This window comes from Gymnodraco acuticeps, unplaced genomic scaffold (assembly GCF_902827175.1).
Source record: "Gymnodraco acuticeps unplaced genomic scaffold, fGymAcu1.1, whole genome shotgun sequence".
NCBI classification, from domain to species: Eukaryota; Metazoa; Chordata; class Actinopteri; order Perciformes; family Bathydraconidae; genus Gymnodraco; species Gymnodraco acuticeps.
In genome coordinates this window covers 869,440-1,013,618 of record NW_022990966.1, presented here as the reverse complement: position 1 = coordinate 1,013,618, position 144,179 = coordinate 869,440, and the positions used below count along the sequence as shown (strand labels likewise).

The 144,179-nt window shown below is 41.5% G+C and overlaps 3 protein-coding genes and 1 long non-coding RNA gene across 6 annotated transcripts; 2 read left to right on the top strand and 2 right to left on the bottom strand.

Annotated features, from left to right (window-relative positions):
- The first annotated feature begins 17,814 nt into the window (after nt 1-17,814).
- On the top strand, nt 17,815-18,461 carry LOC117558823. Its single transcript, XR_004570878.1, has 3 exons — nt 17,815-17,875; nt 18,136-18,298; nt 18,398-18,461. It is a non-coding gene; the product is annotated as an uncharacterized LOC117558823 (long non-coding RNA).
- Nucleotides 18,462-28,945: 10,484 nt separating this feature from the next.
- Nucleotides 28,946-48,263, bottom strand: tmem229b (transmembrane protein 229B). 2 transcript variants are annotated; one of them, XM_034235462.1, is made up of 3 exons: nt 47,925-48,263; nt 39,442-39,580; nt 28,946-30,274 (listed from the first exon to the last, which is right to left on the bottom strand). In XM_034235462.1, the coding sequence occupies exon 3, from the start codon at nt 30,220-30,222 to the stop codon at nt 29,677-29,679; it is 546 nt and encodes a 181-aa protein (XP_034091353.1). In that variant the 5' UTR covers nt 30,223-30,274; nt 39,442-39,580; nt 47,925-48,263; the 3' UTR covers nt 28,946-29,676. The 2 variants fall into 2 exon arrangements, with proteins under 2 accessions (XP_034091353.1, XP_034091352.1); XM_034235461.1 differs by lacking the exon at nt 47,925-48,263 and having other exon boundaries at nt 39,442-39,717.
- A 780-nt stretch (nt 48,264-49,043) lies between these two features.
- mta1 (metastasis associated 1) lies at nt 49,044-98,478 on the bottom strand. 2 transcript variants are annotated; one of them, XM_034235369.1, is made up of 18 exons: nt 98,330-98,478; nt 88,688-88,755; nt 85,937-86,030; nt 75,633-75,759; nt 70,915-70,978; nt 70,475-70,592; nt 67,710-67,812; nt 65,959-66,058; nt 65,180-65,368; nt 63,355-63,429; nt 62,855-62,913; nt 62,025-62,287; nt 59,431-59,582; nt 55,247-55,436; nt 55,079-55,168; nt 53,973-54,128; nt 51,080-51,227; nt 49,044-50,180 (listed from the first exon to the last, which is right to left on the bottom strand). In XM_034235369.1, exons 1-17 carry the CDS (start codon nt 98,355-98,357, stop codon nt 51,118-51,120), a joined length of 1,986 nt encoding a protein of 661 aa, XP_034091260.1. In that variant the 5' UTR covers nt 98,358-98,478; the 3' UTR covers nt 49,044-50,180; nt 51,080-51,117. The 2 variants fall into 2 exon arrangements, with proteins under 2 accessions (XP_034091260.1, XP_034091259.1); XM_034235368.1 differs by having other exon boundaries at nt 49,044-50,183; nt 98,330-98,477.
- A 15,471-nt stretch (nt 98,479-113,949) lies between these two features.
- On the top strand, nt 113,950-140,666 carry crip2 (cysteine-rich protein 2). Its single transcript, XM_034235290.1, has 8 exons — nt 113,950-114,117; nt 129,080-129,174; nt 135,419-135,476; nt 135,996-136,121; nt 137,485-137,556; nt 137,994-138,088; nt 139,012-139,069; nt 139,332-140,666. Exons 1-8 carry the CDS (start codon nt 114,075-114,077, stop codon nt 139,397-139,399), a joined length of 615 nt encoding a protein of 204 aa, XP_034091181.1. The 5' UTR covers nt 113,950-114,074; the 3' UTR covers nt 139,400-140,666.
- The last annotated feature ends 3,513 nt before the right edge of the window (nt 140,667-144,179 follow it).

Here is a 144,179-nt window from a genome sequence, read left to right as displayed (position 1 = left end):
TCATACAGAATGATTCAGTGTCTCTTCTACTTCTAGTACAGACATGAGAGTATACATTATAGTCTATTTCTGCATTGGTATTGATCTGTACTCCTTTCAGGACTTTTACACAAACACCTGAGCTGTGACCCCGGCCGTTTCTCATAATTACACCTGACGTTGGAAACTGTTCCCGTCACACTCAAAACCACTCCTATCCAGCAACTCGTGCTGAAGTCACCTGCGAGCAATCACTCATCTCCCTTCTCCTATTCCATGAAACACACACCTTAACACACACTTCTGAACACACCACGTCCACAGAGGAGCTATTCTATCACCAGACGCTGGCGTGCAAAGCTGCAACACAGGACTATTTTCATAATGACAAGAGAGATTTGTAGAAAGGGGGAGGGTTGTTGTGGAGAGCAGACATGATGTAAAATAACTTAACTGCTTCATAAAGTGCAAAGGGGGAGAAGGGAGGCGGTGGAGGAGGGGGTGAGAGGAAGGAGAAGCTCCCATGAGGCCCGCAGTCGGACTATACAAACCACGCTGAGCTCTGCGCCAACATCAACATGACTGCACCGAGCAGATGTTGTTTTTGTTGCTGCCAAATTACCCTTTTTGTAGACGGGGAAACATGTCCAACCATGCATTTTAATGCAACCATTTATAAATATTTAAAAAAAACAACACGAGAGCTTGTGGGGTTACTCTGGACAACTTCATCAGCAAGTGGAGATAGCTTTTTAAAATACATTTAACTAATATTATTTATATTTTCTTGAACATACAGTATTTAATATGAATACATATTTATAAGTCTACAACTTGGACTAGAACTGATAAATGATTATTTGTATGATCATTTGTTCAATTTACGATAATGTGAAAGAAAGGAAAATCAATATATACTCTTTTTTTAAGAAGCTGTGACTATCTAGTTCGGTCATTTTTTTCTAGTTTGATAAATCTCAAAAAATGAATAATAAATTCATGAAGTATCAAAATCTTTATTCAAGACAATTTGTTTCACAAGATGGCTTTAATCCGTTTTTATTTTCCATGTATTGTCTTTATTTACATATTTAGTTTTTGCAATCTTATAATTGTGTTCTACTTTTTGTTTTGTGTTCTCTAATAAATGCTGTTTTTAATCCCCATTGCTCTAAAGTATATAAATAAAGTTATCATATTAACAGTTACGGTTTTCTGTTGATCGAGAACAATTATGTGTTGCAGATCTAACTACAACTAATCTTATTGATTATACAGTACTGCCTATAAACCCCAATTTGGGGGGTTCAAATGAATCTTTCTAATTTACAATTCAAGAACAAAGTAAAATGGTCTTTAGTGGTTTATCTTTACCGATAGGAGTTGATCATACAGAGCATTTTAACTCAAATAAAGACGTCTGCCTCTGTGATGAACATGTTACGGCTACAGTAGAGCTCTCCATCTGTGAGGAGATGAAACCAGGCAGCTCACAGGTGGCTCTCTGCACAGTTCAGAGGTTGCCCACAGCTTAATGTTGGAAATATCAGCTGTCAGTCCACACATCAAAGCAGCCTCTCTATAAATAAACGCTGACGCTGCCCCTATGCCTTCAGCTTCACCAGTTAGCGAGGGGGATGGAGGTGGGGGCAAAACCACAGAAGAGCCCCCAGCCGGAAATCACTCTGTTTTCCTTGACTCTCAAACGGGGGCTTTTTTGAAAACACCAAATGGTTGAAAAAACAAAAATGTCTATGAAGGTCCAGCATATTTCATAATAGGACGTCATACTGCAGCACACCTGCACAAACAGCAGCCGCACTGTAGCCTCCTGTACGGCGGCTCTCCATCCACACAGCAACAAGCCCCTCGGCGCTTTGTACAGCAGGCCGCACCATGCTTGGCCGAGCGCACGTTCTGCATATAAAACGGAAATTTGAACACTGAAAACTAGAAAAAGCAGTTGGCTTTGCTATGGTCTGCACTGCTCACCCACCGAGATAAAAGGTACAGAGGTGGCGGGATCAGTGAGGTTAACATGTTGATGTATGTAAAGTCTCAGAAATCAGAAAGATTTTGGTATCCAATGATATTGCTTAAGTAAAATACCAATACACTCCATTTCAAGAGAAATCCTTTAGTTAAAGTACAGAGGAATTGATAGCTAGTACTCACTATAACAATGTATCAAATGACGACATTCACAGCCGCTTGTTGCGATTCATTAACAATGAATGATCCCATAATCCCCAAGGGGTCAGAGAGCTTTTAATTGACATTCAGCTCGTTGTTTATCTGTCCGGGTCACAACTTTCCTGTCTTAGTTCACACTCAACGATCTCCTAGCACTGTTTTTGTCCCCACCAGGCAGTTGGTTTCAGAAAATAAGCTTTAAAAACTAAAACACTCCCCACCATGAAGCAGAAAGACACTTTGCTACTAGCTGGTGAACATAAGCAACTTAAGAGACAGATATTCACCTCAGTTGTTGCTCTGTTTCTTGTTTGTCTTTACATATTGTCACTGATATCAGGAGTGATAATGAGGCCGATATATTCAATTCAATTCTACAACACGTCTGTTTACAATTCAAAGCACTTTGAATTGCCTTGTGTTGAAAAGTGCTATATAAATAAACTTACCTTGCCTTACAATGTCCGACATGTCAGCTGTTGGATAAATACATAAACAATTCTACCTTTGTTATATAATACCATCACTGTAAATATCTTTAACGATAGACACAAAAAAAAAATGGGAAAGAGAGGTGGTGACATGCCGCAAAGGTCCGTGAGTTAGATTTGAACCAAGGCCACTGCAGTAAGAATTCATATATAAACGTAGAGGCTGTTAATATATCATTGTTATCCTCAATTTGTGTCAGCTGCCCCAAAGAAGCCAATCAAAATCAGCGACTGCAGAATTAGGTGAAGGTACCCTCCAGAACTGCACTTATACTTTCTTCACAGCTGAAGTAACAAAGCTGTTGGTCTATTTCTATATTAAAGGTTTCCTATTGTACTGTTTTTCATCAATATATTATAGGTCTCAGATATATACAAAACATGTCTCTGACATCATTGCAGCATTACCCATAATCCCCTCTGTTTCAGCCCTGTTTCCAAAGTGCTGATTCTCTGTCTGTTACTTTAGATGAAGATAAGGAGCCCCTCCCCACGCCCCTCTGAGAGAGATTTGGTTACAAAGAACACAATGGTGCTCTAGGAGGAGATTCAGGTGATAAGGGGGGGGGGGGGTTACCTTGGTTGCTGATTGGCTAATGGTTACACAAGACAAAACATCGTTATGACATCATAAAGTGGCCAAAATCTGATCAGCTCATTTTCAGACAGGTTTTTATAGAAATGGATCAAAAAGAGAGAGAATCTTTGTTCCTGAAACTTTCAGAGTCTCTTTCCACAGAGGGGACACATGTTGATGTAGAAGAGACATGAAGAAGAGGGGACACATGTTGATGTAGAAGAGACATGGAGAAGAGGGGACACATGTTGATGTAGAGGAGACATGAAAAAGTGGATTTTGCATAATAGGTGACCTTTAAATGCCCCATCAGGTTTAAAAAAGAAAGGCCCACTGCTGCTCAGAGTGGAAGGTACAGAGACCCAAACACAGCCACAGCCACAGCCAGTCACTCAAACTAATGGCATCCTGGAGCTCCTCAAGAGGCCTGTGTCAGCCTCGGCCACCACACGGCTGCGGGAGGCTTGGAAGCTTCACATGGAAAACCCAAACACTTCCCTCTACAGGAGAGCCTTTCTCCCACAGTCGGAAAACATGACGGGCAGATCATGCCTGGGAGGCTTATGCAACAAGTAGCTTCTGCAGTTTAGCTCAAACGGCGCGAGTAATACAGTTAGATTCTTATCTTTGCTTGTTGGAATGATGAAATATTGTTTTGCAGACGCTCACCCGCAGCTTCTGTGTAAACAGACAGGTGATGTAACAGAAATCCGTTAAATGCAGTTAAGCATAAACTTGGAAATGACAGTTTGAACCTGAAGCTAATTTGTTCACAGAAATCATGGCAGACCTTAGTTACACACAGAGGCAAGAATGAGCTGGAAAAAACGCCTACCACTTCTTGCTACTGTCGGATACACGTCATTCAGTCTGTAATTTAATCAATTACAGCCATGACAAATGATATTTCTCCAACTTATTTGACAAATGTGCCTGGACTTAAACTGTCCAAAACAACATGTGATTCTTCACTTTGTGTTTCCTTGTGCTTGAACTTTCCAAACGTATACGCAGACAAACAGAAATGAACTAGTGTTATTTTGTTTATTCTTCATGATTGTAGATTTAACAAAGCAAGCATGTCGTCGAGATGAAAATTGAGTATCATTAAAAAAGGCAGTAGGATTGTTTGTCTGGGAAATATCAATGTCTGTACCAAATTCTAGGCTGATCCATCAAGTAGATCTGAGATATTTTATGGAAACTCTTTGCTCATATAACTCTGCCATGACTTCCAAGTAGCTTTTGAATCATAAGCTGCTATGAAAACACACAGAAGATTAAACACAAACATTACGTTCATTTTATCCAATTACGTTCAAGTTTATTTCATTAGAAAAATTGTTCAAACACATTTGAAATCATTTCCCAGAAAAGGCTACTGCTCAAAAGTGGCTGAGGTTTGAGTTATGTACTGTTAAATGTTCACTTCCTACCCCAGCCCGGAGATTATTAAATGGGACCAATTGCTTTTAATGCGAATAGACATACAGACACATCAGGAGCATCACCACCCAGTTCCTGCAGCTTAGGTGGTCGAATTAGTGTCTAAGGTAACGTTTACTGGGGAGAAACAGTGGGAATAAAGTGTGAAGCTCAGAAGGAGACAGCATGACAGAGCCAGCCTCAGCATTTGGATCTCATCAAAACCAAACTATGATGACGTTAGAACGTGCTAAGTGCAAGGATTCCCACTTCAAAGTAGGGAACGGGGCTCCAGTACAGTGTGGCGTCTGTTTGAAGCTTAGCGAACCATGTTGAGACACAACGCAGGCTGGAGGGGAAGCTGGCATCAGCTCGATGGACAAGTAAGACACTCTGATCCGTGCCCAACAAGTGAAACATCTGAAAAGGCCAGAATGGAAAGGAGGCTGGACTTGAGATTAAGCGGGGATGACACGTGCACACACACAGCACACACACACACACACACTGACAGAGAACAAGGATAGATGTTGGTCCCAATGCACCAAAGCCCAGTTAAAACGCCTCCTGGACCGCAGGAGGAGCAGCAGCACATTCATTTTAATAACTGCTCTTATTTTCTCTCCTGCCAGCGGCTATTACCATAAGTCACGCACTGTTGCGTACCTGCAGAGCAGAGCTGCTGTTAATAATCCTGGAAAACACAAGAATCGTGACAGACGGATAATAAGTGGCGGAAAGACTCAGATGATCTACTCACGTAAAAGACTAAATACATTAAAAGTACAAATCCTACATTGTATGCATGAATATCCAGTTTAAAGGTAGGGTAGGTAAGAATGGAGAAACCAGCTCGAGTGCGCTAGAATTTGAAAGTACGCAGCCGAAAAAAATCTGCCCCTTCCTTCAGACTTCCTTACAGAGTCCCTCCTCCAACACACACGAACGCGCACATGACCAATGAGGGCACGAGATAAGTTTGTGCACAGATGGAAGGCTGACAGGCAGGTAGGCCATCCAGTTATTTTAGCCGGGCCGGCTCAAATGATTGGTCGTGCTTTTTACAGCGCTACGGCTTCCACAGATGACATTTTTGTATGTGTTTATTGTCAAAGCATTTCATGTATTCATTGCTATCGGGACGTTAAGAGCATTCCATGGAATATAACAAAAAGTGTTTCTGAAGTGAATTACCTACCCCACCTTTAAGTAGAAGTCGAGGACTATTTAATCAAAGTTTACAAAGAGTATCAACAATATGTGTCCTGCTTAAAGTGGACCTATCATGCTATATTTGAATAATATATTGTAGGGCCATACCTATATAAAACATGTCTGTGAAGTTTCATGCATTTTAGCCATGCCTCATTTCGCTCTATTTGCTCTATTCCAGCCCTGTTTTTGCAAGGGCTGATTCTGTGGCAAATGAGCTGCAGCTGACCACGCCCCCCTGCAAAGGAGGGGGGTGAGGCACGAGCGTCATGTTACCATGCTGTTACCATGCTGTTACCATGCTGTTACCATGCTGTTACCATGCTGTTACCATGCTGTTACCATGCCACGGCAACCTCTCATTCCCCTGATAGGTGGAGAGTTGCCCATATAGGCGGAGCTCCTCGTTTCTGATGTCAGAACAATTTCAAATCTGGATCAGTCTGTATCAGCTCCGTTGCAGCCCCGTTTTTAGAGATTTGGGTATGGAGGAAAAGAGAGAGGGTTGTGTTTTCTGACACTTGGTGAGTTCCCTGACACACCGGGGACACATATTCATGTGTAAAAGACGTACAAAAGTGCATTTTGCATGATAGGTCCCCTTTAATGTGGAAAGAGAAACAAAGAAAAGAACACTCCTGCTGTACAAATGTTCATCTCATTTTCTGGCCTTTCCTTGGGAGAAATTGGATGATTAAACCTCTCTGGGCCTCAAACGTGTTTAAATGAAACCATTTGAAAGGATTAGAGGAGTAATCTCTCTTGGGTTAGATTGCTAACAACTCACTGGCCAAGTTTCCATCAAAACTTAACAGTTTAACCACATTTTCAAACAAAAAACAAATGCCGTTCTGTTATGTGAATATTGAGAGTAGGTTGCATCAAAACACACAGCTGGCGCCAGAGAATCAAACAGAATCCAGGCATCAAAAACATTTGCCTATTATCTGATATACTGAAATACAGGATGTTATAAGTTAATTATTTACAGTGCCAACAAAGTTTGAATATGGAAAGCAGCGAGCACAAAGGGCGGGGGAACATTTGTTGTTCTTGGCAGGTTTTCCGTGACCCCAGGCCTAGATCCGTTGTGATTCAATGCTGCGTGATTATGAAAGCACTTTTTTTTCCAAGAGCTTTAAACTGATATTGGAGGGGAAATAAAGGCTGTGGAGTTGTTTATGTTGTAGATCCCTGCACTAGCACTCTTAACTCCTCGGAGTCACATTTACCTTATATTCAATAATACCTCAATTAAGGCGTTGGTAATAGCACTTTATCTTCAGCAGGTTAAGTGATTTATACTACATTAAAGGCAGCTGTGATAACTCCCACTCAACACACTTCTATTTGAAACAATTACTCCTGAAGCAAATGCATGTAAAGCAGCGTGGGAAAGTGCTGCTACTTTTCGATATGCAAAGCCCCGAAGGAGATAAGCTGTGACCGTTAACAAAACGGCAACGCTACATTTGCACACGTTCAAACTGTCAACAATAGGCACAAGCCTGCTGCCTGTTATTGTGGATTTATATAGGAGCCCTTCCAAATATCATGTTTAATTTGACTAACTGGCAGGTTGAGAGGATAAGTGAGAGGTGTCCCAAATATGAACAATTTCCATAATGGGATCTGTCCTCTCATAACATCTCGTCTTATTTTGAATCTGTTGAGACAGGAATAGGATGATTTAAAGTAACCTCATGGGATACACTGGCGCATAAGGTAAGGGGTTTGTTGAAAATACACAAATATGTAAACTTTTTTGCATCTCAAGGAATGCAGACAGAAGTATAAAAGGATGTTTGTACGATGAACGTTTAGAAAAAGAGTGTACAAAATGTTTTAATATGTATTATTAGTTTCCCCAAAGAGAGAATGATCAACCCAATGTTGGTTGGCCACGAAAGCCGCTGCGAGTCCAACCCTGACTGCAGGAGGGCTCGCCTGCCAAGCAGCCTACACATGGGGAAAAAGTGACAAAAAAGGCCCGAGTTTTCCAGCAGGATCTGAGCGAAAGACCCAGACTCTGTCCAAAGCTGTGAAGCCATGAATGTGTTCGACGAGGGCCTGACGCATTCGCCCATTCACACGTCAAACAAGTTTCCCCTCAATTGAGCGGTCTTTCTTCGCCCGCTCTGATTCAGTGGAAATGCAAATGTTAAAGTATTGCCCTGATTTGATGGAACTTTTCATTTTGTCAGTTTACGGTCCACCTCCAAACCTCTGCGCCCCCCCCCCCCCTCTCCCCACCACACCCTCACTGACGCTCAACAAATGAACCATGACGCCGTACCTCGCCCCAATACCAATCTGACATTCAACTGTCCAAAAGACTTAAAGGTCCCTTATTATACTGTTTTTCATCAATATATTATAGGTCTATTTTATATACAAAACATGTCTCTGAAGTGTTTGGCTCCAAACACCAAACAGATCATTGCAGCATCCCATAATCCCCTCTGTTTCAGCCCTGTTTCCAAAGTGCTGATTCTCTGTCTGTTACTTTAGATGAAAATAAGGAGCCCCTCCCCACGCCCCTCTGAGAGATATCTGGTTACAAAGAACACAATGGTGCTCTCGGAGGAGATTCAGGTGATAAAAAGAGAGAGAATCTCTTTACACAGAGGGGATATATTTTCCCTATAACTGTACAGGCCTAGAACCCCCCAAAATATTGGCAAATATCCATTTCAGTGTTTCTGCTATATTCCTATCCGATACAAGTGTTTGTGGTTAGTTCACAGGTCTGTAATAACATAGGACAGGAGAGTGTCTAAACTGCTTAAATCAAATAATAGGTGTAGATAATCTTGTTGGTAGCCTACAAATAATTGGTTATTGTTTGACATGGAACCTACGGATTCAGTGTTTTTGTGTTTAGAGCTAAACCAGAGAATAGAGTTAAAAAATATATTTGATGCTGTTTGTAAAAGTTTGCAGAAAGTGATGTAACATTAGTAAATGTATGTGAAGCAAGCTGTGCACTATTAAAAAAGCCTTTCAAATGCTATATCGCTTGTTAGCACTGAATAGTACTTAATACTAGCTCCACCTCAACCAGCCACAACAATAAAATACATTGATGCATGACAATCCCTAATAATGTAATAATGTGTCCTTTACTAATTGTAAAATTGAATTGTTTTGTATAACAAGATATTTTTACTTTTAATGTTTTACTTACGCTTTGCTTTACCTAAGTAAAGGATCTGAATACTTCTTCTAAAATCAAATGCTTAACTCACCAGACCATCAAGCAATGATTCGTTATTTTAAAAAAAGTTTTAGTTTGTTTTATGTTTTTCTTTGTCAACGCATTTATTGCTAACAGAGGCATCATAACGTGAAGCTATAAAATGTGTAAGTGTGTTAAAATTGTTTGGATTTTCCTCAACATGTAGTTTGAATGAGGTGAAACTGTTTAACACATTTTATATTAATCCCTGGACATCTATCCATCTGCACTTCCTGTTACACAACTTGGAAACCTGTCAATGAGAACAATGAAGTCACACAAGAAAAGCCTGGTAAAACTAAAAACACATGACAGCATGCACACAACACACTCACAAAACAGGTCCTAAAATCTGCCTCGGGGCTCGGGGAGGACACTACCAGAGAACAGATTACAGGTTGTGAATCTCCATATTTGGAGTGCGAGTGACTGATTGGAGGAGACGCGATGAAACCACATGTTGGTGACAGTGCCAAATGAGGCAGGGGCACAGCAGGTTCATGCCATTAGTGCAGCTGAGTGTGTGAAGTGGACACACCCTCATGCAGGTAGGCTTTGCTTTAGTGGAAGGCCCTGGGGCCACAGGGGACCCTGAGCAATTAAAGGATGTGCCAAGACACGTAACCCAGATTCTCACTACTCGACACAAGGTGTGGCAGCATGAGAGGGAGGAGGCGGAAGTTTTAGCTTGAGGCCTTTACTGTAAAAACAAATAGAAATCTGTCATCGAATCATTAATATAATTAAATGAGTTGATTTTGTATTATGCTTGTTTAATCGTGAACTCATAACCTGGCAAATGCATGACAAGTTTTTATAAAAACATTTGCATATTGACTGAAGTGAGTGGCTGGGCATGTTGGTTCACATAAAGAGGTACAACTGTCCTACATACAAAGTCATATTGTAAGCCAATCTCTGTCTCATTGCTTAGTTAGCACAGTAATACAAACAGTCTACTGAACAAACAATCCTGTAAATGAAGACTGATGACTCAGGATCAACCTGTGTCCTCATGCTGAATTAATCCAGCTGGTTTGTCTTTTCTGGTGAAAAAGAGAGCCATCAAGTGGCCAAATGAAGGTCCTGAAGCTTAAGTTGTTACTGTCTATTTGTTTCTTTTAGGAGCTGTGATCTAGTTATGTCCTTTCGAAAGCGAATGGATGAAAATGCTCAAAATATTATATCTGACAGAATTTCTGAACTACATAAAATCACGCATTGAAATGTTACATCAAGATTTTGAAATGACAAAAACCTCTTGCTGTAATGAAACATTTTAACAGCAACTCACACATAAATTGTAGGCAGACAATAAATGTGTGTAATGTTTAACTATTAGTTGTACCCGCAGCAAAATTACTTAGGCCTAATTGTATTGTCAATGTTTTTAGCTATGCAGCAACGTTAGTCTTATTAGCATGTGTACGGCTGCTAAATACTATCTTAACAATTATGGTCAACTAAAAACAATTGTTACACCAGCAGAATGTCATTGTGTTTTTCGGTTTCAACATCAAATTATCACATAAAAAATACAAATATATGTATGCTAGGTCAATTAGCTACCAAGCTCACGGAGCTACTCACGCCAGGTTAGCAACATTACCGATCTTAGCTTGAAAGCTAACGTTGGCAAACTAAAATTGTTGGGTAGTTTCCAAGATAACATAGAAGTTATTTTAGAAACACTTACCGCTGCTCTGACGAAACTTTTAGATGCCTTTTAGACTTTTCTGAACATCTGGATGAATACAAATTGTCCGCTGAAGGATAAAAAACGATTTATATCCCAAAGTTGGAGTTCTACTTCCTGCCGTTGGACCGCCGCCATCTTTGTTTTGATGGGGAGTTGGCAACGAAGGAAAACCTTTTATTCAAACTTGAAACTTTGTTTTATTTAATTTATTTGTTTTAAATAAATAGTGGCTTTTCAATCACCAAAGTTATAAAACAGCAACCTAGTAATATTATAATTGTTTTTATCCATTTAAGTCCACAGTTTGATGTTGATTTGGGTGACCCTTTCACCAAACCCCCAAACCTTGTTAAATGTAATAAATGTGCATATTGTAGTGCAGTGAAAAGAGAGTCGGAGGCGGTGTATTAAGAATGGAGTTCCAATCTTTATTATCCATTACTTTCAGAGAGGTTAACACATGCACTGCTCTGCCTGATGAGCTAGCAGGAATGGCAGCTAAAGCTACAGGTGTTCCCCACTAAAGGGTCCGTGTGGCAACACAATAAGCAAGGTGAATTATGTCCAATAACGTGTCACCACACAAGCCCCCCCAGAATTCACACATAAACAAAATCAGCATGGCGGGGAGGAACGACACGCCGACCCCCACGACTCCTGAGCACGGGAGTCGGAAAAGTGACTCCCGCCTGTGCGGCCCCCGGAAGGGGAGGGACCGGAACAACAGGTCTTAAATCCGTGACAGGGGACGAGGCCGGGGGGCGGCCCCGTCGCGGAGGTCGAGCCAGCACCACAGGCTGGTCCAAGTCCAGGTGAGCAGCCTTCACCCGGTCCACCGAGACGTGCTCGGCCTTGCCACCCAGGTCGACCACCAGGTGCTTGTCCCCGTGCTCCAAGACCCGGAAAGGCCCATCATAAGGGGGCTGCAGGGGGCCTCTGTGCGCATCGTGCGGGATGAACACGTGCTCCGCCGAGCGGAGCTCTGCGGGAACCTGGGACACCTGAGTACCGTGCTGAGTAGTAGGGATCGGAGCAAAGGCCTCAGCGGCGTCACGCAGGAAAGCCCGCTGGGCCGACGCCGACCAGGGAGCCGATGCATTTGGGAGGAAATCCCCCGGAACTCTCAGCGGCTGACCGTAGACCATCTCCGCTGTAGAACACTGCAGATCTTCCTTAGGTGCGGTCCTCAGGCCCAGCATCACCCAGGGCAGCTTGTCGACCCAGTTACCGTCCGTAAGGCCGGCCTTGAGGGCCGCCTTCATGGAGCGATGAAAGCGCTCGCAGAGGCCGTTAGCCTGAGGGTGGTAAGCGGTAGTCCTGTGCAGCTTAACCCCCTGCCACAGCGTTCCAGAGCTCGGACGTGAACTGAGAGCCCCTGTCTGAGGAAATGTCTGACGGGGTGCCAAAACGACACACCCACGTTGCAATGAAGACCCGGGCAATGTCTGCGGCTGATGTCGAAACGAGCGGAACCGCCTCCGGCCAACGGGTCGTTCTGTCCACCATGGTGAGGAGGTAGGAAAACCCCTGAGAGGAAGGCAACGGACCAACCAGGTCAATGTTGACGTGATCAAACCTCCTCTCAGGCACCAGGAAACGCTCCAACGGGGCCTTCGTGTGGCGGTGCACCTTAGCGCGTTGACAAGCCACGCACTCCCTGGCCCAAGTCCTCACATCCCTTTTCAGTCCTTGCCAAACGAACTTCGCCGCTACCAAACGCACCGAAGGTTTAACGCCGGGGTGTGACAGGCCGTGCACAGCCTCGAACACAGGACGCCTCCAGCTGGCAGGGACGACAGGCCGCGCCAGGCCCGTAGAGACGTCACACAGGAGAGTAATGCCCGCGTCGCCGAACACCACGTCCTCCAAGCGCAGCCCCGCGCTCTCCACCTTCAGGGCCTGGACGCCGGGATCTGTGACCTGGTCTGCCGCCATGCGAGTATAGTCCAGGCCCAACTGGACGGCACCGATGACGACCCTGGAGAGGCAATCAGCAACCAGGTTCGACTTGCCAGCCACGTGCTTAATGTCCGTAGTGAACTCCGATATGTAGGACAGCTGCCGCTGCTGACGTGCCGACCAAGGCTCCGCCACTTTTGACATGGCGAAGGTGAGCGGCTTGTCGTCGAAAAACGCCGTCAATTCACGGCCTTCCAGCATGAAACGGAAGTGCCGCACGGCCAAATAAAGTCCGAGGAGCTCCCGGTCAAAGGCGCTGTATTTGCGTTCTCTAGGCATCAGCTGGCGGCTGAAAAAGGCGAGCGGCTGCCAAGCGCCCTCCACCCACTGCTCGTGCACTGCGCCGACCGCGTAGTCTGACGCGTCCGTGGTGATGGAGATGGGAGCCGTAGATGATGGGTGTGCCAGCAAAGCCGCCTGAGCCAACGCGGTCTTGACCTCAGCAAAAGCGCCGTCCGCCTCTGCTGTCCAGTCGATCTCCTGGACGGGGGTCTTGCCTTTCAACGCTTCATACAGCGGCCGCATGATGTGTGCAGCCCGGGCGATGAAACAGTGGTAGAAAGTCACCATCCCCAGAAACTCACGGAGCGACCGGGCTGTGAGCGGGCGAGGAAACGCAGCAACAGCCTCCACCTTCGCTGGCAGAGGTGTCGCACCGCCCTTGGTGACGCGGTGCCCCAGGAAATCGATGTCCGACACCCCGAACTGGCACTTTGCAGGATTGATGATTAATCCGTGTTCGTTGAGCCGTGTGAAAATAGGCTCGGAGGTGGGACAGGTGCTCCTGCACTGAAGCGCTGGCGACGAGTATGTCGTCGAGGTAAACAAACACAAACGGCAGGTCCCGCAGCACCGAATCCATCAGGCGCTGGAACGTCTGAGCGGCATTCTTGAGTCCAAAAGGCATCCGCAGGAACTCAAAAAGTCCAAAAGGCGTTATCACTGCTGTCTTGGGAATGTCCAGGGGGTGCATGGGCACCTGGTGGTATCCACGCACCAGGTCCACCTTGGAAAACACCCCCGTACCGGCCAGATGCGCCGAAAAGTCCTGAATGTGCGGCACCGGATAGCGGTCAGGCGTAGTGGCGTCGTTGAGTCGGCGGTAATCCCCGCACGGGCAGAACCCGCCGTTCGATTTGGGAACGACGTGCTGGGGGGAAGCCCAGCGGCGGCGGACAATGCCCAGGCGCTCCATGGTTGCGAACTCCGCCCTCGCTACAGCCAGCTTAGAAGGGTTCAACCGCCGGGCCCTGGCGTAGACAGGAGGCCCCCGGTAGTGACGTGGTGTTCCACGCCATGCTTAGTGGTAAGCGCAGAGAAGGTGGGTAGCGACAGGTCTGGAAACTCGGCCAACAGTCTGAGAAACGTGTCTGCACCTGACAGCGAGCCTGACAGCCCGTCCGTCGTACGCTGCGCTGCCAAGTGTGCACACGAGGAAGAAAACGTTAAGGCATCAACCAAACGCCTATTCTTAACGTCCACTAAGAGTCCATGAGCACACAAAAAATCCGCTCCGAGGAGGGGAAAAGAAATGTCCGCTGTCACAAAATCCCAGCTGAAACGCTGTCCTCCGATGCACAAACACATAGGCCTCACGCCGTACGTGCGAATGGGACAGCCGTTAGCCGTCGTCAATCGCGGTCCGTGCCCCCCACGGGCGACGTCTTCACTCGACGCTGGAACTACGCTCCGTTGAGCGCCCGTGTCACACAGAAACATGCTCCCCGAAACGCTGTCGCTGACGAAGAGGAGCCTGCACGTGCCGCCGACGCTCAGAGCCACTACTGAGCGCCGGCCCCTCCGTTTCCCGGGGGTTTGTAGCTGCACGGAGCGATGCATCTCTTCGGCCTTGTCCCGAAACGTGCGTGGTAAACGCACTGACCGGCGTCTCCACGCCGGCTTGCCACAGCCGTGTCCGGCCTCCGCCACGCTTTCTTGACTGCAGATGGGCCGCTGAGCGTCGCGGCTAACGTCTCTGCCCCGGGCTGTTGCGTAGCCAGGAAAAAACGATCCGCTTCCTCAGCCAAAGCACGGGGCTCCGTGACAGGCGTGTTGGCCAGCGCCGTCTGTACCCGGGGAGGCAAGTGACGCAGGAAAATCTCCGTGAATAAAATCCGGGGATCTTCCCCCCCTAGCAGATTTAGCATTTTCTCCATTAGCTGGGATGGCTTGCTGTCTCCTAGGCCTTGAATGTCAAGTATCTGGCGGGCCCTCTCCTTAGCAGATAAGCTAAATGTCTTAAGGAGAAGGGCCTTAATCGCCTCATATTTGCCATGATGTGGGGGGGCTGCGATGAATCCCACCAACCTGGACGACGTGGAGCTCCCCAGCGCTGCTACCACATGGTAGTATTTTAGGTCCCCGTCACGGACCTGTCGGCAGGCGAAATGTGCCTCCACGTATGCGAACCATGCCTCCGCGGCGTGCTCCCAGAATTCCGGCAGCTTTATGAAAACATCGCGCTCAGCCATGTTCGTTAATTTTCCGGAAACTTTCTCGGAAAAGTCAGGGTCACCAGTGTAGTGCCGTGAAAAGAGAGTCGGAGGCGGTGTATTAAGAATGGAGTTCCAATCTTTATTATCCATTACTTTCAGAGAGGTTAACACATGCACTGCTCTGCCTGATGAGCTAGCAGGAATGGCAGCTAAAGCTACAGGTGTTCCCCACTAAAGGGTCCGTGTGGCAACACAATAAGCAAGGTGAATTATGTCCAATAACGTGTCACCACAATATGACATTTATGCGCACCAAAGGAAATTATTTACCTAGTGAGTGCACTAAAGGTTCATCTTCTTTTCAACAGTTCAGCAGGAAGAGCATATAGAAGATTAATTTGTTCCAAAAAGCAGCAAAAGCTTGTTTACTTTAAAAACATATATTAATCTGCTGTGGGATACACTGTAACTAAGTATGGCTACTGACACCGGTGTCAGTACCAGATATGTTCGGGCTACCAGATATGTTCGGGTGTATTTCCGTCGCATCCGTCATCCGTCATATCCGTCATATACTCACCTCCCTCTGCTCCCAGCGCTCTGCTGCCACACTTGGCCGTCTGCGGAACTGCAGCCGGAGGAACTCGGGACAGCTTGTTATGTGTGGGGTGCTATGGTGGGGTCCCATGTACTTGTGCACATAAATAATGTTTCTAATTATTTACAATTAAAAAATATATATATTCTGCATTACTTTAGCCAACACTTTTATAAGGCCACTAGATTAGATAATTACGAAATGTGTAGATAGAATACATATCTTTCAGGTTGTTATTTTGTCATTATGTTTAATGTTTTATTTACCTTTTAGTATTTGTATATAGTATCTGAACTTTGGAGAGCAGTTGGGAGACACACGACACATCAAATCACATCTACAGATCAAGACGAAGCGAAAATGTTTGTGAAAACGTGTGCAAAGTCTCCGAAAATCCTAAAAATAAGCTCATATTTGAATTCCCCATTAAAAAAACACATCATTCAGTAAAAACAAGGCCCCACTGATCATCTACTCTCTGAGACGATTCCAGGGATGTCTGGCTTGAGTTTCTACCACCAGGGAAAGTGGACAAAAGTGCCCGAGATCAGCCTCTTAATTTACCCAGGGCCTAGTGCTTGGCTTTTGGCATGAACATTCAGGAAACTCCCCTGAGTATTTTATTAAATATCTGAACTTTGGAGAGGAGTTGGGGGACACACGACACATCAAATCACATCTACAGATCAAGACGAAGCGAATGGAAGTACTCCTAGCGTGTGAACATGTTTTTGAAAAACGTGTGCAAAGTCTCTGAAAACGGAGCAGTGGCTGTGATGCTAGCTTTGCGGCTAGCGGTTAGTTGTTATTGTTTGAAGTTGTTACTATGGAAACAACATGACGGAGAAAAAGTATAATCTTCTACATATAATAACGGACAAAGTAAAGAATGAAGTGTAGGCTATGCCTGTTTGAAGTTGTTGCTAAGGAAACAACATGACGGAGAAAAAGTATAATCTTCTACATATAATAACGGACAAAGTAAAGAATGAAGTGTCGGCTATGTTTAAATGTTCGGAATTTGACCGTGAGGGCCCTCTTGAGTTGCCGTAAAATATGACGAATATGACGGATGACGGATGCGACGGAAATACACCCGAACATATCTGGTACTGACACCGGTGTCAGTACCAGATATGTTCGGCCTACCAAATATGTTCGGGTGTATTTCCGTCGCATCCGTCATCCGTCATATCCGTCATATACTCACCTCCCTCTGCTCCCAGCGCTATGCTGCCACACACCGGCCGTCTGCGGAACTGCAGCCGGAGGAACTCGGTACAGCTTGTTATGTGTGAACGATCTAGATCCCTCCGCTTCCCCATAATTACCGCGACCATTTTAACTTTCATGACAGAAATGGAGAGCTTTTATGCTGAGATAAAGCAGTACGTGCTCAATGGTGGTTACCACAATCTCACCATCGCCGCTGAAAAGCATGATAAAAGGAAGGCGTTAATTCGGAGGGCATCCAAACAATACCTGATCAAAGGTAAGTAACAGAATAAGACCATGGTTAAGTCACGAACATACGTTTTTATTATGAGGTATAAACCCCCTGTACATGTGACATCATCACATCCCTTTACTTATAGGGATCAATAAAGTATATATCTATCTATCTATTTATCTAATGGTGTTTTTTGGTGCAAAAGTGATCATACCTCTAATGGTTTATCATATTGCAATTCCAACATTTTTCAGTAAATCGCAAGGACTCCACAGCTTGTTTCTCCTTTTTCTTTTTATACACACTTTACATTACTGTAGTTGTTACGTCTAAACCACATTTGCCACTGGATTTCTTGAACAGCTTTTAGTCATAATGTCATCTCTACACATGTCTAAATGATTGTTTTGTTGTTCCTGTTGTGCCAGCTGGAGATTTGTACTACACATACAAGGACAATGAGAGGATGGTTGTGTGCACCAAGGACCAAATTATCAATGTCCTGAAGGAGTGCCATGATAACCTGGGTTCCGGAGGTCATGCAGGGAGAAGGCGCACCACCGAGAAGGTTTTGGCAACGTACCACTGGTCCACTATGCGGGAGGACGTGAAGAAATGGGTGGGAGTTTTTGACTGACTGACTGATTATTGATCTACAGAAATGTGTTGTATGTGTACATTGAAACAGAGTGAGACATGTGTGGATCTCATTGGCCCACTTCCCTCCACTGCTAAGGGCAAAAGGTACTATCATGATGGGCTGAAGCATGTGTAACCTCCTTTAAAGGTTCTAAACGTGAAGAATCTGGTTTAAAAAGAAAGGAAATCATTTACAGTGATTCTGTATGTATTTACAACATTCTGCATTTTATATTGCAGATACATTCTAACAGCGACTGATCTGTTCACGAAGTGGGTGGTAGCAAAAACGCTCTACCACAAAACAGCTGTTGAGGTCTCAAAAAAGATTGTAAATATTCTTCTCGATTTCGGTCTTGTCGAGAAGATCATTACCGACCAAGGACGGGAATTTGTCAATGAGGTACAATAATCTATCTAATACAGTGTATGTGTTATGTGTAACAATGTAATACGATTTTTCAGGTAATTTGGTAATTGGTGTACACTAAACCATCTGCAGGTCAACCGTGGTGTTTTTGATGCACTGGGTGTAAAACACTGCATCACTTCAGCGTACCATCCCCAGTGCAATGGCCAAGATGAGCGTACAAACCAAAACATAAAAAAAGCACTTGCAAAGTACTGTGGAGAGGACCAGAATGACTGGGATTTACATCTGAGGGGCATTGTGGCGAGCATTAACACCTCAAAGCAGGTACAATGTTGTAACAAATGCAGATGGAAACAATACTCAACAGAGATACTAAAAGGAATTTTTATGCTTTCAGAGGTCAACCAAGTGCACGCCCTATTTTGCCCAGTTTGGGAGGCACCCTCGCGTCCCGGGTGTTATAAATGCTACAGTCAATGACAGGGATGATACCTCTGTTTTGGTGCCTGCTGATGAGGCAGAACAGCAGCTTGAGGCAAAGGCTGCAACCATTGCAGATTTGCACTCGAAGGTGAGAATAAAATGGCAATATTTAAAACATAATAACTCCTAAAAAATGCAAGCGTATGTTAAGGACTGTAAATGATAACTGTTACATATCTTTCTCAGATTTACCAGAACATCCAAATAGCACAACAGAGACAGAAAATCTCTTTTGAAAAACGCAAGGGAAAGAATGTGAAATCTTTCCTGATTAACGTTGGAGATGAGGTCCTAAGAGCGAATAAGAGGAAGGAGGGCCGAAAAGGTGGAAAACTGGAGTGCAACTGGTTTGGCCCTTATGTGGTTTCCTCAATCACCAACAAGGGTGTGGCAACCCTGTTGAGCTCAACAGGAGCTCAGCTGAGACAGAGTGTGAATGTGTCTCAGCTGAAGCCCTTTATCAGGCCTATGTTGAGAGGTATTTTGATTATCAATACAAGGACACATTTTAGGTATACTTCATGTGTGGTACTTCAATAATACTGTTTATTTTGTGTCTATCTAATAACAGCTGAACCGAAGTTGGATTCGGAGGGGTCAGTTGCTGACCACCAGTATGCCCTCTCTGGTGCGAAATACGCAAAGGATCTACATCCGATTCAAGACAAGCTGGTAGATATATGTTTACTTCATGCACAGTGATGGAGGTGCATTGTTTTGATTTTAATTTTTCTATGTTTTCTATTGGCTTGAAGTATGTTTTGCAATCTGTTATTTGCAGCTCAGCTATGTGCTAGACCACAATAGGCCTGGAGCAGAGGTCATTGTGAAGGAGGGTGATGTGTGCCTGACCAGAGAGGACTTTTGGAGCCTGGGTCTTCCTCAGTGCATGGAGTCAAATGTAGGTATACTTGAGCTTTCCTCCCAACTTCATCTTGTCTCAAATAAATGGCACAGGTAACTTACTGTTGTTACTGTTTCAGATTGGAAACACGTGCCTGAAGATGGTACAAGAAGCCACCCAAAGACATGTACGGTTTTCAACAGACATCATTGGCCTGCTTTTTTCTTTTGAATAACACATATTTTCTAAATAGCTGTTTAGTGGTGAAACTCCAATCTCGTGAAGTGTGGTTGTCTCTTGTTGTTGAACATACTTCTATGAAGATTTCATTTTTTTTGAAAAACTATCAATATAGGGCAAAGATATATACATCGTGGATATGTATGTGGTTCCTACCTGGAAGTCCAAAACAGCTGACGTGTTGGCCAGTTTTCCAGTAAGTTCCTGTTGCTTGAGACCTATGTTTCTTGAAATTGATATACAGCAACTTAAAATCCCTTGTTTAAAATACTAGGCTGACCAATTGGCCACCAAGGACATGGTTTTCATCCCTGCCTGGAGTCGGCAGCAAGGAAAGGCAGATCACTATTTGCTTTGCGTGAGTCTGTTCCAAATGATCTCACCAGCATGTACAAAATGAACATAAGTTGTGCTGTGTGGTTTTCTTCTGGTGTTTGATTATGTCTAATTTCAGCTATTTTGTCAATGGTTGACAGGTGATCAAGCCAGCAAAGAGAGAGTTATATTTGCTCGACCCTCTTAAGCCAGATGGCTTTGGGGACAATTCCTACAAGGACATATTTAGGTTTTTGTAACATGATTACCCCCTCACCGTTCTGTGGCTTGTATGGGAGTTCTAAATAGTTTATAGTATTCTAATACTGCAGTAACCATCTTGTAGACCAGGGGTCTGAATCTGATCAAATTCATTTATAATATATCTCCATTTCCACAAAGTCTGGAGTGTCCTTAGTGGAACCAAAAGAAAAAGAGTCTGCAACAGGATGCTATGAATTATAATATTCATTTTGTTATAAGCCTTGTTCAAAGGTTGTTTTCAAGTTCAGCTTTGTTCAGCGGCTGGTAAACGTATTTTTGTTTGTTTTATTTTAGCCCCGTTCAGTGGCTTTCATAACTTTCCTCTTTTAAGGCATGCAATAGTTCAATGTAAGGAAATCCAAAAACATGAATTATATTGTGTATAGCGTTCCTTCACCAAATCAATTCCCATGTCTTATCATTTCTTTTGACAGTGACCTAGCGCACCGCATTGCTCCAGGTCAGTGGACAGTAAAGTTCGGCAGAGACATCAAGGTACATTTCTCCACCATCTCATACACCTGCTTTCACATGTCTTTATTTTCCATTTGACCATGAACATCACTGTTATATTCCAAATTCTTACAGGGTTAGCCTCACCAAACCACGGGCAATGACTGTGGTGTCTTCATACTGATGGTAAATTCCTCCCTTGACACTTTTTTTTAAGGGGTTTTGTTAGTTTTTGAAACTCATAACTTAACAGATCTTTATCCTTTCACAGTATGCACTCAACTTCAGCACAGATGCTCTACTTTGGTTTACCGAGGTCAGTATTTATCCTCTGAGTTAGTATTTCAGGGGGAAGAGGGGGCTAACATTGAGTAGACAAATGATGAGGTTCCATTCATTTTCAACTTTATTATTGTTACATTTTCTTTTAGCGGGACATAGCACAGATCCGGAAATGGTGGTGCATTATGCTCATGGAACGGTACCAGATTGAAGGGTAAATCATACATTTTAAATGTTACTTTATAGACAACAGTTTCTTTGACACTGATTTACATTTTCATCCTGATATTATGTGATTTTTATAGCCACGGACAGATCCAGATTATTTAACACATGCATACATATTGATAATTGTATACACATGTAATTAAACAATCACATGACCCACACCTTATATTTTCCTTCAAAGGTCCAGTTTCAAAAGTCCGACATGTGCTTCATATTGGAGGTAATATCTTTTCAGTGAAGCAGTAACTGTTTTTTGTTTAAAAAACGACCTGTGATCACGGCAGAATTTCCAACTATTATGTCTCACTGCTTTTTTTAACTTTATTGATAGCTGTTTTTTACCTCAAGGAGAAGAATAACAAAACATAAGAAAAATGTGTGTGATATATTCAACATTAATATTAAAAATGTGTCTTTTTGCTACCTGAAGCCCAAAGAATCTTGGTATTTCGATTGTGCTGGCAACAGTCTAGTCAATGTGTTGTTAAATATGTTTGATCTAGTCTGACCAATACTTCACAGCTGCCAAACTGTCTTCTCTCGGACCTTCTGATGGAAGTGGTTCTCCAGGAAGGTGACAAAGCGTACTCATCACTCACTCTAGTGTGTACCACCTTCAGAGACACAATGTCCACTGTGTCTTTCAGAAGAGGGGCCCACTTTCGCTGGCTTGAGAGTAAGTGATTCAGTGAAGGTGCAGCAGTATACGACAGCTGTGGTGTCTATGCATATTTTTAATGGCTCTATTGAAATGCTTGTTTTACACAGGTGTTGCTACATGGAGTTTGTTCTCTGCTTCATACAAGCAGGATTTCAACGTCATGTACACCATTGACACCTGCCGTGGATGCTTGGAGCCTTACAAAAACTGCAAACCAGGTAGACTTCTTATTCTGGATAATAATGTTTATGTGTCATTACATATTTAGTGTGTTGTGGTCCTAGTGTGATTCAATTACAATATTTTCTTTTTCTATTCATAGGATATGTTGGGAAAGGTAAAAGAGGAGAATTGCAGGGCATCTACTCTGATGACCAACATCCAGGCTATTGCAGTCCCTTCTGCAACCAGATATCATAGGTAAAGATTAACTCACACAAACAAATGTCAGAATAGACTAAATTGTCACTGCAATTAATGAAGATCATCATTTGATATCTTACCTTCAAGTTTGGTTTTCCCGGACGCTGCCCGTCGTGGACTTCGGGTCGTGGACTTCGGGTCGTGGCTGAACCTGTCTCTGCAGTCCTGCCTTGGGTCATGCTGCTTCCCTGATGGCTTCCTCATATATTCTGAACAATCTGTGCTGTTTTCCTATCCACATGTAAAAGGAACTAGAAGGATTTCTTGATACTAAGGGCTGTAGAGAAAAGTTTGGAGCTTTTTCCATTAACGTTGAAGTTCAAATTCTCAATAAACACTTGAATGCTGTGCTGTCTTTCTATTTACTTGAATGTGTGAATTCATTCAGTTGGGTAGGTAAGCTTGGGATGGATATATGAAATATATACATACAAAAAATTAGAGACTCTTTCCAATGAAAGTAGCTAGCCGCAATAGCTCCAAGATTGCTATATCTAGTTTGTAGGTCGCCAAGTTGGCATCATTGACAGTTCGTCTCTTAAAGCCTCTAAAGCTCTGCAACAAAAAAGGATCATTATGAATGTAAATACTATACATGGTAATGCAGCAGGGCATAGTGCGATGAGGCAGGCAGGCAGAACCAGATTTATTTCTAAATATTTGTCGATCAATATTAGGCTACACTAATATAAGGCTACTAGTATTATGATATTACTGCAATAATATTCCAGTGGTGGCTGCTTAAGGTTGTTTCTGGCTCGTTTGATCCAAACATTGTCCAAAGCTCAAAATGTATTGTAATAGATGTAAGAATTCTCAAAATGTACAATATGTTTTGATCCAACACAATATTCTGATTCAATCCATATATGTTAGGGGTTTTTTTTTCACCAAAATAAATAGACTGCCTTCTCTCCAGCTCACCGCACACAAAGGGGGGGGGGGGGGGGGGGGGGGCATCTGTATTAACGGGTCAGTCTATAAGCACTCTAATAGCACCATAAATTACATTTAAATAACCACAAAAAGACAATTATTGTTTCCGATATTGATTTAACGAGATGCTGTTATAACATGGAAACGGCTTAATTTAAAAAAATAAGCTTCAAAAATGTTTTATGAAGCACACTGGGTACAGCCCTGTAATACATGTGTTCCGTGTGTATATAGTCTTACGCAAGAAACACATAGCATGAACAGACTGCAACAAAACCAGTCTTACAAAACAGACTTCTGCTAAACTGGTGCAGAAGCAAAGCATCTACCTTAGATGAAGTTCACACAGAACTGTGGAAAAGGGAGAACATCTGTACTTGCTTTCAACGACATGATCAGGCTTATATATTATAAAAGTGTTGGCTAAAGTAACGCAGAATATATATATTTTTTAATTGTAAATAATTAAGTACACACACATAACAAGCTGTACCGAGTTCCTCCGGCTGCAGTTCCGCAGACGGCCGGTGTGTGGCAGCATAGCGCTGGGAGCAGAGGGAGGTGAGTATATGACGGATATGACGGATGACGGATGCGACGGAAATACACCCGAACATATTTGGTAGGCCGAACATATCTGGTACTGACACCGGGGCTGCTTCTCAGGTCGACTATTTTCATTTCCTCGCTCCTCGGTCCTCGGTCTCACCGGAAGTTGATTTGCCTGCGCCATCTTGAGTACCGTCCCATGGCTCTTATTTCTGCCGGAGGACCGAGGATCGAGGAGCGAGGAGCGATAATGGAGGAGCGATAATCGAGGAACCACCAGACCATCCTCCGATGAAATCCTCAGATACTCGCCCCGCCCCCTTACTGTGTATCGCTCACTGATTGGACGATGCAGTGCATGCACTGATCTCATGCTTCTTGACATGAGAGCCGTTTCCCAGCGGAGTGAAGAAAATACATGAACCTCACGGGAGTCACTCCTCAGTTTATACCGTGTTTATACCGACGCAAGTTAGGGAAGCAAGGATTTCATTTAATCGACCTGAGAAGCAGCCCCGGGCTCTCAGGTCGATTAAATGAAATCCTTGCTTCCCTCACTTGCGTCGTTTCCCTGCGTTTAGTCCCTCCCACCAAGGAAGCATGGAGGGACGCAAGGAAACCACGAGAAGCAGGGAAATTAGTTTTAAGAGCAATGGGACGTCCTTTCCTCCGGAGCGTCACGTGAAGCGACGTCCGTTTGTGATGACGCTGCACAGTTGATCGTCTGACAGCAGCCAGCTCTGTCCCCGTTATTTCCACACACACCCCCGCCTCTGTTAGTACACATTTACTGACACAAACATTTGTATCATCTGTTGTAGATCCCAATAAATAAAATAAAATAAGAACTCATTCTCAAAAAAGATAAACGCCATTCTTAAAATGTATAAACGAACAATAGTTTGATTAATATTGATTAGAGTGCACAAAAGAAATACAATAATTGAGAGAAGAAAAAGAGATATGTTATCTATCAAAACCCAGTTAGATTAACATTCATTGGACTGCACACTTTGTTTGTTTGTTTGTTTGTTTGGATATGTAGCACATTAACATTTTAATAGCACTTAATGACTGACTGAATGGAAATGACAATAAATGTAAATGTAAAACGAAAAAAGCGATCATGAAAATGTTTCCAACAAATGAATAAAATGATTTTTGACCAATTTGTTGTTCAGATATATCACATATGTGTAACTAAATGAAACAGGAATTGAAACAAAACACAGTATAAACTGAGGAGTGAGTCCCGTGAGGTTCATGTATTTTCTTCACTCCTATATATCAGTGAGCGATACACAGTAAGGGGGCGGGGCGAGTATCTGAGGATTTCATCGGAGGATGGTCTGGTGGTTCCTCGATTATCGCTCCTCGCTCCTCGATCCTCGGTCCTCCGGCAGAAATAAGAGCCATGGGACGGTACTCAAGATGGCGCAGGCAAATCAACTTCCGGTGAGACCGAGGAGCGAGGAAATGAAAATAGTCGACCTGAGAAGCAGCCCGGCCCGTAGCACTGGCGTTATAGATGTTCGCCTAGGGCGCCAGATCTGTGGAGGCGCTGCGCGACAGCTCTGGGAGGAAACAAAATGTTTTGACCGTTGGTGCTCATCCTAATGTTCGGCCTTGATGTAACAACATTCATAATTAAGTAAATATAACACCCTTTTCATCCCGGTTACACTTTTCATTTGCCCTGTACGATGGGCGCTGTAAGTGATGAAAATGGGGGATGTTGGCTTATCTGGCAACCGCAGCTCACAGCCAAAGTGCGAGTGAGTGTGGGAGCGAGCGAGGGAGAAAGGGAGGGCGCTGTTGTTATTAGCATCTGGTGCTAGCTGCTCTAACGGAAGAAGAAGAAGATGTTTCTACAATGATGTGGAGGGAGAGTCATCTCCAGTCAGACTGAGGCTGATAACTACAGCTCAGTGAGGTAAAGGACTCTGAGTGTTTAGATAGTTTACTTTAGTCTAAGTTATCTCAGTGGGTCTCAAACGGTTTGATCACAATTTATGTCAACACATATTTCCAAGGCACTCCTTTATAATTATTGGGATAAAACAGGTTTGAAATAATTCCAATGTATACTATAGGACAGTAAACCAGACATATCGTTTTAACCTGGAGAGATAAAAAAATATGCATTAATAAAATAGTAAAATAAGATATGAATGAACAACAAAACTAAAATACGTTACATGTATTTGTTATTGGCTATGGTAGGTTATTGGTTATGTTCACATACTTATTTAATTATTAAAATGTAAACCGATCTTTTTCATATGGGTGTTTAGAGTTGTACCCCCTAGATCTAGTCTCTAGTAATTCTGCTTAAAGTGCACCAGATTGAAGCATTTTACTTTAAAATGTTCAAACATTTCTTCCCGGTATGCCTGAGAAGGCAGATATGCTTGTTTTTCTCAACAAGAACTGTTTTTAAATGGGGGGGGGGGTTCCTTTAAAAGTTGGACTGTTGTAGCTTCAGTGGTTCTCAGGTTACAGGTACATAGCAGTGAATATAAACAGACTGATTAATGTGAATATTACTGTAAACTAACCTGTGTAAAAGTTTCTCGAATAAATGTCTTTTTTTTGGTGGAAGAAGCATGTATCATTTGTTTACCCTGCCCCTCAAAGAATCGGAATTGAGAACCGTTAAGAACCGGAATCGAAAAGTAGAATCGGAATCAGAATCAGAATCGTGGAAATTCAAACGATACCCAACCCTATATACAAATGCAGTCCATTTGAACTGAAGAACGAAGTGTTCCTTAATGGGTTGACACAAATGTTCTACCTCTCAATCTAAATAACATATTTAAAACACATCTTGGTTGAGCAGGAAAATGACTCATCACAAGCAAAGCTAAGAAAATCAATAGACATACGTTTACGACCGACCGACAGACAGACATAATTAAAAAAGAAAATCATTGTATGCATTATTTGTTTGTGTTTGGATCAAATCAGTTCGGAGGAAGAATTGGACACATGTAGCCTCAAGGTAAAAATACCAGAACAGAAGTTTATAGTGGTACATGCACATACACACAGAGAAAACCTGATTAGACAGTGACTAGATAGAGATTTTAGCTTCATATCATTCATCAAAATGTAGTTTATTAAATGTATTAAGAGAAAGGTTAAGGGCCTTGAGCTAAATAATCATTGCTGGGTCAGAACCCTTTATTGCTTTTAGGCCTTTTGATTCATGTATGACATACATAAAATCATGTATAATATATAAATAATAATACAAGTATAATAATAATAAAAAAACATTGTTCTATTTTTATCCTAATAAGGATTCTTGACAATAATGAGTGTTACTTGTTGTCCAAGCTTAATAAAACATGTTTACCATCTGTATTTTCCAGTGTATCCACAGGGTGGCAGCACTTTATCACGTGTTGCAGCCTCCTGCCATGCACCCTCCAGGGGTGACAGTGAGGGGGAAAACGTTGCATGCCATTGCAGCCACAATGATGAAGGTCACACCATTACAGGTTCCAGTTGTGTTGTGGAAACATGGACTTTCATTTTTACAGTGAGAATTCGGGAAAAGCTGAATTTTAATCATCCAACTATTGTCTACAGTATATTGGGATTGAGTCAGCAATATAAACGGACGGCGCTCTTGAGGAACAAGCTAACACATTTCCATGTATTGTGGAATGTCAATCCCTTGGTATCTTGGATGCACTGTGAAAAGAGTTAAGAACCTGGTTTATGCTCGACTCAGCAGCACCATATCCAACAATGACTGTCAGCTTCTGTATGTATGAAGTTGATCTTACTGTCACTTAGCTTTTCTGCTCAGAAAACATAGGAAGTCTCAGAATCAACTTTACATTTGAGGGGGAAAACAATATTTTCATTATGCATGCCTGGCGTAGCCGACTTTTTGAGGTTTTGATGTAACTTTGAAGTCAGAAATCCAGTTACAGTTAATCTAGGATTACTTAAACGTTTATAATTTCTGTGTGATTGAGTTTATTTTGAGCATTCAGAGTAGTTTAATCATATCATGGTTAAAGAGTTGCATTTGTGGGTTGTGTCAGATGACAGTCATAGTAAAGTAACATTTCACAGAGGTCATTATTTGCCACGGAAACTAAATCGATTGTGACTCACAGATCATTAATGTTAAAAATATATGATCAGCAAATTATAATAAGAAAAAAACGTGTTTTCCTTAATTAAAAAATCACCACACACTGCTGCACATTTCCTCTCAAACATTTCCTTCACACAAATAACTATAATATAATGATGCAAAATAAAGTGAGGGTTATGAACATTGGGGTGAAAACCTGACGACAAACATCACTTTGATGGTGAAAACTTGTGAATGTGACATTTGTTCTCAAAACATATTTTTCAAATGGAAAAACTGAAATCGAAAACCCCGAAACATTGTCTTTTGGTGACACTCCAAATGTACTATTGCTACTTTTTCAATGGACAAACTGGACACCCAGACATGAAACGCTTTTCTTTGGTGCTTTATGCTGCTGCCAATGACTCCTAATTATTTGCCCCTGCTATTATGGCAAATGGACTGCATCATTGTAGCGCCTCAAAATATCTCACATTAGCCTTAACACACACCCATTCATACTGCCATGCAGGGTTGTGATTCTGCTCACCGCGAACAGTTTGGGTTTACCTTGCTCGAGGACACTTATAATAACATGCTTTCAAGACAGTAACAACCAGGAACTGATCTGTGGTCAACCGGCTCTACAACCCCGAGCTCCCCACCACCACACACACAACACACACACCACACACACACACACACACACACACACACAACACACACACACACCACACACACACACACACACACACACACACATCACACACACACACCCACACACACACACACACACACACACACACACACACACACACACACACACACACACACACACACACACACACAACACACACACACACACACACACACACACACACACACACACACACACACCCACACACACACCACACACACACACACACACACACACACACACACACACACACACACACACACACACAGCAGACTGTCGTACAGTATGACTGCTGAATGAGCTTTCTAAAAATGTATATTATATTGGAAGACATCTTTTTTCATGCATTTTTTTCCGAGGCATTGTCGATATTCACTAAAACATTCTTCATGACACACGAGGATGGTGGGTTTGTTCTTATAGAGCATTGTGTAGCTACATTACTACAGTACTTTGAATAATACTAAAGGACAATATGTACATTTTAAAAAGAACTTGTTACAGCTGTAGCTACTTTTTATGATGATTTCTATGCAGCAAGCATTCTGCTTTCAGATACAATGATGTGCCCTTGAAAAACAAGTATTGCTCTTGAACTAACTTCCTCCCCGGATGATAACACCAAACAAGTGTTTGTTTTTTATTTAGAGGTTTTTGCAGTCTGTGGGACAGGAGATATTGTAAGTGTGTAATCCGGGTCATTTAAGACCTTGATCTCCCTAAGGTCAACCCCACATGGAAATGTGTGTGTTGGTTATGAGATGCAGCAGCATGGAGTTATTGTGTCTCTGTGGACAGCAGAGAGCACGAGGAGTGATTTCGTTTTCCGTCTGTTCTGACACACCTCTGCACACCAGCCCAGTGTACACAGCTGTGTGTGTCTTCACCCCTCACAGTTAGTGGGTGAGGCGATCAGATTGTGTTAATCCTTCATTCATTCTCCTTTAAAGTGTCCATTAGCATCATTTTCCGTCCCTAAGCTCCTCCTCCCTCCACCTCCACCTGACCAGCCGTCCTCAGGCCCCTCGTGGAACCGCAGCCGCAGCGTTTTGTGGATGACAAAGCGCTCCACGATGAAAGAGGCGCAGAACCAGGGCACCGCGTACTCAGCCGTGATCAGTCCCTTGAAGTTGTAGCGAAACTCGGAGTAGTCCCATGGACAGGCGTTGAACTGTCGCAGCAGCAGCCCCGTGCCAAACTCCCAAATGTACGTCCATAAGGTGTAGATGACGCAGCGCAGCAGCACAGGGCAGCGGCCGCGCAGCTGCAGGTACATCTGCTCCACGATGAGGATGCAGGTGCCGTAGATGAAGAGCGCCCACACGCTGGTCACGCCCGGGAACTTCCAGTTGCAGTTGACCACAAACTCCCAGGCGGCAGTGAACATGACCTCGCAGAAGTAGCCGTGGATGGCGTAAAGGTACCAGCGGGACAGAGCTGTGAGAGGGACGGGAGCCTCGGGGGTCGCCACGGTCACCATCCTTACTGATGCTCTCACACTGATGTTCTATCTGTTATAATGTGTGGCAGGTCTGAGGAGAAAGGAGCAAAAGAGAGGTTGTTAGAAAGGGACACAATATGTCAACTTCATACACTTTCAGGGGAGACATTGAAGGTGAATAGGGTCAGAATTTTAACAAATGGAATCATGAAACTTCCTCAATGTATTATTTACATTAAGACTATTCCTTTTTGAATTACACATTTTCTGAATTGTTCAAATATGCACATTTTGTATTTTCTTCTGGTGAATTTATGAGAAGATGCAAAGTAATTAAAATAAAGGTATAAATGTGTATTTTTTTGTTGTTTCCCACTTGTCTGTTAACATTTGTAAAATTACCCAAAATCTCAAAAGTTTCTTTACATTTTTTGATGCTATTTATGCTTGGTATTTTTCTGTTATACACATCTAAAGCTTTTACATTATGTGCTCTAATAATCTAGTGTCATTTTATCTCACTGATATCAATCTCACTGTCAAAGCAGTATTAAGTTACTGGTAAATCCAAATAAGCATCCTCCGCCTGCTGCTTCACATTAAAGCTTTCCAATGGAAACACAAAGGGGTGACTTTTATTTTGAAGAAGACACGGAAAAGGAAATGCATATAGTCATCTTTGTGATTGCTAACCATGATATGTAATCAAAAAAATGCATCCAAAAACAAGACCACAGCAGTTCAGTTGAGTGTAAAAAGCGGTACATGTCCAACTCCTCAGCTAGTAACAAAATCATTTAACAGTGTCCTGTTGTTGGAAAATTACTTGTGGTGTGCACAGAATGAGATCATCACGGTTGAAATAATGGGGAAAAAGCATATTATTATGCCCGTCTACTCACCCATACCCAAATCCGTGAACACATTACACCCGTCCTCATCAAGCTCCACTGGCTCCCCATCCCCCAGAGAATTCAGTAGAAAATCCTCCTAAGGACATACAAAGCCCTCCATAACCTGGCCCCATCCTACCTGACTGACCTCCTCCGCAGACACACTCCCACTCGCTCCCTCCACTCTGCTGCTGCCGACCTCCTGTCCCTCCCCACCCGGACCAACCTCAAGTCCTGGGGCGGCAGAGCCTTCTTCGTTGCTGCACCCACCCTCTGGAACTCACTACCCCAATCCATCAGAGATTCTTCCTCCCTCACCGCATTCAAAACATCACTCAAAACCCACCTATTCAACACTGCATTCAACCACTGACCACCCCCCCCCCCCTATTTTGTTTATCTCTTTCTGTATTTTTTTTTTCTACTTGTTTTTCTTCTCTGTCAAAGCGTCTTTGAGTTTCTAGAAAAGCGCTATACAAGTCTCTCTCATGTATTATTATTAGACTTCTGTATTAAACACCTCTTTTTGGCACGGTTACTCCATTGGCTTTTCTTTAAAAGTACCTGCCTGAAGAGTGTTTGCCGTAGACTTGACTTGCACAAATCGACAAGGATTGAAATCTTAATGGTGTCTATCCAAAGTTGAATTCAGGACAAGGCAGTAAACCCTTGATTGACGTCACAAAGATGAAATTGGAGCCGGCGAGGCTTCAGAGGACTTCACCTCTAAGGCCTTCGCTCTCCTGATGCTATTTACACACTGTCTGAGGGGGTCTCTTATCTTTATCATCTGACTGCCACATCATGTGCTCTTTTTCCAAATCCCGCAGCTTGACGCACACAGGCTTTGGTGTCAGGTGTCAGGAGGCCCACGCAAGGTTCCTTCTTCCAACTCTATTTATCACGCCGCATGTCTAATAAAAAACACTGGAGGCAAACAGCATCATGCCGAGGAGTTCAAAGACCACATGGTTGAGAGTGTATATCTTCTACTATACAATGCCTCCAGAGGAAACTGTGTCATAATGGCAACCATTATATAATGGATCATAAACGCTCTGCAAAATACAAAGCTCAGAGGTTAGGAGTACAATATTGTGTTTGAAGTACAAAAGCAGATTTTTTTGTTGGATCTTTTGGTCTTCAAAGAACTGCTGGGGCGCAGAGTGGGCCCATGGGGATTAGCACATTTCTCCAAAACAAGGAACAAGGGTTTCATGTGAGGACCTGGGCCACAGCGATGGACCAGCTGACCTCCGTAAACCCTCATACCATCTTTTTACTGCCTGCATGGGAAACGCTCCCTCTCATCTATCAAAGCACACTTAGGTCAAACAGGTTTTCAGAATATTTTGAGCATAATGCTTTATTCATTTAAGAGAACTCGAAGCAGTAAAATAGGTTCAAAATCTAAGATTAGTAGCCAGTTAACGTAAAGCATGCTAGACTTTTCCCTGTGAACCTCACATTAGTATCAATGAAGACCTTTAAAGCCAAGTTATGTGCTTATTGCCTTCTACGTCGATTGAAATGAGTAGAATGATACCTGATAGCTTAGCCTGGCATGTAGACTGTAGCAGCCTAAAAGCACCTCTTAAGATCACAGATTTAGAGGTATGTGTTTTGTATAATTTTAAGTATCTCTGTTAATGTCAGTCTTTTCATCTTTGGTCTACACACGCACTGCACGTATTGACAAAGTGTAGATTTTTAAATGTTCAATAAACATACATCTGTCCTGAAAGTATTGTGTCTTTGTCAGAGACATCCTGATGTAATATGATCAACTCCTTAAGAAGTTTGGCAGCATCTTGACACTGCCTTTGTCATGAAATAGGAAGAGAGCGTGAATGTTTATCGTGGATGATATTCAACAAAAGTCCTCATTCAGACTCAAACTGGCAATGTGTGATTACATGGTCAGCGTCTTAAACCCGAAAACGCCAGCCTTCTCCCACTTGTCCTTTCTGTGTCACACTGAGGCACATCTATCGACCCGTTGCCCCAGTACAGTGGTTCTCAAAGTGTGGGGCACGCCCCCCCTGGGGGGCGCAGAGGCATGCCAGGGGGGGCACGAGAGACCAGGAGGAAAAATTGTTATATAAAAGATTTAAAAAAAAAAAATCATAATTTGAAAAATGATTGATTCGTAAATAATATGATGCAGTCCAGTACTATTACGTCTGGGTCTCTGTGTTTCATTAAAGCTCGGCTCTGTGTGTGTGTGTGTGTGTGTGTGTGTGTGTGTGTGTGTGGAACAAGCCATTTTGTGTGCACGAGAGAGAGAGAGAGAGAGCGCACCGGTACCGGAGATCGTTGTTGTTAGCTTCTGGTGCTAGTGAGCTACGCTAACGGATATAAGGAGTTTTTTCAACAACAAAGTGGAGGAGAGTCCTCTCCTGTCAGACTGAGAGACTCAGTGAGCTAAAGGACTCTCTCAGTGTTATCTCAGTGGGTCTCAAACGTTTTGGTCACCATTAATGTAAACAACTATTTCCGAGGCACACATTTATATGATCATTATAGTTATAAAAAAATAAGAGAATAAATTAAAAACAGCTATGAAATACTATATGACAGTAAAACAAGAATAAAGTTTAAAAGGAGAGTGATTTGTAAAATATCCATAAAGAAAAAGTAAATCTGTTTACAGTTCTGTTTCAAATGGGTGTTGAGAGATGTATCCATAGGTCTCTTCATTTTGCTCTCAAAGTGCACCAGATTAATGCTTTTAACTTCAATATTTAAAAATAAATCTTCCCGAGGGAGCTTGCCCCGGACCCCCCAATGTGAGGTCCACACACCACCTATAAAAATAGCACTTGACCCCTGCTTACACATATGCCGTGAGCTGATTATCGAGCCTTCGTTGTAACAGTTGCGGGAACACTGTGTGTATGCGTGTGGAGAGTGTTGCAGTAGAAAATTCCACTGTAGCGCCCGGTACATTAATGGGAAACCCTAAATGTTTGAGCACCCTCTATGAAACGTCAAGCTACCCCACAGCACCCCCAAAAGAAATCTCTGGCACCGCCACTGAGCCTGACTATTTGTGTTGGGGGGGCCCGACTTTTTTTTTCTCCAAAGGAGGGGCCTGACAGAAAAAGTTTGAGAACCACTGCCCCAGTATGACACATTTCACACACTGGGTGCTGTTTGATTCTGTTGTTGTTGTTGCAGCTGTTTTAGTATATCGCCCAGCACCCCCCAGCTCTTATGTGTTGATTTCAGCCAGCTTCTGCTGCGGCGACCTGCTTAGCCATCGCATTGAATTGAATCCTGCTACGGGACATGGCAGCAGGGGGGCCATCAGAGTGGTGAATGTGGCAGAGCTGCTTTGTTGACCTCACGTTAACCACGGGGGGACACAACAGAGGCAGGGTGCTGTCTGAACTGAGGGGGAGGGAAGAGTTTTGTCTGAGGGAAGACGCCAAATGAGTGTGTGTTTCTTAAATGACACATAAATAGTATGATTCAGATAAAGGGAGTGTAAGAACTAAGGTTGAAAACAAGGCTGTCAGTTAGACAAACACAAGCATAAAGAAAACACACCAATGTGAGTGAGCCAAGGTTGAATTGAAAAACAAACAGAAACAAAGTGGTGCCTCTACTCTGCCGCCAGCCTGCTGACAGCTGTGAACTCTGACTGTGATTAAATCACCCATAACCCATTTCTGACCTCACATGCACCATAATCCCTGTTCATGTACTGTAGCTCTGGCACAGATCCAAGGCCAGTGCAGACTTTAGGAAGGTCACTGTGACGCTGCAGCACGGCGTAGAGAACCAGAAGCATCCAATGTGGTTAAGTGCCAGTGATTTGGCAGACAGATAACTTAACACCAAGAAATCTGCTAATATATTTATTGAATTAGTCATTCTCAAGGATTTGTGCATTCTAGCCTCTAAAAATATGGGAAAGAAAGATTAAAGAAAACACAAGACATCTACAGATGTAAAGTGATTTCCAAGCAGCACTACTAACCTAAAAGCCGCACAGACTGTTAGAGGTGTAGCTTCCTGAGTCAACACAAATTGATCCTGATTGAATTTGCTTTCTTGGATGGGTGATGAGCAATTTATTTAGTGATTGATGAGAAGTGTGTGTAAGGTAAGGGGGAGGGAGGAAGGTTTGGGGGAAGGGGGACTTTTTTCCGAAGCAGCACAAAATAAACGGATGTCGATCAATTCCAACAGACGGATCAATAACCAGAGAAACAGCCACCTGGCTCTAATCTTAAACAGTCTCCTTCACCATTTGAAGCAAATAGAGTTGTTAGTGCCCAAATATCCTCTTACTGGGCAAAACATTTATTACTGTTCACGGTCAATGCAAGGTACAAAAAGCCTGACCTCACATAAAGACGGGACGCAATAACGGTTTAAATATCTGCACATTTACTAAGTCTAAAATCTAAGTTGCAGAAACTTTTTTTCACAATCCGATAAAATGTTTTATGTATCGTCTCGTAGCCGAACCTGCCCATCATCACTGCATCTCAAATATTCCTGCTATCCTGTTTGTATCACGTTAAACTGACTATCTCTGGGCTGACAATTAGACATCATCTTGGACTTTATAATGATAAGACCCCCTCTTGGACTTTCGATAAACTGGAATTTGCCCTTTTCCTTATAATTTGACATTATATATAGACCAAACGATTAATGGGAAAATAATCGGCAGATTATTCAACAATGGAAAAATGGTTAATTGTACATTTTGCTCGAAAAAATATGAAAAATAGCTGTAACATCGTCTTTAAAGGGGGCTATTTTGTCAGATGGTATAATGCCATATTGCAACAACTTCAGTGTTAGGTGATTTATAACAAATATGTGTGATAGACAAAAGGAGTTCATAATAAAAGTACTTATTCCATTTCCGTGCTACTAGCCATTGCAGGGTTTCAAATGAATACACGTCTCCTTCCCCAATCCTAAATCCAGACATAGGGCTGCTCGATTATGGCAAAAATCATAATCTCGATTATTTGGGTCAATAATTGATATCGCGATTATTAAAAACGAGTATCCATTTATTTGAAAACATTTATTGAAAAAAGTTGATTACCCTGAACTTAAAGTATAATTCAATACAAAAAATAAAGATAAAGAAAATAAATTATCGTTTTATTTCGATTATGTTGTTTTCATAATCGTTGCAAGCCAAAATCGTAATTGCGATTAAAGATTAATTGAGCAGCCATATCCAGACATTCACCCAGAGACACATAAAGTATCTGAGAACCAAAGGAGTACAGCTTCTGATCGAGCTGGAGAGACGCCGTGAGGGCTGAGACTAAAAGCCTGCACACAGCACTTCCAACACAAAGCCTCATTCGACTTTACAGGAGGCCTCCCTCTATAGCTGCAAGGTGAGAGCCTGGACAAAACAAGCTGAGTGATGGGTACAGAGAGTGGTAGGATCTGCCCTCTCGAGAGTTCATACCTAAAAGGTTTCACTGACACTTATTCCTCTTTGTCCACTAACATTGTATAAAAGATGTTTTTTCATATTACTTTATGACCTTTAAAAAGATTTAAAAAGGCACGTTGCTAATCCAACATATAGCATCGGGCTGCTAACTTTAATAAGATATCATACTTTATATTAAGTGTTGTTAAAAACAGGCAAACAGATATACTACTATCATACTATACCATCTAAGTATAACATGACAAGAGCTTAACACTGCAAAATGTAAGTATCTTTTTATATTTTCTCTCAGGACAGAGAAATAAAAACCAAAAATAACACAAACATTAATAAAATGTGTCTTTGTTTGCTGGTATATGATAAAGAGGAGGAAAAACTCCTCAAATACAATGACAAATCAAGTTTGGTTTCACAAGGGAACGCAGTCTCATCCAATATCCTCCGGGCTATTATAGGTGCTGGGATGGAGAAGAAAGTGGAATTGGTTCACCTCAAACTAAAGCAGATTTGACTGAACAAAATGTGCTGTGTGTTGAAGTTATTCAATCAAGAGACATGCATTTCTGATGAAGCATCACTTTCTGCTGATGCTGCAATAAAACCTCTCTGTCACTGCTACCTTCACATCACACACACTGAGGGAACAGAGAGATGTTGTCTTATCTTTGGGAGCGGGTGCACAATGAACTCTGATTTTTAATCTATTCTGAGTCATCTAAGCTGCTTTGGGGGGAGGTATTGTGTTGTACCTTTTCTTCTCAGTAATATACCGTCTTTCTGTCTGCCTGTCTGTCAGTTTACAAGCCTATTTATCACCCATTAATACTCACAAAATATCCTTTAAACAGACTGACCTTTACATTTACAAACCTTCTCGGAAAGTCTCTTCTATCTCCCTCACGCTATTTCACTCCCTGACCCACTCATTACAGCTCTTGAGCGCTTTCCAGTTTAATGAAAGACCCCGAGACATGGGAGCTAAGCCCTCTGTCGCTAATAGCACGCGGGTCATGCCTCATACATAGATTAGAAAATCTTGGAGCAGCTACAGAGAAAGCAGGATATTTACTGACATGGCCATCAGTGCAGCGGAGAGTAATGCCTCTAATGGAGGGATGCATGTGATTGTTAATCTGGTATCACACAAAAAAGCTTTATAATCAATGGTTGTCAATGCATAATTTATCATGGAGGCTCTGTGAAGAATTAGGAAAGAAAGATCTTTGCAAAACAAAAAGGTCTGTATAAAGCATAGAGGGGTTTTAACTTTTTAGGTGCAGAAGAAAAATCAAATTGTATCACACACAAAAAAATCCATTTAAACTTTAAAGCCAGACTGATAGTGGATTTTTAAGTCCAATATTTGTATATAAGTAACACGTACATTTGTGTATCAGAGTTAGGTTTATTGTAGGTTTTCATGGAATGTTTTGTTGCATACTATAAACAAAGACATTTTAAGAGGAATTAAGTACAGAAAATATAGGATAGAAATGATGATAAAAAGTGAAAAGAATACAATAAAAGGTATGATAAATATGTAGATTATGAGTTTGGTGTAGGATGTGCAATGTGGGTGATAACATGTAATTTGGTTATGAGAGAACTGTGAACAATATGTACGTAGAATAACTATTTTCCTGTTTAAGTTAAACTTGTCAGTCCTCTTTCAGAAAAAGGTCAGAAAGTTTCCAAACTACATCTGACATAATCAGCATTTCCATATTTCCAAATTGGAATTATCAGTTTATATAACTTTGTGAACACGCAGGACTGTTTTGGTTTAGAAACTCTCCTCTGCTTCGACGATGACCTTTTATGTGTCTTTAACCATGCTGTTCAAAAAGGCATTACCAACATACCTTATAAGGTCTGTTACAAGGAGAAGCAGGAACTGAAAAACCTGCATTAGGACCGATTAGAACAGGCATACTTAATACTACAATAACTCAGACCAAGTGTCCACACAGCTGAGGTGGGCTGAATGTTTTTTTTAAACCAGTGCCTCTGTCATAGGGATCCTTTTGGGATTCTTCGATGTTCACGCTGGTGCTCAGGTTATAAATAGGTCAAACATGTCGATACAGTCAGTGCAAAACTGAGGGGGAAAGGCCTTATATGGAATAAATCAATGAGGGATTTAAAAAAGCCAAACCACAGTCAGATATCGCAAGCATTTTTTTAAGCATTCATAGATGTGACCTAGAAATGAAATCATCATGGGAATGAATTGGCTCTGTAAATAAGACTGCAGAGGGTTGTAATTACGCTAGATGGCCAAAGTCATCATATTTTGTCCCTGGAAACTAGGGGCCACTGCGCATGCTCGGCTGCTGGGACTCCGCTGCAGCATCACGCTCCTTCCAACTGAGCAGTGCGGTACGATTATCCTCTACCAAACATTCAAATCAGCCCTCTGAAATGTGACCAAAGGGGATCTAAAACAGACGTTTCTTAAAAAGAATCACTAACATATACAAACAAAGTAGGCTACACACACACACGGGTTACACTTGTGTCCTCTTTGCTCTTTCTGAGCTTATTTCGACTGTCCCATCCATATTTGAACAGGTGTAAAAGCCCAACTGTGCACAGAAAACACGCCAAATAAAGAGATATGCATCCTGTTTTAAAAAAACTACATGCAGATAACGATAGGCTATTCATTGGCTTAAAATGCGTTTAGTTTAGGTTACAGTTAAAACATGCTTTTAAAGCTGCCAACTTGCAAGCAAACACTCATTAAGGATAACCGACCAGCTATTTCCAATCCAGATATAATAAGAACACATGGTATCACTTTAAAAACTATACAAACATATATTGTTCTCGTGAAAAGCCATGATAACATGTTGGCTTCATGTCGACTTCATGTCGGCTCTGCAGACGGACATGAATCATCCTCAGTGCAGGTTATTTTTTTACCTTTGAGCTGTGCGGTGTCTCCCTCAGAATACACCCGGAGGATCATACACATTCACCGGGGAAGATGGTCCAGGATGTCGCGGTGGCGGTCTGCAGCTCGGCTGGTGCCCCCGGTTCTCCTTCCTTCACCGTGTCTCTGCTGTCCGATGGAAATTGACACATTTTACTTCACTGCAGCAGCAGCACATGCTCAGAAAGGCTCACGCACTTCTTGCATCTTTCGTTAACCCTTTCTATCCCGCAGCTCAGCCTGCAGACTCACTGGAGGTCCCCTCGGTCTGTGTGGATCCACAGGGTGCTGAATAGGCTTAGTTAATATTTAAGCGCATCCTAAATATTAAACACATAGGTTAGTGAAGAATTAATGACTCACCTTAAAACTTTAATTTACCCCACTTATGTAGCCTAGTTGTTAATCCTGGAAGCCCATTTCCTCCAGAAAAAGAAAAAGGTCATTATAATGAGAATGTTTTTTATAATAATCGCTAATCTAAAAAATAATGACTGTCCAAATAATGAAAAGCTTTTCAAAAATAATGAATGTTTGAAGTTTTTTCAAGATTAAATAACTTCAGTATTTTACGACATCAAGTCATTTATTTGAGATAGTAAGTCAATATTTTCAAAAACTTCATTTCATTATGTTGCCACAGAATGTAATTATTTTTGAGAGAGTCATTATTTTGTGGAAAGTTTGTCATTATAATGACTTAAAGGCTATTTTTCTTCTATTTTTTCACTGGTAAATGGGCCAGTTGGAACTTTTGAGAAAAACGATAAATTACCAGTAAATTACACATTATTTTAGCTTACATTTAGCTAGCTTAATTTAGCATAATGACTAGAAGCATAGCATGTTATAGTTTCGTCTAATTTGTACACAAAACAAACAAAAATGTTAGTTTTTTTCAAACAGCAGCTGCTAGCTTCACATGTATATTGATATGAGTGGTATCAAAGTTGAATACTTTTATGATATCAAAAATATATTGGTTCAAATAAGAAAAATCTTTAGATACAAAGATAATTCAAACCTTCACAGCTAGAGACAAATCAAGATAGTGTGGAGTCTATTTTTATATAACATTACAAGAGGGATTCTTATTATTACATATATGCTTATTGTGCTCATGAGATGTTGCTATAACTTTGGAATAAATAGACAAAATCACCAATCCCAAATGTTGATGGGTTGGATAGGAAACGAAGGGAAAAGTCATAGAAGAAAGTTTTAGCTTGCAATATTAATGTAGCAAAAGCCAGGTGCACACTGTAGAGACAATGAGTTATTGAGGCTCTGGCTATACAGTATGGGCTCTGGCCTTGGCTGCGTGTGTGTGCTCAACGTCTATGGGATTAGTTTTGTATCATAAAGATAAAGCAACACGTTTTCAGAATAAAGCAAAACTATGAGTTTAAAAGAAGAAGAAAAAACTGAGTCAAGCAAAATAAAATACATTTAAAAAATAAAACTATAAGTTGAAAACAAATAATTTGTGTAACCATGTAAACTATAAGTATTTTTTCTTTGTTTTAACATAGGTTTTTGCACTCTCATTTTCGCTCCTTCACTTTTTGTTTGAGATTCTGACACAAACCTCCCAGGGACTTTCAGGGGTGCGTCCCCATTGGCTACTCAGTTTTTGAGTGAAAGCCCAGTCCTCCAGCGATTGTGCAGGCAGCTGCGGTGCGGTAGCTGAGCGTGGATAGAACACCCCCAGAAGAACCAGCATTTCAATTATTAAATGTTAATACTTCAAGTGAAAATATATGTAAGTATTGATCATTTATGTTGTTTGTGCTGTACTATACGGTCGGTTTCTTTATTGGGTTAAGTGAGAAGGAAAGCTGTGCTATGAAAGTTAGCTTTTGCTACCTTTAGATCCATAACAATGAAAGCTAAGTAGTCTAACAGTTAGCTACATAGCTAGCAATGAGTGAGCGTTCAGACACCGGCGCAGAAAGACCAGCTTCATCCACGCATTGTTGTTATCACTTGCTCAGTGTCATTTCAGTTGACCGAATGTCTTTACATTTAATAGATTGTATTATTATCCAGCTTTTTGTTTTATGTCCTTTTATTTAAAAACATTCTTTGAGACTTCTTCTTGGTTCAAATTTCAATAAATGTAATTTGTATAATCACTTTTGTCTTTATTCTACATGAAAATGTTAGAGATTCCATTCAAATCTGTTGATTATTCAGATCTTCCTCAGGAATAGTATGTCGAATTTTGAATGCTAAATGTATATCATTTTCTCATAGGATATAGAATGAGACAACACAGTTTGTATCCATTGTGTATGAATGCTTCAGCTCTTCAGACCCACATAGTAAGATGTGAGCATGTTCCTAATTGTGTATGCAACCTAAGTCTGGTCTGTTTAATAAAGCAAATCTGCCACTTTTATATTGTAGAATTTGTTAAATTAAAGCAGTCTTTAATTGTTTGTCCTATCCATCCATCCATCTTCTCCCGCTTATCTGTGGTCGGGTCGCGGGGGTAGCAGTTCCAGCAGAGAGCCCCAAACTTTCTTTTCCCTGGCCACATCAACCAGCTCTGACTGGGGGATCCCAAGGCGCTCCCAGGCCAGCGAAGAGATAATCCCTCCACCTGGTCCTAGGTCTACCCCTTGGTCTCTTCCCAGCTGGACGTGCCTGGAACACCTCCCTAGGGTGGCGCCCAGGTGGCATCCTTACTAGGTGCCCGAACCACCTCAACTGGCTCCTTTCGACGCGAAGGAGGAGCGGTTGAACTCTGAGTCCCTCCCGGATGACTGAACTTCTCACCTCATCCCTAAGGGAGACACCAGCCACCCTGCGGAGAAAACCCATCTCGGCCGCTTGTATCCGCGATCTCGTTCTTTCGGTCATGACCCATCCTTCATGACCATAGGTGAGGGTAGGAACGAAAATGGCCCGGTAGACAGAGAGCTTTGCCTTCTGGCTCAGCTCTCCTTTCGTCACAACGCTGCTCCGATTCTCCAGCCCATCTCACGCTCCATTGTTCCCTCACTCGAGAACAAGACCCCGAGATACTTGAACTCCTTCACTTGGGGTAAGGACTCATTCCCTACTTGGAGTCGACAGTCCATCGGTTTCGAACCGATCCAGTGAGTGCTGAAGGTCGCAGACCGATGAAGCCATGAAACCACATCATCTGCAAAAAGCAGTGGTGCAATCCTTAGTCCACCGAACTGCAGACCCCCTCCCCCACGACTACGCCTCGAAATCCGATCCATGTATATTACAAACAGGATTGGTGACAAAGCGAAAGCGCAGCCCTGGCGGAGGCCAACCCTCACCGGAAATGGGTCCGACTTACTGCTGAGGACCCGGACACAGCTCTCGCTTTGGGAGTACAGAGATTGGATGGCCCTGAGTAGAGACCCCCTCACCCCATACTCCTGCAGCACCTCCCACAGTAACTCGGTCATACGCCTTCTCCAAGTCTACAAAACACATGTAGACCGGATAAGCGTACTCCCAGGCCCCCTCCAGGATCCTTGCGAGATTAAAAAGCTGATCCGTCGTCTTAAACATAGCAATATATGCCTTTGAAATGTCTTTGAAAAAATAACAGTATGCAGTTTATATTGTGTATCACCTTTAGCTTGAAAATACATAGATGTGTTTTTTTAATCTATAAAATAAATAGACAGACAGACACTTTATCAATCCCAAATTGGGAAATTATTTAACAGCAGCAGTGTGTTCAGGTATTAAAATATTTAAAGTTGGAATAAAGTATAAACTACACAACACAAGTGTAATGCACAGCAATCCATAAGATAAGTCCGATATGTTCATGAAACTCCCCAGGAGACACCAACACTATACCTCATTCACACCAACGCAACTCCGGTTCAAGCTCCGTACTAGAGCTTTTCAGGTTCAGAACCGGTTCTTCGGTTTAGCTCCGGCTCTTTTCACATTGCCCAGAGTCCGACTGGTGCTGCGTCATTGCGTCATCGTTTGGGTCATGACGTAACCAAACCGGGCGGAAACCCCTCACAGCTCACACCGACAACAACAACAACAATGGCCGATTGTGCTCTAGCTTCCTCTGTACCTCTTCGGAAGACCATATTCCCAGTAGGTAGCTGGTCTCTTCAGTGGACCACTGCTGCTTGTTAAGTTTCTCCATCGTTGTGTACAAACTGGATAAAACGGCGGCTTTTTGTTGTTGTTCAGGAGTTGATCCCGCCCCTGCCCCTGCCCCCGCCTCGACGTAAGCGTGACGTGCGGTGCTTTTGCTCTAGCCGGACAATTATTTGGTGCTTGAAACGAACCGTATTCCGGAGCTAAGAGGCTGCTCCGCTGCGGTGTGAACAGGAAAACCCGGTGCTTTTCAAGCTCCAGCTCCGAACCGGCCCTGAAACACGTTGGTGTGAATGAGGTATAACGTGGCCGAGTGGACTCCGGAGTTTGCTGGATGAGTTGCACTGTATGATCTGTGGTGTAGTGGGCTGTCACTCAAAAACGGAGTAGCCAATGAGGACACACCCCTGAAAGTCCCGCTCACCTGGGATGTTTGTGTCAAAATCGAAAACAAAAAATGAGGGAGCACAAACAAGAAGAGCTGCAGCGAGAGCAAAAGAAGAAACAAGAACTGCAAACAAAAACCTATGTTAAAACAAAGAAAAAAGACTTATAGTTTACATGATTACACAAATGATTTGTTAGCAACTTATATTTTTATTTTTGAAATGTATTTTATTTTGCTTGACTCAGTTTTTTTTTAATCATAAATGTATGGGCAGAGCCCTGTGTAAAGTATTGACCCACGAGGTTCGGGGCTCTTTACGGAAATAGTGGTAACAGATAACAGCTTTGCTGCCTGTGATTTATATGACGTGACGAGTCCTTGGCCAAGTGAATATATATATTTGGCTCTCTTATAATAAATAGTTAAACTTAGAAGTTCTTTGTCTTTCCTGGAATAAAAGAACACGGCAATAGTAGGCTATAGTGAAATGGCCACAGCTAGCTTTGGCTTAAAAAACATTAACTGACTTTTTTCTATTCAAGTTGTATCTTGTGATTAAACATGTCAATGATAATGAACTCACATATTGACAAATAAGTATTGAATAAGGTAGTAGCAAAATCCTGTCTCAGCGAAATCATCAAACTGAAAGCTAGCCTAGCCCTAGCCTAGCATCAGCTGTTGCCATGCAGAATTCAAAATGTAGTTAAGCTAGTTTTATGTTATCATGTCATAAAATGGTTTAATATATTGGTTTTATGTAATTAATAGCTATTTATAAAAGGAGATATAGAAAATATACAATTACAATACAAAAAATATCAGCATCCAATTTTCCTATTCCCTTTACATCATTTTGAAAATACCTTGTTTCCTGACACTTTCAGACCTTTTTTAGTAATTGGTTTAACCTCACTGGGCTTCCAGTGGGATAAATATTTTAGGACTTTGAAGAACAGGTGTGATCCTTCACACATATCCAGTGACACAAGAAGTGACACCTGAGCAAATAGTGAACTCTTTTGATGACCGTTTTAAAGAAATCAAGGACTGGTGTTTAAGTTCAGCAGCCAGAAACCTCTAAATCAGGGGTGGGGAACCTCCGGCCTCCGGGCCGTATACGTCCCGCGAGACAATTTGGTACGGCCCTCGAGGTAATTTATAAACACACGCAAAAAAGAAAAAAATGTAAGAAATCTAGACCGCAAAAAACGACTACGCCTCGAAATCCGATCCATGTATATTACAAACAGAATTGGTGACAAAGCGAAAGCGCAGCCCTGGCGGAGGCCAACCCTCACCGGAAATGGGTCCGACTTACTGCTGAGGACCCGGACACAGCTCTCGCTTTGGGAGTACAGAGATTGGATGGCCCTGAGTAGAGACCCCCTCACCCCATACTCCTGCAGCACCTCCCACAGTAACTCGGTCATACGCCTTCTCCAAGTCTACAAAACACATGTAGACCGGATAAGCGTACTCCCAGGCCCCCTCCAGGATCCTTGCGAGAGTAAAAAGCTGATCCGTCGTCTTAAATATGTCTTTGAAAAAATAACAGTATGCAGTTTATATTGTGTATCACCTTTAGCTTGAAAATACATAGATGTGTTTTTTTTATCTATAAAATAAATAGACAGACAGACACTTTATCAATCCCAAATTGGGAAATTATTTAACAGCAGCAGTGTGTTCAGGTATTAAAATATTTAAAGTTGGAATAAAGTATAAACTACACAACACAAGTGTAATGCACAGCAATCCATAAGATAAGTCCGATATGTTCATGAAACTCCCCAGGAGACACCAACACTATACCTCATTCACTCCAACGCAACTCCGGTTCAAGCTCCGTGCTAGAGCTTTTCAGGTTCAGAACCGGTTCTTCGGTTTAGCTCCGGCTCTTTTCACACTGCCCAGAGTCCGACTGGTGCTGCGTCATTGCGTCATCGTTTGGGTCATGACGTAACCAAACCGGGCGGAAACCCCTCACAGCTCACACCGACAACAACAACAACAATGGCCGATTGTGCTCTAGCTTCCTCTGTACCTCTTCGGAAGACCATATTCCCAGTAGGTAGCTGGTCTCTTCAGTGGACCACTGCTGCTTGTTAAGTTTCTCCATCGTTGTGTACAAACTGGATAAAACGCCGGCTTTTTGTTGTTGTTCAGGAGTTGATCCCGCCCCTGCCCCCGCCTCGACGTAAGCGTGACGTGCGGTGCTTTTGCTCTAGCCAGACAATTATTTGGTGCTTGAAACGAACCGTATTCCGGAGCTAAGAGGCTGCTCCGCTGCGGTGTGAACAGGAAAACCCGGTGCTTTTCAAGCTCCAGCTCCGAACCGGCCCTGAAACACGTTGGTGTGAATGAGGTATAACGTGGCCGAGTGGACTCCGGAGTTTGCTGGATGAGTTGCACTGTATGATCTGTGGTGTAGTGGGCTGTCACTCAAAAACGGAGTAGCCAATGAGGACACACCCCTGAAAGTCCCGCTCACCTGGGATCTAAGAAATCTAGACCGCAAAAAAATTAAACAAGCGAGTGCCTGTTTTTCCTGGCCAAGGTCAGGGTCCTTGAACACAACACGAGCCTAACGTGTCATATGTCTCGACTGACAGGGATGCAGTTCTGACGGAGAGCACCAGAACGCCACTCCAGCACTTCAGAAATTGCAGTACCGATAAGGAGCCGTACACATGCCGCAGTTTCTGCGTGTCTGTGTCTTTAGTTGAAAGCCCAGTGGCGATCTGTTCATCTGTCATACAGATCATACATTCAATAACTTTGTTGTTATTAGCATCTGGTTAGCTAGCTATGCTAACGAATATAAGACGCTTTTTCTACAACCAGTGAGGTAAAGGCACATCTTTATATGATCATTATAGTTATAAAAGAGAATAAAGTATAGGTTTAACAGGTATAAAATACTATATGACAGTAAAAAAAGTTGTTATAAATAAACAAGAATACAGTTTGAAAAGGGAGTGATTTGTCAAATATTCATAAAGAAAAATAAATCTGCTTCCAGTTCACATGGATAGGAAACTAAATACATTTGCACACATCTTGTGTCCATATCTTTCTGTTTTGGTGGTCACGCCACACCGTGCACGTGCATGCATACGCGAGTCATGGTATCTGGATTAAAAGGTTGCTTTTTCTTTGCACAGAATGAAATGAATGGGCTGTGATTTTAGTTCTTTTAAGCAGAGGTCAATAATTTGTACGGCCCTCTGAGGATATTGTAAAAATCGAAATGGCCCTTGAGAGGAAAAAGGTTCCCCACCCCTGCTCCAAATCATTATCAGTGATACTGTATCACTATACATTTACTCTCAAAACACACTTTCATCAAATTAAAGTAATCATATGGTGTGTTTCTGCTGGAATAAGTTACAAACAAGGGCTTATAGAATGTGATGATTATTAAAAGTGGCTGAAAACTATTTAGCATTCCTGTTTATTAATTATTGAGCAGTGGATTTTTAGACACTGCTGTTTTCTCTTATATATTTCTGCTAAAAGGGTGTACATGTCCAATGAATGAGTAATATTAATCTGAATATGCTAAGTATCATAAGTTGTGGGAAAGATTGTGCAGTAAAAAGTATTGTATTTACCAAATAGATGTACTGGAGTAGAAGCATTAAGTCAATCAAAATTGTACTTTAAACATTACTCAATGTTACTCCATAATGGATTTAAGGTAGAAATCGCCGTGCCCTTCCTGATCATGTATGCAGTAGTCAAAAGTACATTGGATAAAATAATAAACCTGATGAAATATGATAATGCTAGAGGATGTAACTGAAATATCGAACCTGATAACACCATTTGTTCTTTCTTGTTTAAGTGGTCTTCAAAAGGAAGTTGTCCCTTTCAACAGGACATGAGTAGTTGTTTAGAGATTTGAAGAGCATTGTAATAACGTTATGCTCACTAGGCAGATATGATTTTCGATCGGCCGTTAATGGTGGATACTAAAGATGAACTTACATTTTCCAGAGAGCCTCGTAAAGACCGGAGGGGTGCTCGCTCAGAATCATTACGTTAGCAATCAGCATCGACCTACAGATGAGTGGACTGAAAGAGAAAATAACAGCAGAGGGCGTTCAAGTGCGAGCAGATACTATAAATATTGAGTTTTTTCGAGCACTAACAATCTTAGGCAGAGATTGAAGCTAAAAGCCAGTCTGGATGAGAACATATTAGAGACATGCCGATTCTTTACATACAATCTGACAGTTGGAGAGAATTTCGAAAGGAAAACTGAGAGAAACCAACAATATTTTATGTGCAGGATTGATTTGATATATTGATTTAAGGATGTCAAGGATCTATTTGACCTTGATTCCTGACATGCCTGACTATGGTTGATCCTTCAATTCCATATTTCACGTAAGGGTATTTCCCAGGGTGTTAGCAGAGGTTATACGAGGGACAAAGAGTCATTTTGAGTAACTACATTACATTACATGTCACTTATTAGACACTTATCCGAAGCGACTTACATACTCAATACTGTGGGCAATCCCCACAGGAACAATTTGGGGTGAAGTGTCTTCCCCAGGGACACAACTACATGCTGACTGCAGTGGGGTTTGAACCTGTGACCCCCTGATCCGAACATCAACGCACAACCCACTGCACCACACACCTCCCTAAAAGGTACAGTGTACACCTGTCATGGTCCTGGAGTAAAACACCTGCATGTGTGAAGTTGGTTATTAGTGTAAACCACCCTAAATTGGTGATTGAGGTATAGACTTAATTTAGTGTTCTCAATTATGTGTACACTGAATTGTAATCCAGTTGTTATTCTTAATAACTAGCCAGATACACTTTTACAAAACGTTACACCTTAGGTTTCAATTTCAAATGTTTGAATGGTGCAGACCAATCTAAAAGACTCTGATATCAAAGAGTGTGAAAAGAAAAGTTAATTCAAAAGAAGCATAACTTTGATATAACTGAGCAGAGCACAATATTTGTTTTAGAGTTTACACATTATGTTTTTCAGATGGCTAGTTTAAGCAAAGTTCATCTTTACAAATGTTTTAGGGAAAATGCATTTAAAAACCTTACATTTCTTCAAATCACTTTTTAAAACCAATCTTTCTAAGAAAATCCTTTTATTGACGTCACCAGTTTGTTTGACCCTTCAGTTTAAAGATATGTATCTGTCACCTCTGATGGTTTGGTATTTTAATCTATTATATTTCAATCAATGTGATGCGTTTTATTTACATTTTACAGATAAAGAAATGTGTAGGTTTGTTATCATATTGCAATGTCAAGAATGAACGGTCCATATCTAAATAACAAAGATGGATACAACAAAAATAACTTGTCAGCAGATGTTTGGATCTTTGTATTTTCTGATAACGACCTATGGTTGATGTTTATATCAAGACAAGCTACTTATAAACATAAAAATAAACACATTGACAAAATGACTGGACATGAAAGCAGAACACATTCTTGGCTTTTGGTTGTTTTTGAAGATTTCTTACAAAACATGGCTGTATTTTCGCATTTAATCTTGTTCCTAATACTGATCATTTTTCAGATTCAAACATATAAAGCAATTTGCAATGCACTTTGCATATACCCTGTTTGCATACGTGTGTGAGTAAGAAAACACTTTTCACCTCTGTGCACAGACACCAAAAGAAGAGGGAAAATCAATTATCTTTTTTAATTACATTATCTAAGCATAGATGCATTACTTGTGAAAAAGGTAGAAAAAACAGCAAGTCTTTCTCAATAAGTTAAACCTCTCTGGCCGAAGAGCGGGGCCGGCTCACAAAACTGAAGATTTCCCGTAAAGCATTCAAATTTGTTGAAACAAAAGACAAGGAGTTAACTGGCTGAAGTTAAAAGTAGGCCTCCTTGTTGAATTTAACTTGTTAAGAAACCAAGACAAACATAGAAGATGCGAGTGGCTTATGTTACAGTCCTTCCACCCTTTTCCACAGGGCTCTGCAAGCACATTTTCCTGAAACTTCACAAGTTCCATCGTTTGATCGACAAACAATAAGCAGAGTTATAGTTGGTAAAAAAAAAAATTATAATAACAATAACAATAATTACAATAACAGTAATAACGAGAATTGTAAGTAATAAACACAGTCCTGTACAGTCAGGCTCATCTTGTGAATGACCGCAGCCAAACGTCTGATGTTTACGTCGGTCTCCAGCAGAGCGACGCTGCCCTCTGCCTCGCTGCGATTAGAGGAAACGCCTCACCCTCTGCTGCGGAAACACACAGAGAGACGTGGTTAGGAGCGGTGTTCTTGGTGTAACCGTTTTAGTTTACTCGGGTACTAGGGATGGGAATGATTAATCGAATATTCAAAATGATTCAGGTATTCGAATATGAATTAAATGTATACGACAGTGCCATTTTAAATATCTTAAGAACAATATCAACAAAACACGTGTAATGCTCCCAGGGGTTATATAAAATCCCAACTCAACCCCTGAACTTTACACTAACGGAGAGTCCTACACAACAAACAACATTTATTTATCATTAAAACTCTCTTTATTTTTATTATTATTATAGAATATGTGAAATTTCAGTTAACCGTTTTTTTGGGGGTCGAATATTAAAATATACATTTGCTTTCAAATTCCCATCCCTATCGGGTACTGTGTGTATGTTTTCCTTTTGCACAGTTTTGTTAATTAAAATGTCCAGGTAATACAAGTTTAAATACCCAATCCTAGACATGTTGATGTTCATAGGTAAATAAGTCTATATTTGGAGATTTTGACAAAAAAATAATAGAAAATAAACCTTAAAAAAATATACAAATTCAACTAAAGAGATTAAAAAATCTGAAATTTAAATAACCAATTAGAAATTAAACAAAAAAAGTCAAAATAGCGATATTCAAAATCTATATAAATATGTACATAAAAAAAACAAGTTACAAAATAAATTTAAAAAAGGAAAGAAACGTAAAAATATAAATAATAATTGACAAAAAAATGTTACGCTACAAAAATGATAAATCTACTATACTAATACTAAATGTTATTAACTTAACACTTATTAAAATGTTGATTTAGCAATGTGTGAACGGTATGAATGAAGTTTCAAAGCCTAGAGCTACGGCCCAACACAGAGGTAAACGAACCCTCACCTCACTGGGTTCGAGCAGACGTCGTTCCCTCAGAGCTCTCAGTCCAGCTCGTGCACCTCGTCCTGCAGGGAGACGGAGGGCCGCGGACCCTCGCTCAGACGCTTGGCCATGATGTCCCACTGTGGAGTCAGCATTTTGGATTTAGAGCCTGCAGAGGATGAAGAGAGAAGAAGAAGAGATGTTGGTCACACACAGGAGAACCTCTTCTGCCCCCTGCTGGCTCCATAGAGTAGTGATGTCTCATGAATAAACCTTCCTATTCATGTCCGTTGTTGCTGTATTCTTTAAACTACATTAACCTTAGTTTTAAAATAACCCCTAAAAAGCCATTTATAACAGAAACAGTTAAAACACTCCTTTTCATTTGTTTTGTGAACAGAAACAACAGCAGCCTGTTTTGAGTAAATACCACTTCACAATAGTCATTCAGAAAAATATGTTGTTGACAATCTGAAAATCACAAAAGCTAGTTCATAATTTCGCACTTCACTTACAAAGCATGTCTGCAAACAAACATTGTAAACTTGTTTACCCCATGTGCTTTGGTCTGAAATGGCGGCCAATGAAAACAGCTTCATAAAATGCTGACATTGATCCAAAACAAAGGACAGCAGGTGAGAGCAGGCTATTTTTACATTTCTGCCAGAACAAAAAGATCAGACCACGCAACTCGTCCTCAGAAACCTTCATTGGTTAGCTGTACAACATTAAATCCTCCTTTTGGTTAAAAACACCTTTTGTTCTGGCTCCACTGCACGGACTCGCTGTCACTTAACAACCCCAGCATTTACGGCCCGTCCACACGGCGGCGTGCGTTGACGCTTGCCGGCGGGCGTGTCTGACACTCGACCAACAACCAATCACATGAATCTCCCGCCCCTGACACACAAGCACGCGGTTTGATTGGCTAGAGCTTGTACTGGCATATGATTCGATTGGCTGACGCCTCCATCGAGGCGTCAAAAGTTGAACATTGCTCAACTTTTGAAGCGAGCAACGCCAGCAACGCTCCACGTCGCTTCCCAAAATGCAGTTCGGCTAAAAGTGACGTCACCCCATTCAAAGTGAATGGGCAGAAGCGTTGGAAGCTTCAACGCACGCCGCTGTGTGGACGGGCCGTTACTCGTTTTCACAACAAGGTCAAGTGAAGTTATTAGGGAACATAGAACATGATTTTTTTTGACTTTTCAACCACCGACTAGGAACTCACTCCGTCATTGAGTCCATTTCCTATCAAATGTAAAACTTCTATCAAATGAGGAACTATTCTACGTTTCAGCCTCAGTCCATTAGAGTAAATAAGATCAACTTGAGGTCTATGGAAACAAACTAAAACAATGCTCACTTATAATCACTGATAACAGGAAACATGATGGAGGCCTTCTGTCAATTCAAACCTGACATAATTATGACTGAGTGAGTCAATTGGTGGTGAAAAATATGAATGAATAAAAACGAATTGCTCATACTTGATCCCGGCTGCTTCCCCCCCTAATCCCCGCCCCCCCGGCCTGGGCCTGAGGACGGCTCACAGACCGGTGAAGAAGCTCCTCTCCCTCAGGACACACTTCCTCCTCCTCTCTGTTACCATGACAACACAGACTGTAGCCTCCAGCCAAAGCAGCGAGGAGGATGATCCTCTTCCTTCCTCTTCGTCTCTCTCCCTCTTCTTCTCTCTCTAGCAGACTCTCCCTCTCTTGATCTCTCAGTCTGTCTCTTCCCCTCTCTCTTTTCACGGGGGAGAGGGGAAAGTGGGACACAACCCAGACAAATTAAAACCACAGCACTAACTCTGGAGCCGGCGGCGGTGGATCTCCACAGAGTAGACATGAAGCCCAGACATGCCTTTACGCTCATCTATATATTCAAATAATCATGCTTTTGGGAAAGGTATCAAAAGCTTCAATTTATGTGTATTTAATAAATGTTTAATTTGTATGACAGCAGTTAATAATAATACTTTATATGAAGCTTTGTCATGAAAGAATATGTTAAATTGAGTTTTAAAACGGTTTCCCTCTGCCTTGTTTCCGGTCCAGATCCAAGTACTTTCCTTCCTAAATTAAAACATTGTTCTGCTTCCAGGTAGTAATATTCCAGGTCACAAGTATAATCATATTTGAGGGTGAAAATACATTTCTTATAAAGGATATTACGCAAAATGTGATGTTATATATTGAGTGGAAGATAAAGTCAAGACTTTAACGACCAAAAGAGCTCTACTACAGTACCATGGTGTGCAAAATCAGGGCCGCCCCTGGCCGACTTGTGGCCCCACGCAAAGTTATGTGATGTGACATGTGCTAGTGGAGCACGCGCCGGAGCGTCGCAGCAGCGAAACTGTGGCACGCTTGCAGTAATTGCGCCGCATAAGCGCATAAAAGTTGCGCCGCATTTGCGCTTCGGATGAGGCCCCCTCCGCGAGATGAGGCGCGTGATCTGCGTGTTGGGAGGGGCGGCCCTGTTCAAAATAATCAGGATTTAACATATGGAGCTCAGTGAAAGTTAAATATTTGGAAGCGAAGGCGGTAAGGAAACATAAACATATACTAAGAAGTTCCTCTCCGGCAGTGGCTCAGTCAGTAGGGGCTTGGACTGTGAGCCGGTTCAAGTCCCCGACCAGACCTAAAGATATGGAGTGTGGACTGCTACTTGGAGAGGTCCCAGTTCACCTCCTGCCCTGCCGTGGTGCCCTTGAGCAAGGCACCAGACACCCCCCCCACCACTCCCATTGCTCCCCGGGCGCTGTGCAATAGCTGCCCACTGCTCCTAGTACTAGACTCCTGGTACTAGGATGGGTTAAAAGCAGAGAACAAATGTCACCGTGTGCTCTGCATGTGTGACCATTAAAGAGGGTTTCATCCCTCCCAATTTTTCTTCTCCTGTCACTCACCATCGAGTCCGTTGTGCTGTTCGTAGCTGCGTTTGCCCAGGATGGTGGGGGAGCCGTTGTTGAGGATGGGGGAGGCCTTTATGGGCGTCAGGCTGCCTGTGGAGATGGACGCTCCACGGATCGGAGGGTCTGGTTTGGCTGGACGGGGATGTGCTTCTGTTAGGGAGAGAGGGAGAGTAGAGGAAACGGGAAGAGAGGTGGAGGCAGAAAGAAAAAGGAAGAAACAGAGAGTAAAAAAGATACCAGAGGATTACACAGGGTGATATCATCTCCAAGGAAAACTGATTCATGAGCATTTCTCAACATTTTAAGAGACTTACAAACCCTGACAAAAAGGAATAACGTTATCATTAGGCGCATTCACACCGCAGTACTTTTCCCACAAAGGTTCATGAGAACTAAAGAGTTCTCATGAACTAAGTACAGATCGCGTTCACACCGGAATAAGTTCCTGGTGAAGGATTAGGCAAATGAAGCCGCTGACGTCACTTCTTCTTCTTCTCCTTTGGGTTTACTGCAAACAACTTCACGGCGTATACTGCCACCCGAAGTCCCCAGCCGGAAGTCCCCGTCAGTCGAAGCTGCTGGGACTCCCAGCAGCTTCGACTGAAGCCTTCCGAGTAAATCGCCAGAATGCCGAGACCTCCTCATCTCCACCGCTCCCATGTTTTATTTTGTGTTGCAATTAAGTTAGTCTCTCTGCGTTTGTGCGCTGGGCTAATGCTAATAATGCTAATGCTAGGATAATAAAATGGCGGCTTCACAAAACTTTTTGGGAGTTTTACGGGGCGTGGTTTGCAATCCGCCCAGCCAATCAGACATAGGAACCTTTTTCTCCCACGAAAGTACCTGCTCTCTAGCAGGGACGGAAAAGGGGGTAAAAAGGTTCTGATTAACTAATTTGAGTTCCGGCTCTTTTTGGTGTGAACGTGACATTTCGGAACTATATCAGAACTAAAGTGGGAAAAGTACTGCGGTGTGAACGCGGCTATAAGCGACAGAATTGTTTCAACTTTGAAGCAGAACAAGATATCAAATTGCTAATGTCTTTGTTGTGAATTTTGAGCAAAACTGAAAATAGAAACTCCACATAAAGTTTTTATTACCTAAATACCGCACCACTGACTCAAGGGGTTTACGGTCCACAGGTTTCAGTGGTGCAGGCTTTTTTTTCTCATCTGGCAACAGCATGGCACCTGCAGACATAAAAGAAACTGTAAGTAAAAACGTAAAGAATGACGTAGTCTACATGGAGGACGGAGAGAAACGCTTACACTCGGCCTTTATGGCTGCTAGGTTGACAGGGAGGTAGGGGTGCCTGGCCAGAAACCGCGGCCTGATGATGTCATGGCAGATGCGCCGTGCCATCTGCGTCAGGCCGGTGGTCTGCAGGTAGAAAGCTTGTCGCGTCTTCACTGCACATTTGGGGCTGCCGCTGTGACGCATGGGGATGCCGTGGGGGCTCTGCAGGGACATCAGATACACAACCGTCAGCAAAAATATTCATATATAACCATTTACATGGCTAATGAGTACAATTATATATATATATATATATATATATATATATTAGGGCTGTCAGTCGATTAAAATATTTAATCGCATGATTGTCCATAGTTAATCGCGATTAATCGCACATTTTGTATCTGTTCTAAATGCACCTTAGAGGAATATTTTTCAAGTTTTTAATACTCTTATCAACATATGAGTGGACAAATATGCTTTATATGTGTGTTTATTATCATTTGAACAATGACAAATATTCTCATGAATATTAAACACAACAACCTCTGAACATTACAAATATTCGCCTCAATTCAACCTGGAACCTCTCTCATTCAATAATACAATACAAAGTGTGTGTGTGTGTGTGTGTGTGTGTGTGTGTGTGTGTGTGTGTGTGTGTGTGTGTGTGTGTGCGTGTGTGTGTGTGTGTGTGTGCGTGTGATGAGGCATATGCTCGAACGGGAGCTGCCTGGACGCTGCAATCATGTTGCGCACTATCCGTGCTGAGTGTGCTGACTTTTCGTACAATGTCCCACTGTCTGGCTTCCTGCATAAAGTCAAGTGCTCGGCGCAGTTGTCGGCTCCTCTGTTTTCATTGAAACAGCTCCTTATATCCGTTAGCGCAGCTAGCTAGCACCAGATGCTAACAACAACAACAATACACGTAAGGTCTCTCTCTCGCTCGCATGCGCCACACACACCCTCCCGGTCCTCCCAATAGCCTGCCGGTGAGCGTGGAAGTGTGGTCTGCCGCAAGCGGGCGGCAGGAGCGGGGCTGTCAGCATCAGCTTGTAGATGGTATTTTAAACTCGATGCGCTCTGAAACTACGGGGCGGCCGAGGACAAAAAATACACATGCGTTTTTTTGCGTTAACGCGTTATTAACGCGTTATTAACGCGTTAACTTGACAGCCCTAGGAATAAAAGCATTTCTTTGGTATAGAGCAGGGGTACTCAAATACAAATCTTGAAGGTCCAAAATAAATGTTTCAATAAGACAAAGGTCCGTTTATTACGGTCATTCAAACTTTTAAACAATTGCAACAAGATTCTTAACACGAGGTTGCAAAAACTAAAATAATCTGTATGCAGCAGTTTTCATTGTTATTGCTTGACCCCTCAGAGTCGCAGTGTAAGAGCTGCACAGTTAGGAATAAAGGCAGCCGCACCCTCTTTCATTCAGCATTCCCATTATTGCTTTATAAATGTATTCCCCCTTGTGTGTCCACTGAGGTTCGTCAGGCCCAACACATCTTCAACAAACTCCCCCTTTGCCTCATCATAAAAACTCACAAACACCAGCAACTGAGCATTGTCAGTGGTGTCAGTGGACTCACCCACAGCTAAGGAAATGCACTGTGCATTTTATATTCCATCATAAAGCTGATGAATCAAATCACCAGCCAGTATTTATGTTCTTCTGGTTGCTGTGGAATCTGAGAGGGGATTTGCTTGATTTGACCTGTTATTTCCTCTTTTTGTTTGCCTTCAACATGGTCTCCATCACTTCAGTCATGCATTATTTTATACTTCAGTTATTATCCAGTGGAAAGTCCTTACCTACTGGCCTAGTTCAATCAAAGTGGTTACTTTTTTTTGGCTGGGCAGTGTAGTTTTACACACCATCTTATTTGACTTTCTCAGGACTTAAAACTGTTTTTTGGGGGCAGACCCCCACAAAGAAAACAATATATTTACACACGTAAGGTCATCATCTTAATAGTTTGGTATGCTCATCCGTGAGCAGCGCATCAAGTTGACATGTCTATTACAGCTGAATGCGGCGATTACCATTTTGTTCAGCAAAACGCCTCTCAAACGTATTAAGATCAACAGCTTTAGTGCGTTTTGATTCAATGCTGAGTACAGCCAAACTGACAGTCTCTTCTCTGTCATTGTAGACCGCAAATACCTCATTCCTTCAGTGCTTGGGTCCGAATGCTTCTCGTTTTGCGCCGTCCAGTTCAAAATGAAATCGCCGCCAATCGTATGTCCACGCTCGCGCCAGGACCGGGGGAGGGGTTACATGACGTGCATCTTGTGCTGCATTCACTTGCACTCGGACATTAGAGACTTTCTCTCATAAATGTCCGATGAGCCACAACTTTTCTTTCAAAACAAAGATGCCAACTGGGGTGGCAGCTGGGGTGGCAAGGCCTATTTTTAGGGTGTCAGTTGCCACCCCGGTAGGTGAAACTAGGCTACTAGCTACAGTACAGATGGAACTAGATGAGCTGTTAACTCTCGCTCTGAATTTTTATTTTTTTTATTCTCGCTCTGACTTAGACAGGTTGAAAGAGACACACACATTTTTCCCACCCGCAGTCCGCGAAGACCCGCCCTACTGTGCCTCTGATTCGCAGATTGTTTGGGGGAAAAAAACGCTGACTGGATGCTGAATGTGATTGGACCAAAGCGTTGACACACACAGGTGGAACACAGTGGAACAGTCAGACATGTAGAGCGCTGTTTGCAGTGGACATAGCGGAGCATTTTGACTTGTTGCGAATGCGTTGTGGCGATGTCTCACATATAATACAGAGAGATCATACATATGAAAAGTATAATTTGCTCAGAGTCCGGAGACAGTGGTGGTTCGGTCCGGATCCGGACCCGAGTCCGTAGTTTGAGGATGCCTGGTCTACATGATAACAAACAGAATATCTTTGAGTTTGAAACAGTTGGTTGGATGAAAACATACTTTTTATTTTTAAGCGTTAATGAAAATAAGATGCCCTAATGAAGTGCAAACTTTACCTTAGATTACAAGAGGATAAAAGGAAAGGTTTTTCTCAGGAGGATGAACTACTCCTTTAAAGGCAGGGGAAAGCTTTAGGCAAACTGTAAGGCTGTTGTTTGCAGAATAAATAAACTACATTTCTAGTAAAGCTTGTGTGTGTGTGAGGTGCTGTTTACACGGTAACGAAGCGGGTTGTATCCGCTACTTTTGTCTTTCGTATAGCCCGTTCGTTCACACGAGGCCGTAACGGAACCGCGGAAACGGACCCCTAAAACGATAACGGGTCCCAAGTAGGGTTGCCAGAAACTGACCATGATCAAAATCGAGTATTCGGCAGCCCTGGCGAATAATAATCGATTCATCGACCGACCCCACCCCATTGCAATTAATTAATAAATACAGGCTGTAGCCTGTATTAATAATAATAGCAGCATTGCAATAAATAAATTGTGCGCGCATCTTCAAATAAAGGCAATGGCAGGCACTTTAGACAATAACAAAAAATAAACCACCATCATGTAGCATTAATAATAGCAGCATTGAAATACATTTAATAATTAGCCTATTGTTCCACGAGGAGGAACTCTTTTTACCTGCCGCTTTGTTCATCTTTAGTCGCACGTGTGAGGGAGGGTGGGCGGTGTGTAGCGTGCTGCAGCAGCAGTCTGCTCTGCACGCAGGCTTCCTCCAAGTTTACAGTAAAACAAACTGGTGGTGTGACCAATGGCCATTTACAATTGTTAATACTATTACTAGTATTAGCATTAGTCTATATTTTGGTTGAAACTAAGCCAGAAAAAAAAAAAAAACATAAATAATAATAAAATCGATTTTAAAAAATAATATTCGATTATGGAGACTGTAACGATTAATCGCTGGCATCCCTAGTCCCAAGGTGGATAGATCTGCGGACGGAACGCTCTGGGGGGCCAAATAGCCCCGCCTCTGCTGCTCACTGCTGTAGCATGGTCAGTAGCTACTGACCATGCTACAGCATGCGACAGATGTTAGTGCAAAATCTACAGCTCCTCTACCACAACCATCAGCATCAAGTGTACATGGAGAACTACATGTTGCTAAATCCACCGCGGAGAATAAACAGAACACGTTTATTGAGACTTTTTTGATATCGAATTCGGTTCTTTTGCGTTTCGTTTCCGTGTAAATGGGGTCAGTGTGTGTGTGTGTGTGAGTGTGTTTGTTAGATTGTACCATGCTGCTGCGGTTAGGTCCAGGTCTCTCTCCATCCAGTCTTGTGGGCATCTTCAGCCCGCCGTACTTCTTCCAGTAAGTCCAACAGGAAGCGCAGAGACGACACTGCATGTTGGGAGGGCCCCACGAGTACCACTGGTAGGAGCTGCTGGCTACACACACACACAGAGACAGAGGAAAGTGAGCGCAGTGTAACAACCATAGACTGTATATATAAGGTAACAACACATAATCATCAATATGTGCTCATGTGCATGCAGGCGAAAACACAACCTTTAATCATTCATCACTGAATTAACTACAGCCTCTAAAATAACCCAAATAACACTGCAGGGCACGTAATGCTGTCCTCTCTCCTCTGTATTTTGTAAATCCAATATGTGTGTGCCACATACAAAGAATACAGCGTGGATCTGAGAACATCCTTATTAAATTGAAAATGTTAATAGAGTGGTTCAGTAATGAGTCCTTAACCCGGAAAACCCTTCCCTTGTCTCGAAGTCAATGGTTTTCTGAACGAGTTTGTAATAAGGTCTGCGGTTGACACAAGCTTCCAAGATGTTCACGTTTTGTTCTACGACATAAAATATAATGGGTCAATAGATACCCCCGCTTAATCCCTGTTGGATCAGTTCAGTATTTGGTTGCTGTATGTTAAGTTACAAATCGGAATAAAATGCCATACGTTTGACATACACTGAAACTATGTATAATGATCACAGATATACAGCAATTAAGATGCACATCACAAAGAACACATCCCCACATTTATAGCAGAGTACATTTAATTTAAACTGGTTAAACTAAAAGTTCTCTTTGTTTTGTTCCTGCCTCCACATTAAACCAGCAATTTTCTCAATCTGTTTTTCCACCACATTTTCCAGAGTGGATAAAAGACCGACCTGGTGTGTTGGTTAATTAAAGAGGACAACCGCCTCAAACTCTCTCTGACATTTTACATTTCATACAGCTGATTATAGCGCATGTTTTGTTAAGACTCTTTTAAATATCTCTGGATCCGCACCAGTCTGGTTTCAAGGCAGGTCACTCCACAGAAACTGCTCTCATTGCTGTCACGGAGGAACTGCACACGGCCAAAACTGCATCCCTCTCCTCTGTCATCATCCAGTTGGACCTGTCTGCTGCATTCGACACGGTGAATCATCAGATCCTCCTTCGCACTCTCCAAAAACTTGGAGTTTCAGGCTCTGCTCTTTCCCTCCTCACCTCATACCTCAAAGACCGTACCTACAGGGTGACTTGGAGAGGGTCTGAGTCCGACCCTTGTCAATTAACTACGGGGGTCCCTCAGGGCTCTGTTCTTGGTCCCCTCCTCTTCTCCGTGTACACAAACTCACTCGGATCAGTCATTAGCCCGCATGGTTTTTCTTACCACTGCTACGCTGACGACACCCAATTAATTCTGTCCTTTCCCCGCTCAGAGACCCAGGTCGTCACACGCATCTCTGCTTGTCTAGCTGACATCTCTCAGTGGATGTCTGCTCATCACCTCAAGCTCAACCTTGACAAGACTGAGCTGCTCTTCCTCCCGGGAAAAGATTGTCCCACTCTTGACCTAACAATCAACATCGGCACCTCAGTTGTTTCCCCGACTCAGACTGCAAGGAATCTGGGTGTGACCCTAGATAACAACCTGTCCTTCACTGCAAACATCGCTGCTACAACCCGTTGCTGCAGATACACGCTTTACAACATCAGGAAGATACGTCCCCAGCTGACACAGAAAGCGACTCAGGTTCTGGTCCAGGCTCTCGTCATCTCACGCCTAGACTACTGCAACTCCCTCCTGGCTGGTCTACCTGCATGTGCCATCCGACCTCTGCAGCTCACCCAGAATGCAGCGGCTCGTCTGGTCTTCAACCTTCCTAAATTTTCCCACACCACTCCGCTCCTCCGCTCCCTTCACTGGCTTCCGGTAACTGCTAGAATCCACTTCAAGACACTGGTACTTGCTTACCGTGCTGCGAATGGATCTGGCCCTTCCTACATCCAGGACATGGTTTAAACCGTACACCCCAGCGCGTGCACTACGCTCTGCATCAGCCAAACGACTCGTTGCGCCCTCGCTGCGAGGGGGACCCAAGTTCCCATCGGCGAAAACACGTGGGTTTGCTATCCTGGCTCCAAGATGGTGGAATGAGCTCCCCATTGACATCAGGACAGCAGATAGCTTGCACATCTTCCGGCGCAAACTGAAAACTCATCTCTTTCGACTCCACTTCGAGCGTTAGAACTATTAACGAAGCACTTTTATACTAATAAAGGGCTGGTTTACCTAAAGCCAGTTGAGTAGCACTTGAAATGTTTGGCTCTATGAAACCTGATGTACTTATATGATTCTGTTTTCTTCAAGGTTGTGTCTTCCTGGTCGAATGTACTTATTGTAAGTCGCTTTGGATAAAAGCGTCAGCTAAATGCAATGTAATGTAAAAATATAATTACAATTGTGAATTCTAGAGAATTATTACGACAATTATAGGAATCTTATGAATAAGCCCCAATGTTTGTTTTAGATTTCAAGCAGCATGTGTTGCAGGAACATGACAGCAGGGTCCCACAGGTCAGTGACTTACTGTAGCAGCTTTCACAGGCTCTGCCGAGGGCGGGGATCTGCGCCGTGCCTGGAGCGCCTGGGACCCCTGGGACTCCTGGGACACCTGGGACTCCTGGCAAACCTGGGACACCCGGGACACCTTGCACCGTTGGGACCCCTGGGACAACTTGCATCGCTGGGACCCCCGGGACCCCCTGCACCCCTGGTACACCTGCAACCGCCACTCCATTGACCAGAGCTGGTTTTAAATTGTTGCTCAGCTGGTTGGGGTTGGGCTTGTTGCTGGAGCGGGCACAGAAACAGGGAGAGGGTCAGACCAGTAAATATAAACACATTAGAGCACATGTATATTCTACTGCAAGTGAAGTGTCCTCGCTCTGACAACAGAAGCAGATGTTTAACTTTGACACTTATAAGCCAACCGAGCACAGGTCTGGACCCAATCCTATTTTACTCTAATTACTCCAAGTTTGATTAAGCCTTGCTATTTTAATGACACATCTTTCCTAGCCATTACAGCAAAGGTTCAGCCATCCACTGACAATATGCCAAATCAAATCTGTGCATCACATTAATGGTGTAATACGGCAGGAGAAATCAATGTGCTCGCTTCATTTCAAATACTAAAACATTATTAGTTTGTATGAGTGACAGTAAGTCCACCAGATTAGGTTGAAAGTAAAGCAGGCAAACGTGTCCTTAACCTTAAAAAACATCATGGAGATTAAGATTGACCATTTTCCAAAACTGGACTGTGTACGACACTTGTTGATGTATCCATGTATTGAGACAACACAATGATCTCTGATGTATTTTATTTAACCACATAGAAACGTGCAGAGTACTCACTAGTTAGGGATGTAGACCTGCTTCAACTTGCTTTCGGCCTCGGCTGCTTTTAATCGTTTCTGGAGCGGAGACAGGGGATGAGGAGGAGGACGAGGAGGAGGAGAGAGAAGAGAGAGAAGGTGAGGTTATCTTCAACAATGCCCCATATGGATTACATCGATTTCAAGAGAGTTAAACTGACTCATTTCTAATATAAAGAAAATCTGACGACAGACATACTCGAGCTGAAACACGCCAAACTGTGAAGGGAGAATAAAAAAGTAAAAGAAAATGTAAGGACAGGATTATTTTGGGCCTTAAATTGGGCGAGAAAAAGGATGAAAAACACTAGTCAAATGTAAATTAGTTAAAAGAAGATAAACGGCCATCAGGTAGGAACAAAAACATCAACTGTTACACTTGTTTTGCTTTAAAGAATACAAAATATATAGCTTACTATAATTGATAAAATATTGATTAGGATTTTTCTTAAATGCCTGAGATATAATAGATGTTTTTACCTGCTGTACATATCTGTCTGTGGTCTTCCACATGTAGTAATACTCAATAATACTCGTCAGGGACTTCCAGGGCAGCTGGAGAAAAAGAAAGGAGAGGGCACAAAGTAAACATACTTTCAGAAAGGTCACGATCACATTTGATCTCCCACGTGAAAATACTATGTCTTTATAACAAACTTTATTAAATGGCACCTTTCAAATACAGTTAGAAAGCCCTTTGCAGTGAAAACAGGTCTTGTTTAAAAGCACAAAGCAGCTACACACATAATAAAACCCAGAGTAAAACCGATAAATCGAAGTAAAAACATAATTCAAAGTCACATAAAAAGCAATTCTAAAAAAATGAGGGTTTTTGAATGTGAGTTTAGGGAGATGGCAGCCCTGATGTCTTCAGAGAGGTCGATCTGAAGTGCAGGAGCCCTGACTGCACTTCAACTGAATTGTAATCATCCGTCAAGAGTTCCTTTGTATAACCACTGGTCACATGATGTGTTTGAACCCACTGGAGCGGCACCGTAAAGTTCCCTGTGAGAAGTTTGAAAGGAACATGATCTGTCAAGTGGAGGCCCCACCCAACATGGTGCTGTAGCCCTGTTGTTGGAGAGAAGGCCAGGGAGGAAGCCAGAGTGAGCCGCACTGACAGCATCCGGCCACCAGGTGGAGGAGTGACGCACAGTGAGAGCCTCCACACACACACACACACACACACACACACACACACACACACACACACACACACACACACACACACACACACACACACACACACACACACACACACACACACACACACACACACACACACACACACACACACACACACACACACACACACACACACACACACACACACACACACACACACACACACACACACACACACACACACACACACACACACACACACACACACACACACACACACACACACACACACACACACACACACACACACACACACACACACACACACACACACACACACACACACACACACACACACACACACACACACACACACACACACACACACAGGTTTCTCTTGGCTTTACATTAACTGTTTTCTTTACGTCTTAAAGATATTTCTATGGAATGTTTCTCGGGATAAATGCTCATTGTGCTTTCAAATGTTTTCACTCTTTACCGTGGGCTAGCTGCAATCTTAGTTTATAAGACGACTATTGTGCTTAATAGATAATCTGTGTAACGTCAGCTAAATAACTCAATGAAGATCAGGAACAGTAAGGCCTTAATACTGTGGTCTCTGCGTTCAGAAGCAGCAATAAATGGTGCACTATATATTGCGTACAGTTTTAATTAAATATATTTAATTAAATAAGCAAAACCAGTCTTTAAAAAAAGGCCCTAGCCACATAGACATAGTGAGAACAATTCAACATCTTGCTCCATTTCTTGCTGCAATCAATACCACTCTTTATCTGTTACCACAACTAATGTTCTAAACATTTTTGATTTAATTTAAACCAATGCATTTGATTGAATCTTAATGTCTGTTAATGGATACAATAAAATAAATCTAAGTAATTGCACTTTATGATTTTAAGAAATGATTCGACACATAGCCTGATAATCATGATGATTTCATCTAGCAACCAATTGGTGGTTCTGACGTTAGATATTTTATGATTTCTGAGATTGTAATAAAATAAATCCATTGACAAAACCCCAGGTTTAGGATATAGTTTTGGCAACAACACCTACCAGCACCAAAATAGTCCAAACAACAGCTGTTTATGTGCCTGGACATTTTCTTGCAACCTCCAATATATCAAACCATTCCTTTAAATATCGGTCAGCTACTCACAAAGTCCTGCTGGATGTCGGTGAAGTCTTTGCCGTATTTCTCCAGCGCCTCCTCGAACAGGTTGGCCTCCGAGGCGCTCCACTCCTCCATCTCATCCCTGCAGAGGACGGGCCCTCCCTGAGGCACCAGCGCTGAGATGGCCCGGGTCATGTCGTAGCCCGTGGCGTGGAGGGTGTCCATAGCGTGAAACTGAACACAACATATGAACACATGTTAGTCTCATGACCCGTTAGTGTTGTTTGAAACTTCTCTGTTGACATGTTGGGAGGAGGATGACTGTATATGCAGCCCCTTGTTCAAAGGCTTTGGGCTGTGAACGTGTGTGTGTGTGTGTGTGTGTGTGTGTGTGTGTGTGTGTGTGTGTGTGTGTGTGTGTGTGTGTGTGTGTGTGTGTGTGTGTGTGTGTGTGTGTGTGTGTGTGGCTTGAAGCCTCTCATCTATGTTTTATATATGAGAATGAGATCTAGGGCAGAATAGACCCACACCGGGCTTCTGGGGCCAAGCGCTTGTTGAGGATAACTACACACAAGGCTCTCGAATCACTAACACAGACGTGCATTACAAGAGCTTTCTCTGATTAGCACAACTGCTAAATGTTCCCTCTATAGTGTGATTCTGATTCAACCCAAGGCCGCTTTGATGTGTGTGTGTGTGTGTGTGTGTGTGTGTTGTGTGTGTGTGTGTGTGTGTGTGTGTGTGTGTGTGTGTGTGTGTGTGTGTGTGTGTGTGTGTGTGTGTGTGTGTGTGTGTGTGTGTGTGTGTGTGTATGAGTTTCTCACCAAGGTGATGTCTCTGGAGGCTGCAGCTGCGCTCATGTGGAGGCTGGGCTGCCGGACTGAACTACTGCAGTCCAACGCTCTGGCGAAGGTTCCTACCGACCTACAGGACACAGATATGATGTAAATTATAAAGAAAATGTACACATAGAATGATAGAGACTCTACTTTTGGTTTTACTTTCACCATCTCCATTTAGTCATTGATATAGGTCTTTCTGTCAGCCTTTTTCTGAACCATTTGTGCACAGCAAGAAAGGATGTCCAGTGCTTCATGATTAAATATTCAGTGTTGTAGTGTTGCAGAGCAAGTGGAACTGCAGCCAATTTGAACTGAATGTGATGATACTGCTAAGCAACCATATCTAGCTCAAAACCAGAATCACTCACTGTGATGGAAACTTCTGAAGCAATGGAGACTTTGATGGCAAACACTGATGGTTTATTTGGAGCTTTGGCCGGAGAATTCACAAGACATTGTCGTGTGCCACAAGGTGACACAGCGGCTGCCAAACCAACTCTGAAGATCTCTACCCCAGACCCATGTATTTAGCTAGTTCTGAGAGAAGAATCAACATTGTGCATAACAAGATAAAGCAATATAATAGCACCTCTATCAGCTGATGCCAACAGGCAGGACAGGGAGACAAAACACTGAGAGCAGCCCAAGGTTAGAGGCCTGTGCTCATTGAGGGCAGTACAGACTGATAAACTGGGTCAAATGTATGGGCCCAGGAAAATATTTCCCCAACACTGAATAGTTAAGTTCCATGTCATCAGTTTGTCATTTTATCCTAGGACGCATGGTGAAATTGTCATAATAAGCTTCTGCTTTCTTAAGTTGTGGCCACAAAAATACTTGTTTTGTGATGTCACTTTTACCTTGACCTTTGTCCACTAAAATCTATCCATCTATCTGTTTCTCCTTGAGTCCAAGTTGACTTCGGGCCACATTTTCAAAAGTTATCTCAAAGCGCCATCATGAAATCACTGTCAAGAGAATCGGACTAGCAAGCACACACCGGGAAAAATTGCAAGGCCAATAAAAGGCAAATGTTTTACTGAGGAATAGGACACATGGAAACTTTTCACAGGACTTTCCGGCTGGTAGCAGTCTACGAACATAAAAAGGTAAGAAATTATGTCTGGTACTGCCAATGCACAACTTGGTGCTATGAGGAGCTCTGAAAAACGTAACAACCTCTCATTTGAAGGAATATGCGTATTTTCTTTTATGAATAGACAAAGCTCTTAAATACGAAGCTGGAGCCATGATATGGTTAGCTTAGCTTTGCATTAAGACTGGAAGCAGCTAGCCAACTCTGCTGCAAGGTAACCAATTCACTCACCAGGGCATCTAAAGCTAACCATATATTTCTGTCTAATCTGTAAGAAAGTGTGAAAAAGACATGTTATGGTTCAACATGAGAATGTGGGTAAAACTACCTTAAGTTTTGTCATCACAGAAAAATGTAATTGCAACCAAATTATACAGCTGAAATTTAGAACAAGGTAACATATTAATTAACACACATTCGAGGTGTTGGTGAGTGGATTAACACTTGTTTCAGTCCTTATGCTTTGCAGGCTATGCTAAGCAAAAGTTCTCTTGGATGAGGCTTTATATTCATCATAAATATATATGAGAGTCCATTTTCTCAACTAACTCCCAGCCACAGAGCATTATGTATGTATATTTTCTTCTCTCTCTTTTTTGGATTATTGGTAATCCTTTGCACTTTTGTGATGACTTACCGAGCTACTACTAAGAACTGGTCGATCTGTTTCTCCGTCAGTAGGCTGGTATAGTCCCAGACCTTCTCCTCTAGTTTCTCCAAGTCTCTGCCATCTTCCTCACCTGCACACACAGACACAGTTAAAGACACTTTTCAAGGCTGCAATGCTTCTTACCGACCACACATGTGCAACAAAAATGTGCAAATTCCCTGATGTTTGATTTTCTTCCTGTTTTTCCCTCTTTTCAAATCACTTGACTTGAGCAAAGCTATAATGAATGCCACAGTTTAATAGGTGGGTCTATCAGGCTGCCAATATGCCTGAACTTCTAAAAAAAGCAACAGAATTTCGCTAAGCTTTAATTAGAGAGCTTGGAGTCCCAACAGTGCCTAATTGAAATTTCAGAGGTTTTCCTACATGCTAAGAATACGATTCTGGCAAAACACTTAAACACGATCTGGCTGAGAAATAATCACAATTGAAATGCTGAATATCTAAAACACAATACTGGCACAACATATCTTTCAGATTTGCTAGGATAAGATTTTTTTATATTATGGAAGTTACAAAGAAGAAACACTCGTTGCAAGTGTAAGGAATAATATCATTAGCCAAATTATAATTAGGCCACATTCGCATGACTTTCAGCTTTCAGATGCTTTCAGACAGCGAGAAGCAGCTTCCATTGTTTTCAATGTAAACCAAGCTCAGTGGCAGCAGTTTATGAATGCACAGGTATTTTCTGCACTCTATCATGCATTTTGTGACGGTTCAATGTTTTCAACTTAAAAAAACATAAACGAGGGAAACAAAACATGAGCTAATTTGAGTGTTTCTGATGCTCTAAGGATTCAGAGGGATTAATGGAGAAAAAACAGTATCGACCTTAATGACACTAGTTAGTAAAAGCTGCTTTATTTATTGTACAGTAATACTCATTTCTTCTATTTTAAGATAAGAGTTACTATATTTACCCGTAGAATGAGATTACTGGGGGTAGACTTTATGAGAGCACCTTCAGATTAAGGCTTAAAACTAAAACAGATGTCATATGGTAAATTGCAGATATACATTTTGTGTTTGCCAACAATATTTGAGTACAGGGCTCATTATAGTCAGATGATTCAGCTACAGCTTGCATGCAGGCGTACAGGTTGTCCTTTATAAATAGGGAAATGGGAACTTGAACCAGTTTTCTAGTAAACGTTACAATAAAATATATTTTCAATTCAAATGAGGCCTTTCAATACTGGTGGGGTGACTTTAAAATGTGCAGCACATTAACATGAATCAGTTATTCTAAATAGAGTGCCACAGTGACGTGTCCTAAAACCCGAAAGTACGTTTTTTTTTTACCACGTCCGGTTCCTTCGACAAAAAGCAATGCAATTTCTCCATAGGATTTTGGAAAATAACTCCAAATAAGGTCTGTGGTTGAAACACATTTAAGAGACGGATCACGTTTTGTTCTACGACATTAAATACATCAGCAGTGACCCCACTGGTGATTTCTGAAGAGTTTACGTGTCTGAAAAACGATGGTTGTTACCAAGTGGCTGAATAGGACTACAGAAGTTGTCCAGGCCGTTTTACGTCATTACACCGAACACGTAAAACACTCCTCTAAGTTTGTTTGCACTGTTCTGCTTGAAAGCAAGTCCCTGCCTCCTGCTAACTGTTCAAACAAACGCTTCAACTCGTACCATTTACAATCTGTATGTTTGAATATGGATCTTAAGTTGGCGTGACGTTGAAGCAGCGACCCTGCTGTAGTTCGTTTATAGCATAACGTTAGCATTTTGCTCCTGGCGACTAGATTTACGATTAGAAAATAGGGTAGAAGTGGAGATTATCCGGCTGAACAAAACGTGATCCATCTCTTAAATGTGTCTCAACCACAGACCTTATTTCCAGCTATTTTCCTAAATCTTATGGAGAAATTGCATTGGTGTTTGTCGAAGGAACCGGAAGGAGTTTACTTCCGGGTTTTAGGACGCGTCACTGTGGCACTCTAAGCTTTTTATCATTTAATTGTGCTTTTTTATCATTTAATTGTGCTGTTTAGTAGCCATGGAAACCAAGGTTAGTTTTTTATTTTTAAAATAACTTTACTTGTAAAAAAAAAGTGAGTTCATAAGGAAGCTTGGGGCAGAAAAAGGTTGCATACAGTTAAAGGTGGGGTAGGTAAGTTTGAGAAACCGGCTCGAGACACACTTTTTGTTATATTCCATGGAATGCTCTTAACATCCCGATAGCAATGAATATCTGAAGTGCTTTGACAAAAAATCCATAAAAAAATGTCATCTGTGGAAGCCGTAGTACTGTAAAAAGTACATCCAATCCGTTTAGCCGGGCCGGCTAAACGGATTGGATTGCCGCCCTGTCTGTCAGCCTTCCATCTCGTGCACGCACAAATGTATCTCGTGCCGTCATTGGTCATGTGCGCGTTCATGTGTGTTGGAGGAGGTGCTCTGTAAGGAAGTCTGAAGGAAGGGGCGGAGTCTTTTCGGCTGTGTACTTTCAAATGTTAGTGCACTCGAGCCGGTTTCTGAAACTTACCTACCCCACCTTTAATGAAATTTCCCTGAGAATTGAACAGCAACAAAAACATGAAAAGTTAACAAGTTAATTTAAGTTGAGGATAGATTGCTCCAAACAATCATTCAGTACCCAGGAGGGTAAAAAGACCCCTGAAGGAAGAGCATTATAATGTGTTGCTCTGTGAATAAGCTTCTCTAGGAAAACTGTGTCAATTAAACAAAAATAATTGAAGTATATTGTACCTTCTTTCAGGAGGTCGGTGATGTCGGCCTGGTACTTGTTCCCGACGCGGATCTCCCCCTTATCAGCCAGCAGGGTCTTCTGCTGAGGGTCATACACCAGCGAGTAGAAGAAGGCATCCTGGGAAATACAGATGGCAGGAAGGCGTGAGGATGGTATGAAAGAAACAGGAAGCGAGACGGGCAAACGGAGAGGCGAAAGAGAGGAGTGTGTGTGTGTGTGCGTGTGTATCTTCCCCTCTGCTAGTCTCTCGTCTCCTCATTACTGTATGTGAAAAGAACATTCTGGGTCAACACGTTGAATAATTCATCTGGAAACAAGAATCTCTTAACTCATACGTTTCTCACACACACTTTTAAATAATCAGTTATCTCGCCCACCTAATCAAAGTTTAGGAGATCCCGTCTTATTATTTTTAGCGTGAAGATCTGATGGTACGTACCTCTCTGTCCAGGTAAGACTTCAGGGCTTCTGTCTCGTTCAGCAGAGTCACACAGCACTTCCCCCTGGAGTCCAGAAGGGATGTAAGGAAAGGTAGAAAGGGAAAAAGAGAAGGGAGAGAACATGGAGAATGAAAGAGGGAAAAATGTGAAACGCAGGACTTAACGTTCACGAGTTGCGTACCCTGGTTAAACTGTGTGAGAGAACTCCTCGGTGTAGGATGCATTAACAAGGAGCAACAATTACATTGATTTGTAGTGCGATGGAAACGTTTTCAATGCAGTGTTGTTTCTTTGTTTTGCACAACACCCAAAAAAGGAAAATAAGTGAGATTTTTTTGGACATATTGGAATGATAAATGTGTTTGATTTCCATACTTTCAATATTTTAATTTACATTACATACATTTGATCCAAAGCGACTTACATACTCAGTACTGTGGACAATCCCCACAGGAGCAATTTGGGGTGAAGTGACCCAGGGACACAACGACATGCTGACTGATCCGAACACCAACGCACTAATCCACTGCGCCACACGCCTCCCTACATAATTGTTTTTATTTTATTTAAAGAGACCATATAAAAGAGGGAATTAAATCATAAGACAAGAAAATAACCTATACAAATGAATTAAATTAACATTTTGATTCATATATCTGGATGTCATCGACATGTCTGTGAACATAGAACCCGTCAGTGGCTGTGTGATTGTTGGAATTAAACCAGTGAAAGAGGGTTGCTCTTGTTGCAGTCAGAGCATTTAGTCTCTCTTATGAGAAGGTAGATGCTCGACAGCATTACCAGGGAGTGAACAAAAGTGAGTTAACTGCTTGATTTTAAAGCTTTAGATACAAAGGAAGCGTACGTAGCAACAACACTGGATTTGGTTTCAGCTGGCCGAGCCCGTTCATTTGAGTGTGTTGACACTACTAAGGTCTGTCTCCAAATTATTTACCAGCGAGGTATTCATACCTCTCTAGCCCCGGGCGAACGGGGTGATCAACTGGAACACCTTCTGACACCTCGCTGCTGCAGCACGGAGCGAGGTGTCAACTTAGAGAACTTAAATCAAGATTTGAATCCTGTTCTCTAAACAAAACGACTCATCACAGTTATTTTTATTCAAGCAGATGTCAGTTTGCTCTCCCAGCCACTCCTCAGAAATGTCAAGTAATAAGGTGGTAATGATTATGTGGGTTTGCCTGGAGCTGCTCCCTGATGAGCAGAACATTTCTATATGTAGACACAGCTCTCTGTTGACATTTAGTGCTCATTGTGCTCCCTGAATTTCAGAGGATTGTTTTATGTCTGAGTTAGAGACCGAAAGCTGATTCCAAACTATCTTTCGGCCGTTATGTATGTGTAGCAGATAATGTAAGTGAAGGAATCAATAAATAATCTCATCATCCTCCAAGTGAAGGAGTGACGTTTTCACAGCCACACAAAGCGTTTGACTAAATTTGTCAAAGTTCATTAAAAACACAGTATGATCGAGATGAAAGTAGCATTTGCTGCGAATCAACATTAATGCTACCTGGGATTTTGTTCCCAATAGAGCTGCAACGTTACGTAAATCAGTCTAAAATCGAGCGAAAAATGATCTGCAACTACTTTCAAAAAGGTATTCATCGATTTTAGTAACGAAAGTTCTGAAATGTTAGAATATGCTGCTCGTCCTGATCCTAGATTGTAGTAAAAGAAAGGGGTTTTTGTTGCTTTTGGGTTTGTAGTTGGAAAAAACAAGACATTTAAAGAAATAACCCTGTGCATGCTAAGTATTGACCCGTTATCATAGAAATGTGAGTTTGACTGGCTGCTCCGTTAACATCCGTATAGATCAGGAGTCGGCAACCCGCGGCTCTCGAGGCGCATGCGGCTCTTTAAGCCCTCTGCTCTGGCTCCCTTGAGCTTAGACAAAAATAAGAAGGAAATCAAATAAAAGTATTTGTAGGACTATTTAAATGTTGTTGCACGGTTGAAAATGTTTCGTATCTTGTATTTTGAGGTGATACTATGACACATAAATAAAAAACAAAATGGTTTTAATTAGGTCAACTCAAATATGCGTCATTTGGTCAAAAGGTTGCAGACCCCTCGTATAGATGAACACACTTGTCATAATGCATTTGCTGCACAAGGTAAATGAGTGTTTTCTGTGGTACAAGGCAAGGCAAGTTTATTTATATAGCACCTTTCAACACAAGGCAATTCAAAGTACTTTACAAAAAACGAAAGACATTAAGAAAATGGCATTTAAAAACAGTCATTAAAAAGAAAAGATAATAAAAGAAACATTAAAAGAAAAAGTACATGGATAAAAGTTACAGTGCAGTCTAAGATATGAATAGTTCAATTAAAAGCAGCGACAAAAAGAAAAGTCTTCAGCCTGGATTTGAAAGTAGTCAGAGTTGCAGCGGACCTGCAGGTTTCTGGGAGTTTGTTCCAGATATTTGGAGCATAATAACTGAACGCTTCTTCTCCGTGTTTAGTTCTGACTCTGGGGACAGAAAGCTGACCAGTCCCTGAAGACCTGAGAGATCTGGATGGTTCATCATTTAGCAGGAGGTCAGAAATGTATTTTGGGCCTAAACCATTCAGTGCTTTATAAACCAGCAGCAGTATTTTGAAATCTATTCTTTGACACACAGGAAGCCAGTGTAAAGACTTCAGAACTGGAGTGATGTGATCCACTTTCTTAGTGTTAGTGAGGACTCAAGCAGCAGCGTTCTGAATCAGCTGCAGCTTCCTAATAGATTTTTTAGTGAGACCTGTGAAGACACCATTGCAGTAGTCGAGTCTACTGAAGATAAAAGCATGGACAAGATTTTCCAAATCCTGCTGTGACAAAAAAAACAGGACCGTAAATCTTAAGGAGGACAATTTAAAATGTAAATGTAACAGTCTAAATGTTTTTTTGTTTTAAATCAAGTGAAAAGTATTCTGACATTGATACAAGTTAATTGTATTTTTTGCCGTTACCACATTTTTTTTGACCTGTTTTGAGTTTATTTACAATCAATTTCAAGGAAGTTTTTTTTGGGGGGGGGGGGGATGTTTTGGGAGCCACTAGTAGCCCAAAGGAATTGCCTCAGTCACAGCTTGGTATAGGTATGTGTTATCAAAACAGCGCTCTGTGTGGGACCAAAACTCTCGAAAGAAAGCAAAACAAAGTGAAGGGAAACAGATGGTTTGTGGAGCAGGGGCAGCGTACCTGATGTGTGTGGCAGCGTACCTGATGTGTGTGGCAGCGTACCTGATGTGTGTGGCAGCGTACCTGATGTGTGTGGCAGCGTACCTGATGTGTGTGGCAGCGTACCTGATGTGTGTGTCAGCGTACCTGATGTGTGTGGCAGCGTACCTGATGTGTGTGGCAGCGTACCTGATGTGTGTGGCAGCGTACCTGATGTGTGTGGCAGCGTACCTGATGTGTGTGGCAGCTAGTGCTGTAGCGACGCGTCGACTTCAAAATATCGTCGACGACATATTTCCGCGTCGACGCGTCGCCACCATAGACTGTATATATGGTCGCCACACACACATGGGTCACCCAAAGCAACAAGCAGTTCGCAATCGCACTTCTAACACAATGGAGACTGAAACGGCTACCACCTCCTCCTCATAGGATTGCGCACGAAGCCCTCAAACGAAAACATCTCGCCCTAGGTCTTCAAAAGCATGGGAATATTTTAAAGTTAGTCCAAAACGCAAAGATATTTATATATTTATATCTCACTGAGACTGCAGCTTGACCGGAAGCAGCAGCTAGCTGTGGTGGCAACCATTAGCAGCTAGCATTTGCTCTCCGATTTTTACATTAAAATGGAATTATGGATTATAAATTCAATAATTTTTTTATACATGGACGTTAAAAACCTATGGATTAACCGATTCAGCCGCGTTTTTTCTCATTTTAATGCCATTGAACACGTATTTTGATCAGATTGACAGCTACGGCGGTGAGACGATCTCCCTAGAAGCTCTGTGAAGGTACGTGTTGTGATGACTGTATTTGCTTCCCCTGTCGCGAGTCCGGATCACTCAGTGATGACACTATGTACCTACATAATCTGTGGAGTCTCAGCTTTAATCGGATATCTTGTATGTGCAGCTACGATAAGTAATAAGGGTACTTTTATCTTGAGTTCTGTGCCAATGTCCGTTAGCATTTTTTGCTCAGGGGTCATTTAGATAGCATTTTAGTTTGCTTCTTATGAGACTTGTGTTTTGTTTTGTTTTGGTAAACATGGTTTGTATCGTCAGTTAGCTGAGATTATTTCCGTTAATCTGGTATAACACATTAATAGGTTCTTAAATATTAAGATCCCCTGAGACACAGTATCGTGAAAAATTTTTTTTTTACATTACGTTTTTTATGAATTGAACAATAGAAAAATAATCGTTCCATTAGTCGACTAATCGATCAAATAATCGCCCGATTAATCGTTTTCAAAATAATCGTTTCCCCCCAGCACTAGTGGCAGCGTACCTGATGTGTGTGTCAGCGTACCTGATGTGTGTGGCAGCATACCTGATGTGTGTGGCAGCGTACCTGATGTGTGTGGCAGCGTACCTGATGTGTGTGGCAGCGTACCTGATGTGTGTGGCAGCGTACCTGATGTGTGTGGCAGCGTACCTGATGTGTGTGGCAGCGTACCTGATGTGTGTGGCAGCATACCTGATGTGTGTGGCAGCGTACCTGATGTGTGTGGCAGCGTACCTGATGTGTGTGGCAGGTAAAGACTCCAGTTGGCGGGACAGGAAGAGCTCTCGGTGTCTGAGCTGGTGTTTGTGTTTCTCGGGGAGGTCCGCCATCTCTGGATTCTCCATCTCCTCTTCCAGCTCCCCTGGGGGTTAGAGAGGGTCAAAGGTCAAACGTATACCCATCGAATGAGGTGGAAGAATGACGTCCGCAGGGGAAACAAGGAGAGTGGGAGGCGATGTAAATGTATCGGCTGCAGCAACAAACGGTCTCAGATGCACGACGAGATTTAAAGCACATGATGCACACTTGGAACAATAGAGACCTCAGGGGGAAAGGGACTCGTGTATGCGTACAGGAATTGTACATGTATCCCGCTGATTATGTCTTCATGTGACCTGCGATATGAATCTGGCTAAGGGTTTCTCTTCCATTACTGTATTTCGCAACTTGAATACAAAAGTCATGCCACACCACTCAGGATTCTCCATCATTGTAATGCCCTCCAACTGTGTTTCCATTGCACTATTATTTAGGTAATCTCAAAAGAAATCACCATTGTAGAGTGTTCTCTTCTGTTGTTATCCATTTAGAGCAGCAAAAGGACACCGCAGGGGATCCTGTAGCTTCCATTGAGAAAAGTTGAACACAAAGCTGTTTTTTCAAAGATGGAGAGATCTACTTTTTGAGACTTCCCGTGTTGGAATTTGAAGAAACATAAATAATTAACAACTCAAATTAACCAGATTTTCCCAGCAGAATTGATTCATTAATACTTTTAATTATGTGAATGACTTGGAGCAAACAGTTGCAATGAATTAATAATGGCAAAAATAACCAAATGAACAGAAATGTTAGGTCTCTTCCTGATAATCAGCCTGCTTGGATTTGTGTGCATTCAGTATGAACCAATCCTGGCTGCAGCTCTGTAGGAGCACAGTAGGAGACCAGAAAGGTCTTTGTACGATGTCTGCTTTTACACATTTTAGTTTAAGCCTGTGAGAAATATCTGTGAGAGGTTTCAGTCATGTTTGCTGTCACCCCAGTGCAATGACGTTGAAAGTAATGTATATGCTGCTGAATCACTAACAAAACATTTAAAACACTCAAATGAAGCTCAGCGCAAGTTCAGACAGGAAGACCTATCACTCCGTATTGCACGTCGTGGCAATACTCGCTCCCTTCACTAGATGACAGGGAGCGCCACTCCTTAGCCAACCTATCACTTCCCTCCATTCACAAGCCTAATTATCGCACCTGTTAATCCCTCTATATATGCTCTCCCCTTTTCTATCAGCTGTCTTTCAGGTGCCAACGCGCAACCCTCCTCCACCCCTTCGCCTCCTGCTTCCAACTCAGGGCCAAGCTTACCTCCTCCCTTCCAACCGGACCTAACCACTTATCACCATCACCAGTGTCTAGACCCAGGGGGGTTCATCGGAAACGGTTCTTTCCCTTCCCGAATGATATCCTACAAAACCTGGGCCTAATCGCCAAACACCATTTCATTCCCTTGTTATAAACTGTCATCATTATGTTTCATTTATATAATGTGACCGATAATAAACATGTATTCCATACATTACGTCTCTCCTGATTGAACTAAGGATGTCACACCAACTTTGACGCCTAAAGAAAATATGTTTTCACATTCTTTGCAAAACTTGCATAGTTTCCTTTCAGGCTGGTGATCTTGAATGAATTGTTACTAATTCACCACAGCGTATATTGCATTGTGTCAGGAGCATGAATTTCCAAGATGATTTTTTTTATTGCAGGTGTAACCTTGAGTATCCTGGTGCCCTGGACAAAAAGAATCGATGGTGAAAAACCCTTGGATAATCAGTCTGAAAACGGGTGGACAGAGCGGCAGTTGAAGGGCTATCAGCCCATTTGAGTCGGCTATGTGTCTGAGTCATCCTATAAGAATAGATTTAACCGCTGCTTGTAGGCAACATCACCGACGCTTCCTCATATGAGGATGAGGAGGAAATGGAGGTGGGAGAAGAGGAAAGAGGAGATAAAAGAAAGCGAGATGGACAGGAAAATAGATCCACAGAGAGACACATTGGAGAATACAAAAGGAAGAAGACAGAGAGACAGCGAGGAAGACTGGAGGAAGGGGAGCAATAGAGAAATCAGCAGGGAAAACAGGGGGGAGCCAGAGAGAGAGAGCGGTAGAGAGAGTAAGTGCAACAGAGAGGAGGAAGAGCAGTCAGTACGTGCTCCAATTCATTTGGAGTTTCATTAGAGGAAGCGAGACAGAAAGAGGGAGACGGGGAGCAGAACAAAAGCAATCAAGGGATTTTCAGGAGAAGAGATGTGTGGCCAAAATCAATAAGTACTCCTTCACTCCCTCTGCCCAGCACCACACACACACACACACACACACACACACACACACACACACACACACACACACACACACACACACACACACACACACACACACACACACACACACACACACACACACACACACACACACACACACACACACACACACCACACACACACACACACACACACACACACACACACACACACACACACACACACACACACACACACACACACACACACACACACACACACACACACACACACACACACACACACACACACACACACACACACACACAATTAATAAAGGGGAAAAACAACATTACAAAGGGAACAAGAAGGTGAAGTGGGGAGACAAACATGAAGTGTGTGAGTGTTAGAGCTGCATCTATGTGTGTGCAACATGATAAAAACATGCGAGTAGCTAAATATTAAATGTTGTGCTCGTACATATTTAAATTGGCATTTTAAGGTTCATGTTCCAGTAGTAATCCGGCTCAGCGGCTCATAATGAGCTCCTGACTGCTGCTGGAGTTTCCCCTACATTAGGCATGAAAATCTATAAAACTGCAAACTGAATCACATCGCAAAAGAAGTGAATTAATTATTGGCCAAACTAGCTTTTACTGAGAGGGGGGGGCGTAGGGATGAGACACACACACACTCCCTGCAACATATAACCAAGAGGAGGATATTGTTGTGCATTTTCTGACAGAATCAGTTTAAACATGAATGAAAAGACAACTGAAGGACAGCGTTCGTTAAGTTATACAGGAACTTTGTCGCAGTCTGTTCTAACCGAGACTAGTTTTAAATAGAGCTAAACAACAGCTCTCAAGCAGACCGATGGCAAGATGTACAATTTTAGAGTAAACACTTTTAATCCAGGCTTTCCTGCAGGAAATTGGTTAGCAGAGCTAGAGAGTGCTGCCCATCTGACAGAGAGTTAGGGTTGTTGTCACCATTTTTCCATCATGTTAAAACTCTAAAGTTTGTTTTCCTCTCTCTCTCGTTATTAAGATGTGCAACTCTGCTTAATTACTGCAAAGTGAATGTACAATATGATGCATTAATCACTCATCTGCTGAGCTGAATCAGACAGGTCCTGACAGTTGATTTATGCGGCAACAATTAGTTTTCTTATTATGATGTTATGAATTTTGGGGGGAACTTTATTTGAAAGCCATCAGCATAGACTTAAATAGAACATGACACGAACTGGGGACGTTACGCTTTATGTTCGGCACCTTGACATCCCTTTAATAGGCTGTTTTCTGTGTGATGCATCAACTGCCTAATAAAGCCTAAAAAGTCTATATAATATTTCTGAAAAGCTAAAACTACACACTTGTTTCAGCCAATGTGTTACTAACAAACACTGCGAACAAAACTAAAAGATCTGAATATATAAGCTCGCACTGACCATAGATTATAAAAAGGAAATTATACAAATGCAGACAAGAGTATATTATTTTAACTTAAAGAAAATACCTTAAGCACGGAGGAGATGTGTTGATTTTTTTTAGACTAAAACTTTAAAATATGATTTGTTCTGTCTACTGTGTTTGAACAAAAAATACTGCATGTATGTTCGTCAGCAGCTGTTTGAGGTTTCTCCCTTTAATAACTCAGTAAAGGTTTTTTTTTTTGTTTCTTTATGCCAATACAGGGTCTGCATCTCTGTACGCACCGTTAGCCGGTAATTACTGTTTTTTAGCTGGTAAAATGTATTAAAAACCGGTAAATTAAAAACCTGCTGGTCAAAATGTCCGGTAATAATTAGGGATCGATCAGCCGCCGATCATTATTGGCCGATATTCACTTAATAGTTTGATCGGTGCTCTCTATAAAGGCCGACCAGGAGAGCTGGATCTGATCGATATGGACATAAACGCGAGTGAAGTATAACCGGACGCGAGAGAGAGATCAGATCAGCTGCTGAGTCTGATGGAGACACGCAGCTCTGCATGATCACCTGAAGCCCCGCCCACTGTTTAGCGAGCTGCATGAGAAACTGACGGGCTGTCAGAGAGAGAGGGAGGGAGAGGGGAAAAGAGAGCATCCGTTTCTCCCGTGTTATTATCCAAAGTTAATGTAAACTTTTGAATAATGTAATTTGTTTGAATGTAATAATTATGTTGTTTGTGGAATCATTTATTGAAAAATGAATCTGAATTTTTCGATCTGTTACGATTATAAACTGAAGCAATATAAAAATGACTCCCATTAACTGAGTTTTAAACATCAGCATATCCGGTCATAGTCCGGTAATTACCTGCTAATGGAAACTCTGCTACACAATTATTATTATTATTGAAACATGACCGGTAAGTTTCAAATTTGTCCGGTAAAATTAGTTCTTTCCAGACATTTGACCGGCAAGAAAGAATCCTAGCGGAAACCATGGTACGCACATATGCATGGTTTTACACACAGTATCCAGACTGTGTGGTACATCATCTCCTCCATCTGGACCCTGGCTGAGCGTCCTTGAGTAGCAACTCAACTCCCCAACCTCAGTCCTTCTCCTCTGCTCCTCTGAGCCAATCTCCTGGCACTGCACCCACACCATACTCTCTACAAATTGCCTCTCCATCTCACCTGTCCCAGCCAATTATCAATTATTGATGAATGGGTCGCCTTACAGGGCTGAGAGACGGCAAGGGGAGGGGGAAGGAGAGGGCAGGCCTGAGGGTGAGGAGAGCACCGCAGACCGCTATCCCCTTAACAGACTGACTGCGCCTCCATGATACAGTAAGCGTTTGAGAGGCAGTGAAGCAGACAGCTACATGCTTCTGCTCAAAAACCATTGAGAAACAGTTCACTCACGGTTCCTTCTAAAGCGGGAATATCTGTCAATGTAAAATCAATACTGGATGAGAGAAGACACCATCTGGGAGTTTGGTTGTGGTATTATTGTGACATTTTGTCTCAACATGGTGTTAAAGACACCTTACCACCCCCAGCTCCTTCTAGTTTATGTAAACAAATCATTTTTGCAAAACTCAAAATGTACGGTCTCTATCCCAAGCCCAGATAACTTTGTTTACCTCACAAAGGATATTTTCCACAGACATAACAAAGCTTCCTCCAGATAAACAGCTGTTTTCAGAAGCTGAATCGTTCTCCTCATAAACACATTTGAATTAGTTTAATCCCCTTTAAGTAACTGTAGTCAAATTTCAAAAAATGTGACAAACAAAAAACAACGTCTGTAATTGGTTTAAGTTAGTAGGCTGGTATGTATATGTATGTAAACATAAGTCTTACAGTAATCAGACTTCAGTACTGATCAAACCTGTTTTCCCGTTTCCTGACTCAATGTTAGTTCTCCCAGAAAGAGTGCATATGAAATCAAGTTAAGTTCAAATTAAAGTTTAGCAGCAGAAAGGTAAGCACATAATGCAAACTTTTGAAGCATAATTTCCTCCTTCACATACTGAAAAACATACAAAGTAAGTACATTTTGAAAAAATATTTAAAGGTGGGGTAGGTAATGTTGGAGAAACCAGCTCGAGTGCGCTAGAATTTGAAAATACACAGCCGGAAAAAATCTGCCACTTCCTTACAGAGCCCCTCCTCCAACACACACGAACGCGCACATGACCAATGAGGACACGAGGTAAGTTTGTGCACAGATGGAAGGCTGACAGGCAGGTAGGCCATCCAGTTGATTGGTCGTGCTTTTTACAGCGCCACGGCTTCCACACATTTTTATGGATTTGTTGTCAAAGCACTTCAGATATTCATTGCTATCGGGATGTTAAGAGCATTCCATGGAATATAACAAAAAGTGTATCTCGAGCCGGTTTCTCAAACTTACCTACCCCACCTTTAAAGGAGTAAGACGTCAAAGCTGCTGCAATAAGTGAAATCTCTTTGTGCACCATAACAACTGTGTCGACATGCGGCGAGGACGTTGCCTTCTCCACTTTCTAATCATTAGGGCTGATAAGGACACAGCTAATAAAGCTCTGCAGCTGCAGATGCAAATGAGAAATTCATCCTCTGACTGTAGGATATCATCTCAGGTTAAATATAGTGCCGCGGTGCAGCTCCATTGATTCAACAACTAGGAAGAAGTGCCATCCTGCAAGTGAATTAAGTTATAAAAAGGTAGTAAAAGCATCCAAAAAAAAGGGATGTGACATGTTTATGACCTAGGCAAAGGAAATGAGTGGTTTTAATATACTGCGCCACAACCAGCACCCCTTCACTGGTTCCACTTTTTGAGCATCAGGTCACTGGCAGTATTATTGTCCATTGTTTATGGGAGCTAGGAGCCACATCTCAAAAATAGAAAAAAAAGGTTTGGTCATTGCAAATTCAAACGTCTGAAGGGAGGGGCCAGGGAGGTAAAAATGCCAAGTCCGCCACAGAAGCTGACCACTCAAGAGGCAGCTCCGCTCAGAGGGGAGGGGCTAAAGCTTGAGACGGAGGCCCCATTGAGGGAGTGCACAGAATCTCTGCAAGCAAAATATTTGATCAATGACTCACGGCAGACACACAGTCTCATACACACACACACACTTACACATAAGACTGCCATTCTCTCTCAATTCAAAGGAAAATGACCTAAATGCACCCCTTCAGTGACTTCTGTGACAGAGATAAAAAAAAATCAAGTCATCATGCCTATATAAGAGCAGACCAAAGCATGCAAACACACACACAGGGAGCTGCAGCTACAGAAACACAGACAGGATACAGCACACACCCATGTGATGCGCAGCCAATTCTGCCATGCATTTTTTACATATTGCAAATGTCTGGAAGCCCCTCGCCGAACTGCAGATGGCAAAGAGAGCAAAGCCAAAAATTAAAAGGCATGTAGAGGAACGGCCTATAGTATACTAACAACAAATACTCAGGGTTCCTTAAGCTCAAGGTGAGTTAAAAGGTTCTTTTTTTTTTTTTGGATAAACTTGACAGAAATCAAGTTTAAAGAAAAAAACAAACCTATAATTGTTTTGGGTTAAAAACCGGAAGCCCCACAAATTTGCTTGGAGAATTAATAATTGAGTAAGAAGAAAAAAGAAAACAGTCCTACAGGGACACACACACACACACTGATGCTGTGTGGTCCAACAGAACAAAACAATCCCCCTCCTGCCATAGTTACACCCCACAGGCCTTACACACAATCACACACACACACACACACACACACACACACACACACACACACACACACACACACACACACACACACACACACACACACACACACACACACACACACACACACACACACACACACACACACACACACACACACACACACACACACACACACACACACACACACACACACACACACACACACACACACACACACACACACACACACACACACACACACACACACACACACACACACACACACACACACACACACACACACACACACACACACACACACTAGCACACATGAATGGTGGAGGGAGTTAAATCTGCGTTAAATCAACAAAAACATATTTTTTACCATTGATGTGATTAGCCTCATCTTTTTGTTTGCTTTACAGACGGTGGCTATGTTTGATGTACATGTTAAGTGGTTGTACTTGATGCAAGCACTGTGAACAATAGGGACCTTATTTTATTTTGCACCTCTGTTCTTTCAAAATTCATCACGTAACTTGCTTTTCTGCCTATCTTCAAAATCTAAAATAGACCCAAAATATAAAAAATAAAACAATTAAAAACATAGTAAGTTTCTTCCGACCATGTCTAATGAAAAGCATTAGCTGGCACTTAAGCTTACTAACACATTACATGTCACTTGTTAGACGCTTTTATCCAAAGCGACTTACATACTCAATACTGTGGGCAATCCCCACAGGAGCACTTTGGGGTGAAGGGTCTCAGGGACACAACGACATGCTGACTGCAGTGGGGTTTGAACCTGTGAACCCCTGATCCGAACACCAACGCACTGCACCACACGCCTCCACACATTTTGGTATTTACAAAAATGTACACATTTTATTCAGTTTGAAGCAAAACTATGTAAATATTTCTATTGAAATACACAATAATAGCTTCGACCTCAAATATCCACCTCAACAATAATTGAATCTTGAACTGAGTCATGTTTATCCTTACTGCGTCTGCAAGTCATCACATCTGCATATTTCCAGAAAGTGGTCCACTGAATACATATAAGAACAAGTCATGCACAACATTTTAATACAGCCATTATTTATTATTGTTAATCCTATGTGCACACCACTCATGAATCATGAAGCATCACGACTCTAAAAGGATTCTCCTCTTCATTTTTTGCATTTTTTTATGTGGCTGGTAAGGATGAGTAATTTAACAATTACGACCAGAGTCTGTCAGGATGTGGGTGGTTGTGGTTGGTGGTGGTATTTTACCACTAACATTATACTGAAGATGGATAACCATCAGTTGCCCAAGAGAACAGATGCTAAGAAAGAGTTCTTTTAAATGACTGTTGTAAGTTTATAAATCCAAAACAGAGATCACCTGTTGTTATAACACACATGTTATGCCTCAGCCAACCACTCTAAAATATACAATTTCCATCCATACGTGTCCAGACTCAGGAAGGGACACCCAACATCTGTGTCACTATAACAGTACCCTACCAAATGTGAAATAGTGTTTTTCATTATTTTTGTCGTAATTAGTTTATACATTATAGCGTGTTTTGTGAGGTCAGTCAAATCCAGGACCCTGAAGCGGGCAGGGAAGATAGTGGCCGACACCTCCCACCCTGGACACAAACTGTCCATCCGGACCAAAACCTCTCGCCACCTGAACAGTTTCTTCCCCTCTGCTACCGGCCTCATCAACAAGGCCCGGCCCCCCCCACTGACACTTTACCTCAGACACAACGCAGACTCTATGCATCACATTAATGCACAACAATATTTTGTATTACTGCTGATTTTTTGTCCATATTTTATTCCTTCTACTCTATTCCATTGCAATGTAAATACTGTTATATTTTTCTAGTTCTGTGTTTTTTAATTCTTGTTTTTATGCACCACGACACCAAGTCGAATTTCTCGTACGTGGTACCTACCTGGTAATAAACCTGTTTCTGATTCACATCACACTTGATTTAAAGTGTGTGCCAAATCTGAAGAAATTCCCTCAAGTTGCTCCTGAGATAAAAGCGTTAATGACAAAGAGACAGACTGAAAACCAAAAAACGAAGAAAAAATATTCTGAGGAAGGATAAATCCCACTCTGCTGCTCTTCTTTCAAATCCAGGCCCTCTGGAGCAGTGCCTTGAAGGCATATTTTGCCACCGACCCCTTGGGGGACAGCCGGGACATTTAAGATCGTCTCTGGCCTTTAAAAGACACACTTTTGTTACCAGCAACTTCAGCCTCGTATTTCGACAACCTTTTAAAACTGACCATCTTGATCCTTCTGGGCTTCTGTATTTCCCCTTATTCTTTCCCCATCATTAAAAAAAACATTGATTTAATGTCTTTCTCTGTGAAAAACACCCTGGTACCCATAACATTAAAAGGCTGCTGGAGCCCAGTCTGCCAGCTGTTCCAGACACTGCAGTGTTTAGCTCCAAGCTCTGGAGAAGAACACCACATTCAAGAGCACGCCTCACACCCACGCTTTAGAGCACATATGCATAGACGCACACACAGGTGTCTTCCTATTGATACACCCAACAGATCGAATGCTGTCTGCACTCAGGCCTGCCAGAGGAGGGGGGGATGCTGCAGTTTGGACTGTTTCTCTCGGCTCGGTAACAAAAACTCAATTTTGTATTACCCCTGCTGTGCAAACAAGCCTCCCAATCCAGCCAAATAACAAATTGTATTCTAAAGTTCAGGGAAATCTTCTTAAATTTGACCGAGGCACTATACCTCTGCAGTGGAAAATAACTGAAGCGTGTTGCCCAGATAGAAATGTTTGAAATCCTGTTTTTTTTGTTTTCTTGATGGTGTGTTTTGCAGGCGGGGTAACGGTCGGTCACTCACTTGCATGTTTGTCTGCCAGGGCGATGAGTGTGCCGGAGATGTCCCTGCGTCGGTAAAAACACACCACTTTGGCCTCCACGTTCCCATTGGCTGTCTGCAAACCAGAGACAATCGGCGTTACCACGGCAACAAGTGGTGCCGCACACAGAGCACCCACACACGCACACACAGATGATTAAAAAAAAAAACCTTAGATGAGGAGAGTTCTTAACTATGGCTGAAAAAACTCAGTGTGAGACTCCAGCTAATTCTCCCAAAATCACTTTAAGTGTCGCAGTTATCGGGACAGAGCGGTGTGTTCAGGGGTCGTCTGTTTTGTTAGTTGTTTTTTCCTCATAATACTATATAGGTATTATGTTTGTTTTTATTTAAGAGCTGCATGGTTTGTCATTGACTTTATTGAATGATACCTTAACATTAAAACTCTAGGTAGAACAGTTAAAGCAATAACACTCATTGATAAATTGATTTGTAGTACTTTTTTGACTTGCAACAACAACAACAACAACAACAACAACAACAACAAAAAAGACACAAGAATGAGTTTGAATCTTATTACAGGCCGGGTTAATTGGATTAGGATTTTTCTCATGAATCACTCTAGTTAAATATAATGCAAGTAGAAGATGGATGGAGAAAAAGCCAACACATCGTATTTCTTTACATTATATATTTTTTTATACTTTTCCAATCAGAGAACAATTAAAAATCTAATTTCCCACATTTCTGTGTTTGAAAACAGAGCGTAAAACAAAAGAATAAAAGGTCATATATTAATAGTCAGCATTTTGTCATTAGTATGGGAGTTATTTCAAGGTTAAACAACAGCAGCTAAGCAGATTGGAAAATGAAATGAAATGTAAATCTTCAGTACCTGGGCTAAAGGTGTTGCATTTAACCAAATGTTTTCTTTTCGGTGATTTCACTAAAATGGATTCATGCATACATATTTATATGTGCAGGAAAGTTAACACTGTAAAATGAACTTAAAGCAAAACAAAACCGGAGACAATGAGAGAGTGGCGAGGCCAGCGAGAGAGAGGAAGATGAAGAATGGATCTGTTATCACAGGGAGGCGTTGAGGTGTAGTTTAAGCATCTGTCACTCAAGCAGCCGAGTGAATACATGTTCCTTGCTGATATCAGTTCATGTATCACCGTTTGCAACGTCAAAGTAATGGCAGAGAAATTATCAGAAACTATTTGTTAACCAATCAATTGTTTCGGTCAGTGTTTTTAAGGAAACATGTTTATTTACTTCAGTTCCCACTTTCATTATGTGAGGATTTCCAGGGTTTTCTTGTCTGATGTGATATTCAAGTAAGTCATGTAAGAGTTGTTCAGACAAAACTAAACATCTGACAACATCATTTGGCACATACTTCGCCCTTTTCTTCCACTTTAACAAAGCATGGATTTATTAGTGGCAGCCTTGGATTCTTAACCTGTAAATCATTTACGTGATTAAATTGTAAATTTGTATCTTTAACATTTTGGGGCACAATGTAAAAAGACATTAAAGGCTCCAATGTGTTTTTTAGCCGTTTTGAGCAGCTGCTGGTTGTCCGGACTTTTCCCTTTACCGTTTTACACATTCTAAACACGCATCTCAAACTTTATGTTAGAGAAAGCCGGCGCTCCCTGCGGGGCGAGGAGACTGACAGTGACGGCAGAACAGAGGCTCGCTCTGCGCTCCGTGTCAATCACATTAGGCAGCCGGCAAGTTATCCACACAGGCCGGGACAGGGGACAGACACGGGCACCTGTAACCAGTCCGCAGAGACGGGACTCTTTTTCTGCTTCCTCGACTGAACAATGTGCGAGATGGCAGGCTGGGGTTTACCCGACAGCATCCTGAGCGACATTATTATCTTAGGTGTGACATCTCAAAACAAACACTGTTTTTACGGCTTTAAAGGCAACACAGATATGGCCTTTTAGAACCACACGTTTCCTTTACTTTAAAGTGGTACATTGCAAGTGTATTATTCATAGCAACAACTATCAATATCACCATTATGTAATGAGCATATCAACAAGCTGGTCATAGATGATTACTGTTAAACAAAACATTGGTATAAGACACAAAAAAGCTGTTAAATAACCCAAAACAGATTTTTGACAACCGCATTTTCCGTTTAACTTTAGGTTAGGAAATTGTAAAGCTACAAATAACAAATGTTTTCATTATAAATGATTGTGTTGTTCATTTCTGCATTATTCAATAAATAATTAGGTCTAAAAGCTCAATAAAAGTCTCCTAACAATCTGAAGTCTAAAAATCTGTTTTCTTCAGTTTGCTGAAATCCCCAAATCTGTAAATCCTCACAGTTCAGAAGTTTAAATAAGGGAGTGTTTGGTATCTTTGCTAAATTACTTAAGAATGTATTGGTCATCAAATTGTTTGATTGGCTAATCATTTCAGGGTTATACTGGAACAACAACAAAACCAGAATGCACTGATGTTGAGTTTCATAAGATGGATCAAACAACTGGAAAAGACAAAGAGTTTCATCTTATCCCCTTATCCCCTTATAAAGGTCTGATATTGAACAGTCCAGGGTGTATGGTAAAAGATCCAAACTAAGCTTTATGAGAACCCAAAAGGGCGAGTATATATTTTACAGTTAAACATTTACTTTAGTTATTAAAGTAAAGATTTTTTCGGTTTAATATCTAACAAATCAGACGGGAGTAGAGTGGGTTTTAAAGGTGTAGCTTTCAGATCTGTGCTGCATTCAAGCACACTCACCTTGTTCAACTCCTCTATCCTCCTGATCAGCAGTGGGTTACTGGACGAGTTCTCAAAATAAACATAATCTGCAGAGGAACAGCGAGAAGGAGGAGGAAGAGGAGGAGGAGGAAGAGGAGGAGGAGGAGGGAGAGGGGAATGGAAAGAGATAGGAAAAGAGGGAAGAGAAACGTCAGTCAGCATTTCAGGTTCATCCAAATGTTCAAGGTGCTTTCCAGTTGAACAACACTGACATCTTTATAAAAAAAGGGGACACAGACATCTACTAAATACTAAAGAAGGATTCATTTTGCACTGACTACCGAATGTCATTGATGTTTTTCAAAGGAAGCTTCATATTTTATGACGTCATTCCACCAAAACTAATTTAAAAATCATCTCTTCAAGTTGAATGAAGGGATTCGTCGGGTTATTTATCAGCCTGTTATTTTTAAACTGTGTGACCTTTCTACAGTCGTTGGCATGAAAATGACGCCGATACATGTTTTGATCTGAGATAATGTGCAGCATGTGGAAGAGCATAACAGTGAAAATTGGGTTGGGTAATTTGTTAGATACAAACATGTCTTTTAGAAATGATTACATCTATCTCTTTGACTTCACAACACTCAAGTAATTCGGCTACAACACTAGTACGCAACACTGTCATCTAATTCTAGAAATAGCTTAATACTTAAAAAATAATGGAGTGTAATCTTTATCGAAAATTGTGCAGAGATACCGGGCATAGACTGAATGAAAAAGACATCATCTTCACATCATGATCTTGAACGTCTTGGAACGATTCAGTGCGTCCATTTTTTTTTATAAATAGGAGATCCTGTTGTAGTCTGAAGGTCTGACTAAATGAGACGTTGCCGCACAATAAATGTGTCTCTATAAAGCTCTCCATTCAGACTGCAGCCTTGTATTTCCTCATGTTTTCTTTGTCTTATCACCCTTCATCCTCCCCATGTGTGTTTGTTGTTTGCATGCACGGTGTGTCTGCATTTTGAGAGCGTGTGTAGGAGACTGCACAAGCATTTCTACGCATGTGTGACTTAACTATGCATTTCTGTGTGTGTGTGTGTGTGTGTGTGTGTGGCTCCTGGCACTGCTTCAGGCCCATTGGAGGCTTAGCTCTCACCAGGATGTCCCCACAGGCCCCACTCTTGGTAGGGTGCCTGGTCTTAGCCCTGCATGTGTCTTGGCTGAGTGCTGTCGGATTATACCCCACACTTGGTTGGCTGCCTGGAGCTGGAGCTATCCTCCCTTCACCCTGAACCTCACCCGCCCATCCCCCACGCTCCTACGGGCCCCGTCTTCATGACCGACTAGGCCAGAGATCGCCCGAGAAAATTCCACCAGCACAACCTCGAAACACACCGACTCCTGCTTTTATTTCCTGCACCTCCTGTGTCGAACACTCACTGGTTTAGGCATGCACTCATCATGATCGCAACATTTTGGATCTGCACCGACATCCACAACTATCTTGACATAAATAGAAAAATCCACCAACAAACACTTAAATACTCTAAAAAACATCTGTTATGCATCTTGTTGTGGGCAAACCACCTTTTTTGGTGCAAACACTTCCAAACATTGTAACATGGTTGAATACAGTCAATTGAAAAGGAAAAAAACATGTTGGTAGGTGTGAAGCTAAAAGATCCAAACCATCTCTGTTTCCAGCTTCTTAAAATGTAAGAAAAAGGCAGCTTTCTTTGCTTAATACGGTCCTAAACCGAATATCTTTAGTTTGTAGTACGCAAATCTGGAATCATCGTTTAGGATTGCAACTAAAGATTATTTTCCTACTATAAGGTAATCGTTTTTACTATAAAAACCTTGGTCTCCAGGAAACTTTGATTGGCATTTTCTTTATCATCTTCCGACAATTTATAGACTAAAGTGTTACTTTCAGATCTATAAATAGTAAAACATAACGTCTGCTGATTAACTGCCAACAAAAACAATCAGGAAATCTCAGAGTCAGCGGAGGAAGACACGCAAATGTATCTCAAACACACAAACCTTTGACTAAAAAACCTTTTGCTCAACTCTCCCTATTGGTATTCCTCTCTCCACCCACACTCACACAACTAAACAGATTCACAGCCACTCTTTGGAAGGAGGTGCAAATATAATTTGTCTTCAATTAAAGTAAATTCAATACAATTACTCCTAATATGAACATTCATCTGAAGAAGTAAGAACTGTATACTTCTTCCCTTGTGGGTTAAGGGTGAACCCAGGCACTAACAGTAGTTCAGGAAGCATGTAGAGTGTAATTTCTATAACAGTGTATTTTGGCAACCTTACATACTCCCAACTCAACATCGCTACGAGGCGAGAAGAGATCGTCACATCACGCCTGTCTACTCTTCACCCTGAAACAGCTTGTTACTAGACTCCGCTGCCACCGTGACATCTTCGTCCTGCTGCTGAATATCAAATAGGCCAACTTGAAATTGAGCGTTCCTGAGACAGAAAATAAAGACAAGATATCGGACTTGCTCATTTCCAGGTAGACCTGGAGGTCAGAGGCTGGCTGAAAAACTGTGAGTGGGGAAAAGTGAGTGAGACTCCATCCCATTTAGTGAGGAACCACAGCAGAGACAGGCACCAGCTTCCCAAATGTAAGGGTGTTCTGCTTTTTCACTTCATTAATCCAAGAAAACTGAGCATTTTTTAACGTTGGACTGGTGCCTCAAATTACAATGTGTTGACATCAAGCTGAAAATATATGATTTTCCAAGGATCTTTTGTTTAATATCTCTTTCTTTATAATAAAAACAAAAATGTGTCTAATAATAAAGAACCTGATAAATAAAAATCCTGACGCTAATTCACCACTCCAGTGAAAAGAGTACGAAGATACTATACTGCTCTCCTATCAATACAAATTGCATTATGAACATCGGGGGATTTATCCATGAAGTTATCTTTAATATGGAAGGTGTTCAAAACATGTGAGTTTAAGGGGATGTCTTCTTTAAGTTGCTTATTTCGTCCAAAAAAGGGCTGTTACAAAGATATGAATCAACTAATACACTAATTGACTCGCCTCATAGTTTCGGTACAAATTTGAAAGAACATACTTCAGCTGGACACACTGAATAATTCAAACTAATTGCTGCTACAAAAAAACTAACTTTTTCTAGATACATTAAAGAGATTTAAATCTGTCAATATTCAAAAGAACCCTGATCAAAATGTAGTTCCTGGCTTCAAAACACGGAGCGGTCTTATGATAAACCACAGAGAGAAAATGTTGATATTTTTTTCTTGGCCTTCAACGTTCCCAAGCTCTGAGGGACCAATTAAGCGAGACTTAAAATGCGTCATGAACGTTTCAAACCGAAGCAGAACCACATGTCAAACATTCGGCTTTGGAGTGAGGTTGGGTGTGAATGGCAGCCACGAGGTATGTTATTTTGGGGTGGGTTGGTGACAGGAACATTGTCTCCTCATAGTCCCGTATTAAGCGTCACTGCGAAGGTGGGATTTTGGGCTCAGTTCACCAATTTTCTTTTTCGTGGCTCGGGAACCGAAGTTACCAAAAATGGATTGACTTTTAAGTTCAACCTATGTCCTTTCCTTGCCACCTATGGCGAGAAGAATAACAAAAATGGCAAGAAAACAAGGAAATGAAGAGTGGGAGTTTCCGCCATGTGAGGAGCTGAAGCCTGGTAGAGAGCGAGCTGGAGAGGAACTCAAAATGAGAGCAACAGAGAGAGAGAGAGAAATAAAGAGAGAGGGCCTGTAGGCACTGAGCAGCGTCACTCAGTCTCTCCATTTTCCCATCAGCCCTCCCGCCGCCTCAATCCGCGTATAACCTCCCCTCCCCTCCCCTCCACCACTCTCCATCCCCCGCTCCCAACGCCAGCCAATCTGCCAGCACCGGCGACTGTGACGTCACGGTGCAGTCGAATGTTGTGCGAGCCAATCGAGGCATGTTACCGAGCCTCAAAAGAGAGAGTCTGCTGGGCTGATTCAAACCAGGCCAGAGAGACGCGAGGATGAGAGAGGGGAAAACATGATAGCGGATGGACTCGGGGACAAAAAAGAATTACAAAGCTGAGCAGAAATGTTAAGTTGGCGAATGAGTTGGTGAAACTGTTAAACCAGGAGCAAACATCCTAAATGAGACAAAATGAAACGAGGTCCATTATTGACATTGAGGTGGAAAAATATATGACCATACAAAAAATAAAACTCAAGGATACCTCTCCAAACTACGCACTTAAATCATCCTGTACCTACAGTAACACAGTTTTTCCTGTGTTAAACTTCTATATTTGTTCGCTATCTGAATAAAAGCAGTTTTATCCTTCACCATTTATGCAGACACTTGCAAGTAGTCTGAGGACAAATGTAAGGTTTGTAAAGACTGTCAGAGGGTTGTTGAAAGTATATCATACCTAATATTTTCACATTTCTACCACATATTAGTGCAATGGTCAGGGAACGTGAGTACACTATGGGGGAAACTCGATGATTAGAAATACATTTCTCCAATCATTGATGTCCTAAAGGTTTCTGAAGATGTTTAACCAGCTCTTCGTTAAGCAGCGTGGGCATAACATGCAGATGAATGATGTCAAGTTGCGTCATTGAGGGAGCTTCCCCTACTTATTCGCCGCCGTCAAAGATCCACCATGTATCAAAAAAAGATTAAAAAAAACAAAACAAGATCGGTCAAATATTGTAGTTATCGTGATCGATGGCAGCCCTGTTAAAGTCATCTTGATACTATTTACGCAACTCAAATTAGCAAACTGTGATCAGAGGGAAAAAACCACAACATCAAGCCGTCATTATGTGCACGACAGTTTTCAATGATGTACGGAGACACTTCATTTAGGATTCAGTCTCCATATGCGACTATAGAAAAGACAGGTGTGGCGTGTAATACTTGTACAGTAAACCATGTAGTAATGAAAAGGCTAGAGGCTAGAGATGGGAGATAGAAAAGCAGGAAGCAGCTAATTTGAACATCCACCCACTCTTCTCCATGCGCAGATACCCCACACCCCACCCAAAGCTTACTCACACACTCCCACTGAGAGGCGTGTCTGTCGCAGTGATTCGGATTATGGTTTAGACGGTCACAGTATGGATGGAGATTTCTGTGGTAATGGCAGGTAGTTTAATCTTCAGAGTTCATCCCAACACTTTGATATCCCTACCTGGCAGCATCTCTCTAGCATAACTCCTGGCTGAAGATGGTGAACGCTACTTTAAGATAATACAGTAGATTCATCTCTTTGACTTTATGTTCTACAACTGTCTACTAACCTCGGAAATAATCCACATTACACACCTCATGCAAACATAAACAGAAAAAAAAAAAATCATAAAATGGGCCTTTTTCATAGAGTCAGTAAATCAGTTAAGGCAAAGAGAGATTTTTGAACTCATAAAAAATGGCAGCAACTTCCCTCCCAGCATGCATCTGTTTGGCACTTGTGCCTCGACCATCAGTGCGGCTTGTTCTTGTTATTCACATGTGACTAATCAACAACCGTGTGTAGGTTTTACACAACAAATCTCTCTGAAAAAACTATTTTAGGGGAGTTTAGAAGACCAGATCTTGAAATCAAAATAGCTGCGGAGCCGCAAAGACGCCACAAGGAATCTAGCTTGCGTCAAATGCTTTTTGTTGTGATGGATGTATGTGTAGTTTGGCCTCTGTAGAAATGTGATGACGGGATAGGGACACTTGTCATGCATTTGCCCAATCCTGAATTTGGCAGGAAGGCAGTAAGCAGGTCGCAAAACTGTAATTACACCCACAAGACCTGCGAGAGAGGCAACTGCCAGCGTAGGAAATTAACACCAACCACCAGCAGGAAAAAGTGTGGGCACTGTCAAAGTTTGTACCTTAGTCATTTTGTGGATTTGTAAACATTACAACACCTTTAAGCAGGGTCTGGATCATAACTGGCAGCATGGACAGCCAACAACCACAAAAATATGGGCACTGGCAATAAAAGTTTTTCACTTTTTAAAGTTAGTAACTACAGCACATTCTGTACAAGAGTTCTCGTTCTCACACTCCGACATCCTCATTACAAGTGTTTATTTTAAGGCTAGCTTCACATATTTTCAAGCCTGCCTTAAAACAATAGTCAGGAGTGGATATGAAGATTGAAACAGGTTCTGCTTGCTATAATCACTCCTCCTGCTTTTACTTGCCTTTAAAAGATCCCCTCTAAGTCTACAGTCCTTGTCCTGCAAAAATACATGACAACATTTACCTTAATCTCTGTCAAGCTTAAGTGGTCTTTGTTATACAAATCACGTGTGCGTCTTTTAAGGTTAGTCTTCTTAAAACTAATGTCCCTTCTTTTTGTTATCATCCATTCCCTTCACTGCAGCTCGGCACATAAAACATATTTGAGGGAATATTGAGGTAGGTTTTCATTTATAAGTCTGTCTCTGTGAAAGTTACCCACTTGATTTCTATAGTGAGGCTGCTTTAACAACGTCATTTACTCATTTCAGTAATATGGTCATTCGGCTCAAAATGTTAACCTGGCTCAACTTTTGTCAATACTCAGCATCATCCAGCATGGCACTGCAATGGCCAATTCAATATTTTCAATGTTTACTCTGTGATTGTCGTGGAGTAAGATGTAGACTACTAAATCTCGTATTTGCTCCAGATGAAGTTAGGAATTAATTTTTTCTACAGAACGAGGCCTTAGGATTTTTTTCACTTGAAATGGAAGTAGTTGATATGAAAATATATTAAACTCTTAATCACCAAAACGATGATCATTTTTAAAATGCCACAAAAAAAACCCTTGAATCCCTTTACCTCACATTTTGATAATAAAAAAAAAAACTTAACTCAAAGTCAAACTTTTTCAAGAACGTTTTTGAAATTGTTCTCTTACATTATAAATCCTGTATTTTTTTAAATCAAGCGCTTTTGTTCACCTCACTGCCATAGTAGCAAGTTATATCGCTTTTTTACTGGTGAGGATATTTACGATTATCCCGATAAAGGAAATTCACCACAATCAACATTTTGAGAGAGTTTTGCTTTCTCGATTCCTATATCTAAAATTCCTGATTGCAAGTGCTTTAGGAAAAGAGCTTATAACCATCTTTAAGAAGAACATTTTCACACAAAGCACAGACTTTGTGAACCTATCATTCAAAACAAGATCTTAACACAACTACATATTTTCCTATTGTCTTTTGAGAGTCATTTTTGTGTGAACAGGTTTGCAGCCAGCCTTGGTGACTCTTGTTTATAGGTTCAGACTTTTGAAACTTCTGTGGCCAGAGCACAAAAAGCATGCCTCTCTTCCTTTCCCGCCATTAAGATGATAAGACTTATGATATAGCCTACACTTAGTCACAACACTTTCCTGTGTTTGGAGGGAAAGCACTGGGACGGAGCGCTGCAGGAAGAGTGGCGTGTGGCCTGCACGATAAAAACAAAGACAGCAGGGCCCATGGAGCAGCTTTTGTTCACGGTTCAAACACAAGGGAAGTCATTGCTTTTTCAAGATGATCCTGCATTGTCTTGCAAAGAGGCGGCCATCTTTCCGAGGGTCCCGCTTTGTCCTGTTGTTAAGTTGAATAGGTCTTAGGAGAATTCAGCCAATTAATAGGCTTAATATAGGCCAAATTGGGCTCATTTTTTTTAATCTCTGTGGCAAAAAAAATACAATATATTATAATGGTTACTTTAATTAAGTGATGCGAGTTCACGCTTTACGGTTTTACATTAGTTTGGTTATTACACACTTAGGCCTATTTGTTTATAATTTCACCTAATAAGGGCAAAGAATAAACTTGTTTGGTATGATCAATAAGAAGGACTGTGATGCAGCCCATAATAGCAATCATTCATGTTACGATTATCCTGAACATAATAAAGTGGATTGCGGAAATGATCCCAATTATTATCAAGATAGCCGATAAGGTCAGTGAATAAAGAATTTAAAAACACCAACATTGTGTGAGTCACAATGAAATCCTACCCTATCACTTCACTGGGTACCTATGTCATCCATAACAACAGTCGCCGGAGTAAATAGTGGTGTGAGCTGATCTAAACCCTGACTGCTGACGCTCAGAGACATTATATTACTCCAGGAGGTCCCACAGTTATGCGTGGACTTATTACGACTCTAAGATTTTAAACAAACAGAACAACTTGGATATATGTTGATATTTGTTATGGTATTAATGGGTTTCCTTTTTTCACTGTTAACTGCAGATGGGTCCAGTATCACGTCAAAATACACCGGCAGGGACATTTGGAAAAAAAAGACACATAAGAACACCTAGCATCTCAGCAAGTGAGGCCGACAGTGTAATGAGCTGTACTTAATTCAACAACATGTGGCTGCTGAAGTGTTAACTTTCTGCCCTGTTCTGGACATAATCCTGCTCTCACTCAGGTAGGCCCTGTTTCATTTGACTAAATAAGAGGGCTATGACGTTCACTACAGGCTATTTTTATTGCGGGTACAATGCCAAATAGAGTCATGATCAGCATTCCTGTTTCACTAGACAATTGTCAGCAATGGCACGTCAATGTATCTTCAGTCACTCTTGCTCAATTTTCCATACACGCGTTTACTTTGAATTAGGAAGAAGTATGCAATTTTGTAAACAACTATAACAAGGAAAAACTTGGACTGCTATAAAAAAACATGAATGGAAATGTAGGCTTGATGGATCTACAGACTAACCTACTGAACTAACCTCTAAACAATGACACCTGCCATAAACTACATTATACATTAAACTATAACATGGCCCACCTTATTTTGGTTGTTCTGACACTTTGACAGTAACATTTTTGAAAAACAACATGTGAGAAACAGTCAAAATTCTGCAACCCTAATGGGGCATCTGATTATTTGCCTGTCAATTATTGAGCTTTCTCATGTCCATCCCCTTTTTTAAAAAAACATTTCCTTATTTAAACTCTAATGCACTAACTTTCATGTGCCTGTTTTTTTAGACATTACCTACAGGATGTGAATCAGAGCAATGAGCAGAAAACGAGTGGGAGGGGGAAACAGGAATCTTCATTAGGTATTAACTGGAGATGCCTGAACGAAATGAGGAGAAATACCTCTGATTGAAATGTGGTGAAAATGCATCTTTGAGCATGCAAGGAAAAACACATTTACCCATTTCAGCTTAAACTTTGTTATTATTTTTTAAATCCTAGTTTGTTTCTCTGCACTAAGGGAATCATACCACATGACTGCATCTACTCTGCACATTTTACGGGGTTTCTGCAGGTTTACTCATGATGTTAGTTCCCCTCATGAAAGAGTAGTTTGAATGGTACGCAAAAACTTTTACAATACGTTCCCCATGTCCCCTTAAATGCATAGAAACACAATGCATGTGACTGTAGGTGCATCAGCTTGTCGAATTAGTTGTCAGGAGAGCGTCGCAAGTTACAAGAAACACAAAAGAAACGAGGGAAACCAGACTACTCTTCATCACCATCCTCCTCTTCACCACCCTCATCATCTGTGAAGCACAAGGCTCTTTAGCTTTAGGGAAATAAAAGACTACGGACCACGCTCTGTTTAAAAAAGACCCACGGTTGTTTCACGTCCGCCATAAACACACTACGGGAAGCTTGTGAAATGTTCCCCCCCTCCACCTTACCTCCAACCCGGTACATGTTCGCTGCCATGACTGCCCCGGTCCCTGGCTTCCTCTCCAGGTAGAGGGGAGGCTCTCTTCTCTCTCTCGCTGCCGGAGCTATGTTAGCACTGCCGCCGCTGTGTGTTGGAAAATGGTGGATTGATCAATACGAAACAGACTAGCTGAGGAACCTTAAAGAGACAGCGCACTATTTTTTCCCCCACACTTAAAAACTCAAGTTTGGCGGCTGAGATTGGTTTGGTTTCAAGTTTGTATGAAACTACTTAATATATTTCAAGTTTGTGTTCTTGCTGTTAGCTACTAGCATTTTATAAACAAGGCAAACGTTACATACGTTGATGTAGTTCCACAAGTGACGTCACTGATCCATCCAACACCAACGGTTATCCCATTCACTTACCCTAATTATTCTTATATTGTTTAGTTTTATTGAGTTGATTTACTAATGAAACGACTAGTTTACATGATAAACAGAGAACAAATAAACATATGTTTTAATGTGGGAATATTCCCACATTATGTAGTACAGAAAATGGCTTGAAAGCTAGATCAAATGTCTTGGAGCAGTGTAACTAACCTGGTAGAATTTTTTTATTTATAGATAGCCTATGGGTTAAACACTGACATATTTCCATATGTTAAGGCGAAGCTCAAGTTGTACACTCATGTTGGTGGCTGTAATTTCGTTTCAAGTTTTTAAAGAAATAACTCATTTTATTTCTAGTTTTATGTTGTTTCCGTTAGCCATCAGCATTTTTCAAAACATGACAGACGAATACAGACGTCGATGAATTCAAATGATTTGCTTTTAAAAAGTGTTTTTCCTTATTATCATATTTGTAAATGTTTAATTATAAATGTTTATATTAAAAGTACTATTACTTTATTTAGTTTATTTACAAATGTCAATATTAGTTTCCATGATAAACTGTGAACATTTTTAGAAATATGTCGGCCTACACTTTTTTCACTAAACTGCCTTAGCCTAGCAAAGAAACCGGCTTAAACGCTAGATGAAATGTCATTAAGCAGTGCAACTAACCTAGTTGAAGCTTTATGTTTTACAGTTAATGGGCCAAATTCAAAAATATTTCAATATTCAACTACACATTTGAAGAGTTTGCTAATAAAAGGCCTCAAGGTTGTGAAACTTCCTGTCCCATGCCTAAAACCAAATATTGTGATCCCAAATCCCTAAACTCTGTTGAGTTAAGTGAAGTTCATGAACCAACAGGGGTAGGGCCCCATGGGGTTATTTGGAATAGGCTTTTTAACATTTTTATAACATTTATTAGTGCATGGAAGAATGGTCACTAACTCACAGGTGTGTCCCTCACTGCTGTGAAAGTAGCTATAACCATGCATGATAAGGATTACTTTACAAATAAGGTAGGAAACCTGACCTGCCTGTTAGGGGGCTTTTGGTTAAGTTGGTACTAAAGTGTATTTGGACCGACATGGTATTTTGTATTTTATTTCCATTTATTTGATCTAGATAAGATTGTCATGTGACCGTGGAACATTTCCTCTTTTTTCTTACATGGAGAGTTTTTACATCTGCTCAGTAATAATGTCAAAACTAATTATGTTATTCATTCTCTTATTTATTATTATTTAATTTGTGCATGTATCTAAAAAAGAACTGTGTCCACATTACATTTTATGGTATTATGAATAAAGCTCTATTTTTTTTGTAATACTACAATGCAGATTTAAACATCAAACACTGTTCTGTATAGTTCACATTCACACATATTTGAGCTCATTTTTTTATAACTGTAAAGCAAACAATTATACAAAATCATGTACGCAGTGTGCATTGAGGGCAGCACAAGGGCAGTAATGCTATTATGGGATATACAGGAATCTCGCAGCATCACAGGGAAGTGTAGGACTATCAAACTAAATACAACCACCCACTTAGTTAAATGAATGTACAGGCATACATGAGGGATGATGGAAGATGGGCAGGATTTAGTAGTTTGGCATAATCTGCCATAGAAAAAAGGGCATGTTTTGTACTGCAAAGACCACTAGCAATGTTTTCCTGTTCATCACCCATCGCAAACACAGATATTCTCCTTGAATATGGCAATAAGTATAGCAGTATATCATCATCTAAATACATATCTCCTTCTAAAAAACATAGAAGAGCCCAGCTTTTGTTTTCAGTCAAAAAAATAGTGTTAAGCAGAAGGTGTCGAATAAGTGAGGTATGTTATGACAAGAGGGAGAATATATAGTATTGTCTTTTGCCAATAGTTGTTTGATTAGCTCAATTTTTCACTGTGGAAACAAGCGTAGAGCCTCTGTGCTGGAGGAGGAATGCTGTGGTGAGGGCTACATCTGATCTATACCATATGGAAGCCTCAATTACCGTTTTCTAACACAAGGGACTACAGCCTGCAGTCACATGACCACCGCAAGCCAATCGTGTGTACTTACAGTATGCACTCCTGCTCAAGTGTGCAGTCTCAATGTTGGAACTGTGCTGCATTGGAGGGATCCTGCATTGTGTCTCAGGCTCTTTTATGAAACAGAAATGAGAGAAAGTGCAGTGAGATTTTGAAAATGTTTCAATGACAATCTGTAAATTGGGAACAAAATAACTATCAAAAATGAAACAGCATCATTAACAGTAGATGTTTTTGCGTATTATATATATCTATTGCCCATTATACATTATGCAGCTCACTGCTTTTTGGCAACATATGATGCATTTATGCATACAACAAAGCAATTATCTGACAAAATGTTGCTGCTTGCTGTTTAGAACATTGCTCCTTGTTTTTCACTTGATTTCATTTGCATACCTTGCTAATTGTTTGCAAAAAAAAGTAATTGCAGCATATCCCTGCACAGTGTGTGTTATATGTCATACGGCGACTGGCACAAGTGAGCGGTCTTCATCGTTGTTGTAATGAGGGAAACCGTGCCAATACTTAATATGGTCTCAATTAAAGAAAAATAGGTTCCCAAACACAATGTAGCCTTGTGTTTGGGAACTGTGACTACCTTCATTGGGAGTGTTTGTTGACTTGGCTGCTCGCTGCTGTGCAGATGTTCTATTTGAATCCACTTGCTCCTCTACCAGATGTTGCTGCAGTCATGAAGACAGGCAGAGTAGCAGGCAGGCAGAATACAATGCAGAGCGGTGCAGGTGAATCTGTGGAGATGGATTGGCTCGAGACACAGGGCGTCTGCAGAAACTCCCCTCGGGTTTGGTTGCAGTCCCAGAGGATGACCTCTGATGGCCTTTTTTCTTTCTTTCTCCTATTTCTTCCTTCATCCTCTTTCCTCCACGGCTACACAGGAGAGACAAAGACACATAGGAAATCAATTAGGCCTGTTTTCCTGGCAGAGAACCGTTCCACATTTTTGATTGCGCCTTCTAGTTTGTTTCGCTCACTGGAGGTTGTGGTTGGATCCAAAGACACTATGGGAGGTACAGCTATAAAGGACTATTGTTAGAGAGCTCTCTTCTCAGCACCTAACTGTACATTCTTGTAATTCTTGAAAAACATTGGGATTTCTCACTCGTTTTTATTGTGGAAGAACAATCAATGTTTCTTACAACCTACAGAGTCATTACATTACATATCATTTGTCATGTCGCTTTTATCCAAAGCGACTTACATACAGTCAGTACTGTGGACAATTCCTACAGAGGCAATTTGGGGTGAAGTGTCTCGCCCAGGGACACAACGACATGCTGACTGCAGTGGGACTCGAACTTGCTACCCCCTAATTCGAAGTCCAGCACACTAGCCACTGAGCCACAGCCTCCCTATTGAGCCACAGCCACCTGAGTCAGCCAGGTTAGTGACAGGTGTCTTTCATTGGCATTGACAAGCTCTTACTCATGTTGTAGATTGTAAGAATAATAACATTATTTATATATAGCACCCATTAAAAGCAGAGTTTTTACAAAGTGCTTGGATAGACCAAGCAGAGGCAGGATACTCAAAAGATATCAGAAAGCTAAACAAAACCAAGACAAATTCATTATAAATTATTAATACAAATAAAAAAGAATAAGTAAAGTAAAAGCAATACAAAGACGACAGTAAAATAGGATATGTATAAGGTAAAGGTATAAGGTAAAGTGAATTGAATGCGGCTGCAACTAACGTTTATTTTAATTATTGGTTGTCTGCCAATTACGTATGTATTACGAAAATAGGAAAGAATGTCCGCTTCTCGTTCCCAAAAGTGTCTTCAAATATTTTGTTTCGTCAGTTGAAGGCAGAGATATTCAATTTAATATGATATAAAAAGAGATCAAGAAGAAAATCTCCATATTTTAGGGGCTGAAAAAGCATTTATTTTGGTGCAATTTTTCATACTTTTTTTTTGAAGAATTAATTATCAAAATAGTTAAACATATTATTGTCATTCTTTGACTAATTGTTTAATTTGATTCAAACATTACTCAAGTTCAAATGAAGAGGCATCACCACCGGATCACAGAAAATAAAAATAAAAGATGGATTCTATCACAAAGTGTTTTGTATTGTCTGTCTTTATTCTTTTCAGGTCCTGAACATGACAGTTCTCCGCTTCATTTTGTTTCTACCGCTCTGAAAGCTTTGACACGAGGCAGCGCTGACTTTTTTAATTGGGAATCTCTGCTGCAGGGGATCTGTCAAACACATTTCACAGCTAAAAACATCAGTAACTGCATTAACACACTACCTCAAAATTATCTTAAAGCCGACATACAGCTTGCATTTATCAATATCAGACCACAGGGGGAGCTATTGTCTTGCTTTTGAAAAAGTGTGCAGTTGAGACAAAGGGGCAGCTGCTTTATGGCCATGCATAGTTGGATTTGCAGTGATATCTCTGAGGAAAATAAGAAACCTACACAAATGTTAACAGCAATGCCTGAAATTATAAAAAGTTCTATATCTTCTTGCACTATTTCTATGACTTGAGTATATGTTACATTGTTGTAAGAGACTGGGGTTTAAGATTGTCATTGTTGTGTCTCGTCAAATGTGTTAGTTTGTTTATGTATTTTGTCTGTCATTTCCTGTTTTATTTTGTATTTACCTCTTGTCTTTCATTTCCTGTTTCTTCCTCCCCTTGTGTGTTTTTCCCGCCATCATCAGTGTCTGCCCCGCCCCTGATTGTTTCCACCTGTTCCCACTCACCTCATGTTTAAATAGTCCTGTCTCTCCCCTGTCCTGTGTCAGTTCGTCTTGTTTGTTTCTCCGAATAGTCGTGCCAAGCCTCATCTCTGAAAGGATCGCTTTTCACTCATGTCAGGTTTTGTTTGTTTATTTTGTTAGGCTTAAGTTTTTATGAAGTCCTCTTTTTGTTACGTTAGTTTTTTCCTCCTTGTGAGCGCTTTTTGTTATTTCCACTACCTACTCTGTTAAGAGGGATTACCTGATCTGTTAAAAATAAATACACTTTTTTATTACATTCAAGACTTTGTCTCTGGGTCGTGCATTTGGGTTCATCAGTTTGTGTCGAGGTTCTGACAGTCGTGCTATAACTACGACAATATTATTAAATCTTACATTTTGGATCTTGATGTTTTTTGAAGATGCTATATATTGTACTAACCTCATCCCTCCAGCAGGGAGCATCACTCTTTTCTTTTGTCCTGGGTTTCTCCCTTACAGAGCAGTGATGTAGCATTATGAAAAGGGGCCATCCCTGAAAGAAGAAATTACACTTCAGTGAGTTATCATGAATTCTGGGGACAATGCCAGGGAGCAGCTTCAAGGCTGGCACACACAACTATTGACTGTACAGCTCAAGGATCAAATAAATCAAACTGTGTCATTTCTTCATCACTATCTCTCAGCTAGAGTGGCCAAAATGTGGTTTATATAGCGTGTGTGTTCCTTTTTAGAGGTAATCTATTACTGCAGACATGGAAACACTCAGCCATACTTTGAAGGCTTCATAAAAACGCTTGGCCCTAATCCAAAGGGATTATCCATATCACACTTGTGGTTTATTGATAATGTGACCTTCACAGAATGAACGTGGAATAACCATCAGACTTTGAAGAAAGACTGTCGATGCAGACAGTTGAAAATGTGGCACCCAAAAGACGCCTTCCAAGGTCCCTGGCCACACCTTGTAAGAGAATCCTGCTGGCAAGTGTACACACTCCACCACAGGATCATATGCCAAAAGGCCAGGAGCCGCCAGACGAGAGCAACACATTTTTTTCATGAAACAGCTGGTGAAACGCCAAATGTGTCTCCATCTTCAGAGAGAGGAGAGGCGCTGGCAGTTGGTGAGAGGATTGTGTCGTGTGGGGGAAACCCACATAGCACTCAGACATGAAGAAGGAATCACTGGAATGGCAAATGGCTTCAGAAAGTCTCGTCTTGACTCTCCAGTGGAAATGTTTGGCATTTTATTGGTTAATACTCTCAGAGCTGCACCAGCTGATGTCAAGAAGATTAATGAACAGAAATGCAGCACATTTCTTTCATGTCTCACCACCACAAATACACAAATGCATAAACTTGCTCCTCGGTACACATTCATTTAGTTCAACATCAATACAATAGGCTTTCTTGGCATGAAATATGACATGTGTTGAAATGTCAACAATGAATTATAAAATCTTAAATGCTTTATGGTATTCATTTGAAATACAGCAGAAAGAAACGCCAGGTGTAAATACCATTAAAGTCAGAGACTAAACACACTAAAGGCCTCTCAAGTGATGTATTACTGAGGTTTATATCCTGAGTGCCGCAGACAAAATACAGAAAGCTGCTGATTTCAGAATAGTCTGCTAATTAGATGTTTGATCTTTTTATGCTCCTGCTTTTGAAAGAAACCCGATTAACTTTGAGCATCAACGTTATTTGATAAGAGCTTTTAATGTAAGCGACCTTCAGGCAGTTATAATATATGTGGATACACTTTGCTTGGTCATTTTCTTGTAGGCTGTTGAGTCTTTTGTCTTTTTGAGACTTTCTTTTGGAGAAAAAGTTGATTATTTGTATGAAGTTAGTACTTCTTTGCTGAATAGATTGTATTGTTAGCTCACTAGCAAACATGGTTCATTAAGCTTAGCACTCTTAAGGTATCTAAACTAACATTTCTAAATCCAAAAGCCTTAATCATCACATCTTAATTATAAAAAATTAGGTTAGCAGAAAAAAAAATCCGACAGCAATTAATGTATATTGTCACTATTGTGAGATGCCAGGAGATTACATAAAACGATACAAATCTAAATACATGTTTCCATTCAATTATTAGTTTTGTGTATATTTCAGTGTTTGTGTAGATGAAGACAAGGAATTTATATTCAATCCAATAAATAAAATGAGGATTGGAGAAAAGTTCCCCCAAACTTTCAAGATATAGCACAAACCCTGTAAGAAGGTCTAAGAGTAACCATCTAACAGCAAGATAATTCTTTAATTGTACTGCCAGGTCAGGTTGTTAAATATTTCTGCACAGGCTTTTCTTCAGTAGACCCCATGATGGCCCAGAGGTCATTACGACCACCATAACACATGATGTAAGTGAAACACAGATGAAGGGATTGACGAGAGATCCTATGATGCATGCTGTCAGTAGGGATGAAGACATTAAACCTTTTTAACCCTGCAGTGTAAGTTCAAATCAGGGTGTGTTTCTTGAAGGCCTCTAGGAGCACCTAAACCAGGACGGGGTCTGGTAGTGTGCTTTGTTTTCCATTGCAGCGCCACCCATGTTCAGAGGGTCTAATTATACACCACAAGAGCTAAACTCGTGTGATTCTTTACATCGACTGGAACAAAACTTTGTATGTAGTGAATGTGACCAGTTAGTCCTTACTGCATAGGGCAGGTCCATGTGAAATGTCCCTGCACGTGTGAAAGGAACAGACTCACTTTGTTCAATTTTGAGGTAAAGACAGTTTTTCCAGTGCTGATTTTTTCTTATATATATAAAATATGGGCATGCATGCAAGACCTTGTCACAGTGAGTGACATTGTTTGTGGACAGACTAAGCAAGGGAGCGCCTGTCAGTTTGAGTATATGTGCACGAATAGGCAGTTTCTCTCAGGGATTTCTAGCTGTTCTGTTCTGTTCTTATAACCTTGAATATTGGAAAACAACATTAGCTCCAAATTGTTGTCATTACAAAAACTCTAAATGTTATTCTAGAAACTAATACCAGAGTATGTTTTTTTGTTCTTGAGTAGTGTTAGCTTTCTTCACATGCATGTGCAAGACATTTTCCAAAACACTGCATGATATCAAAAATAATATGTGTGACCTTTCTTGCTCAAATAAGACGAGAGGACCTATGATATGATGAGTGGTAGCTATGGATCTTCTCAGATAACTCTACAAGAAAGTGATAAAGTGTATCATTTTCAGGTTCATATTTGTATTTTGCTCCTCTACCGTGACATGTTTACATGCTTTTAATATTCAAAAAGCTCTTAATTTTTCTCATACTTTTTTCACCCTCTGTCTGAAACCAGAGCTCAGTCTGCTTAGAGATGTCCCGCCACTTAGCCTATCACATACGACGGGTTGGGACGCTAGCCAGTATACAGCGTCACGGCCCGTCCACACAGCGGCGTGCGTTGAAGCTTCCAACGCTTCTGCCCATTCACTTTGAATGGGGTGACGTCACTTTTAGCCGAACTGCATTTTGGGAAGCGACGTGGAGCGTTGCTGGCGTAGCTGGCTTCAAAAGTTGAGCAATGTTCAACTTTTGACGCCTTGACGGAGGCGTCAGCCAATGAAATCCCGTTTATGCAAATCTGCCATTACAAGCGCTAGCCAATCAAACCGCGTGTATGCTGGGAGAGACTACGCAGGTCATTTCCTCATATTCCAAAAAATGGAGGGAAAATTCATTATAGCGGTAGTGAATCACCCGGTGCTGTATGATCAGTCTCTGTTCATCTACCGGGATACAAACCGGAGGAGCGAGGCATGGAGGGAGGAGGCAGAGACAGTGGATGAAACTGGTAGGTTTTCGCCTGTTTGGGGATTTTATATCCAGTTTACTTCGTTTTAACATTGCTATTGCTTTGTATGTCGGCGGCGGGAGATTCATGTGATTGGTTGTTGGTCGCGTTGCTCGCAAAAAATCCCCAAGCTTCAGATACGCCCACCTCCAAGCGTCAACGCACGCTGCTGTGTGAACGCTCTTCGCAATGGTATCACTTTGTCATGGAAGTAAAAAATGGACAACATGGCGTCGCAGGGGGGAGTTTGTGGGAGAGAAACTCCCTCTGGAGGGGACTTTGGGATTTTAGCCTTTGCAGACCATTTACATGAACAAAAACCTCTAGAACCCACAACAGTAAATAGAAAACCCCAAAAGCATAATAAGGCCTCTTTAAAAATCTAAACTACTTGATTGATACAAGTGTTTCAGTTGTCAGTTCTGCTGATTGAAGCTGACTGATTGAAGCTCACACAGCACATTCACCACTGATACATCCGCTGAGTAGGATGGAGTCTTCAGGACAAATTGATCATTAATCAGTTTCACTTTAACAACATGCTGCAGCACAAACAGAAAAGCCTTGAGTAGGGCGTTTAGTGTGATTACACAAAGTGCAGAAATGTAGAAAAATGTACGTGTTTTACATATGACCTAAAAGGGCTTACTTATAGTGGTTCATCTACTTTTAAATCACCTTCAAGTAGGTTTTTGAAGTGGTAATTATCCTCCTAATTATAATATTTTAATTAAAAAACATCAGGACATGCAGGTTGTCTGTGTTTAAAATCTAAATCCCCTTGAGAGATTCCCTATGAAATGTTATGGAGCTGTGTCCGTGGGAGGATCACAGGACGGGAAGATGGAGACGTAAAAAACCTCAGAGAAATTCTGCCAGCTGCCGCGACCACACCCTCCATCAACACGCCTCAGCGCCGCAGGCCCACAGCACATGTGCCCCGATAAAAACCCTTGCTCTATGTCGTAAACAAACGCAGAGCAGAAATTAAAATGACAGATTTATTGAATATACACTAGATTACACCGGCTATATTTAGGCTTCCAACGAAGACATGGGAGCAGGGAAAGGCCAAGCAGAGGAACCTCGACCAACAGTGACCAGGGGGAAGACGTCTGCCAAGTTAAACAATACACCCACATCCCTAAAAATGGCATCCAGTGGAATCTAAATGCCTCATAGTCCAGCTGGGAGTAAAATACTTAAAAACGGAATGTCCATGACTAAAGAAAAGACAAGAGCACTCTGCCATCTGCTTTAGAAACAGACCATAATGGAGTTATGACCGACAGTCAGTCTTTTGTTTTGTCTGTAAAAAGCCACCTCAGGGCGGGGTTAAAAGTCCCAGTGAGACCCTGAAGGGGGCTTTTACAAACAGTAGCATACATAAAGTCAGATAGCTTATAAATATCAGGGTAAATCATGTCCAAATTAAGTGTTTTTCAAAATGAATAGTCTGCTGGCTTTGCTGCAAGGATACTATTAAAATGTTATTCAATAAATAAATACGTTGACGTACTAGCCTTTATGTTGGACCACTACAACTTCTCGTAGAATAGGCAAATGGCCATCTGCTAAAGAACAAAAAAGGGCCCAAAAGTCACACATTTCCATCACTTTTGGAGATTGTATTTATTGAAAATGTGATTAAGATTTGCACCATCAATGTACAATATGAATTAGCTGCATTATAACCTGATCTTGTACCATCTTATAGCACGTAGAAATCCTCTATTGTCTGTGTTATTATTGTGCTTTCATGGTACATCAAAGAGGGTACATTTTACATTTTGGCTGATCTAATCAGAAAAGGCCTCATTTGCATAATTAAACTTAACAGACAATAAGTAATGGAATCAATGTAGGTAATGAACTGGGGATGTTTAAAGCCATGAGGATTATTCCTTTAAATTCTGTGTACATTTTTACATAGGCAGAAAGCAGATAAAACCTGCCCTGCTGTTTGGTTTTCTTGGTCTTATCAAAGAAGATAGAGTATCTGCTGTCTATTAAAACCTCACTGAACACTCGACATATCTTCTGCTGAGACTGTCTAATCTTACCCCTGTCTCAGAGCTCGGCTACATTTAGGCTTCTGTTTCTAAAATAATCGCCGCTCTGGAGCCAGTTCTTTGGGAACATTTCAATAATTAATTCAGGCTCTTTTTTCTCTCTGTCTCTTACTCAGGGACTCTCACATGCGTACCCACGTGCCATACATACAAACACTTCGGTTCGATTTTCACAGAGCCCACCACAGCTGTCTGAGGTCTTTTAAATGATGTGCTTGTCCGATTTAGAAAGAGGCCTCTGAACCCCTCAATCCGACCCAAATCATCATGTTGCCTCTTTGCAGCTCTTGAGAGAAGCAGTGTGTTGTGGTTTCGGGCTGAGGCTGGCCCACTGTGGGCATCTTCAGAGCAAACAAGGGCTGCGGGATTTAGAAAAAAGTAACTTATTGCGATTCATTTGACTGATTTTACAATTGCAATATGTTGAGGGAATGATCATTATTTGCATTAGCATATATATATATATATATATATATATATAAATGTGATCATGGTGTGGTTTTTAGAAGAGGACCTTTACCAAACAAGTTTTTTTTTGTCTGTAGAATAAAGTTTGCAGGCCTGGAAAAATGTGTATAGAATGATATTACAACAAATGTTGCCTTTGATCTGGATATTGCGACTTTGATAACATTTCGTATAGTTATGCTTCCCTAGAGCAACGACACATGGCTCATGTGGATTAGGTCTGGATTTGCATCTGTGGAGCCTGAATGTGTGAGTTTTTGTGTAAGAGGGAGGAAGGAAGTAACTGTCTGGGGTTAAATGCAGCTTTGGCACCTGTTCACCCGGGAATGCAGGGCTTATATAATGTATGTAGGGGTGAGTGGTGTGTGGGACATGTGGGTGTGCAGCTGGAATTTATCAGCCTGCTGGACAGAGGGCCGTGCCCCAACACATGCACACCAGAGACGTAAAGACTTATTAAAGGCTTTACAAATTATTTTTTTAATCAGCTACTTAGTGATGGGTTCCTGATTTTTGGTTAACAATTTGGGTTAGTTCAACATCATTTCTATATTTTCCTTATTTCTTGTTTGCTCTCAAACGGCCACGGCTCAGTTAGAAAAAAGTATTTGATCACACCAATCCAAATTTAGCAAAACATTTAAATGAAAATGTGATGACGGCATGTTCATTTAAAAAATGTCAGTTTAATTGACTGTCATAGAGATATAAATAGGATCTGAAATACTTTTTTCAGTGGCTTTAAACTATGTATTTGATAAAGAAAAGATTAGGATGTAGCACATTTTGATGTACTTTTTCCACCCTTGTATTCCCATGGTAGGTCTACAAAATAAATGACTGACATGTTTTTAAGCCCTGAGGACCGCCTCACCCTTCTCTCTGTCTATTCCTGTCTTTCTCCATCCCATTGGGGCTAAATGCTTGATCTGCTTGAGAAGAAAAAGGGTCTGAACCAAGATTAAAAACAAGTTAAAAGTCAAACTAGTGGCCTGGATACGTCCACTTCAGTCTCCATGGGATTTCCCACTCTCCTCAGAAACATCAACACGCACCTCAGAATACCAGCCTGTCAGCGGCATCTGCTCCCTCACCTATCACTCATTTGGCTCCATTTATTCCAAACCCTGACAAATGCAGCATTTAAACTCTTTTCAAGAGGTTTGCTGATTCTACAGTCTCCTTTCCAGCCTCACATAAATGTTTTATATTACAGATGGAATAATATACCCTTCCTTTCTTCTTTATCGCATGTGTTCAGTGAGCCGAGGCTGAGCACATTGCCCTTTCCATCCCCTGCCTCCCTTTTGTTTCGCTCTGTGGTGTATTTGACCTCCTCCTCTTGCTCTCAGCAGGTTTGAGTCTGATTGTGCGCCGCAGCAGAAATTGCAACAAACCTGCAACCACAGCAAACAACTGGAGGTGAACGGTAATAAACTCTTGTCCTCTGTGAAACACACACCAGGTGCGCAGAGGCAGGAAGACTCTGTCCTCCAACTGAACACTGAAATGCTGGGAAACATACCTGGACTCTGCAGCATTTATTTACATTCTGTCTTATCTTATTTGTCTTTCCATGCAAATAGTTTGCTCATTCCTGCATTTGACTTGTACCATTGTATCATTTGCACGCTTTTATTGCAATATTTTGTGTATGTATATTGTAAATTGCACTGTTGGGACTACATTGTCATTGCTAACGACATCGCTGAAGCTATTGTTCAAATGCACAATAGCTTCAGTCTGTTAGCAATGAAAAATCGACAGTCTCCCAACATAGAGCCATTGAATGTGCTGCGGATCAGGATTGTATGGAAGCTTATTGTGGCCACAATAAGTAAAAGAATAAATAGAAATAAACTCACCTTACCAGATAAAAAAGAAGAAAGAAATTACCTTTAAAAAACCATTTGAATAAGCTCTAATAAGGTGTCATATAATTCCCCCCACTTGCCCAGTGTAGCCTACAATTAAGATGCCTTAGAGTCTCAAGTTGACCGTTAGATGTTTTTTTAAAACAGTGAGCTCAGACTAAGAGATAAGGAGGAACGGCATGCTGATGGTTGCTAATCAGCTGGGACACAGATGTGGGAAATATCAGTCTGTTCCTGGTCCTGCACTGTGTCACTGAGCAGACACACCAGACAGCACCCATGTGTGAAAAAGATGATCTCAGTCACTCTGAAGAGGCCTGAGTGGAAAGAGGCAGACAAATTGTAGTAGGAACTGATAATGTCTTTAAATTAGTCATCATAAGTAAATGCAACAACGACTTTTTTTCTGATACGCCTTCCTCCCTTCAGGAGGCCTAATTTGTCCAACCTGATCTCACCAGATTGCGTGACTCCACCACGACTCCTTAACACCACATTGCGTGGTGAAGTCACTGACTTTGTTACATTTACGTGTCGGCACCACGCAAACAACCCCAATGTAAAGTGAATTACCTTGGTCGTGGTGCACACACGAATTTCTACAACGTCCTGCAGTGAGCTTTGTATTCTATAAAACGTTTTTAAACTCTACTTTATAGCTTGTAGTAACTCACGGGAGGCTTCTTTTATTGTATTTGTATTCATAATCATTTGTATTTTTCGTCAGAATGTAGGCCTATTATGGTGCATTAGTTACCATTTTGTGTTCTCAAAAAACAGTGCATTGTGTGTCACGCATTCTGGTGAGATCAGGTTGGACAAAGGAGCCTCATTCCCTTTACATTGGGGTTGTTTGCGTGGTGCCGACACGTAAATGTAGTAAAGTTAGTGACTCCACCACGCAATGTGGTGTTAAGGAGTCGTGGTGGAGTCACGCATTCTGGTGAGATCAGGTTGAATTTGTCACAAAGCCAGCAGCCTTCTTAGGAGAAAGCCGATCCAGCAGAGCCACGTTTCTGCTTCTTCCTTTAGCCTAACAAATTCCTACGAGTCACTCACTCTGAAAGAGAGCATTGTGATTCAACCAAACACTACTCCTACTCCTCTTGTGGAAATGAGGGGAAAAGGGAAATGGGAGTGCATGTGTGTTCACTGTTGGTCAAAAAAGCTTTCCCGCCTGGCTATGACAAGACCACAGTCTGGCCTATATAGCAATGCTGCATTCAGGTGCTGCTCGTAAAATATATATCACACAGCTATTCTAAAGGCCATTGCCTGATTAAAACTAACCTGGTTGTAGGATATGTTAGTCAACTAAATCTAAAGGTTAAAGGGTTTATAGCTTTTCCAAATGACCACATGTAGGCAAAGAAACACGCTACACAATTCCCAAAAAAGGACACACACTTTTGGACTGCAACAGTGATCAAGAAAATTCAAAGAAGTATTTTAGGTCAAATCCTGCTTACTTTTAACTGTATTGGTGGATCACTCCATGAAATAATATTGTCAGTTTGTCAGTTACATCCAAATTTCATCTCTAAATGGATAGCGCTTCAAAATCCATGAAATGGGGCCAGATTAAAACGAAAGCTTGTCTTGAAATTAACAGTTTGATAGGTGTTAAGCAAAATGAACAAGAAGAAGCCCGAACTTTCGCAAAAAAGAGAATAATTTAACAAAATTGAACACTAAATAGTCTCCATTATATATCTAGAATATTAAACAATGAAAACTTACATCGTAGTTTTTTTTTTAGATATTCAGTTAATTAATTGTAACCATTTGATTTTTTTTTTAACTCGTGTTTACAGCTAGCTACTTCACTAAAGGGCTAATGTATCTCAAATAGTTGCTAGTCTAAATACATTTCACTAATATTGGATTCCGATAAAATTATATCTCAATGACAGTACACTAAGATTAAAAGTTACATGGCGTAATCACATTTTCATTCAAATGTTGTGCTATATTTAAATGGGTGCGATCAAATATTATTTTTCGAACTGAACCCCGACACTTTGGGATTAAAAATACATTTAAAAAATACAGAAATTGTGTAAAAAAAACACCAACAACTTGTCATAAAATATACTGTTTGTATCTGGAAACAATCACTCAAAGAAAGTAGATGATGGTCAATATTCTTCTACTATGTTTATCGACAATTTGCTGTAAAGTTATAACATTTCCCACAGCATGTGAAGGGGACATGAGTATCGTGGAGGAGGCGGGGCTATGCAAATGAGTCTCGTGGAGTGAATAGATGCTCGGGCTCCTGTGAGCGGTGCGAGGACACTTGCTGTGCAGAGAAGAGATAGTGAACGCAGCTCCGGACAAACAAAACAGATCACTTTCACCCACAACATCCAACATGTCTTCAAAGTGCCCCAAGTGTGAGAAGACGGTGTATTTCGGTAAGTGTTACCCGTTTTATTTAGTCCCAGCTTTTTGAAATAGCTTTTAGGTCATGATGATGGTGTTTTTTGCGACTCTTAAGCCAAAATATCGATCTTTTGGGGACAACGTGTTCTACTGTTTTTGTAACGTTACACTAACCGTTGTTTACACATTTAATGAGAAAGATTCCTATTCAGACAAAAGGAGTTAATTCTCATTCATTGAAAAAAACAAGCGTGTCAAAAAACTACAATTAAGCATGTGTTGAATTACAGAATGTACGTATATTAAAAATGCCTATTTTTCAAAAGGAGTTCTGAATGTATGCATATGCTTAAGTTACAATATCTCAACATATATAACAAAAAGTATTTGTATGTTTGACTGTAGCCCAATATTGGATCCACAAAGATCAATATTGCTTTAGGCTTTTTATGTAAAGTGGTGGGAAAAATGCCAACCATTCCTAATTTGACCCAAAGGAATTTCTCACAGAAGTAAAGCATTCCTTAGATTAGTCATTATTTTAAGGGAAAGAGTGACTTGAGTGAATGATTTACAAAGACAAACTTTGGGGAAAGCCAACAGCTGGAGAGGAGAAATAGGTCAATGTAAACAAAAGAGCAAATATTTCAACAAATCCCTTCTATTTATAACATATAAAGTGCTTTTAATGTGCGTGAGAGAACCATGCTCCGTCTGCACTGAATTCACAAAAACAAAATCAATGATTTATTTTATTTTGATACTGATCTGTGCCATTTTTTATTTGTTGTGTTTGGTAAACATCCAAGCTTGGCAGTTGGCTTTAGAGGGTTGCTGATGGAGGCCACTGCCAAGAGCACAGAAATGCCATATGCTGAGATTGCCCACTCATGAAGAAGCACGGGAACATCATGCTGCGTCAGTGCTATGAAAACATGTAAACATGCATCTTTTGCATCTCAGTAAACAAATATGGGAGTACAACACACCTACTTGAGCGAAGAGTAACACTTAGTCTCGGCGATTGCATATAATATTTACTGTAACAGATGTTTACAGTGAAGAAATGCTTTCAGATGAGAACAGAGCAGAGGATTAAAGGAGCTCAGTTCGTGAAGATAAACACACATTTACATGAATGCTTTCAATCTGAAGGCTGCACTTGCTATGCACCCAGTTCAGTGTATCCTTAGGACACATGCTCCTGTTCTCCTGTAATCCTGTGTTTATGTTTGTCTGCATGCTGATACCAAAAAATGTGTTGTTCTGCGCGGCTGATCTTTCCTCCACTTCACAGCACACAACAGAGCTGTCACGGGGGTCAAAATCAATTATGTGAGTGGATGCAAGTCCTCTTACGTAACAGTGGCCGCAAACACACAGCTGCTGCTCTTAGTATGCGTCCCGAGTCACTGGCATGGAATAAATATCTGTGCAAATAAGATTTTATTTCCTCCATTACAAATGTTATGCATGTCTGAGTATTCATTTATACTGTAACCTTAATTCGCTGCAGCGAGTGAGTCACAGCTCCTGTGATGTGTATGTTATTTTTTTACGTAACGTACTTGCTAGGATCCATCCTAGTGGAGTTATTTTTGGTTGGGGTGTGTCTTATTGGGTGGAGCGTGCCCGCGGCTGAGTCGCCTGTAAAAGGATGTAGAAAGTGAGGGAGGTTTTAACATGGTTTAAGTCATTACAAGGGAGGGGAGCACACATATGACAAGCGTGGGAGAGGTCAAGGGTCGGGTGGGAGAAAAATATCTGCATGTGCTGCTGCCCACGGCCTGAAGCATCGACATGATGTCAGTGATGTATTCAGATATGAGTTCAGCAGCTCCACCTACATGCATCCTCCTCTCAGATACTTGGCCTTTCAGAACTCCTTCTCAGGTCTGCAGAACCGTTAAAGTTGCACGAATGAGGGTGTAAAATGCTTCTGATCTACACCAGGACATGTGTTATTGATAGAGAAAATTGTCTATTTCCCGTCCCATTTCCTCCCCTTGTGGTGGTGGTTGGTGGTGTAGCTATACGCAGCAGTGATTGGCCCACCCTGCTGTTTCCAACCTGGTCCTGCAGCTGCTGTCGCCCAATATTAGATTAATCAGGCAAACGTTTTCTACACTTGACTCCTCTTAAAAGAACGTCATTTAAAGTGGCTGTGGTGTGCCACGGATAGGAGTACTTTTGAATTTCTTTTTTATTTCTTTTTTCCGTTCGTTACTTTAATGAACAGCTGTGTTATGGTCGGCGTGGTTTAATTTCATTGCCACTAAAAGCAAGTGTTGACTGTTGCTGACGTTGTCTTTGGTTGTGCAGGTTTTTTCTTTTTCCAAGAAAAAGTCCAATTAAATGCCAGCGCCCGGCATCACCAAATGGAGTATGAATAGCATGCCAATTCCTTAAAGGTAGGGTAAGTAAGAATGGAGAAACCAGCTCGAGTACGCTAGAATTTGAAAAAAATCTGCCCCTTCCTTCAGACTTCCTTACAGAGCCCCTCCTCCAACACACACGAACACGCACATGACCAATGAGGGCACGAGATAACTTTGTGCACAGATGGAAGGCTGACAGGCAGGTAGGCCATCCAGTTACTTTAGCCGGGCCGGCTCAGATGATTGGTCGTGCTTTTTACAGCCACGGCTTAGATTAAATGTTTTAATGTATTTATTGTCAAAGCATTTAATGTATTCATTGCTATCGGGATGTTAAGAGCGTTCCATGGAATATAACAAGTGTTTCTGAAGTGAATTACCTACCCCACCTTTAAGCTATTTGTGCATGCTATCACTATGCATTTGAACTTTGCGCTTTAATTTTGATCGGTTGGGTTGGATGGAGTTGTCAAAGAAACCCATGACTTTTACCCAGGAGACCGCTGTTCGTATGCAACCAAAAGTCCATCTTAGACTTCTTTACGTTGACTACTTAACCTATTTACTTAACTTAAACTCCTTTTTAAAAAGCGTTTAAAAAAAGAAACCCAAACCATGATCTTTTACTAAACCTAACCAAGTAGTTTTATTTGAATTTACAACGTTAGACACGTGTTTAATACTATAACCTTGGTTCCATATGTGACCAGTTCACATGACATAAAAAATGCATTTAAAAATAGCGTGCCGTTTATTTAGCTTTGCGTGAGACGACGTTTAACGACACCAAAAAGATGGAAAGCTTCAGTTGTTGCTTGTGTTAAAAGAAAGTGAACCTCTTGCTTTTTAATTGTTGGGTTGGCTGAATTTGAATTCCAAGCGTCCACGTTGCGGCCACACATCTGTTCGTTCCTGTGGTACAGAGATGCTTCGAATACACCAGGGACTATTGGCTGACACGTGACGAGGCCCAGTGGGAATACGTAGTTAGCGTGTGATAGCGTTCATACGGGACACAGCACAGCATGGCTCACTAAATCTCTCTCAGCTCCAGACCCAAACTCAGCTCAGCCATCCAGCCACAACTCTGCATGACAAATGGGAGCAAAGCATCTTTGTGTGGCTAAGTGAACAAACGAGAAACTAATGGAGCTATGTTGTGAGTTCCTCTCATTCATCCACCAATTCCTCTCACGCTGGCTCTCTTTCCTCTACTTCTTCGACCACTTGCTCTCGCCTCAGGCTCCAAATTCCTCTTTCCCAAACTAGGAGGAATGGGGTGAAATGGCTTGCCTTTATTTTAACAGGAGACTCTCAAAGCGCCTCGTGCATTATAATGAGAAACGACAAGTCTATTCACACAAAGCTCTTTCTGTCTCCTCGCACGTTTGAGGCAGAATACCTTCGTCTCTCAGCCCGACGACGGCTTTCCCACACACCTCTCTCTATCCCACTTTTACCCCAAACATCCACACAAAAGCTCTTTTTCCCTTTCCATCTCCTCTGTCAGCGCTGCTGGAGTACCCTGTTTTCCACTCGGCTGCCCAGTGGGCTGTGTGAATGTGCCTTGTTGGTTATGTAACAACATTTCTTGAGTCCTTGCCTCCCGCTCGCTTTCATTGCATAACCTGCCAGCCACTGTTCACCAGTCAATGAGGATCCTTTTTCCCTGGCTTTTTAGGCTCAATTATGATCCCCTAATGGAGATGGCACTCTCGGTGCTGAAAGTCAGCCCTCTCACAGGTGAAAGTATTCCACCTTGCAGCAGAATGACCTGTTGCATAACAGCGGAGGGAACAAAGGGGCTCTGTAGTCCATTCAGATGGCTTGAACTTTAAAGTTATAAACCATAGGATTTTCATTATGTCAAATCTAATTTTGTATGATATTGTTTTGCGATAGTAGCCTCTATATATAATAGTCCTCTGCCCTGCTGTGTGTAGGTGCATAGCTATGCCGGTTGACCTTTAAAGGTTCTTGGAACAAATCGCAGACAATTCTATGTTAGATTACAAATCCGTAAAGATGAAACTTAAATAGTGCAGACTTTTTGGAAAACTAGATTGAATACCACTACATAACCTTAAATAGCAGCTAGAGAACATTTTACATATTCAATTGTATAAACTCGCACTCACTCAATTTTCTAAAAGGTATTTTTTCCTAATTCATTTAGAACACAACTATAATAGCATAAATAAGACGTTAATGTAACTCAGCAGTATCTGTCAGGCAACATCCTTACCTTTGTTCAAAATGTATCAACACATTGTCAGATGGGGAAAATGGCAAATGTTCTCAGTTAGTGAACAAACTAACAATAGCCTAGATTTCCTCCCCTCTGGAGTTCAATGCACAAACTGTTGTGTTGTTGGCCATGAATTGTTTATTTGACCAGATAATTACAGCTTATTTAATTATGAATGGTAGCTAAAACTCCGGATAATAAGTGACAGCCTTTACCCACGCCTAGATCACAGGAAACAAAGCATGTTAGTAGTAAACATGATGCCGAAGACAAATAAATACTGCATGCAGGTATTTCATGTGATCTGGAAGACAACAATTTCATTTTGCTTATTCTGTATCACTCTTTAGTGCCGTCTCTTTTATTAAAACTCAATATGAACGTTTCTATTCTTCTTTTGTGTTTCCAGGGACTCTACTTTAAAAAAAAAAAGTCTTGCCAGAACCATCAGTTCAGGATTAAAAAAATAACTCTCAGGCTTAAAAACTAGATTATTTTCTACACTTTCAAAGGGGACTACCATGCAGTAACGCCTCCTAAACGACTCAGATGACTTCACTCATAGTGGTCTAAGCATTTAATGCATTTAATGCCTCCGTCATATGATGTCTGCCCCTCAAGGGCTGATTATCCAATTACACAGGCTCCATCTGAAGGTGCCATTCTAGTCATACAGTCCTGCCTCTCTTTTGAAGACATGGTCCACTTCTCTGCAGGCTAATCGTGCAGACTACATGCTTTTGAAGTCCCTGACTGTAGCCGGGACACAGTGTCCTGACCCGTTAGAGATGAGAGGCAGTGTGGGGCAAGCTTGGCCCCCGGGTCCAGGGAGGGACGTTGGGTGCTTTGGCTGCGGCCCCCGTGAGCAGCGCAGACAGGATGCGAGTTAACTGCAGCCCACTTACGTCAGCCAGCGGGATTCACGAGGTCGGCCTCTTTTATTCTCAGAGGGAGAGGGGGGAGAGAGGGAGAACGCCTGGGGAGGAAACCTCGCCTTGGCTGAGGCGACAGACGACCTCCAGAGCTAAGTTTTGCCACGGGGTTGCATCAGCCACAGGACGGGGAAACCAAAAGCATGTTTCCTGGTCGCTCTTCAGCATCCCCACCCTGCACTGTGAGCACCGCAGCACACACTGACCATTACAATAATTCCACTGTTTACTAAACCACTGCCACGGTCAACTCACTCTCACTTCCCTCACTACGAGCAGAGGTTTATCCTACAAGTTCTGTGACATTTAATACATCTGCTAGTACCTTATTTAGGTACAGGTGGATTTTTACTGAAGTTGAATATTGCAGTTTACAAAATAAATGTACAGATCTTAAAGTGAGTTGATGCTTTATTTGCTTCTTTTCTCTATACAATTCTTGTATACAATATATTGGTTGTGTTGAACTCTTGGATGGACAAAAGGAGATAGCTAAATAACCTTTGGATCTGGGAAATTATAATGTAATTTGAAAAGAATCATTGTCTGCAACCATCAAGTACAAATAATCTATACATTATTTAAATAATGAAAACAGATATTTGTTTATAGTTTAGCCCTATCAAATAAGTTTTGCACATTGGCTGTAAACATCCATTTGTTTTGCCAATGTGTCTTTGACTATAAACGGAAAAAAAGTGCTCCAAAAATAATCATATGAACTATAACTATCAAGTACTTTTGGAATGTTACTATTATTTGTGGAATAAAGTAATCCTGTATCTTGGCCATTATAGAAATTGTCACAGATTTTTCCAGAAATTAATAAAAGACACTTGAGTAGTGAATGAACAAGTGGAAAATTCCTCCAAAGCCCCTTCCCTTGGTGAGGTTGAATCCCCCGTGACTGAATGGCGATTGTCTTTAAAGTTTAGTAAAAGGTCACCAGTCCTTGAGGGTGTTTATACTCCAGAGAACAGAATAGAGAGGATGCAGAGGAGGAAACGCAGGCTGCTTGTTTTTTCCCTTCATACATTTCTCTAGAGATGCAAGATTTTTTTTTTACTAAATGTTCCTCTCATGTTCGGGTCCGGCTTTGCCTCCTGGGCCTTTAGTTCATTAGGACGTGCAGTTATCACACTGCTGCAGCCAAACACAGAGAAACACCCGCGTGGACTCAGCTGCCACTGATGGAGGAGGAGAATGAGAAAGAGGAGAGTTGTGTGTGTGTGTGTGTGTGTGTGTGTGTGTGTGTGTGTGTGTGTGTGTGTGTGTGTGTGTGTGTGTGTGTGTGTGTGTGTGTGTGTGTGTGTGTGTGTGTGTGTGTGTGTGTGTGTGTGTGTGTGTGTGTGTGTGGTGTGTGTGTGTGTGTGTGTGTGTGTGTGTGTGTGTGTGTGTGTGTGTGTGTGTGTGTGTGGTGTGTGTGTGTGTGTGTGTGTGTGTGTGTGTGGTGTGTGTGTGTGTGTGTGTGTGTGGTGTGTGTGTGTGTGTGTGTGTGTGTGGTGTGTGTGTGTGTGTGTGTGTGTGTGTGTGTGTGTGTGTGTGTGTGTATGATAGGAAGAGCTGAACAGATGGGTCCATGTTACCAGAGGGTGCAATGAAACAAAACCCAGCCAGGCGTGATTTAGAAATGATAACAATAACTTTGGTTACATCATGAACATTACGACGAAAATAGAGCTTAATTTGGAGTAAAAATGTGACATAAATATAAAAAATACTCGTAAAAATCCACTTGCGATTTAACATCAGCCTTAACTGTGACAAACTGATTGAGCTGGTTATAAATTGTAAATTGTTAAATAGCAATGAGGTCTTCGATGCTCCATTAGAGTGTACTGCATCAATTTACTATCAACCTTTCTTTAGATTAGATTATTGTGGTCACGATCGATTCTAATGGATTATCGATTCAGTACCACATTGGTTCTCGTTTCAGGATTGACTTCAGTCCGCTGTTTGCTATCAAAGTGTTTATAAAAGGCACATTTTGGCATGAAAGCAAAGTCAAGTTTGCTTCAAATTAAGGGGTTTTAAATTTGAAAAACGTATATCAACTGATTGCACTAATGTAATCTCACAAAGGCAAACATTAGACGAAAGGCAAACAGCCCTTTTCTCATTAGTTATGACGTTCAAAGTATGTTTGAGGCTATGAATTACATTATGGCTGTATTAAGTGTGAATAGTCTGACCTTATTAGTTTGAAAATCATGAGCCACTCTCACTTTAAATGCTTTTTCCATTTACGTAAAACTGCTTTGAGTTTTGAATGGCACAAAGTAATATCTTTAGATGAGATGTTGCCGCTGAATTTCCTGCCAGTAATACCTCTTTCATTGGGCGTCAAGTCGTTAAATTTGAAAAACGTATATCAACTGATTGCACTAATGTAATCTCACAAAGGCAAACATTAGACGAAAGGCAACAGTTCTTCATGCTAAAACTTCTGGAAATAAATATTAGTATTTCTTAGTTCTTAGTGACTTTGAGGATAATAACTCCAAGGAATACTAAAAGTGAAAAAGCCGCCTGTTGCATAAATAACATTGGTGCTTAGGCTAGCTACCTGTTTTATCTCTACGAAATGTACTAATTTCAAAATTGGCACACAATTAAAAAAACTTTTAGTGAATTATTATTATTATTATGAATTGTTTTAAGCACCTTGGGAGATACCAATGTTGTTTATCTTTAATTAATCAATGTGTCCCTCCACCAGTACTATTCACACTAACGGCAGTTGAACTCAAACGGCAGCTTCACGATTGTGGCCCCTCCTGCAGAACTTCCAACACATTAGATCTCCCTCTGTCCTAACCTATGGTCCTAACCCAATCTAATTATTGAGTGATAAGAGAGCACCCATATGAGATTTCAGAGCCCAACCCCCCTGGTGGACATTCCTGCTGCGTTGCATGCTGGGAGTTCAGCTGTACAAATGTTGTTCAGAACTTGTTCTTTAAGACAGAAAGGATGAATTTCCCCCTGACCTGAAGCTGAATCTCTGGTGTTTTTTGGGTGCAGCAGCCGCCCTGTCACTGTTCACAGTAAAGCGCCCATAATTAAGTCGTTTGGAGAAATTGGCCGTTAATATTTCCCCTCTGAAGACAACTCGTTACATTTCTGTTTCTTAATGTTCTGTCCAATTACAGTGTGTTTGAGGACCGTTTGCTGCTCCCATGCGGCTCCCCTTACAGTCTGTCTGCGCATAATTGGTTTCACTCCTAATATGATCTGAAGTGTAAGTGAATCATGTCACAGAAAGGACATTTAAATTGAATTATAAACGGCTTGAAGTTTTCTGATGTGCCTCATCTTTGGAAGCAGAACTGATACTCGCACTAACTGAATATAAACATCAGTCATTTGATGTTTAATTGCTGCTTTTATACGCTGCCTAAGATGTCTTGTGACTCCTACTGCACTTTTGCGCAAATAAAGTTAGGCCTAACAAAGGATGGCGACCCCAACTAATTCTGTTGCAATAGCTTTTAGTAAATATTTGTCTGATGGGTTTATATGGATAATATGTCAGGAGAACTGTAGAAAGACTTAAAACCAAGTGAGAGAAAACAGCCCTTTTCTCATTAGTTATGACGTTCAAAGTATGTTTAAGGCTATGAATTACATTATGGCTGTATTAAGTGTGAATAGTCTGACCTTATTAGTTCGAAAGGCATGAGCCACTCTCACTTTAAATGCTTTTCCATTTACATAAAACTGCTTTGAGTTTTGAATGGCACAAAGTAATATCTTTAGATGAGATGTTGCCGCTGAATTTCCTGCCAGTAATACCTCTTTCATTGGGCGTCAAGTCGTTTTGTATTTTAGCCTGTTCGGTAATTTCCTGGCGCCAAATGAACTTAAATGTGCCGGGCTGGGTGGAGTGCCACTGCTGGGGAAGTGTTTATGAACATCAGGTGGTGCCGTGTGCACAGTTGAACTCGTTTTCCACATTAAATTGTCCTTGTGTTTCTTCATTACAAATGCAAGCTCTGACTGCAATGTTGTGGCTCTAGACCTCAGCCTCCTTTCCTTCGATAATGCTCAGGAATATACTGAAAGCGAATCAAGTCATTAAAACACTGAGCTGAATCATAAAAGAAGAGTCCACAGCAGGCTGTCTCAGTGATTTAAACCATATTGACAGCGTAATAAGAGAATCCGGTCGCAGACTGCAGAGCTTAGATGAGGAATTTACAAATGAAGCTAAGCAGCTTATACGGGTGCAGGTATCAAATGGGGATGGTGATGACCTCTGATCTCTGCCCAGACCTCTGCTTTCATTATTACGTCATCCTCTCACTTGGAGCTCAGTGTTCCTGCAGTCACATTGTCTGTCACTCAGTTCTTTATGTGGCTAATGAACATGTATTTGTAGAAGCAAAAGAGTCCCCACCCCTTGGCAGCCATAATGTTTTTGCCCTATGATTTAAATGATGACACCAATGTGAGGAATTCCCACAAATCAAGATGTTTTTTGGACCTCTGAAGCAAGTACATTTGAATACAACACATGTCAGGATATTTTTACTTGGAAAAATTAAATGAAACACTTTATCAATGCCAGCAACCCCACCCATTTAAAGGTGGGGTAGGTCATTTTGGAGAAACCAGCTTGAGTGCGCTGGAATTTGAAAATACACAGCCGGAACAAATCTGCCACTTCCTTACAGAGCCCCTCCTCCAACACACACGAACGCGACCAATGAGGGCACGAGATGGAAGGCTGACAGGCAGGTAGGCCATCCAGTTATTTTAGCCGGGCCGGCTCAGATGATTGGTCGTGCTTTTTACAGTATTACGGCTTCCACAGATGACATTTTTTTAATGGATTTATTGTCAAAGCACTTAAGATATTCATTGCTATCGGGATGTTAAGAGCATTCCATGGAATATAACAAAAAGTGTATCTCGAACCGGTTTCTCAAACGTACCTACCCCACCTTTAACCTTTACAGCTGTAAAACATACACACACTTTTATTAACTTATTTTCTTGGACTTTTTAAATCTATTCCAAAGATCCATGTTCTCTCTTATAACACGAGGTTAATATTTACACATATTTTTGAAATCTATACAGTATGATCTGTTTTGCAGTCCCTTGGACCAATCCCAAACAATCAGGTCAAATCTCACGGATGGACCTCGTCTGATATTTTTGGCCTGTTATATTCACTGAAGGTGGATTGCTATTGCAGCTTTTCCTTCAGGAAATATTTCACCCGAGATGTTAAGCCTCCCAGATACTGACTTATCTCGTCTCGTGATCCGTTTAGTTTGGAGATTACATCCTAAACAGGAGTCATACTTGCATTAAATATATGGCGTTTACTGTTTGTGGAAAAGTGTGCTTCTGCTTATTTGAAGTATCTCTTAAAGTTGGTTTACAGCAAGTTTTACGCACAGGTCAGGTTTGATGGTTCAAGGCTTTTATTGGTCATACGAACATAGCTACAGTGTAGTTATGACAATGACAATCTTAGGTCACAGGCTCCTCCAACAGTGCAACACAATAAAGCCGACAAATAGTGCAAGTAAATACAAAAAGAAAAATAGTAATAAAAAAAAAGTCAAATAGTGCAATAAGAGTCTATATACAAAATATTGGAATATTAGATAAATGATTTCTAAGTAGCAGCCAGATCAATGTTATGGATGTTGTTTCAAAGTTCAGGTGTTTAATAGTCTTACAACTCTTTTCAACTACAACTCTTTAGCAGTGATTCCCCAAAGCTGTCCCACTGTTTACGTCGCACCAACAGGGGAATCCTTTGTTGTGTGCTTGTGACTGATTTTGTCGTGAGAGAGAAAACAGAATTGGCTAAAAGGATTAGGCACATCCTCATCGATGTTGACAATGTAAATGTGAATATCCGGAGAGACTTCCCTGTGAACAGCAGTTTGTTTGCTTACACAAGTGGGTGCTTTCACCCTCAGGTTGTTGCTGTAACGAGGTGAAGGAGGACATGGTGGCAGTTCAGTTGCTTAATTTGAGCCCACACGTTACTATTTTAGGAGACAAAGAGCTCAATGTGGGTTCATTGGTGCAGTGAGTTCGATTTCTCTTATTAGATCTTAAGAAATGTCAAACCAATTGCACATTTTCTGGCTTCATTTCACTGGTCAAGCTGCACAGCATGAAGGATAATAAGGATAGAGGCTTGCTTGCAGCTGGGTGGGTATAAACATCTGGACCATAGGCATCCCCTCCACCTCCCCCACTCTATAACTCCTACAGCACAGAATACAGACAGACAGACAGACAGACAGACTCACCCCTCTTATAACAACTGGCCTTTTAAAACTAGCTGTTAAACAGTGGACTTGTTTATACACACACACACAGACACGGACTGAATGAGGACACACTCCGTCAGAGACAAGGCTCTGACGTCCACTCATACACTGACTGTCAAAGCTGTGTGGAGGTGTGTCTGTTCGTGAGTCAGTCAACAACAAGAACACACACACACACACACACACACACACACACACATACACACATACACACATACACACACACACACACGCACTGAAAATGAAATGCTGAGCAGCAATCGCTGGCAGTATTTTGAACACTGTACAGCTGGTAGTCGGTATATGGGTGTCCTTAGTTTTAGGAGGAAATCAATCACACACACTTGTCTCAAGAGCAGACCGGTTAAACTACTACTGGGTCCAGGTTTGTTCTCTATGTAAACATCACATACTGTAAAGGTGTTTTAAGGTTTGCTCTGTTGATATAAAAGGGAATAGAGAAGGCAAAAGTTACTGTGTCTGACTCTGATCTTCTTTGTTACTTTCCATAATTTGCTGTCAGACAATAAATCAATGTATCCACCACAAATTCTATTGCTTCAATAGGAGAGTGTATTCATTGAATTTTCAGATGATTTAGTAACTAATACCTCCGTCCTGTGTGGTGGTAATGACTGGAAAGGCTTCTGGAAACTCAAACTTAGTTATGTCAACATATTAGGTGAATTAAAAAGTGAGCTTAAGTGAAACAAACCAAAGAGCAAGAGGAAAATCTTTTGAACTGAATTTTAAATTAAATGTCGATTACATTTTTTACACTCTTTCTGTCACTTTATATGTGAACAACTAAGTGCAGCACTATGAATGACTTTCAGGAGACAATATGTGCCATTTCCCTCCCTCTCAATTATGACCTGCTTTTCACTCCACCTTAGAATGATGCAAACTATAAACACATTTAACATAACTGATGTGGTTGGACAACATGTACAAACTCATTTTGCTTGAGTATAACCAGCGATGGCGTCCTTTTAACTCAAGTGGCTGTCTCCAAAGGTGTTGTGGTCATCTGATTTAAGAGCATATTATTGATTTTAAAGAATGATTCATTGTCGGCTTACTCTGAATAACAGTATCTTTAAGAGTGATTTAGCATTTCCGGCAATTTGCTATGTCCAAGTCAGCATTCCTCTGGTGACGTGTTGATGGGAGGTCACGCTCCTCGTCTCCAGCTCCTCTCCAGGGCCTTGTTTGGCCATTTGTCTCTGTGTTTTTATAATTGACAAGGAGAGCTGAAGGGAGAGCAAACAGAAAGCTCTGCAGGGAGTAGTCTGATCTCCTAAAGCAATCCGAGAAGCATTTTCCAGAATATGATACCCATAACATAATTTTCACATCGAATTAAATACAATTTCTGAACAAAATCATGGCACTTATTTGGTCAACGCTGAAATTAGTATATTAACAATCCATAAAAGGAACAATATTACATTTCTCAAACTCATGTTGGCAATATCATGCTTGCTTTTTCCTTTTTCTGGTTTTGAAAAGTCATAAACCCAAAATAATTACTTTACCACTTACATTTGAGCTATTTTCATACTTGATTCACCAGTTATTTTATGCACCTTAAATTCATGTTTTACCTTTCGTGACATTTTATATTAAGTCTACATTTCGTTATTCTTTCTGCGTTTTTTTTAGCTACGGCTGCAGAATATGTTATTTGACCATCATTGCAACGTAAACTCGTAAAAACATTGTAAAAGATCAGTGGAAATTGCACCTTCAAATGTAATTATCTTTTTAATTTGGTCCTTTTTTTTCCGTGTAATGTTCAGCAGTGCAAAAAAAGGATAATCAAATCTATCTCCCTCACTTTTTTTTTTGGCTCAACAAGCAATTTGAATATCAGTTAATGTATCAAGCAATAATAGTCTCGCTACATTCAACACTGTTAATGTATTTTCATCATATCGTGCATTATTTTTCTTTTAACAAATGAGTTCTTTAAATTCCATGAAACTGACTCTCCGCTCTATGATGTGTGATTTCCTGTGCCTCCTGACGTGACGCAGGAATTTGACAGCAGTTATACAGGTTATGGTACATGTGTGAAAGCAGCCAGAGAGAGGACGTGCAGCAGGAAGTGATCGTCTGTGTGTCTGCATTCATGCTGTTTGTTTGTGTGTGTTTGTGACTGGAGGTATGAAGGAAACAGACTCCAGCATCCGCCTATTATTTGTGCCCTGCCTTGATAAGAGAAGGTGTTTCCTCTGATGCCTGCACGACTCCTTGGGGTCCATTGTGTGGAAGCAGCAGAGATTTATTGTTGGAAAGGGTATAATTAGGGGTCCCTCGCTTGTCTGGGAGAGAAAAGGGGACGGAAATGGGGTTGAAGGGCCGTCTGCAGCAGGATGGGTATACTGTAAACTGGGGGAGGTGTGTGTGTGTGTGTGTGTGTGTGTGTGTGTGTGTGTGTGTGTGTGTGTGTGTGTGTGTGTGTGTGTGTGTGTGTGTGTGTGTGTGTGTGTGTGTGTGTGTGTGTGTGTGTGTGTGTGTGTGTGTGTGTGTGTGTGTGTGTGTGTGTGTGTGTGTGTGTGTGTGTGTGTGTGTGTGTGTGTGTGTGTGTGTGTGTGTGTGTGTGTGTGTGTGTGTGTGTGTTGTGTGTGTGTGTGTGTGTGTGTGTGTGTGTGTGTGTGTGTGTGTGTGTGTGTGTGTGTGTGTGTGTGTGTGTGTGTGTGTGTGTGTGTGTGTGTGTGTGTGTGGCGATACAAAGGATCTGGGTTAGATGTGGGAACCCCCCTGCTGTTCCAGCTGGACGGGGGCTCACGTCACGCCACTCTGTTTATCCCGCAATGACATCATTACTGCATCCTGTGGTGGTACACAGGCCTTTGCACAGTATCTCCCACCCCCAGTCTCTCGGTTGGCACAATTTCCCCCGAGGGGAATCAGCCCACAAATACAGTACAAGCTAATCATTATTCTGGGGAGTGAAGCAACGAGGGCGCGTGATTCCTCTCAGCGATGAGTGATTTGAACGCCACATTATAACGCAAACAAAGCGTGAAACAATTGGTGGTTGTTGGGCATAGTAATGTGTATAAAAGCTGCTTTATGTGAATGTTTGCACTCATCCCCTCATCTCTTTTGTCTTTCATGTGCAGCTGAAAAGGTGTCATCACTGGGGAAAGACTGGCACAAGATGTGTCTTAAGTGTGACCGCTGCAACAAGCTCCTGAACGCCGGAGGCCACGCTGAGGTCAGTAGGACGCCACCACTAACTGTACAACGCTGTCCTCTCACTGCTGAAATTAAAGGCATCTGATACTAATCTGTCTTCTTCTCTGGTGCTGCAACTAGTGAGATCTCAAGAGATTTGGTTGTATTTGTTGCGTCAAGGCAGTGTACAATGTGAATAAAAGAGAGATTAGAAATGGTAAAATAAACAAATAGCACATTTTATATAATCGTTTGATAACATACACAATTATAAACATGTGAAAAGTAAAATAGATGGAAACCATAGTAGAGAAAAGCAACTTAGTACATCTCAAGTTTTCTTACTATTCATCTACTCATTTAACTTTCAAACTATGCCATAAAACAACCCATTTAACTTTCAAACTATGCCATAAAACAACCTATCAGAGTTAAATAATTAACTCAATACTCCAATAATGTAAATCTATCTCAAAGTTGATTTACAGATTAAGAATTCAAATCTATGGTCTGTTTGTAAAATAGGATTCATTGTATTGTAATATTAAACTACCAGATAGTGTCGAAAAATTGTAAATTACTACTTCAGCTTCTTGCTTCAAGGCACATAGCAGGGTCTAAACACAGCCTCTATTATCAGTGTAACTGAATGGTGATTTTTTCAAGGGAAACCAGGATGAAGAGATATGTACTATACTCTGTAACTGGGGCAGTGTTATGGACTCTTTCTATGCTGCATAGTGGCTCTGTGTATGGAGCACATCTCGCATATTGTCTCGGGTAGGAGTTCACTTCCCACTGAGGCCATTCATGCTCACATTATATGCAGTCAGTGCTGCTGTGAAGCACTGTGGCTGAAAGTGCCACACAAATGGCTTCTCTGAATGGACTTTAAGGGCTTTCCACTGTTAATGCAACTTCTATTTTAGGAAGTAATGTTGTCTTTCTGTATGAAATATCAGCACAGTCGGTTGATCTCACGAGGTCAAACAAACTTCATGACAATATTCCTGTTCAGTTAATTGACTTTAGTGGTGAAATCTAAAAAGGGGAAGCCAGTTCTGCCTGGTCATGTATTGACTTATTGACAGAATGCCTCTACAGTGGATCCTCAATGAAACACGCTAAAAGCTATGCTAATGGTAACGCTTTTAGGAAACCGTTAGCACGTTTCAGTGATTGGCATAATGACAAATGATGTATGTATGTTCAGTACTCAAGAGTAATGTTTTATATTGAAAATATATTAGTAATGTATGCTAGAGACTACATTCAGACCTCGTTTGTGATCTTCAGTGGTTGGAGATGCTAACCGCTAACATGCTAGCCAGGGAAGAACATATTTTTAGTCGCTTCCTGTTTTTATAGCTTCCTTCTATTTTCTCTTCTCTGTGTCGTTTACTCCATGTTCTCTCTCAGGATTGTTCATAAATTAATCCAATAAGGACTTATTTAGTGAAGGGGAGGATGTTTTTGCACCAATGACTCTTGTCTCATAGTCAGTAAATCATCCCTTTTTTTTGTGAGACAGTTTTTACTGCAACACAGAAGGTTAAATGAAAGTGAGTGAAGCCACTTAGCTAATAAGCTACAATACCTTCCTCTGTGTTGAACTCTTAGGCTCTTCATCAGCACCATTAAGACGGCTTCCTATTGGCCATCGGCGGCATTAATGTGAAAAACGTTACCAAAGTGAAACCAACAATGATGAAAATGAACGCTGGTGAGACCGGCTCTTAAGACTGGGAAGTGTTTTTCTGCTTTGCAAAGATATGATGTTCTTTCCTTTCATTTCACCCCACAGAATGTGTGCTTTCTGCTCAGGAAATTGCTGAGTTCATGCCTTTTTCCCTTCCTTGTTGTGTGTCTGGCTGCATCTGTCAATATGAGATGTCCTTTTGGGAATTTTAACCCCTCCAGGATGAGCACTCTTCTTCCTCTCTGTTGCATAATCACATTGCAGTATCGCGTCTCAACATATAGACCTCCGCCGCCCACCGGAGGTTTTCTTATCAAGCCCTTTTTTATGTTGCCCTCTGTGACCCAGCCAGCACTTCAATCTCATCCTCGACATTTCTGTTATTGGATGACTTTCCCGCTCTTTTCTCAACACACAGAGGATGTGATCTCAGCGTTTTTGTACACAAAAGCAAAATCCCTGCAGACCCCAAAGGATGCTGCTGTTGCGCTGCTGTTTAATCTCTGCATGATTACAGTAATGTACTCTCGATCTCTCGCGGATGCTATCGCTTATCTCCTTATCTCGCTCAGAGCGCTCTCTCGATCTCTTTCGCATAGAGATAGGCTTCATCTCTTCTCTAGGGCTACTCTCTCTCTCTCTCTCTCGCTCTCTCTCTCTCTCTCTCTCTCTCTCTCTCTCTCTCTCTCTCTCTCTCTCTCTCTCTCTCTGCAGCATCCACATGTTCCCCCGGGCTGCAGCACCGTGCCACGAGCCTGACTTTACTAGGCAAAAAATCAATACTTAATCATCGTCATGGAAACAGAGCAAGGTTTAGAGATGTCGATTTTTTGTTTTAAAGCATGTAAAGGGGACTGCGGGTGCTTGATGTCATCTCAGACCTGGGGCCTCATTTATATAGGGATATACGCTCAAAAAATGGCGTACGCCAGTTTCTACGCACATGTTTTGCGATTTATAAAATACTAACTTGACGGGGGAAAACGTGCGGTCCTCCAAGCAAACTCTTACGCACTAAGCACAAACACGGGAGAGACGAGAAACTGCGACACCGTTGGCAGAAGGAAGAATGGAGAGAAATATGTGGAAATAATACCATAAACAAAATGTTCATTTTCACAAATTGATTAAAGCCATTCTTAAAATGATTAAACAAACGCCTGTTTGAGACTCCTCAGTGCACACAAGAACATAACTTGGAGAAATAAATAAATACGGATATGTTATTTAAAACCACCTCGAATATGTTGTGTTAATGTTATGAAATGTTTTCTCATAAATGATGCGGTTTTGCATTTCTATAGGTTGTACGAGCATGGTTTTATATACTACCATGTTTAATCATGTTTTATGCCGTTTGCTAAGACTTGATAAGTCGCTCATAAAACACAGGAGGTATGGAAACTAAGAACACCATGTCGTAAATTGTACAGCTAATATAACACAACACATTAGTTGTATTTCCTTTAACTGGTGGATATAGAGTTGCTGCAGTGGAGACGCTGCGCACAGCTGATCGACAGCTGGGACACAAACCACCAAATACGAAAACATAATTCAGATCTAGTCATCATGACTCCACGCCGGAGGGATTCCCCGATCATTTCTTACAGTTTCTCATCAAGGGGGGGGGGTCTCCTGTCCCCGGTGCAAACACACTGACTGAGGAAGGCTATGTGTATTTTTTTTGTCATGAACCTTTTTCGGACCACTTATTTATTTATTTTGGTGACCATCCGACCTTCATGCCGCTACTCTGGTTCAAACTGCATCCACCAAACAATATGATTTATCTCGACCTCCCCAAAATAACCAAAATCTGACACGGTGTGAGATGTCTTTTTTAGCTGTTCTGTCGTCATTTCCTGCGATCTTCTTCATAAAGTCAGTCAAAATGAATGAATGGACGTTTCTTTGACTATTTATAGGCAAATATGGGCGTTACGTGAAGCCCGCAAAAGCTGCACCGCATTTCGAGTCGATTGTGATTTATAAAGGGAAACCGGCGTAGGAAGTGCTGTACGCACTTTCCTCGCCGGTACGCAATGTTTGGTGAATCGGAAAATGTCTGTACCTATTTTTTTTTAATTTTCTACTACGTAAGCAACCTTCCCACGTGAATCCTTACGCACGGCGTTATAAATGAGGCCCCTGGTATGCAGAAGGTTAAGACCCTCAGAGAAATACTGACTGCTTCTTTAAAAGGAAACTGGCGACCGTGGCCTGTCGTCTGAGGGCGAATGACGGCAGCCGCCTGGGCAGAGAGCCAGGCTTCAGAAAGGAAAAGGTGACAAGTCCTCATTGTTGCCCCTTAAAGACCAAGATTGTATTTGAATGCAGATCTACTTGTCAGAGTCTTAACGGAGTGAAATCTGAACATACAGACGGGAGATTTTGAGTTCAGGGAAACATTTTCTCCAGTGATAAATATCTATGAATCCCAACAGCCATGAAATTGTGCTTGAATTAAATACTTTTCGGATACATCTTTTGAGAAAAGGATACAAATCTATGCAGCTGAACCGCAGATATAGCCTTTTTTAATTCCATGCTTTTTAGCCAATTGGATTGCTATGCTCGTAGCCGCTAATGGAGCCAAGAGCCAAAGATACAAAGATCTGTTAAACTCACTTCTTTCTAACTCCACACCCCCAATTTATTTAACCAGTGCCTTTTGTTGAAGTGACAGTGTTAAAAGGGGGGTGACAGAGGGGATGACACGTGGCAAATGGTCACAGGCCAGATTTGACCCCAGGTCCTCAGCCCCAGTATGGGCCTCAAGCTCTACCAAGTGAGCTATACAGTATGGTGGCTCATGTAGCTCACATGTGAAGTAGTACTCACTAAGACCTGTAAAGTGACTTCTTAAGTAAAATTGGTGGATACACAAAAGTTATTTTTCTAAGGAAAAAGACTCAATGCTTTCAATTATTTTGGGCTCTAAAAAATCCTTCAAATGATAAAATCTAAGAGGGAAACATCGCCGTTTTAATTTAACTGTCTGGCCATAACTTGATAGCATCTTTCTTTTAAAATAGCTACCTGTTAAGACATGAAGTGACTTTGCCATAAGCAAGTAAAAAAAGCAGATCAAAATCAGCTAGTGGTACAAAGTTAATCCACTAGCATTCTGGTCTCTTGTCCAGGGACTGAAGCCCAGCAAAGTGGGTGAGCAGAGTTCGAAGCAATGGGGCACGGAGATTAAGATGAGGATGACGACAGGAACGAAAAAGATGAAGAAAACAGATTGAATTGTCAGGATGTGGGAAGTGAGCTTCTGGGAAGAGAGTGGGCTGTGTGTAAAGATGGATAATCCATTTTTAGGGTCCCTCTGCTTCACAGCCAGAGCCAGTACTGTACAGCAGACTGTTAACAGACGTCTCCCTGCACTTCACAATGAAGCCCTGTGTGTGTCCTGTCCTGAGAAAGTCATCAGTGCTCAGTTATGGCAGCGCCGTCCGGACCTTCAAGGATCTCATAAATGTCAAACAGGAAGTGAGAGAATGCTTTAACGGTAGCTGATCCTGTCACGGTTAATTCATTATTTAACGTGAGAGAAGAATCCTCTACTCTGCCTCACAGTCTTCTGAGGTAACGGAGCTCATGTGGCCAAAGCAGAAGGGACTGTGGGTAGTTTGTCCCTTTTTATCTAATACAAGATTACAAAGATAACTAGATACAACATTGGAGGCAGGGCCAATTCATTCCTATGAAAGTTGTTGTTCAAATTGGCCTTTTTAATACAAAATCACTTTTTTCGCATCCTGGGCCCCTAAGAGTTGTTCTTGAATCCCAGCACTCAGTGTCGGTTGGTACCGGTTTTGTCAAATGAATTCAGGAGGGTAACAACTATTTTCCCTGGTTTTGTAAGGTGAGTTACAGAAAAGTGATGACACTTTCTAAGACTGTTGATCTACGAATGGTTATTTATAAAAATTCCCAAGGAGTAACTACACTGTAATTATCCATGGTCAACCCTACAATATCTCGACAGTATCCATAAAGATATGTGTTTAAAAATATCATTATATATGATTTTGAAGCCGGAATTTAAAGCCTGGCTCTCTTCCTGGAGGTTTTTCCCTCACCACCCAGGCTCTGGCATCGTTCCCGTGTCATTCGCTTGTTTCTTCTCTTCTATGGGCATCAGGGATCTGGACCAGTAGCCCTCGGCCCTGATCCCCTTCCCAAGCTGGTCACATGCTCCAGCAATGACCGCCACATTCCCAGCATGCATCAGCAGCAAGCCATCTATGTCTCACACTGACCCCTCAGGTGGGGTAGGGACACGTCCACTCGGTGCTGGCTCATCAACAGAATCCTGTTTCTTGGATACAGCCGGCGTCATTATTATGTGTTGAAATGGAAAGAAAGAGTCTTGTATTCGTTTTTGGACTGAATCTTTCCATCTTCTCCCCAAACCAAAATATATGATGTCAGAAAAAGTGTGAAAAATGACTATACTTTAACATGTCATGGTTGCCTTTTCCCATTTGCGTCATCAGGGTTTTTTCTATCCTTTCATGCCCATTGAGTACGTTTATTTTATATAGATGTCACTGATGTTTTTCTGTCTCTCCCACAGCACGACGGACGGCCCTACTGCCACAAACCGTGCTATGCTGCCCTCTTTGGGCCAAAAGGTAATACTCATGTACTTTTATTCAGCATTAAATACATTCACCTGTTTTAACATCTTTACTAGACTTTGATTGTACTCTCTTACAGTATATTAACTGGATTTGTTGTGTACTCTCTAGTATTGTGTTACTTGGTTTGTTTATTGACTAACTATATTGTAAAAGGTTTTTAGAATGGAGGCACAAAAAATACTTAATCACCAATAAATAGATAAGTAAATACAATTTAAAAAAAAAAAAAATCGAAATCAAAACACAGATCCGTGCATTTAATTTTTATATTTATATACATTTATCTATTTTTGTATTCACGTGTCTATATATTCTTTGACTTGTTCAACTGCTACTGCTGTTAGATAGCTGCAATCTTTTCATTTACCAATATGTATTTATTTATCAATAAAGTATTTATGGAAGGTATTCATTTTGTAATATTCTATTCATTTATAAAAAAAAAATATTTATTTATTATATCAGATATAAAATAAAATATTTTCTCTTGTGTTAATGATTTGTTTTCAGGAGTCAACATCGGTGGAGCTGGCTCTTATGTGTACGATGCTCCCGCCAACAACAACCCCACCAGCGTGGATTCAGCCCCAAAAGCTGAAGAGAAGCGAGTGTTTGTCCCCAAGGCAGCACCCAAAGGTAACTCAGATCCACAAATATAGTACACACTGTACGAATAACATGCTTCTATCAGCGAGCGTTGACTAGCAGGGAGACAGATAGCTGATGGGGTCGTTTTTTAGACTTCTTGTGTTGTAGGTCAAAGGAAAGCTGTTGCTGACTCAATGATAAGAACGTCGATACACAAAGTCTTTTGGGACCTCAGGAGGATTTTCTCAGACGTGTCAGATTGCATGTGTTTCCCCTGTCAGCAGGAACAAAAACCCTTTATCTATTTTTTCTTCAATTGGTCTCTGCTGTGCACTTTTCTGTTAATGGCTTTTTTCTACTCACTTGGTTTTTGAAGCTAGAAGACTCAGCAAAGGTTAAGGATTTTTTGTTTGTTCTCTGGACATAAAACCCTTCAATATGCAGGGGCTAACTTTTGAAATAACTTGCCATATAACATACAATCTTTGGAATACTTTACAGTGTTGAAAAGCTTTTATCTAATCAAATAAAGAGGAAATTCTGGCCTCACTGCACTGGCTTCCAATTCGGTTCCGAATTGATTTTAAAATCCTTTTATTTGTTTTCAAAGCCCTAAATGGGCTGGCTCCTGCCTATATAGCCTATCTCCTCCATCGCTACACCCCAGCCAGAGCTTTAAGGTTTACTGACCAGCTGTTGCTGATAGTGCCCAAGACCAGGCTCAAAACCTGAGGGCACCAGCCTTCGCAGCAGCTGGCCCCAGGCTCTGGAATAGTCTGCCCCTCCATGTGAGGTCGGCCCAGAGGGGACTTTTAAATCCTCACTAAAAACACGGTGGTGGCGAAGTCGATAGGGACTTGGCTTGGCAACTGGAAGGTCACCAGTTCAAGTCCCGGCAAGACCAAGTGCTACCGAGGTGTCCCTGAGCAAGGCACTGCTCCCCGGGTGCCGTTCAAAATGGCAGCACACTGCTCCTAACACTAGGATGGGTCAAATGCAGAGAAACAATTTCCCCACGAGGGATTAATAGAAAGTCCTTCTTAATCTTATGTGTAGGTTGTTTTATGACAGAATAACACCAAACCAGTGTCTTTGCTGTTTGGCGCCAACTGCTGTCTGAAAACAACACTACATGTTCACTAAACCTCCGATGACTCTCCTGATTGGCTGTTTTAAAGATGGAGTAAATGAAGTATCCTGGCAACCAGAATATGTCAAATTGTCGTAACTAGCCTCTTAACTTAATTATTCCCTGTTGTAACATATAAAAACTGTTATTAAGCTCAATTTCATTTGGTTTCATTATTAGCACCCTGTTGTTCACACCTAATTCGAAAGATTGGTGGTCGTTATTCAATAGTTTCTCTTGCCTTTGCAGTAATTCAATGTGTGTTTGTGTGTAATGTTTTAGCTGCTGGAAGCATCACCACCTTTTCTGGAGAGGCCAACCTGTGTCCCCGATGCAGCAAGAAGGTGTATTTTGGTGAGTAGTTAACACATTCAGGGACAAAAGGTGAGGTGGAAAAGGTTTTGGAAAGGTGTGAACCTGCAAAAGTGGTTGCACATGGAGTATAAAGCTAGTGTTGTGTGTGTGTGGGTGTGTGTGTGGTGTGTGTGTGGTGTGTGTGTGTGTGTGTGTGTGGTGTGTGGTGTGTGTGTGTGTGGTGCTGTGTGTGTGTGTGTGGTGGTGTGGTGTGTGTGTGTGTGTGTGTGTGTTGTGTGGGTGTGTGTGTGTGTGTGTGTGTGTGTGTGTGTGTGTGTGTGTGTGTGTGTGTGTGTGTGTGTGTGTGTGTGTGTGTGTGTGTGTGTGTGTGTGTGTGTGTGTGTGTGTGTGTGTGTGTGTGGTGTGTGTGTGTGTGTGTGTGTGTGTGTGTGTGTGTGTGTGTGTGTGTGTGTGTGTGTGTGTGTGTGTGTGTGTAGCTGAGAAGGTGACATCACTGGGTAAGGACTGGCATCGACCCTGTCTGCGCTGTGAGAGGTGCAGCAAGACTCTGACTCCTGGCAGCCATGCAGAGGTGAGGAGAATACTGAGAAAACAAAGATGGAGGAATATTGCGAAGAAGAAAATAACTACTATTACAATAAATAAAAATTGCAAAACGTTGACGAGTACAATCTCCAAATAGCAGTAAGAGCTATATTGGGATAAAGTATTGTGGTGCTGCAGAGACGTCCTGGTTTGCAAACAATATTTTACTTTGTTTGGAACAGTTCCTCTTTTTTTTTTAATGATAATGTGAATAATGTTTCAAAAATGATCATTCCCTCTTATATCGAGAATCATTTCGCAATTGCAATATCAGTCAAAATATTATTATTATAGTTATTTCCAAACATTGACATCCATGTTTATAATAGATTAGTGCTGCAATGATTAGCTGAGTCAACATTTTTTTTTTTTGCGCTAACCATTTTGATATTTAATTTATTAATAATAATAATCACACCAATGGCAGAAAATACTGTTTCAAGTTAACTGCATCATGTTAGTTGAAAGCAATAATATTAAGTTAAAACCTTATATATTTATTTAAACTAAATATTATTGCTTTGAACTAACTTAATGCAGTTATGTGAAATCTGTTGACATGATATATTTAATTAAATACAACGATTTCAGTTTTTTCAGTGTAGTGGTAAAAAATATATGTTTACAAAGACAATTCTTTTGAGTTATATATGACCTCTACAAGTTAAAGGATCCAAAAAAAAGAATAAAAAATGTATATAAATGAAACAAAACGGCAAACAAGGGAATGACACAAGAAGAATGGAAATTAACGTCACTAAAACAATAAAAAATAATGACCTAGACAGAATAAACTAAAGTATTTATTTTTAATAGTCCTTTCCACCTGTCTGCATGACCATTTATAGATCAGTATTTATAGAAATGTATGCCTTCATGTGTTAATGTTTGCATTTTATCCAATTGCAGCATGACGGCCAGCCCTACTGCCACAAACCCTGCTACGCTGTTCTCTTCGGGCCCAAAGGTATCCGCTAGGGGGCGCTGTCCACCCACCCATTATCAGCTGCACTTTATAACAGAATGTCAAAATGTCCGAGCATTGAGCCACGCTGCACATGTTGCACATTACTCGATGTTACTCAAGAGTCATTTCATCATAGCATTATCTGCAACACTGCAGCAGCTTCTGGAGGAAATGTTTTGCAACCTCTCCTGCTCATGTTGTTCCTTCTCTCCCCCTCTCTCCTCCCCCCCTGACTCCCCCCTTGTCCCTGTGGTTTCTCCAGGCGTGAACACTGGTGGTGTTGGCAGCTACGTCTATGAGAAGGAGCCCAGTGCAGTGACCCAGCCTTGAACCTTTTGTCCCCTCAGCTTCATCCCTCCTCTTCTCTACACAACACTGACCATCAACCACAGTATTATTCGTCCTCTTCCTCCCACCTGGCGCTCATACCTGAGACAAATTATCCCATTTCTCCTTTATTCTGACCCGCTCCCAGCTGATTTAGCACTAGGAGGAATGATTAAATGACCTAAACATGTGTTGTATATACATTTGCTCCGGGAGAGCCACACCAAGCATTCCCACAGGTATTACAAGTAATTTAATGCCATGTTTACACATTTATAAACGTATGAGAACACATTAAATGTCACCACAGTCAAATACGAAGGTCCTATATTTAAATGTTGTAGCCTGACAACAGTGTGATTGAGGATATCCGGTTTGAGGTGACTTGTGTTTAACAAAAATGTGACAGAGATTGATTCTTGGGTGTGGAGAAGTGCCTTCTGGCTGGAGGTGGAGGTGTAGCGCGTTGACAGCCGGAGGAATTACGCCTTGGAGGCACAGGTGGTGCTCAGAATCAGGTTGCCAATAAATGTGTATTTTAAAAATGCCATATTTACCTTTTGCCCGCCTGTCAACATTCCTTATTTTAAAATAAATTAAAAAAAAATCCCAACATATTGCAAAAAAGGTGCGAAAGTGGACCTGTTAGGCGACTGTTACATGACTTCCAACACATCCACAACGCTGTATTGAGTCAACATGAATTTATTCAAATTTTAAGCATATGTTATTAACCTGTTTAATGTCAAAATCTGGTTTATGTGCTAATAAACAACAAAACCGTCAATTTTCAAAATAAGGCAGAATGTGGATGGGGTTTTCTAAACGGAGGAATGTAGGTTGCCGGATAAAAACAAGTATTTATTGCTTCAAATTAAGTCCTTCAAATTTAATTAGCCATTGTACTGCTGCCCTTTATGGGACTGATTGTGAAGGAGGTCAAACAGGGCAATGTAAGTTGTAAAAAATCGCTACAACTAAGATGTTTTATTGTTAATTATAAATAACCCGGCTGTTGTTTTCCGAGAAATGACGCGTTATTTGAAGTATTTGTTGCCGTTAGCAGAGGCAGTAGCTTAGCTCGTAGACACACTGCAGACAAGTCATTCTGTGAGAATGTGCATCCTAGTATTATCGTAAGACTGTAACTGTGTTTGTTTAATACCTGTCGTACATCATAGGGCTCACTGTTTGTAGACTGAGACGCTGCACTTCAGCCCTGCTGCATTTTGTCTTTTTAATTCCTTGAATAAATATGTAATAAACTCTTCTTCCGTGTTGTTACAGTTATTGACAGATTTTTTTAACTCCTTTTTCTGTTCATGAATTGCAATAAACAAACATTACATGCAAGGCCGGATTAGTACCTCCAGGGACCCCTGGGCAGTGAGAGCTCAGGGCCCCTCAACCCAACACGCAGCAACCCAACAGGACCAATATTTAAAATGTTCATTCAATCTGGCATGTCAATCGCACACCTATTTTTCAAAAGCAGGGACGCAGCTACATATTTCAACCAAAGTAGGTCTAGCCTTTTGCCCTTTCAGTCAAAAATCAGAAGACAAGGATTCAATGGATAAGATCTCAAGACAGTGTATGGCTCAAGAAGACCTAGGTAATATCACTCAAAACCTCAGAGCAGCACCCCACTTAAAATGCCAAAATATGACTGGCTGTACAAGTACACAAGGAGTTCTATGTGTCACAAACATTGAAAGTATGTGGTAGCTCAACTAAGAGAGAGAGAGAGAAAAGTAAAACATGTATTGAAAGTATGTGGGAGCTCAACTAAGTGATCAGTATTGTGTGTGTGTGAGAGAGGGAGAGAGTGTGTACCAAAAAAACATTTTTCTCTCACTGAGGGCCCTCTCTTGCTCAAGGGCCCCTGGGCGTGTGCCCTGTGGTTAATCCGGCCTTGACTACATGCGGTTTGAGCTTGTGGATTCCTTGTCTAATTATTAGTTAATGTGTTGCTATTAGACAAGGTGGAAAGTAAAAACTCATAAAGTATTACCAAAAAGAATAATTAAGTATTTATTTTTATGAATACTAAACCTCATTACTACAAATCACTTTGAATTACATTTTTGTGATTGAGAGCAAGGGAAACTAATTTCCCTACGGCCACAAGAAGAAAAATAGCTAGTAGGTCTGCACGATTAATCAAACATTTTAATGAAATCGCTATACGGACTAGTGCATTTTAAAAATGTAGGAAGTATTTGTTAAAGTACAAAAGCATTGAGGAGCTACAGAGAAAAAAGAAAACATCTTAGTTTTTGTAAAGATCCTCTTAAGCAATCACACCATGATCATTCTAATATAGTTTTCAATTATAATGAGAAACAGTGATGTACAAATGATCAGTCCCTGCTATAAAGTGCAGGCCTGCCAGCTAGCTTCAAAGAAACGTCATTACAAAATCTGAGCCCTTCTCTGAATGAATCACTTGGCTCATTCATATCAGGGCGGTTATAACTAACGCATGTTGCTTTATGAGGCAGGAAAGCGTGAGATGTGATACAAGCTGCTCTGCACGTGGGAAAACTTTAAAGTTACATGATGTATTTTAGTCCGGTCTAAACTGCACACGAGCTAATGCTCGTTTTGGCCACGCTCTATTTTATAGGTCTCTTAATTCCTAATGATTTCCTCTGACGTTTTAATGAACCAACTTTGATATTAGGTTTGAATTTAAAAGGAAAATAGACAATGGTCATGTTTATAGTACAACAACTAATTCCTCCATTGAACAACACCTTCAAGTTCATAAAGTATGCTGCCTAAAAGTGCAATAATATAGATTACATCACTTTCATATTACCTGCACATTTATTTGGAAGTTGAGGCCCTTATTTCTAAATGTCCTTTCTTTCATATTTGATATATTGAGTGATGCATTTATGTGTTGTAATGGTCACCCATACAAGGGACGTAACGTTAACGACACCAAATAAAAGTAAATATTAATCAATATTGGGATAATATGATTCCCAACACTGGTTGAATTCCTCTCTATGCTGTGATTTACAACTTTAATATCATTACTATCTTGCATGTTTGGCTGATCTACTGTTGACTGACAATAAACCTTAGATCTCACACCAGTAAATAATAGGACATCTCTTTTGTGTTTTCCCTCAAGCAAGTAACGACCTAACAGGCTAAAGTGACAGGTCTCATAATCGGGATTAGCTCGCTTTGTTAAATGTGACAGCGCTCAGAAACCTAAAGGAAATAGACCAAGCTTAGTTAGCACTGAGGCAACACTAAACTCATTGTGTTGCACTTCACACACTTATCGAAACATAATGACTGACAGCAGGAACAGTTGCTTCACTGCTGCACAGTTTCAGCCTTGCATCACTTTAAAGAAGTGTAAAATGGGTACAGTAGCTTCGCTCGTGCACATGCAGGCTGCACGGTTGCACGCTATGTCATCATTGTAGTTGTAAAAATCAAAGTATGAACGATCATTTGTCCCACATTTGGTCACTTTTAATAACCATGTGGAAACGTTGTGCTGAGCCGCACCCTGGGAAACACAGTACAGTTGCCTGGATACCAAACAGATGTCAGTGTATGTATGTATGGCGTCACACGGCCGCCTACATGTGAATGTTATAAACTACAGGCCTGTCTCTCTCCTCCCGTTCCTGTCTAAATCACTTGAACGCGCTGTCTTTAAACAACTCTCCTGTTATCTCAATCAGAACAACCTTCTGGATCCGCACCAGTCTGGTTTCAAGGCAGGTCACTCCACAGAAACTGCTCTCATTGCTGTCACGGAGGAACTGCACACTGCCAAAACTGCATCCCTCTCCTCTGTCATCATCCTGTTGGACCTGTCTGCTGCATTCGACACGGTGAATCATCAGATCCTCCTTCGCACTCTCCAAAAACATGGAGTTTCAGGCTCTGCACTTTCCCTCCTCACCTCATACCTGAAAGACCGTACCTACAGGGTGACTTGGAGAGGGTCTGAGTCCGACCCTTGTCAATTAACTACAGGGGTCCCTCAGGGCTCTGTTCTTGGTCCCCTCCTCTTCTCCCTGTACACAAACTCGCTCGGATCAGTCATTAGCCCGCATGGTTTTTCTTACCACTGCTACGCTGACGACACCCAATTAATTCTGTCCTTTCCCCGCTCAGAGACCCAGGTCGTCGCACGCATCTCTGCTTGTCTAGCTGACATCTCTCAGTGGATGTCTGCTCACCACCTCAAGCTCAACCTTGACAAGACTGAGCTGCTCTTCCTTCCGGGAAAAGATTGTCCAACTCTTGACCTAACAATCAAGATCGGCACCTCAGTTGTTTCCCCGACTCAGACTGCAAGGAATCTGGGTGTGACCCTAGATAACAACCTGTCCTTCACTGCAAACATTGCTGCTACAACCCGTTGCTGCAGATACACGCTTTACAACATCAGGAAGATACGTCCCCAGCTGACACAGAAAGCGACTCAGGTTCTGGTCCAGGCTCTCGTCATCTCACGCCTAGACTACTGCAACTCCCTCCTGGCTGGTCTACCTGCATGTGCCATCCGACCTCTGCAGCTCATCCAGAATGCAGCGGCTCGTCTGGTCTTCAACCTTCCTAAATTCTCCCACACCACTCCGCTCCTCCGCTCCCTTCACTGGCTTCCGGTAACTGCTAGAATCCACTTCAAGACACTGGTACTTGCTTACCATGCTGCGAATGGATCTGGCCCTTCCTACATCCAGGACATGGTTAAACCGTACACCCCAGCGCGTGCACTACGCTCTGCATCAGCCAAACGACT

What these genes read in the sequence shown, in the direction of transcription:
- crip2 (XM_034235290.1), top strand. Translation starts at nt 114,075, where the DNA reads ATGTCTTCAAAGTGCCCCAAGTGTGAGAAGACGGTGTATTTCG. An exon ending in ACGCCGGAGGCCACGCTGAG is followed by an intron (nt 129,175 to 135,418) that starts GTCAGTAGGACG and finishes TCTCTCCCACAG; the next exon opens with CACGACGGACGGCCCTACTG. An exon ending in CTCCTGGCAGCCATGCAGAG is followed by an intron (nt 138,089 to 139,011) that starts GTGAGGAGAATA and finishes ATCCAATTGCAG; the next exon opens with CATGACGGCCAGCCCTACTG.
- tmem229b (XM_034235462.1), bottom strand. Translation starts at nt 30,222, where the DNA reads ATGGTGACCGTGGCGACCCCCGAGGCTCCCGTCCCTCTCACAGCTCTG.
- mta1 (XM_034235369.1), bottom strand. Translation starts at nt 98,357, where the DNA reads ATGGCAGCGAACATGTACCGGGTTGGAG. An exon ending in CCTGGCAGACAAACATGCAA is followed by an intron (nt 75,760 to 85,936) that starts GTGAGTGACCGA and finishes TCTAACCCCCAG; the next exon opens with GGGAGCTGGAAGAGGAGATG. An exon ending in CCGACATCCAGCAGGACTTT is followed by an intron (nt 63,430 to 65,179) that starts GTGAGTAGCTGA and finishes CTTTTTCTCCAG; the next exon opens with CTGCCCTGGAAGTCCCTGAC.